The 144,179-nt window shown below is 42.9% G+C and overlaps 6 protein-coding genes and 1 non-coding gene across 7 annotated transcripts; 4 read left to right on the top strand and 3 right to left on the bottom strand.

Moving 5' to 3' along the window:
• Positions 1-82,587: 82,587 nt before the first annotated feature.
• tmem53 (transmembrane protein 53) lies at positions 82,588-85,316 on the bottom strand. Its single transcript, XM_030115985.1, has 3 exons — positions 85,112-85,316; positions 84,813-84,916; positions 82,588-84,012 (listed from the first exon to the last, which is right to left on the bottom strand). The coding sequence occupies exons 1-3, from the start codon at positions 85,164-85,166 to the stop codon at positions 83,311-83,313; spliced, it is 861 nt and encodes a 286-aa protein (XP_029971845.1). The 5' UTR covers positions 85,167-85,316; the 3' UTR covers positions 82,588-83,310.
• Positions 85,317-86,403: 1,087 nt separating this feature from the next.
• toe1 (target of EGR1, exonuclease) lies at positions 86,404-90,832 on the bottom strand. Its single transcript, XM_030115075.1, has 9 exons — positions 90,746-90,832; positions 90,510-90,657; positions 89,609-89,649; positions 89,241-89,337; positions 88,928-89,086; positions 88,655-88,768; positions 88,223-88,371; positions 87,760-87,922; positions 86,404-87,599 (listed from the first exon to the last, which is right to left on the bottom strand). The coding sequence occupies exons 2-9, from the start codon at positions 90,621-90,623 to the stop codon at positions 86,871-86,873; spliced, it is 1,566 nt and encodes a 521-aa protein (XP_029970935.1). The 5' UTR covers positions 90,624-90,657; positions 90,746-90,832; the 3' UTR covers positions 86,404-86,870.
• A 225-nt stretch (positions 90,833-91,057) lies between these two features.
• Positions 91,058-93,410, top strand: LOC115405400 (THAP domain-containing protein 1 B). The gene is made up of 4 exons (XM_030114966.1): positions 91,058-91,464; positions 91,852-92,011; positions 92,279-92,451; positions 92,601-93,410. Exons 1-4 carry the CDS (start codon positions 91,315-91,317, stop codon positions 92,982-92,984), a joined length of 867 nt encoding a protein of 288 aa, XP_029970826.1. The 5' UTR covers positions 91,058-91,314; the 3' UTR covers positions 92,985-93,410.
• A 3,049-nt stretch (positions 93,411-96,459) lies between these two features.
• Positions 96,460-96,532, bottom strand: trnaf-gaa (transfer RNA phenylalanine (anticodon GAA)). The gene has a single exon. It is a non-coding gene; the product is annotated as a tRNA-Phe (tRNA).
• A 16,702-nt stretch (positions 96,533-113,234) lies between these two features.
• On the top strand, positions 113,235-116,580 carry selenop2 (selenoprotein P2). Its single transcript, XM_030115078.1, has 4 exons — positions 113,235-113,489; positions 115,729-115,941; positions 116,107-116,215; positions 116,317-116,580. The coding sequence occupies exons 1-4, from the start codon at positions 113,263-113,265 to the stop codon at positions 116,578-116,580; spliced, it is 813 nt and encodes a 270-aa protein (XP_029970938.1). The 5' UTR covers positions 113,235-113,262.
• A 1,052-nt stretch (positions 116,581-117,632) lies between these two features.
• elovl8a (ELOVL fatty acid elongase 8a) lies at positions 117,633-127,322 on the top strand. The gene is made up of 9 exons (XM_030115077.1): positions 117,633-117,638; positions 120,394-120,460; positions 120,562-120,749; positions 121,262-121,342; positions 121,842-121,898; positions 122,037-122,151; positions 122,275-122,402; positions 123,150-123,293; positions 127,254-127,322. The coding sequence occupies exons 1-9, from the start codon at positions 117,633-117,635 to the stop codon at positions 127,320-127,322; spliced, it is 855 nt and encodes a 284-aa protein (XP_029970937.1).
• Positions 127,323-135,805: 8,483 nt separating this feature from the next.
• On the top strand, positions 135,806-137,106 carry LOC115405705 (gastrotropin-like). Its single transcript, XM_030115380.1, has 4 exons — positions 135,806-136,029; positions 136,157-136,332; positions 136,434-136,523; positions 136,975-137,106. Exons 1-4 carry the CDS (start codon positions 135,963-135,965, stop codon positions 137,023-137,025), a joined length of 384 nt encoding a protein of 127 aa, XP_029971240.1. The 5' UTR covers positions 135,806-135,962; the 3' UTR covers positions 137,026-137,106.
• The last annotated feature ends 7,073 nt before the right edge of the window (positions 137,107-144,179 follow it).

Below are 144,179 nucleotides of genomic sequence, written 5' to 3'. Positions count from 1 at the left end.
CCGTTACACAGGCCAATATTCCAGTGTTGGTTTTTTTAAAGACTTTGTGTAGAAATCCATGAGGAAATTTTAGAAAAATGCCGAAAAATATTGTCATAAATTACTTTCCATGAGTTATCACTATTATTTGTATTCATAACTGAAAAAAAAATTCTTATGAATGAATGGCCCAGGATTGACCTAAGGTCTTCTAGTTGAGACACAAACCATTATATTGGAAGGAGCATTGTCATAAAGTTCAGAGAAACAGTTCCAGTTCTTTGTGTTAAAGTGATGCTATGTGATGCTTATATTGAAGTTCCCTGATAGAAGCGGTGTTGATTTATATAAAACATGTTTGTTTCAGCATATTTACAATAGTATGGATTGAAATGGGAACGTCACATCAAAGAATGAGAATGTGTTTTTACTTTAATGGTTTTTAGGTGTACTTTTTTTATGAACTAAAACTAAATGTTAAGTATAAGAAAGAAAGGTGTTAAATTTTGTACGCTAATACATTACATCGCATCTGCTGTCAGTGTTGAAGATTAAAAATTGGGCTTACGTATAAAAGTTTCTCGCGTTCTTTCTCCCTACCTGTCTTTCCATTCTTCTAAGACTTTCCTCCTTTTGTTTTTCATTTTCATTCCTCTCCGGCACGTTAATGTGTGCCTCACACTCCTCTGTCATAGTCTGTTAATGCGTGCATCTCTCATTGGATCGCTCTCGCTCGGCTCTCGCCCTTTTTGATATATGCATGTTGTAGATCTTCTCGTCTCACCTCCCACTTTGTCTCAGGGAGGCTGACAGACCACAGATGGCTGTCTTTGATCTGCCATAACGAGCATCTCCATGTCAAATTACAAGTGAACAGACAGGAGAAGAAGGAGACGCCGGGACGCGACACGAAAAAAAGGGGAAAATAAATAAAGAACTAGATAGACTCGGCTCGAGATCGCGTGGCCCTGTGATCACAGCAAATGAGGCCAGTGCCGTTTGATCGTTTCATCAACAGAGACGTCACTCCTGCCGTTGCAGATGAAGGGGGGGGGGGACGAAGAAATTTTAAAAAGCAAAACATTGATGAAATGCCCGGCAATCCATTTCAATTGGTCTGTTGTAATTATACCTCAATACTTTAGAAAACAACGAGCTGAACTGAAGACAACAGAAGTGGCGTGAAGGAAATTACAAACATCACATGCAAACCGACGGCCACACACGTGAATGGTTCAAGTTTTGCAGTAATTACAGTTTTTTGTGATCACTATTTGCTTCTAAGGGTGGATCCGGGCTTTGTTGCCTCCAAAAAAAAAACATTAAGGACTTCCATTCAATGTAATTGAGAACAACCTGAATAAGTAACTTTATTAGGTTTGAAAATGTCTGTGAAAATAAACCAGTATGTAATGAGCTTTGGCTGACAGACTAGAAAGAGAAATGTTAAAAGAGAACTGACAACATACCAGCAGCTGGACAACAGGAACTTTACGATCCAGCATTACACAGCTTGACGGAAAACACTCCCAGGTTAAAATATGTGCTCATATTTTAAGGAATACTTGTGAAACGTGCCGCTTTAATCTTACTTTTTTGACGTCTCAATGTCATTTCTTTGTCTCTGTGCCTCGTGTTGTGTTTTACTCCTCATTGTGTGAAAATAGACTGATGGTCATGCCCACAGCTCGGCTCAGGCCACTGTCAAACTGTACGGGAGCAGCCATTTGAAAGTGCGGTCAATATCTCTCTCCCACTCCCTCTCTTCCTCCCTCCCTCCCTCCCTCCCTCTCTCTCTCTCTGTCAGGATCTTGGCAGCTCGTGGGAGGTGCTAATGGAAAAGCTCCTGCTCCTGTTCCCCTTGTTCACCACACTAATGTGAAAGGCACCATCCATGTTACAGCTGTGTGTTTCCATGACCAGGCCACCCTGTCATAGTCCGCTGGCCACCCAGCTAATGGGGCGGCCGCGGCCGAGGGAGGCTGCTCATAACAGATGGAGGAGAGGCAGAACACTGCCACAGAAAAGGAAAGGGCGTAAAATAAATAAAATGAAAATCTCTTTAGTAACTTGATGGCATTTTCAGATAAATAACTTTAAAAGAATTAGTTGACAATCATGCTGTTTCCCTGCACTGTTTATTATCTTCTTACTTGCTGAAGCAGCTCGGATCTTCCTTTTATTTAACATTTCAATGAGAGTGAGTGAGATTTTTGTGTGTCCTGTAACTTACTGCTATATGCATGCCTAACAAGACAAGTAGAGATTTTTTGCAACACTAATCAAAAAGAAGATCCACGACTGATCATTTCTCAGATTCTGTGGGATGAATTAAATGTTCACTTTGAAAATTTCAGGAAAAAAAAAAAAAAAACTCCATTCATGCGTTTTATCTAATTTATCCAAGTTTGCGCAGCAGGGGGCCGAAGGGCATCTCGGCAGACACTGAGCTGGTTGCACCTTGGAAAAGGCCGGCGAACACAGGAATGCACTTAACTAAAATAACCAAATAACCTGACAGGCACTTTTGTAGGACACTGACTTTTTCAAGGGTGTTACAATGGTTAAATTCTAAGTAGCACTTTTTAGAGTCATAAAAGTAACACAATAACACAATAACATCCTGAGTATGATCATTTTAGAAAAACCTTATACATTTACAGCTCAAAAATTCCTAAATGTTAAAGATTTTTCACCAGATCTTTGTAAGAGGTTAGAAATTGTCACCCAGTTTTAAAATGAGATGTATTATTTAAAACAAAGGCTTGTAAAATTTGTCGACTGCCATGGTCACAGTGTGACAGCTCTTCATATCTGAACACCTTTGCGAACAAAAAGCATGCTATTATCAGTGGGAGTGAGCGGTGACGCTTGTAAACTAAGGGACAAAAACAGCATTACTGTTAATATATAAGAAAAGTTTAAAGCAGAAGCATCATGTTAAATCATTATTCATGCCTATTCCACAAGTATTATGCAAACAACCGACATCAGTGTGTTGAAAAATGCATTTTCTTGACCTTTGTGATCACCTTGAGCAGGAGGAAAAGAGGATGTTCCCCAATACAGGCCCTTCCAAGGAATTCAACCGATACACACAGTAACTCAATCTTTACTGGCAAGGAGGTCAAGATCTACTAATAACTAAATAGTTGTTTATATGCTGTGCTTGTTGTAAGAGTGAAAATAGCATCTCTGAGTAGCAGTCAATGATGAATCACTACAAGTGAAAAACATTCGTATCATTCAGTTCCACCAGTAGCATTTACTACTGTATATTAACATTATTTTTTATGTATTTATTCTTCTGCTTAAATGCTGCCTGTGGTTTTCTTTCATTAATCACAATATGAAATGTGTGAGGACAGGTTGGGAGAAAAGATGTGCTTATTTAAACAGCAGGAAAAAAAATGGCAAGAGGAGACTTTATCATGTGTTTGTGTCTCTGTGTGTGTAAGACTGTGTCAAAGTGTGTGTACTGTACAAGCTGCTGCCACAGTGTGACAGCATTTCTTGTTTCCTTTTGCATATTTCTTAGTAACCATGAAGTTGGGAAGCTTCCATCTGCCATCACAAACACACACACACACACACACACACACACACACACACACACACACACACACACACACACACACACACACACACACACACACACACACACACATACATAAAATCACCTGCAGTCTAATTCTAACAGCAGACAAGTCTGTCCCTTCTTCCTCCTCTTCTTTCCAACTGGACTGCAGCTTCAGACAAGCCTCCTCAGAGTTTGTCATATTCTGTACGAGTACTACCAGCAGATCGTAGCAGCCATTGCTGCACTATGTGAGTGTGTGAGTGTGTGTATGTATATGATATTGCACACCGCCTCAGACCCATCATCACCAGGTCTGGAGACAGTGGTCTACTTTAACCACCCTGTGTTGCTCTCCCCTGATGGACTCAGTGCTGCTGAACAAAGTCTCGGTTTGTCAAACGTGAACCAGACTGCAGCGAACTGCTGGACGGCACAACCCCGAACCAGCCGCTGACACACTGCACATGTAGACACAAGGGAAGATGCACAAAACACGAACTCTGGCCTGTCGGGGAACCACATTCAAAGGGTGAGCTTGTTCAACTTTCAGATCGACTCGTCGAGCTGACAAATTCAAGTCCGACAGGCTTCCAAGGTAAAGCCGGATGTGGGATCATGTGCACAGAGTGCCCACAGTTACAGTCCGAGGCATCATGGGACTGATCCACTGGCTGAATTGGATGGTATTATTGGTACATATGAACCCAAACATCCATCTGATCACTTGACAAATAGATAGAATTGAAAGAGACTAACAAAAAAGTAACTGTGTAAATGCAGCGACAGTAAGAAAAAGCTGATTATCATTCAGGATATACATATACATGTAATAAAACATCCATCAACATTTCTATCTTCTATCCCACTGTATCCAACTCAGGGCTGGAGGGGGATGAAACCATAAAATAATCTGGAAGAAATAGCTTAAACTAGTTACTATCTAAGGCTGAAAAGTCAGGCTTATGACTGACATCAAAGACACTTGTGACCTTTACTGTTTGCTTCCTCCCTCTCTTTATCGACCTCGGCAAATCATATGATGCACTATCTGAAGCAGAAACGGCCCAATGGTAATCTCAGAGAGATGGCTAGGCCGTGGCGTCTGGCCGTTCGGGCCTCAGAAGCAGAAAACTTCAATAGCAGGCAATCAGATTTAAGCTGGCAGATTTATGTGTTGAGTGATTTTTAAAAGGTTTGCATTAGGCTGCCGTAACAGGAACCACAGACAGGCAGGCAGGCGGAATATCAGGTGTAAAAGAGCTTTCTGTCTATCATACACACCATTGTTGCCAGTTCGAGTCTCTCCTCCCTCCCCCTTCGCCGCCGCCACTCTCTTCTAACTGGCTCGACTCTCTCATTCTCTGTCACACTCTCTCTGTCTCTCTGACAATTGCGTTATTTGGCCTTATCGAGGAATATGAAACGGCGTGGCGCGACATCTCCTCTCCGAGCCCAACAGATATGCCAATTCATTTCGCAGCCGGCGATTTGACAAGCTAGACTGCTCCTCTTGAAAGACATCATTCAAGCGCGCCGCCGCCGCCGCCGAGCCCCGCTCCCCACCGAGCCTTCTCCGTTCCCCTCCCTCCTTTATCCAGCTTTCTTCATTCCATCTCCCTCTCTCCTTGTGGCAATCTGTAGAGCATCGCCTCATGAGATTGAATGGGGCTCTCTGCCCGCGCCAAAAAGCCTGAAAAGAACAGGGGAGAAAAAGAAGAAGAAGAAAAAAAACATAGCTCCTCCTCTACGTCCCTTCACACGACTTCATGAGAAAAAAAAAACTGAAGTATTGAAAATATAAAATGATGGGGTGGCGACGGGAGGCAAGCAGGTGATAACATTGTGGATATTAGGGGTGGAATTGTGGAAGGAGAGGAAGGAGAGTGTGAGCAGGGCGCAGGAGAAACAGAAAATAAATAAGAGAAAGAGAAGAGGAGAGAAGATTGGTGCTCTAAGCTGCGGGTGTTTGAGGGGATGACACAGCCACTAATACAAGTGTTTAAATATTTGATGCAGGGAGGGATAAAGCGGGATCGTCTCGCCACGGAATTGAGTGTCAAGACGAGAATCTATTACAGAGAATCTGTGTGTGTGCGTGTGTGTGTGTGTGTGTGTGTGTGTGTGTGAATACAAGGCAGATTTGACGGTGTGGCGGAGCAGAGCAAAGCCTTGTGTGTGTTGTCGCCGCAATCTCCTCACCGCCAATTCACCACCACGACCCAACATCACAGCACACACACACACACACACACACACACACACACACACACACACACACACACACACACGCACCCCACCAATCCCCATTTCCAGCAACGCCGCCGCCTCACCTTCTCTCCACTTAAATGTTTTTCTGCTGTGCTCCGCTAGACGCTGATTATCACGTCTTTTGGAATGGAGGTTTTTGGGCGCGGAGCGAGACGCCGAGCGGGTGAGGGAGACTCTCAGGGAGACAGGCCGGGCTGCAACGGACGGAGAATACGAAACAGTCTGGCGAGAGTGAGAAAATACAGTGGGGCCCCTTGAATAAGAGAGTGCGACAAAGCGAACGGGCCTGGATGTGTCTCTGTAACGACTCCCGATCTCTTATCAACTGCATATAAACTGTCAGTTTAACCTAATTTATGTTTAATGGAATGTATGCCTTCGTGCATAGTGCTGCACTCATTATACACTATTACAAATCCTTAGACTTTCAAGTAGAAGTTTAAAAATACTGTAATTTGTAACTAAATTTTTAATGAAAATCAATAAATAAATAATTTAAGTATAAATTTCTGTTTGTGCGGAACCATGTCAAGTTAGCTTGGCACTTAAATAAATGAATAACTAATAAATTAAAAAAAAAAAAAAAACATTATTTCAGGCCCTGAATATATTTTACTAAATTTGAGGCTACAGCTTAATCTTTTCTATACTAGACATAAAAAAACCCAGCACAGGTGTGATGTTACACACTTCATACAAAAAAAAAAAGAAAAAAAAAGTCAAATGCAACCCTTCAATCTGAAGACCTATAAATTATTTATACTTGATAATAAAATGTGTCTCACCTTGTTTCAGATTGGGCCTCATCACATTTAGGAGTGAATCCTCACATCTAATGGAGATCCAACTGGTTTGGATTTTCAAACCCGTCAACAAAACCTCAAAATGACGAAAGCTGGAGAACATGACGTTTCTGTAGTTCAGCAGTTCTCCAACGGCTCTGGAGATAATCTTGCATGAATTGACTATGAGACGTTTTCAGGGCCCATGAGCTACAGACAGTAAGATTCACTGAGAGAACATAAATACAATTGAAAATGTGGTTTGACAACAGGAGCTGTAAAATTATTATGACAGAGTTAATAAGAGCAGGGAGGATAAAAATAAAATAAAAATCCATCAACCAAACTCCACAAGCGAAAACTCTGAGACCTCCTGTAACAGTTACAACACTTGATGGGAATCATCAACAAAAAAATGCAAACAAAAAAAATCATACAAATACTTTAACAACTCTACTAAAATGTACAGCAGCAGCATGTTTAATTTTGTTTACTCGTAAGTTTTTTTTTGTTTCATTACATGTTTGCTGCAGTGCTAAACATCTCACCACAAAACACGTTTTTCCCGCGCATCATCTCGGCCACCCCTCATGGCCGTTCTGTGATCGTGGGCTTGTGGTCCAGCCAGCAGTGAATCGAGGCCGCGGTCCTCTCTCACCTCTGCGTGTGTGTGTGTGTGTGTGTGCGTGCTCATGTGTGTGTGTTCTTTAGCCGTCTAGACAGGGCCGAGTGCCACTTTAACCCGCGTGTAATGAGGGCAAGGTGGAACATTGTTAGGGAATAAAGCTTGTTACTTTTAGTCCAAACACACTTGAAAACACACAAAAACGCTCCGTCTCACACACACAGTGCAGGTGGCTCACACATCTCATCCCAACAAGCCTCGGCCAACACTGGGTCAGGGTTGACCAACACCATTGACTCCAATTTAATCTTGCCCTGTAGCTCAAACGTGGGCCGGCTTGTTTTCCTCTCGCCGCTCTCTTTCGTAACACTGGAAACTAATCGCTGCACAGCCAAGTTTAGCTCCGTGCTCTGAGAGCAAACAAGAAAAACTAAACGGCGCTTTAACTTCCCTCAAAACACATTTTGGAACAAGGTCTACAGAGTTTATTTCTTTGTGATGGTCAAAGGGCCTTAATCTCTTGATCATCATATAGTTTTTCGTGGATTGTTAAGCGTGGTTTCTGTTAGGCAAGAACCGGAAATCGAACAGCCTCAAAAAACCAAGGTCACATAGAAGACATCCAAATTTAAGCCAAAGCCACCAGGTGAGGACGATCACACAATCAGGAACAGGTGAAACACGGCAGACAACAGCGATCAAAAGAAAATTACATATATGAAAATTGCAGAGGAGAGGTATTTAGTTAAGATAAATGAAATCATACGTTCCCAAAATAGAGATTTAACTGAGATTTTAAGGGGAAACATGAATGATCATACATGGCTTACGTTTCATTGTTAAAACATTGAATTGATTTTGATGCTAAAACATGTTCAAGATGAAATTGTCTGCATTTCTAAAACGTTTTCACTGATATTAATGCTGTGATGGAAGCTTACCACCTGACCGCCTCGCCAGCCAATGCTTCTCAGCGATAAAAATTTAAACTAGGGAAGCCCATCAATGATTTGCTGAAATATAATTAGCAGTGTGAGAGAAATGCCATCCATTAAAATTTATATTAAGCGATAAGTTACATTTTGTCACTTACATGAAAAAAAAAATACAAAAAAAAGAAGTTGCTTTGCCGCCCAGTAGATAAAACCACATACATATTTACACACACACACTTAACCCGACTCAATAATGCAGCTTGTGAGTGTTGTGCGCAATGTGTGTGTAGCATCCAGATCAGACACCCTGTGACATTCCCCCAGCCCGTACACACACACACACACACACACACACACACACACACACACACACACACACACACACACACACACACACTTACATATGCACACATGGCACCCATCATCCTCCCCCCTTCTCCCATGCGCACACACACACATACACACCTCCCCCCTCATCCACCCACTAGACAGTGATTCTATGTTCCGTGTCGCCACCCTGTCTTGTCACATTTCCTTCTTGTCTGCCACACTGTCTCTCTCTCTTCCTCTTTTGTACTCCCTCTGTCTTCCCATCCTCAGTTTCTCGCTCTCTTCCCCCATCCCTCCATCCAATCAATAACTGCTGGCACTTCCTTCCACAGCTCAGGAAAAAACAATTAAAAGCCATCGATCCCAAGCACACACTTGTGCGTGGACGCGCTTGAATACGCACAGACACGCACACTCAAGTAAACACACGCACATACACACATGCAGACGCACATACAAACACGCGCTCGGCCATGAATATGCAAGTGGGTCTCCTTGACCTTCAAAGACAGGGGAAAGCCAGGTGACTTCATTCTTCATGGGACTGCCACTGGATACGTCTGTCGCGTGTTCACACACACACGCGCGCACGCACACACACACACACACACCGAGACACACACTCACTTATTGACATGCGTTTGAGGCATACATGCAGACCTAAGTGTCTGCGTGCACCCATGCATATCTTAACATATGCCGCCACACACACCGTTCCATTCAGTCCATTTTTATTCAGATGTGAAAAAAAAAGATAAGAAAAAATGGCCACGAGTTTCCCGTAATGTGAACTGACTGTTAGAGTCAGTCATTTGCTACAGCGCACAGGTCTGCCAACCAGTGGATCATGCAGGTTTATAAAAATGGCCGTACACAGAATTAGTTTCAAGATCCTGTCCATTCATTTAGGGATCACAGTCACAGATATTAATCCAACCCTGGCCAAAAAAAAAAACTGAGCTGCCACACATTTCCTTTTCCAACACACCTGATTGCACTGAGGAGCTCGTTAGTTGGGTTTCTGCAGACTTTAATGACGATAAACTCATTAAATTCAGGTGTGTGGCCCGTCTTCAGCCAGTATTAGACAAAACAACAGACTTGTTTCTAAATTTCTTTTACAAAGTAAAATGATAGAATTTGTATGTTGTTGCTGTTTGCTCACCAAATAAATAACATGTTTCCAAGTTTAACAAAATGAACTCGGAAAAACCTCTGCACACTTCCTCTGGAAGCCCTCTGAAACCGAGGCAGAGGGAGCGTGACGTCGGAATGCACAAGTTTTCACATCAGACTCACCTCCTACGGTGTAAAGTTTGCTCGCAGGCTGTCTGGGGTGTCACGATCTGCAGAACACATCGTCAAAAAGAGACAAAGAAAGAAAAAAAACTGTCAAAAACATTGCAGAGTTGAGGTGACCTGCAAGCGCAGTGATCACTTTTGCACTCAGCCGTTGTCTTAGCTTAAACAAGATATTAAAAATAACTTGGTTTCATGAGCATTATGCACATATAAAAAATAGCTTTTGCAAGTTAAATAAAGGGCCAACAATGTATTTTATTATCTTATGTCACTTTTTGTCTCTCGTGCAGAGATTTAGCTGCATCAGCTTCAAGTAAGTGCGACAAAAATTTACATTTTGAGAGTTAAAAAGACTTGAGAGTGTGAGAGAGAAACTAAGACCAAGTCTGATTTTTTTTCGTCCAGATTGATTGGAATGACATGTTGGTTCAATCCACCCTGTGACTGAGCCAGCGCTTAGAAAGAGAGGCAGAAACCGCAAGAAGGGAAGAAAAGAAAGCAAAAAAAAGAATCGCAGTGAGTTAAACAGAGGGAGAGAGTGATAGAGAGGGACAGCAGTCACACTCTGGCTGTTGCTCAATGAGGGAGTAGCCTCTAACGCCACCTCTAATCTGTGTCCAGTCAGGCCTGACACACGCGCACGGGACACGCGCGCACGCCTGCACACACCCCATCTGCAGAGCTGCCACAGTCCCAGCGCCATGAAAAATAGTCACATCTCTTTGCTGCTGATTGACACGAGGGTCAGAAATGAAATTCCTTTGTTGCTGTGATGTTGTTTTGCAAGATGTGCATGCGCACGTGTGTGTCTGTGTGTGTGTGCGTGTGTGCGCGTGTGTGTGTGAAGGCGGGCTTCGCTGCAGGCCAGGTGTTCCTCAGGGTCCGCTGGTTCTCTTTTGATTTGGAGAGTTTGATAAATGAACAGAGAAAGTGGGGGGGAGAGAAACACCGGGAGAGTGAGAGAGCGTGATGAATGATTGCAGAGTGATGGATTGACTGCAATCGTCCCACATCTGAAGTTTCTGCTGCTGTCGTTTTCACCGTTGGATTTGTAGACATTTTTCTGTCTTTTGTAAACACGCACCAGCCACTTTATTGGGTACACCTGTTTAACTTTCTTGTATCCAAATTATTTAATCAGATGGCAGCAACAGAAGCCGAAAACAGTCAAAAAAGTGATTTAAATGACTGAGTGCAGCATGGTTGATGGTTCCAGACAGGCTTGTCTGAGAATTTCAAAAATTCATAATCTTTTCAGGATTTTCAACCACAGCTATTCCCGGGGTTTGCAGAGAATGGTCCGAAAAATAGAAAATATCCAGCGAGCAGCTGTTACTAGGGTGAAAAGTACTTTTTGAGGCCAGAGCCCGTAGAAGAATGACTAGACTGGTTTGAAATCATCTCAGACTCATTTGTTCAACATGGTGATGAGTTGACAGGACTACAGTGACCTCCATAGGTTGATCTTGATCGTACTAAACACTGAACGCTTCAGAGCAGGAGGCTCCAACCCTGGTCCTGTAGATCCGCTGTGCCGTAGGTTGAGGTGTGTTGCAAGTCTCCAGGACCGGGGACGGAGACCACCGCTTCAGAAAAAGCATTGATGTGAGGATACTTGCCTTTTTCCCACTGCTGTATGGAATACATAGGACCAGGCTCGCGTTCAAAGTCTTATTTTTTTTATTTTTTTTTCCCTGTATTTCTTGTGTCGGCAGCGATGCAGCTGCCAGCTGGGGTGAGCAGACACAGCTGTTAGATCACTGTTTGATATATGAACTTCAAACCTGTGAACTCTAACCTCACCGAGCGCCAACACCCACAGGCAGCCTGGGTATCAGGTGTGCAGAAACATATGACTGCCACGCATTATGTGTAGAGACATCACACATAAAGAGGGTCCACAAAATTTTGATCATTTCAAGAGAACGGTTCTTGTTCTGCTTTGTATTTGCAGTGAGCTTGTTTAAAAGCTCCATAAAAAAATGTATGATTAAGGAGGATAACGAACACTTTATTACATGTCAATTAAGCTTTAATTAAACCCCTGCTGCTGATTGGTTCTGAACACACAAATCCAGGAGCAATGGGACGGGACCAGCTTCACGTCAACCGCTGGAGTTTTCACATGAAAAACAACCAAAAAGTTTGCGTGGCAGCAAATGAGAACAGTTCTCGACTGACGGTCAGCGGCGACTTCGAGGCGAGAGACGCAAATCCGGGACCTGAGGTCTGCAGGCTCAAATCCGAAAGCTGTGGCAGTCCACCGCTCCGAGAAGCACGCTGTGGTAAATGCGGTGGAATTATTTCACCAAGTGAGATCCGCAAAGTACACCGAATCAAAAACAAAAGAGAGACATTTCCACTTTTTAAAAGTAATTTCCAAGAAAACAAGCCATCCTGAACCCGGACCAGGGCAGTCTAATGAAGGTGGGTCTGGACTTTGAAGTAACTTTGAAGTGAGATGAAACATTACTGCTCTGCCAGTGGACAAAATCTGGCTTTGAATTTCCTGACCCTTTTGATTTGTTTGATAATTTATTCCTAAAAAAATATGGGAATCCAGCATTGCTGATTAAAAACCCATCATTTGGTCTAAATTTTGTGGCAACCCCAATCACATTTAATTTTGTTTATATTGTGCAGTATTTTGAAAATAAAAACGCACTTAACACTACTTTTAAAAATATTGAATCATTTGCTTTTAAAAGCAAATGATCAGACAAAATCACATGACTGAAAGAGCACAAGAAGATCAATGGAGATTCTGAGGACCCAGTGACATTATTTTGTGTTTAGCTTTTTTTTTTCCTCCATGTGACCACCATACAGTACAGTTGAACAAAGATAAAGGTATAAGTTGTGATCTCTCACGGCCCTGTGATTATGTTGTCAAATAAGCAGAGGAGCAGGAGACCAGGAATAAAAATGAAAAATGTGTGTCACCGACCAGGTATGTGACGTAATAGGATACTAAGATGTGAACTTTCTCTCAAGAAACAAGGAAAAAGATGGATATAAACTTTAAAAAATGTAAGTAATAAGCATAAATTAAGTTTTTTCAGTGCATAAACTTTGTTAAACAAGTAATTCTGATGAAGTATTTCTTTTGGTCACAGTTTGTATATTGTAAACGTGACAGTTAAGAAGTCAATAGTGAAAGTTTGACATGAGTGAAATCACAGAAGAAAAGTATGTATTTTACAAACAGAATTTTTTGGGAGTCATCATTTAATTTAATTATAAGTCTGTTAATAAAGAATGAAAAAGAAAAAGTTGAGAATTGTGAAAAAAAAATATAGATCTAACATGTTATCAATCATAAGCAGATCACAGCATCTACTCATCATTGATATAATGATTACAGTAACAAACTGTAATAAGTCGCCTCCAGGCCATGGAGATCAATTGACATCTGCTCCGATTGGTCAATCGCAGCTCCTGATTGTGTTTTGAGCTTCCATGCGATCATTTCTCAGCTCTGTCAATCATATGTGCTAATGTGTCCGGTCAATTGATTCCCAGTCATTTGGACATAATCCCTTTGCAATTAACCAATTAGGCAGTTAACCAATTTAGTAAACATCTGAGAGCTGCTCCGGCTCAGAGCGTGGCTGTTTACCGCCGTCTGATTGAAGGCCCGAATTGAGGAACGCGAGCGTATGAGCGCCGGCGGTATGCTCGGGTTGAGACATTAGTAACAGGTGGCTAACTGGATCCCTGGGACTCCATCCACTACACGAGGAGATCTGTGTTAATTCAGAGAGAACATGACTGGTTTAAGGGTCTGCGTGTAAAAATGTGCTTGTTTTTGAGAGCATGATCAGGACAAAAAGACAGCTCCATTATCCTGCAGAGTTCTGTTTCTTTTTTCCAACACGTGTCGTCATTTCTGCATATTTCCCGTTTGTTTCAGGCTCCGGTGTGTGTGTGTGAAGCGGCCGTATTAGTACATCACTGTCGGTCCCTGTCTCTGTGCTGACAGCCATAAACCAGCAGACGAGCATGTCTCTTTCAGCAGAGTCAATTTTACAGCTCTGAGTCGCAGCTCTGAACTGACAAATCAATAAAATCAGAGGGAGTTAAATAATTTAGAGCTGGCTCTAATTAGTCTTCTAGTCCTGCAGTATGGATTCTTCTACAATATTGATGACAAAGTGCCTGTTTATGGAAGAGATTGGAGAACTGAGCTCTCTTCTTCTCTGCCTTGTTATCAGAGAGGATGCAATACAAATCAACATCGCAGAGCAGTGGCAGGAATGTGAAATGGATTTTTAATTTTAAACGCTGAACGGAACATATAAGTGATAGGCATGACAGGTTGACACAAATCCTCATTTGTTTGCGTCCCTGACCTGAGGAAGCCATCAACCGAAAATGCTCCAATACTGAAATCAAAAATCAGCTTTTCTATCAATTCAAATGGAAGTAAATGGTTTCAGAGCTTTTGCATTGATGCCTCCGTACATCTTACTGGATACATTATGAAAAACGGACAAATGTAGATTACAATTTTATCCCATATCTACCCCATATAGGTCAGAGTCAATGTCAACCAGGATGTACTTGTTCTTATTATTATCTTATTATCTTGTTCTTATATTACAGGATCTAAAATTCCACAGCAGTTTCATACAGATCTGTTTTTTTTTCCTTTCATTAAATATTGTGTATTTAAGCAAAATGAAATTCTCCACTACAAGGCGGTAATGTACGAGGTTTATTCAAGAACTCTCATCATGTGTAACTCAGTATTAACACTTTCCAAACGCTACACATTCTCCATAATTCAGATAAAAACCTTTTCTTTTGTCTTGGTTTATATTCTGTCGTGTCCAGTGAATGATCGCATTTAAAGCTTTTAGACAAAATTACGACGTGACTGTAACATTGACTACAGTAATATAAATCACACGTGGCCACCTGGTCTATCAATGCACAATGAAATGTTCACAAAAAAATAGTATGTTTACCATCAGTGCTTCTCCAGCTTTGTTTTTTTTGTTTTTTTGGGTGTCACTGAAAGTGTTGATGCACTACATGCACGTGTTCTCGGTGCAGCAGTCTCTGTATTGTCAGCTGCGTGCTCAATCGCCTGCATGTTTACTTGCGTGTGAGTGTGTGAGTGTGTGTGTGTGTGTGTGTGTGTGTGGCGGTTGTTATCAGTCACGGGGTGGGGTATGGTGGGGGGGGTGGGGGACTATCGATCATCTCTTTTAATTACCCCGAGCATAGCGAGAGGCCTAAATTAACTCCTCTCCTTCTCCTCTGGCTGCTGGAAAAGCCATGCATATTTCAGGACCGGGAGACCAATCGTATGTCAGTCAGCCCGTCTCCTCTCCTCTGACAAGACAAGACTTATCACTGTTATTTATCTCTCTTCATCCCTCGCTCCCTCCCTCGCTCTGCAGCAAGCATGTTGTCTGTGTGCAAAACAAAAGAGTGAATAATAAATATCCACAGTGTGTGCGAGAGAGGTTGTAGTGAAGCATGTTGGTCTGGTGAGGGGGAGAAAAACAAACCAAAAACAAAAAAACAAAAAAAAAAATTCGAATTTCAAGCGTCTGTCTCGCGCCTGTTTGTGTTTGTGTTTATGCATGTGCAGCCATGTGAGGTGTGTGTCCTTCCTGCTATACGAGACGCAGTAAAAACCCATAGAGATGCATTAGAGGTATTTTACCATGCTGCTGTCATTGCGGCTTGTCTGGCGGCGACGGCGCTGAGTGCTGCCTTCCTTCAAGGGACCCCTCCGTCAGGGTCTGCTCCGCTTCCCGCTCTCTTTAACTATGCACTGTGCTGCACTTTGCCTTTCACAACCAGATTAAATCCTCTGTTTCACTTAACTTTCTCATAATGTCTGTCATTGAAGTTTATTCTTGGTTTATTCCTTTTTTTAACTCCTAGAAAAGACTTTCCATGATTGCAGCCTGGGTAAGAGTTACATACATCACTACGAATCGAGCATCCCAGTTGAACAGACACAATCCTTCAACGGCACATAGTGAGCTTCTCTCTAGGTAAAGCTCAACAATATGCATAAGGATACCAAAAACAAAGTGAGCATCACACGCCTAAACTCAGTAATAAAGTCATTATACAACAATGATGATTCAATGTACACATGATCTGATGAAGTTCCATCTTAAATATTACTTTATCCTGCAAGTGATTGTGTTCTTTGTCATGTTAGGTAACGTGACTAATCAAGTCTTTTACGCATTTCCGGTAAAACCGCAACACCAAGAAAGGAGTCAGAGTCTATTTAAAGGTGCAAAAGTAAATAAATTATTAAAATGTTTTTTTAGCTTCTCATATTTCTGCGGTCATGATGTTTTCCACCCCCTCTTATCTCACAATGGCCTCATATTATATCCTTTTCCCGGTAAGCTTGTAAGTATTGCGTGTCTGTGAATCCAAAAAAAAAAAAAAAGGGGGGGGATTTGTATTATAGTGCTGAGCTGACATGGTAAACAAGCCTTGCCTATCTGTCTGTCTGTTTTCCAACAATGAGTCAGTGAGTCAGTCAGTCAGCTACACAATCAGTCAACCTCCCAAGTCAGTGAATTATCCCACAGCTACTAATGGTCCTTCCTCAATCTCTCTCTCATTCTCCCTCTCTCTCTCTCTACACACTCACACACACACACACACACACAGAGCAGCCATCTTCTGTGTAATTTAAATGACTGTCAGGTCAGTGGCGAGAGCAGCACCTTGCCACGTTAAAAATGCCAGGCGGCTGCCATCGTCACCGCCAACAAGCTGCCCAAACTGTCACACACTCACAAACGCGTGGACACGCACACACACACGCGGCGCTGTCAGCCACCGGTCACAATGCATTTACGTAGTGACAGAATTCTAATTAGTGGTCTGGCTGGTGTCACCCGACTTTGAGAGCGAGCGAGCGAGAGAAAGAGGAAGATTTGTATTGTGGAAGAGGAGTGTTGTGGGGGATTGGAAAACGTGGACGAGGGAGATGGAAGGGTTGTGCAAGACAAACGGGAGCAGAGAAAAAGAAAGTGGGAAGCGGTGAGCGGCGATGAAATCTCGCTACAGCAGATGAAGTGACAGACATGAACAGCGAAGCCATGAAAATTAAGAAATTAATGGAGAAAAAAAAAAAACAACCCACATCAGCTCTGCTGCTCGGGTCACATTTTCATGAAATGCAAAGAAACTCCCAGAAATGAGCGAAGCCTCTAAAAGCCCACAGGACTAATTGCCACGTGGATGAGAGTGCTCCAGTTTAACCCCGCCGAGCCCCCGACGGGACTGCAGCCTCCACCGTGACGCGCCGTCACAGCCAACCGAGACCGGAGGAGGCAGAGCGGCAGGTGGGACGACAATGAGAGGAAACACCGAGATAAGTTAGACATACCCTGAACAGAGATTCTGTTGACAACATCTCAATTGCCTCCCTGCATCTGCACAGCTACCATAAATCTTACTACTACACTTACTGCACAATAATATTATTAAAAAAAAGCATTGTTTATCAGGTATGCACATTAATGATGACGAAGAGAAAGAGAAAAATCTGACATTGTCTTTACACTATCTAGTAAATAGATGAAACAATACAGTAAAGTAACCGATAAGCTCAGATGTGTAGTTTCTTGTTGTGGTCCGTCGTTAGGCCAGCACATTTTTATCTGCTGAGACTTCAGCACTGTTCTTGTCCCCCCTCCTCTCACTCCTCTCTCTCAGATCTGACCTCTGTTGATCTCTGCGCTCGTTCTCCTCCACTCCAGCTCCAGTTCAGCGCTCCGTTCCTCCACTCAGCTGCCACTCTGCCTCTTCACCTGCTCTCGTGCCGCAGCTCTCCTGCCCGCCTCACAATGGTTTTGTTTTCACTGGAATTTCAAAATTAACACATTGTGGAGCTCTGCTTCTTTTTTTTTTTTTTCCTTTTGTAATTTGAGTCGTCACTGTATCTGTACTGTGGATTTAACAGGAGTCACCTGCACCTGGCAATACAGGAAATTCATTGTATTCCGTGTTTCAAAAGTTGACAGTTAACACAGTTAATTCAGGCAGTGAAAAGAAAAAAAAAAAAACATTCCAGTTTAAAAAGCCAGAGCCCAGGGGACAGAAGAGGCTTTTAATCCCCTTGAAGAGTTCATCCAGGCCCCATTACCGAGGCTCCGGAGTTGGGCTGCAGGGGCTGCTGTGACCCCGGCGGGCTGTAGGGGCGCAGCTCTAACAGAGAGCGGGGGAACTGGGACGCAGTGAGCCCCGGATTGAGGGCTCTTCATGCGGTCAGGTAGCCAAGAGGTTCCCCTCCACCCTGCTCTCGTCTCCGCTACTATTAACTGGCAGCGTGAAGAGGTACTTTATATCTGGGCTCTGCATTTGTCTCTCTCTGTCTGCTGGCTCACCAGACCGCCTGCATGTTTGTCAAGTCGTTCCCCAGATGGCTGGAGAGAGGTCCTCCGGACTCATCTCAGCCAGAAGAGAGAGCTCTTCCAGAGCAGGCTGGTAGTGAAACGTTCTCCTCGGTCTTAATCAACTCCCAGACCGGCCATTCCTGCAGAGCTTGTTCATATTTGGCTCACAATTAAAAGATGTTGGCAAATGTGTATTTGTTATTTTTGCTCTGTCTCCTTGATCTGTGAGAACTCATTTGTTTTTTTTTTGGGGGGGTGTTTCTTTAAGTGTATAAATCTGAATTACAACCCTTTTCACATGTAAGAGCTGTTTTAATTGCACGGCCAGTCGGCTATTCATCATTTCAAAACTGTATTGACTGGTGGAACAGCACACTATAGATTACAAGTGTATTAAACCAAACAGAGAGATTTTAATTTCTCTCATACATCATCTGCATAAACAAAGGGCACGCGGAAAAGATTTATGCTAATCAATTAAGATTTCTATAAAGGCCCCGTCAATGACATGATTAGGAAAGAGTGGCCACCTGTCTGCATGAGCCTCAGTGAGAAAGGGCTGCAAAATCAGACAACTTTTAGAAACGTTTGAATAAAATGGACTTCAGTCTCCTTGCGATTGGTTCGTCCATTTACGCACACATGGGTGGATCATCCACACATCAGCAGCAACTGGGGGTTCAAGGTCAGGTGTCAAGGACATCTGGACACATTCACACTAAAAATTATTGTTGCAAGCAAAGTTACAGATTTTTGGAAGTATGGGACACTGCAACACAGCAGAGGGTGGACAAAGCAAAAAACAACGAACGGGGGTGAAGCGGACTTATCTCGCTTCTCACCCATAATCCGACCTTCCGCTCTGACATGAGCACAAGACAATCATCTTATCTCCTTTTAAGCTTCGCGATATCACAAAGCGCCCGGGCGTCTTCCCCGTCTTCTCCTCCACAATCTACTCACCGATCTGCTATTCACCTCGTTTGTCTTTCACGTCAATGGACATGCCCTCACATACGTTTATCCTGTGGTTCTGTGGTGTTTGCGTGCACGTGAGCACTTATAAGACTGATAGATGACCGTAACATCACCAGCAAATAACCAGAGCCAGACAAGTCAGTCTGATCTGTGCGCAGACACACGGGGCTGGAATGACCTCTGGTGACCTGTAATGTTGTCGTTATGTTTCCAAGACAGAGATGAAGCAAAAAGAAATGCATCATTTGCTCCATCAGCGTTTTTTATTTATTTATTTATTTTATAGGGTGATAATAATGTAAGTTGCACTAATTGTTCAATTGTTACGACTGGAAGTATTTGAATGTAAAAGTAATGACAGAAGGGACAGATTGTGGATAAGACTCAAACAAAATGTCGCTCTGCAGCAAGTTGTGTGACCTGGCTTCCATTTCCAGCCTACAGTGACACAGCAGTGTGGTGTAATTAGCAGTGTGTGCGAGAGTGTGTGTGTGTGTGTGTGTGTAATTAAAGTCGTGTCAGTGAGTGAATGTGCTGTGACCCAGACCTTTGTCACAACAAAACAACTGACGGTGTTACACACACAGTCCCCACGCAGCCGTGACAAAAACAACCTCTGTGCTGCGAGTGACCTGCTCAGGTCGCTCCACCACTCCTGCCAAGTGGATGGATGCTGTGTGTGTGTGTGTGTGTGTGTGTGTGTGTGTGTGTGTGTGTGTGTGTGTGTGTGTGTGTGTGGCTGTGCACATGTAGTGTGTAATAGATGCATTGGTTCAAAGGAGAAATGATTCTCATGGGTTTGACTTACTGAGAGTGTCACCTTTATATGTTCTCACTTTTCTTGTATTTCTGATCTATTTAATTTCAAAGGTTTGCATTTCACACACATCCAGCACTCCCTCACGCTTTCCCCCTCTCGTACTTCAATCTCTGGGCTTGCAGCAGTTGAGATGATTTAGTGAAAACACTCAGGGAGGAAAAGCAAATGTCAGAGCAAATAGTCGCTCCCTCAGGACGGCGAGAAGATGAATCCATTTTTTTTTTCTTCTTTTTACTTCATGCTGTTTCATTTTATTATTTATAACAGCATAGTTTCCTTACAAGCTTATATATTATCAATATCCCAGGCAGAAAAAGTACATCATGCTTTGAATTTATTACAAGAATTAACTTTTTCGTGTTGGGCTACCTCATGTTTACTGGTTATTTATTTTGCTCAAACCCAACGTTGCAAAATATAAATAAAATACAGGATACTCAACCTGCAAGTGACATTTTTAGGAGTGAACATATGATCTCTATTGTCTTTACACATTCAGCAATAAACAAATTGAAAACTGACATGACTACGAAGGTATAAGAAATATACCGTCTCACAGACGATTGATGCAACAGTGAACAAGATCTGCCTCTTGTGAATTTATTTTACCTGAAATTCGTAGTATAATTAAAAAAAAATAACTAAAGCATTCCCCAAACAGGAAACGTTTATGCCATTTGTGACCTGTCAGATTTGTTACCTTTACGTGACCTTTACCCTACCAACAGGCAGCCATTAGTGCTCACTGCCCTTTCCTGGAAATACCATTAAGGTGCCGTAAAGATCTGACATTACTGAATAATAGTGATCATTACCTTGTCTATGGCTCGCATAAGGCACCACAAATGACCACCTGACTGGCATCTTGATTCGAGGCATTTGTAGAAATTAGTAATACTCAGTCGTTCCTCTCTTTAACAAAGTTTTTCTGTGCCGTGGAGGATTACGTCTCGAAAGTTTGCCATGGAACTGTGCGCAGTGCTGTCTGCGTTATGCGGTGTTACGGCACAAAGCATTCAGCCAATTTAATTGAAGTGTTTGAATCAGATCCCTCACCACAGGTGCATAAAATCAACCACACAACGGGACATTTTGGACGACTGATTCTTTACCAACAGCGCCGTTCAGTAACATTTCTTTAACTTAACTCTAAAACCAAAAAAACAGGTAGAATAAAGACTTGATTTAAGATCTCCCCTCCTCTCTCTGCCTCTGATCACTCCCATATGAGTCTACACTTTCTGAAATAGTCTCTCTCGCCCATGAGGCAACATCATTAATGGTGCGTGGACAACCGACAGCTGTCACAATAATATGCACCATAACTACAGATGACTGAAATTAAAAGACGGCGGGTGAGGGAGACGCAGGACGAAGCGGCGGCAGACTTCAGTGAATAACACTTGCGTCTCTCCTCTCTCCCCGGCTGTGCTCTTCTGGGGGTGATTAGCGACGCCATGTATCCTATGAATTATAGAAACAAGGCCATAATAAAACGATAAATATATTTCTCAAGGAGAGCCTCCCAGACATTAACAGAGGCATTAGTATCGGCTATGTTTGGATATAATACAGTGACTACCAGTACGCAGGCATCTGGTTATTGTATGCTGAGTGTGCAGTGGCTAGAAAAGAATGAGTGTGTGTGTGTGTGTGTGTGTGTGTGTGTGTGTGTGTGTACTGGCATGACTTTACAAGAGTTTGCATGTGTGTATTAATGTGTGCTCAAATGGATGTAGTTGTATTGGCATTGATATATCAGAGTTATGAGTGTATTTGTCTGGAGTGTGTGTGTGTGTGTGTGTGTGTGTGTGTGTGTGTGTGTGTGTGTGTGTGTGTGTGCGTGCGTGCTCCTGCAGCATTAGCATGTTAAAGACATGTTTTGCTGAACCTAAACGTCTGTTTACAGTGTGTTTAATAGACGTCTGTGGAGGACCGGGTTTGTGGTTTGGTGCTAATGTGGAGTGTGCGTCAGCTGTTGTATTAATGTAAAATACATGGCGGTCGGGGGAGAGAATCTCCGCTGGATAAACAAACCCCCCACCTCACGGCAATGCAGTGCCATTTAAATGCATACTGATCTGGAATTAAGTCTGCCCGCCCCCTAAACAAGAAGGGGAAACATATTCATTCCTTATAACAATGTAAATAAGATATTTACGGCTGATTAACAATTCAAACCACTGGAATATTCCTTTGAGTGCTCTCTCCAAGTCCAGTAAACAAAATCACCACATTAGCATACAGCATGTAGTGTGTGTGTGTGTGAGTGTGAGTGTGTGTGGAATGAATAACACTTAAATTGTATGCAGTGTCATCATTTACGGCGAGTTCTGCAAGGGCTGCCAAATACCTTCATTACAGTTTGTTATTGTAGGAGCGTCTGGATAATATTTGAAGATGTATAACTGCAGGCTATAGTTGTAATGTGTGTGTGTGTGTGTGTGTGTGTGCACAGTAATGTACTGATTTACCTTTAAATAATTCCACTTTTTCCAGACGGGCAATAATGAACTGTGACGTTTCATCGGGCCTCTTTACACATTATTTGTATTTTAAGGAGTATTAATTTCTGTCTTGATCTAAAAATACTACCTGATTCGGCATCTACATATCTAAAATGCCAAGTCTCTGTATTGAAAATGCTTCAGCAGAAATTGTGGCCAATTGAACCAGCTTCACGTACTTATTCCACGTACCTTTTGATGTGGATAAATGACTGAGCATCTTTCCGTTCTCTGCTCACCAACACCTTTTCCTTGTTGCATTTTTCTTGTGCAATGAGATGGCCACATTTTAACTGGTCTTTTATGAAAGAAGCTGAAATGAATTGAAGGAAAAGAATTGCAGCCAACAGACAAATGGATGAACATTACAGTGGATTACAAAGGATTACAATTCATAAAAGGTAACAATAGCAACTTCATCAGTTTGCTAAGTAGAGCTGGACAGAAAACTTTATGGAAATAAAGTCAGAAAAGAATGAAATAATGAAAACTGTGACACTGAAGTATTTAACATTTACAGTATTCCTTCGTGCACGTTGTCATTTTCGTGGGGTGTAAATCATGAAGTCTTTCCTGTTCTGCCGTCGTTCTAAACTTCTTAAATGTGAGAAGGAATGGAAGTCTCTTCACAGTTCCCCCGCCACCCCCCTCTTTGTCTGCCTTGTCCATTTGCGAGGCTCTCTTGTTAGCTCTGCAGCTTCTGATTCCCACCAGATGAAGACCAGGTCATTTTTATGTCCGTGCGTGTGTGTGTGTGTGTGTGTGTGTGTGTGTGTGTGTGTGTGTGTGTGTGTGTGTGTTACCAGCTACTTTGCCTCCCCATCAGCTGAAAATCTCCCCCTAGTTTGTGTCTAATGAGCGATGAGCGAAGCAGAAACACTAATGACATCTTTGTGTGTGAGGGTTACAGTATGCACTGAGAGTGTGTGCTAGTGTGTGTGTGTGTCTTTTTTAGCGACCAGGACGCTAGTTAGCAGCGTGGGTGTGTCTCACAGTAGCAGTAGTTTATTCAATGCGTCCCTGATGCAAGGCATGAGAGGTTGCAAGGTCAGGCCAATTACTTCCTTGTTGAGAGATGTCCGCTCTTTGATTCGTGGATTCCAAAGGTTGCAGAGGCTCTGAGGGCTGCGCTCAGGGTGTGTGTGTGTTTGTGTGTGCGATGGCGGGGACAGCTCAGTGGCGATTAAGGAGGTGTTAATTGGAGCATGTTGTTTGGACCGGTCAGGGACGCTCCGGAGAGCGGCGGCGTCTGCGCTCATTTAGCATGCAATATTATGATGGCCAGTGTCTGTTATTGTCTGCTGTGGCGGTGTGTCACATTTAAAGCGTGAGCACAGCTCAGCCCTCTTTCTTCTCCCTCATCGTAAACAACAAGGGAAGAGTCGTCTGCTCGGCTCGGCGGTCAGCATGCAGGCACCATATTGGGCAACAAAGCAGTCAGTTCCCTTCTCATCCTACAGGAGTTTGTTTCGAGCCTAAGCATTCACTTTTAACGCGAGAGTCAGCTGTATTTAATATATTTCGAACTAATTAACTCCAAGACAACTTGATTGAAAAAATTTTAATCCTGACACGCGTCATGTCAAAAGCATTTTCCCTAAAACAACCGTTGCTACCAGAATCACAGATCATTTCTTAACCGTACCGCTCGTGCTCCGACTCTGTCATCAGGAATGGACAATTTGTGAAGAAATGAGGTTCGGTCCGCGCGTATCAGCTGTTGTGTCCGTGTGTCGCGTCGTCAACACAGCACAATTTGCTGTGTGTGATGAGGTATTGAACTGGACGGCTTCTCACCGGGCTCGTTTCACTCGTCATAAAACATACTCCCTTTATTGGCCATCCACACACACCGTGCACTTAGTACCATGCCCCCCACCCCCACCGCCCCCACCCGCCTTAATCCACTTCTAACAGAACAGTCTCCTGGGTTTTGACTCGCACGAGTCAGTGTGTGCGTGTCAGTGTGTTGGCCTGAATCAATGCTATGTTGTTGTCAAGGAAGTGTGTATTTAAACTGCAGGGCAGTCCGGGGAGTAAGAAGATCGAGAAAGGATTGGAGGAAGAGGAAGAGGAGGTTTGGATGAGATATTTAATGTGTTTGCTGCACTTGCTCTTAAGTAATGATTCCCATATCCTCCTAACCCCCGGAGGGGAAAGTTGTTCATGTTCACAAATCACAGCTGAACTGCTCGCAGAGAAAAATACATTCAGGATTCATTTTACTGTACGTACACATTTATCTTCTTCTACGATCAGAAGGGGGAAAAAAATCATCCATCTCCAGAAAATAAAAGTGCAGAGATGCTAGTCTTCAAGAAAAGACTAAATTCAAACAGTAGAATGTGATTGTCTGTCTTAGTTTTGATTTTGCAAAATAATGGAGATATTCTCTGAGCAAATGCGAGACAGCTCAATAAACCGAGACAAAAGGATGAGATGATTGTGGATGTCAGTGTCCAGGTTCTACAGTTCAGCATCACATCCAAGCACGTTAAATACAAAATCAGTCACTGATAAAAAGAAGCCGATGTAAACTGAGCCCCGTTCCCAATTAAAATGTTCCATCTACATTCATCTGAAAACAGTACTGAGCTACAGAGCAGTGGTCATGTTCAGGGAAGACACTCCTGGTATTGCCTCTGGTTCAGTGCTGGCTTGATCCTGAACGCAGGTTCATTTCCTGGAGACACTGGCACGTAGACCCTCAACTGTCTGAAGCACTTTCCTCTCAAGGATCCACCTTGTCTGTTTGGGATTGATCGACTGGGGATTCCCCTTCCTGAGACAAGTGTCTTCTGGACAACGCTCAAGCCTGCAGTCTTCCCAATGACTGCAATCTGGAATCAACTAAACTGAGAGATTTGTGACACTTATACTATGCAAGTACTTCAACATATTAAGATCAGCTTTGCAAGTTTTGTTTCTGAAGCAACTGGAACATTTTTGATAAGATACTAACATTTTCTGTCATGCAATAACAAGCACATAGACATGTTCAGACAAATATTTTCTCGCAAGCATGGATTCATATGAGATCGCAGCCTTTCGGCAGCAGGGTAGGTGTACCCCACTGCTACCTCCCCTCACGGCTGAGACGGGGCCATTCATCCATTCTCTCTCCCTCCCTCAGCACCCACCGCTTTATTTATTTATTCACTGGCTCACGGCCGGTTTGTTTTTTAAGCAAGACAAATTGAAAGGAATAAAAGTCCAGGCTTGTACAGGCTGCTGCTCCTATTGCCTTTGTGTCAAAAGGCTGCACGCTGGGTTATGAATCATGGTGTGTGTGTGTGTGTGTGAGAGAGAGAGTGTGTGTGTGTGTGTGTGTGTGTGTGTGTGTGTGTGTGTGTGTCTAGGTAGTTAGTCCCATATGTTACCCTAACCTCACAGCTGGCTGCATTTTAACAGGGGTTGGTAAGTCACTAACTTACACAGCAAACTAAACAAAAGATCAGTGTAACTACATTTATATAGTAATATGTTTACATGTGGCCGGTGAAAAGCTTCCGTTTGAAATCATACCACATATCAAGATGATGAATTCACATTCTGCAGCACACACATACATCAGAAGAAAGTCCATTTACAAAAATAAATCAGAATAATTTTATTTTGACATTTCAGAAAATTGTTTATTTAAACAGAATAGTTTTTAACTGAATCATGCTACACAATGAGCACAAACTTAACAGAACACACAAAGTCTTTTTCTATCGATCACCTGACAACTGGGAGAAAGCACAACCTGTTTCCTTGAAGAGGTCAGCTGAGAAAAACAAAAATAAACAGAAAAACTCTGTGTGTGTGTGTGTGTGTGTGTGTGTGTGTGTGTGTGTGTGTGTGTGTGTGTGTGTGTGTGTGTGTGTGTGTGTGTGTGTGTGTACAAGTGTGTGGCTGCTGAGAGTCCTGTTAGATGCACTGTCACACACTGCTCCCATGTCTCCGTGTGTTTCTGCGTGACTGACGAACTGTAGACAGAATCAGACTGTGTGTGTGTGTGTGTGTGTGTGTGTGTGTGTGTGTGTGTGTGTGAGAGTGTGTGTGTGTGTGTGTGTGTGTGTGTGTGTGTGTGTGTGTGTGTGTACATTTAGGTGAGTGAGTGACAGGGCAGAAACAGAATTAGAGGCCTGGCTGTGAAAGACCAGGTGAGTGATAGCATTTCCAACAAAGACAGGGATCCATCATTTACACACAAACACACACACACACATATGTGCATGCTCACGTTCACACGCGCATAGTCATTTTTATCAATGAGGCTGATGTGACTGTCGACAATTTCATTTAGATTCATTTAAAGTTGCACAAGAATCTAATGAGAATGAACAACTTTACAAAACCATAATTTCTTCCTAGATTTGTTTTCAGAACATTTTCAGCAAATACAGAGACAGAAACTGCTAAATATTGTTTGCCATCTGTCAGACTTTTACAACCCCACTCAGTAAAACTATTCAAAAGCACGGAGAGTTCATGAGGGTAAAACATGTAAACACTGATTTCGCAGATTTCCTGTTGTGTTCCAGGAATGTATGAACGTTGTTGCAAGTAAATGTTAATCACACACTTTAAAAAATTTCCAAAAACTTTGCTTGCTGATATTGCAATTCAAACAAAACATAACTAATTTGACTGTTGAAGAAGTCACCGCGGCAGAAGTGAATTTTAGCGGACGGGAGAATCAACTTGAACTGCCGGGTTAAAACATTGAAGCAGCGTCTCACTGTTGTGCAATCGGAGTCTTTTAGCAGACACCGAAGACAAAACTCTGCGAAAACACGTGCTATCTTGCCATCCATCATAGTTTGAGGGTTACAGTGTCGTCTACATCTTGACCAGACCAGTGCGTTTTTCTGGTAAGGTGCCCCCCCCCTCAGCTGTGTGTCCTGTGAGTCATGATTTGCGGAGGGAAACCAAGAAAGACTGCGGAGGTTAGAAAGAGTAGAGACGAGCAAAATGAGAGTGAGACACCGGGAGAGGAGAAGTAGCAAGCAGACAACAGAGGGGGGGGGGGGGGGGACCGAAAGAGAGAAAGCCCTGGAGTGTAACTCAATATAGGAGAAAGTGTCACATTGACAAATGTAACACACTGTGATCTATTAGTTATACCAGTGACTATGTTAAACAGCTGCCCTCTGCTTTGGTGTTGGTCCACACACACACACACACACACTCGCACACATACACACACGTGGGTGAACACAAGCACAGAATTGTGGCCACCTCTGTCAGCGGCTGCCCATGGAGAGGGAACAACAGTCTGACAGCTTCGCTGTGACAGAAAAAGTGGGGAAAATAATTTAGTGTGCTGGGGTTTGTCTCTCTTTCCCTCTCGCTTTCTTCCTCTCTAACTCTCCCTCTCTTTCTCTCTCTCTCTCTCTCGCTAACACCCCCTCACTCCCTTATGTAGGAACAAACAAATATTTGTTCTCATTACTAATTAAACAGCAGCAAGAGAAAGTGGGAAGAGGGAAATTGACGACACTGCACACTCTTGCTCACGGACACATACGAGCACACAAGGATCTGTAGGATCTGTTTTTTTTTGTAAGCAGTGTGTGTGTGTGTGTGTGTGTGTGTGTGTGTGTGTGTGTGTGTGGTGATTTATGGGCAGTGTTTCTCTGTTGCTGTTGTAGCATCCACCTGTAAGCCATTCATAAAGCAAGCAGCTGAATAATGAATGGCTGGTGTCTGGGGCCGGGCCGGGCTACGCTGTGCCCTGGTGACTGTTTTAAATGAATAGGAATTAGTGGGCTCGAATGGAGCGCAGAGCCCCTTCTCTGTTTGTGTGTGTATATGTGAGAAAGAGGTTGTTTTTTATAGGCACAGGGGATGGCCATTTATCAGGCCGCCGCCATGCTGGCAGCAGGAAGAGTGGAAGAGTTTGCAGCATTTAGACTACAGGGCATTTTCAGTGAAATTACAGCTTTAAGGCTACTGGTTTCATCATTTTGACCACTACTTAGTTGATGAATAAATTTTGGTAAGCTCATATTATCTGATACTCTGAGTGACCGAGGCAACAGACATCTTCCATCTTCCAGACATCTTTCATATCATCAAGGAATGAGACAGAACACGAGAGAAAAAGATATCCTACATCAGTTGAACATGTTATCTGTGACATGGAGACCTAAAGTACATGGTGAAATGTTCTTCACTCTCTCATACATGATTTTATTCCAGAGAAATGTCAAAACTGTTAGCTTGGAAAAGAGAAAAAAACAGTACAGATATCCTTAATAAGATAGCATTCACTTTCACAAGCAAAGTACATTTCTCTAAATGTTATTGTTTTAATACTTTCACATCCAAAATGTTTAGCCAATATATACTTTTTTTATTCTTTAAGCAGGGGGAAAAGGTTATAATTATCCAAACTGGAGAAATACAGGGAGAAATTGTGTTAAAATGTAAGCATCATGATATAACAGCATGTAAAAGAGTGAGAGAAGCGAGATAGTATTCAACAATGGCACTGTGCTGTTTTTGGTTTTTTTTCCCCCACCACTAACTCAGGTTATAAATTAGTATTTCAATTTAGCAGGAGTTAGAAATAAGTAGAAACAGTCTAAATGGTGAGAAGTTTAAGTACTGTAATCAATCAGCGCTGCCATTAATGACTCCACCTCTCCAGTGACTGACATCTAATGAGTACTTCATTACTTATTTATGCACATCTTCATGTGAAACAACATAGTTTGGGAGGACTTTGTAGTGTTATGGACATTTCCTTTTGTGCATTTATGGTCTAACTCACTCAGTGCGACAATGCACACACACATACAAATATGCCAATCGGCAGCAGAGTGGCCTACAGGGATACACTCCAAACCACTAATGTCACATCCACTCTCTGCCTGTGTGTATTGTTGTAAGGTTTAACTATAGGAAAGTGTTAAGCCGAGGCATTTGTGTCTCCAAATTGGCTCGTTTGTTGCCTCGGCTGCTCCGTTCTGCCATTCAGCTCCTGTGATGCGGCGGTTCAAATGGACACTGCACAGTGAGACAGGTGGAGCACAGCTAAGAGCCCCAAATAACAATAAGTCCATAAAAATGATAGAGTGCAATGTGCCCCAAGAATGAAATGTACCTATTTATTCATGTGATGGAAGATAAACGTGACAGATAGAAAGCAAAAAGTTAGTATCCTGCCAGAAGCTAACTTTTTCTGTGGAATCTGTGCTGACTTTACTGTGTTTGGGCTTAATTAAAATGAATAAATACTTTTTCTGACTTTGCATTTGCATTATATGTGCAACTTTGAGTGCTGATGCACTTTTACAGGCTGCTTTTATTTGCTGCGACCTGAGTATATGAGCAAACCAAACAACCCGTGATACGTTCAGAATGAGTCAACCCTGCTTTGAATGAATCCTGTCAAAATGAACTCTATTAGAGTAAATATACTGTACTTCAGAGTAAACTATTGTGTATGGACAACGTCTACTGAGAAACACTTTGCGGCATTTGAAAGTGGTAAATACAAACTTTTGTCAAAGCTTCTGCGCATCCAAACACACAAATGTAATAAGTAGAAATCCTATCATGAAATACAGACTGTGACGTGAATTATAAGTCAAAATTTACTTTATATTCATAACTTGGAAATAAATTACTACTTGACACAGATGGTAGAAGGCACATTGTTGCATATATTTGAATTCAAGCACACTAAATACTGTACATTCTTCATTTTTATTTCCTTTCAATTGCAACACTGCCCCCATGGTCAGTGGCGGAACTGCAACGTTAGTTTGTATCTCAAATTCCAGAAGACGGAAATAACGGCGGGCAAAATGAATGTATAGCTTGACGGCTTTATGTGTAACTAACTGAAAGCACCTGAAAGCTCAATATCAACATCTCAAAACATGCTATTTAAATCCATCACTTCATGTAAGAACTGATATTGTTTAGAATTTCACTTGCAAATGTGTTGCCATGAAACTCCTTACATTTTATTAGTGGACATGAGAAACTTAACAGTGCGCCATGTTTGGGAAACTCTAAGCCGGGGTGTGTGTGTGTGTGTGTGTGTGTGTGTGTGTGTGTGTGTGTGTGTGTGTGTCTGCAGCAGCAGGTGTGTGTGTGTGTGTGTGTGTGTGTGCATGGTCCCAGTTTAACAGGCACCATCTGCTCCAATCACCGCTCCTCTGGAAGTGTGCAACATTGGCCTGGTCCAACCCAAACAGTGAAATAGCTGCGAGACAATGACCTTTTCTTTTGTCTGACGGCCACACAGTCAATCCGTCATACAGTATATACATTGACACAGACAGAAACACAGGTCCTCGCGCTCTGTTGCTCCTCAGGCTTTGTGACAGCTGTCAGTCAGCGCTGGACACACATGCAGTTAAGGGCAGAGTGGAGGTTTAGTGGTCCGTGTGATCAGATTGGTGGACAGACAACGTACGGACCGTGTTAGGACAATAACAAGCCTCCGGGATACGAGCTCTCAATATGTGTGTGCGTGTGTGTGTGTGTGTGTGTGTGAGACAGAGAGAGAGAGAGAGAGAGAGAGAGAGAGAGAGAGAGAGAGAGAGAGAGAGAGAGAGAGAGAGAGAGAGAGAGACGGAGAGAGGCCCCTCTGGCTCAACTGCTGTGAATACCAGTGTGACGATTGCCATTGCAAAACTGACTGACAGATCTGGGTTTAGACTGGACAGGCCACACACACACACGCACACACACTTATTTATTCACTTAAGACAGGATGCCAACTTTCTGAAGTCATTTTAATACTGACTTTTTGGCATGATCTAGCTGTCAAATCTGTATTGGCAAGCCTAAAGTGATTGTGACAAAACCACCCTCTCTTTTTTACTTCTTGAATCACATAAAAAAAAAATTTAAAAAAAAAGCTAACAGTCACGGCAGTGACTAGAAGCACAGTGTCAATTGGTTTTTATGCTAACACAACAGGATGAACTTTTGCCCCACGCTTGCAGCCAGCTGCTGAATTAGCACCGTACTGAGACTGGCATGTGTTGATCACATCAGAATCAACTTCAGGCAATGTAAATCTGTGTGCCGCCTCACAAACCATTACAGAGATTAGCCTGCAGCAATGGCGGGTCCCAAGCATTCTGAGGAAAAGGTGGCATTTTCAAGGTGTCATTTTAGGCCCTACTTGAACCTCATCGAGGCAAGAAAGTAGACGTGAAGTGCACATTGTGTCCCAGAGCACAGTGGTCATCCACGTCTGTTTCACGCAACTCAATTCTAATGAAGCATCTCTCAAGCAGTACCACTTATGACCTGTTGGGGCAGTGTTCGACAGTATAGCTTGTGTGTGACCAACAAAAGGAGCAAAGAAGACAACTTGAAAGAAAATGGAAAAGAAAAGATCGAGAGAAGATCACATGAATGTGTTTGCATGTGAATACCAGCCAATCTACAATATTACCTCAAAAGGGTATTGTGAAATAAATATCTATAAAAAGCAACATTTTGAAGGATCACTGATCTCTATTACACTACTGAACTGCACTGCTTTTAACTGGATGTATTTCTTAACAACCAGAAAAACATAAGAGACGCACAGTATGAAGGCAGCGAGGCATGTCAACGTTAAAAACACCCGTACCTTTCAGATCCAGTAAGTAAGATTTCAGCGATGCCACTTTTGTCCTCTGGGTGGCAGTAAGAACTCAAGTTCTGTTCTAACTTTTCTTAAAGGGCAACTCTGGTTTTTTGACACCTGGACCTTATTTGTAGCTGTGAGCACACTCACTCAGACAAACATTGTGCAGCTCGGAGTCCTTCAGAAGTTATTTAGATCCAACCGGCACCCAGGCGCCGTGACAGCCGAGGCCGAGCCAAAGTGTCTCTCTGCTGGGGAGAGGAGCTCCGCAGCGTGCCCATCCAAGCTAATTGTGGCTAAATTAGTGAAAACTGTCAGCTCGTCTACCTGAGCTGACTTTATAACAATGGCGATGGATGGAAAAATATAGCCGAAATGAGCGATTTTGCAGAGATTATGTCCCGCGCTGAAGCTCCCTTGCCGTGGCCCCCGCTAAGTGCGGCTATATCGGTTGGATCTAAATAACTTCTGAAGGAGTCCGTGCTGCACGATGTTTGTCTGAGTGAGGATATGAGCATGCACACACCTACAAATAAGGTCCAGGTGTCAAAAAACCGGAGTTGCCCTTTAAAGGGGGTGTATCATGCTTTTTTAGCTCGTCTAAACCCGAGTATAGGCAATAACATGGTAATAGTTTATTTTTGGCGCTAAGGAAAAGTCATTTTGTGTGAAATAAGACTTTCTGGGGCTAATTCGGAAACCTGGAAGAGAAAACGCTCTGGTTCACTGAAAATCCCGCCTCTCCCCCTGTGGACTTTGACTGACAGCGTACTTCAACCAATCGGAGCTTCAAAACAAATACGTCATGCGTTAGCTTCTCTAAGTGTTAGCTTTAGCTCTTCAGCTCTGGCTTCTCTACACGCAAAGACACGTGAAAACATCTTTTCCTGTTAGAAACTCACCAAGCGCAGACCCTTCAGACTCTTGCTCTTGCTTGATTGTTGCTTTCAGACGATGGTCAAAGTTTATCTCCGTAATCGGAGATACACAAAAAGCGGCAATGCTGATTGCCGAGGGCCTGAGGGAGGGGGGACTCAGGGGAGCCATCTTCTCCGTGTGACGTCAATATGGGTTAACAGAGCGTTTTCACAGGTACGGGAGTGTCTGCCTCTCTGAACAGCAGAAAAACGAGGAAAGCTCAAACACACAGGCACGAAGGAAAAAAACGCTTTGGGGGTGTTTTTGGTGAGTACATAACTATATAATAAGGTTAAAACATACAAAAAGTGAATTTTGCATGATACAGTCCCTTTAATTATTTTTGTATCAAAATTACACTGCATCTCCTGTTTTTGAATCAAGGGCAAACTTCAAAGTTCACCGTTTAGCATCATTTCAATTTTCCTGAATTAATCATAGGCTGTGGCTCGTTCTTTTTTAATTTATTGTAATTATGATCTAATTTTTTTACTTTTATTTTTTGTATTATTGAATTGTTCCATTATCAGACTCAAAGAACACTTAGTTGATTTTTTTTGTTTTGTTTTGTTTTGTTTGAGCAGTCACAATTTTAAGCAGAAGACCAAACAGGTTAAGGTTTTTGCTTTGTTTTGTTTTTTTTTGAGGGGCATCATCATCGTCACAATTTTCTAAGCTATTGAGAATGCATGACAAAGAACAGAACTGACATCGATGGTGTCAGTTAGGTCTATTTTTGCTAATGTCACATGCTCAAAACACTTGTCGTCTAGAGATGAGAACTGGCAGAAATACACTTTTAACAAACCTTTTCACTCTGCTGAAAGGCTGGTATACGCAGGGATCAGACTTTTATGAGCACATCACTTATGTGTCAGGTACAGGATTCTCCACCTCCATCACCTCCATGTGCTTCGGCGCAAACATATTTATCACCTCTGTTTGGTAAGATTTAGGTGAAAAACTACATGATTACTAGCTGGATTCGATTCAATTCAAGCTTATTTCTATAGCGCCAAACACAACACAGCCACTTCTGATTTCACATGAGCAACAAAAGCAACACAGAAAAGGAAAGATTTCTTTGAGCAGAAAGAACCCTTTGCTGAACCATGTGGGAGATTTTCTGCTGTTCTGGTTGAGGTTAGGGGATGGAAAAGGATTGTACAGACTGATTATGAACATGGTCGTGAGTAGTCAGAGTAAATGATCCCTGTCCATTTGACAATTTGACTGACTTCATGTTCAAAATTTGCATGGCTACAAGCATCACTGTCATGTCAACAGAAACCCAAAACACTCCAAAGGTTTTGTGTTGTCACTTGAAAACGTCGTGTGAACGGTGTCCAAAAGGTCCTGTCAACAAGAGACGTAACATGGGTTAAAAAAAAACAAAAACAAAAACAAAAAAAACAAAAAAAACCCAACAACAATTTAATGAATCATTTACAAAGTGAAAACAACAGAAAAAAAATACTGAAAAATTTCAAATCGACAAAAGGAGAGTAGTGTGAAGAAAATTCTAAGAAACTGGTTGAAGAAGAGAAACTGACTTGTGACGAAGAGAATTGAAGAGCCACTTCACCCCCCCGCACACACACACACACACACACACACACACACACGCCTTTGGGCAGTACTTTCACCTCCACTGACATTTAACTAAAAACCAATCTCCATGTCTGCCATCTTCAGCCCCTAACCTCAGGGCGATGACTGTGTGTATGTGTGTGTGTGTGTGTGTGTGTGTGTGTGTACAGTGATTTGCAAACGTGTTTTTTGGGGGATGGCAGCGTATCTTTTTGTAGGTACACAAATGTGGACAAGGGTGTGTGTGTGTGTGTGTGTGTGTGTGTGTGTGTGCGTGCTGACAAAAAATTCCATTGTCCCATGGGTGAGGTCAAGGTCTCTGTCCAAACCATCGCCTTCTCCATCTACACACACTTACACTCAGACATTGCTCCAATAATCATCGCATTGAATCAAATATGTAATCAGAGGGGAAATGTCCCCTCGTCACCTCCACGCCATAATCCAGCAAGAATTGCAATTGGAAAACTTATACAAGGGTTAGCCGGCGCAGCCGGATGGTGCCCCAGGGCCTCGGCAGAGCAAGAGGGAGGGAGAGGAGGGGAGAGATAGCGATGGAGTGGAGATGACACGAGTGAACGAATGACACTGACGGAGGGAGGCTGGCAGGATACAAACTGGATAAGATGGAAATGAAAAGTAAAAAAAAAAAAAAAGCAAGATGTGGAGTACAATGAGAAAGAGAGGCATCGGGCAGAAAGAAAAGAATACATTCAGAAAGAAGTGGGGGGGGGGGGCAGGTGAGTGCCCTTCTTTGTGTTCGACTTGGGAGTTACAGTCCCTCTCCGCTCCTTCATTCTCTTCTTTTACATCCCTGCAATCTTCAGCGTTTCACAGGAGAGGGTCTCTGAGCTCAGGTTAACTGCTCGCCCCGGGGCCTGCGGTAACAACTAACCACCTCTTCATCCTGATGCGGGACCGATCAGTCAGAGACTCGGTGGAACCAGTCAGACGACATTGGCGAGAACAGTAAACAGAATTTCATCAGTCATCCCTCTTTGAGCCATATGAAGCCAAAAAATTGAGACACTAACTGTACAGATGTAATTACGTCTCATAATGCTGAAACCTTGTGTTTCCAAAGCTCTTTCATTCATCCCTATTTCATTTAATCCAGATGTTCTTCAATTTTGCATTCCAACTGGTGTTTGTTTTCACTACAACAGTTAATTTTCCATCAACTTACAGATACAAAAAAGTTCTGGCACCACATAAACACCAGGCCGACTCACTCAATACACCTTGGCAAGGTGATTGACGACAAATTAATCTTTTTATCCACATTAGGTATTCTTGTTACAGGAGTGACAGGGGGATTTTGTTTAATGAGGTAAAAATGAACTTTATAATAAAATTGAATCAAACATTTTCAGCAAAAAAATAGACTTTCCGCTTTAACCTGTTCCTACATACTTATGCACTAATGGCAATGGAGCTGCTTATAACGTGAAGAAGGGAGTCAAACAGCCTCTTTGTTGCCCCGGTCACAGTTGCCCCTGCAAGGTTGTGTCACTATAGTCAACACCTCCAATCCCCAAAATGTTCTTACAATTTTATCACCATTTTTTCCCCCCATCCCTTATCAAAGGACACTCCTGTGTCATTGATTTTTTTTTTCTCCGCTCCTTTAGCGGTGTCCCTTTTTTCATCCGGTCCTTCGCTTTCTCATTTCTTTTCATCTGTCTCTGTCATTACCCCAATTTGTATCCTCCATCTCACCACATTGTTTTTACCTCTCGCTCATTCTCTCCCCTCGTCGCGGGGAGGCCACTGCTGTCGGGTAAGTTTTTCCAACCTCCTCATCCTCTCATTTTTCATCAGCTCCCCTTCGACGTCCCCCCCCCCCCCCCCCCCCCCCAACGCACACACACATACACAAACACACCAACTCCCATCTCTCCATTCATCCGCTCTCTCTCTCTCTCTCTCTTCTCTCCCTGTCCATCCGTGGCACAAATGCATTTGTTCAATACCTCCAGCAAACAGATTAGCCGGCTGTTATCAGCGACAGGGAGACGGTGATAATGGTTTTCACCACATCTTCTCCCTGCCACAGATTAAAATGGGCCAGGTCATCTACCACACAAACACACCCACACACATTCACGTTCACCCGCAAACACCAGCCGCCGCGGCCAAAATCTTAAAACTCGCATTTTATTCCTCCGTGAATTAAACCATGTACATATCCCACAAACAAATCACCGAGGTACAGTATATGTTCACGGAGAACAGCAGCATCCTGGTAATCTCTGTCTTTTTTTTCTTTCTTTTTTTTTTTCCCCCACTGCTCCTCCATCCCCCGCTCCTACATTCCTTGTCTCTCAGCTTGCCATTGGATTTCCTGTCCAATCTATTGTCGCAAGCCGGGGCCAAAAGATACAAGGTGAAGTCAGTTTTAATCTGATGGGCCATTGTTTTGGCTATGGCTTTTCACACACACACACACACACACACACACACACACACACACACACACACACACACACACACACACACACACACACAAATATAACCACACAGGCATTTATACCAGACTCACTCCCTGTTTGGCCATCGATCCTGGCTTTTCTTCTGCAGCGTGTCACCTTTGTGCATTGTGTGCTTTGCATGCTCAGGTTGAATTTTCTTTGACATACATGTGGGAACATCTGTAAACTTGAGACAAATTTAACTGACACCGGCTGATTCTGAGCAAAGGTAAAGATCAAATTTAGATTCACAACAGTTTATCAGGAAATTGTGACAAAAATGAAAAAAAAAACCTACTCTCCCAAAGTTGAATTCCTATTCGTTCATGGACGTGTGTGTGAAAAAGTGACCCTTGTTCTGTCTTTACTTTCAGTGACTGCTGTACAATGTACAAGTTCAGGGAGCAGCAAAGATCAATAAGGCCTGAGGAGGTCACAAAATGAATTTCTACCAACCCAAACTGTCATAAAATAACATTCAATAAAGTATTTGATACTGTCTAAATAACAAAATAAATGAATAAACAACCAAATCAGGGCCAAATAACCATCTGAAGGAGGTTGAGCAAAAATGGTTAAAATGGTTAAATCTGACTATATGACTGTGATTATATTCCATTTATACATTTATAAACTCTGTATCCTTACTAATGTAACCTGAGGAAGTAAAATAGGATCTGGCACATCCGTGAAGAGATGACTATAAAAAGCGAGTAAAGTCAGTTTGACTTGGACGAAGCTACTGATAAAACCAAAGACCTTAAGTGTTTTTGGGCGCACGTTCCACTTTGTGTGAGTCTCATCCAGAGTCCGGGGGTGATTAACTATGCCGGTGGTCAGTGTAATGTTTTCTCTCCTTGTAAACCCCTCCAGCAGCGCCTCGGCCCCGTCAATAATTAATGCCAGGGATGCTGGGTGTTTTACAGGAGGCCACAGCTGTGTTTTATTACTGTGGCACATCATTCTCATTAGGTCAGATTCGATCAAGGCTCACTGTACACAAAGGCGCGGAGTAAGACACAGTGTGACAGAGTGCGGGGAAGGGTTTCTTTAGTTGAAAGGACAGGAGGAAAAAAAAAAAAAACAATACGCTGTCTACCGTCATCATCCTTTGGCTTCTGGTTCCTCCTTGTACATTAATGGGCCGCCTTTCCTTCGTCTCCTTTCGCCCCTCGCTATACAAGCCTGCCGCTTGCTAAAATTTACTGAATGCAAATCTGTGTGTGTGTGTATGTGTGTGAGTGTGTGTGTGTGTGAGAGAGAGAGAGAGAGAGAGAGAGAGAGAGAGAGAGAGAGAAACCCTTCATATGAAGGTTGTGTGATAAGATATATATATTTAATGAGATGGAATGAGATGTGGGTGCGAGTAAAGTCAGAGGTGGCACACACGCACGCGCGCGCACACACACACACACACACACGCACTTTGAATGTGCATGTGCAGCTGCTCGTGGACATGTTAATGCATACACACTAAGTGAATACGCACACACAGACCCTCAGCGGCGAGTGTGTGAAGTATGGTCTCATTAGACAGGCTGTATGGGATTAACAACAGCACTGACATTTGGTGGCTTGTAAGCGACCAGTCTATAAAAACACACCGAGGAAAGGTGCTCCTCTGAGCACGAGTGTGTGTGTGTGTGTGTGTGTGTGTGTGTGTGTGTGTGTGTGTGAGAGAGAGAGAGAGATGAAGAAAGAGTAAGGTATAAATGTTTCTACATTTGCAATTTCAGTGTAGCTAACACACTCGCGCTCACACACACGTAACGGGTGATCTCAACATGTTTGATAGGGCAACCTTATTATTTGTCCCCTGGGTATTTTAGCTAGTCTAGTTTTTTTTTTTTTCTTTTTTTGCCGCAGTCAAAGTGATTATGTGATCCCACTTTTATTACGCAGCTTTGTCCTAATACAAAGCTCCCTCAAAGGATTCTGGGTGAACATGTGCGTGTGTCTGCAGACAATACCTCTGTCATTTTCTTACTTTGTGCCTTGCTCTAAAGCAGCTTGCTTGCTGCCTACCTATCTGCAACAAACACATGCAAACCCATGCAAGTACACCTACACACCGTGACTGCATGTTCTCACACACACACACACCATCTACATTTGCTGTGCTGAGGATGGTGGATGGCAGAAGAGGCTCAGCATGCGGTGGCTGCCAAATAAGCCGATGTGGAAAAGGTATTCTGGTTAACGAGCTGCAGAAACACAGTTCTCACCTCGTGTCTGCAGACGGATGTGCATTTCAGAGAGCGGAGAATCAAAGTGCCCGTATCACTCTCTTACTTTTTCTGTAACATGTCATCACATTTGATTCCCTTGTTCTTACTTTTCTTTACACTGTACTATCTTCTAATCCCAAGAAAAGGTGAAGTTCATCACATAGCGGCCCAAAACAAAAAGCATTGGCAACGGTGTACGTCCCTAAAGTTAGTGATCATGAGTTAATCCATGTTTTCATTAGAAAAAAAGAACTTTTATGTCTTCATTTTTAACTGAATTCTTGGACACATTTTTGGCGCCTTAACACATTTCATTACTGCCATGTCTGAATTATTTCCCTGAAAAGCCATGTGGAAAAATAGTCTAGGATTTGGGCTTTCACTTGGAGTTTTGTCTGACATTTAAAAGTGGCAGTAAAGTGCTGATTGAACTTTAGTTTAGTAAGACTGATCCCTCCATTAAACAGCGTGGAACACGTTTATTTCCAAAGTAAGAATTTCATATTTTGAAGTAAAATGACATGTTTCCAAGCACAACTGTTGGCAGTTCCTGTGAACTTCAGTCTGTCGAACTTCCCGGCCGCCGCTGCCTTTATGGCAATGTGCGACAACGGTCAACTGGAAACACAATTGCTTTTGTGTGTCCATTTCTGGAAAAAATTCATGCTCATGACAACATTTTGATCGTTCTGGAAACTGAGCTCGAAAAGTGCACTTTTTGACGCTCAACACCTTTGTCATGTAGGTGAAATTGCTGATTGGCACCACCCTGTTATGAAGTCTGAAGTCATACAGAAAACACAAAAAAAAATAACACTTTAGCTCCACCTAAAGCAAGTTAAAATATATAAGAATAATCACTTTTTTCTCTTTGGAGGACGCAAGTACAAAAGACCTTTCGACTCACTCGACGGTTTTCAGCTTTTGTTTTAATCCTGTTGACGGGCAGCTCTGCCATGTCTAAAAGCTGATATTATCCAGTCAGAGGCAATGGCTATGAAGCTCACATCAGGATAAACTGGTATTTGCTGCAGAATATCGATGCACTGGTCACTTATATCAAGAGGATCAGCTTTGCAAAAGACATAGCATCTCATCCTCCGTGATTTTGACGCTTGAGTTCACAACATCCGATATTATTATTATTATCACGTCTTAATCAGAAGGAAAAACTCTGTTAGCCAGGCTTCCGGCTGCAGTGCAGCAGTATAGTGGTGTGCAGTACATTCATTACTGAGGTAACACTGAAACACACAGCGAGTGAAGGAAGACCAGCACCTGTTCTGTCCTGATTGAGTCTCATTCCCTCTACTTCTCCTCTCTGCCATCCCTGCTTTGCACTCCAGCCTACGATTTCATCATTTCTCTTGTTTACCAAACCATCACCTGTTCTCCCATCATATTCTCCTTTCGCCATTTCGCCCCCCCAACTCTCTCTCTACATCTTTCCCTCTGTCACAGCAGCAATGATTATGACTAGTGAGCATAATGCATAGCCATGAATAGGACTGTCCGGCTGATTGTGATGTATAGTTTTTCATTACCGCTCCCCAGCCCCCGTCATTAGGCACAGGGTGGACGGGTGGAGTTGGCAAAGGAGTGGGGGTGAATGGTGGAATTGGTGGTGGGGTATCTATTTATCCACTAATTTGTAAGAAAAAGCCCTTCCCCCTCCCCGCACGATGGCAATCAGGGGACAAGGTAATCGTCTGCATGTGCAAGAGGCCCTGACGGCCAGCACCTGATGAAGAGCTATGTGGTGTCAGGCCATTGTGTGTAAGAAGGGGGAACCGGAATTTCAAGCAAAAGAGAGAGTGTGCACATTGGCTGCGCACTTTAAAAAGTATCCATCTTATTTTAGAGGATCCGTGGCAATACAGCTTGTTTCCCATGCAAATCAACGTCAAAATCAAAAGGCATTTTCTAGGAAGAAGCTGTTGACCCTGCTCTGTTATTCCAACAGCAGCAAGTCGACTGCACAGCAGAAAAAGTGCGAGTGAGCGCCAGTGACTGAGAATGAGCAAAACGACTCCTTCATGGAGGTGGAGATCCCGTTGTGCTTGGTCTGTTTAACATTTCAGAAGGTAAGCAATCACGAGTCTCTTCATGCACGTTAATATGCATGCTCTAAGCAGTAAATATGAAGTTAGCAGGAGAACTGCGAATCAGACCGGACTGGCATAATAATCAAGTTAGGAAGGATAATGATTCTTCAGGAAGAAATATTTGCATTCTGCAGCAACAACTAAAAAAGAAAAAAAAAAATCAGGAAAAACTATCATTATATTGATACTTTTCAGGTTTCAAGCACATGAAATAAACAGGAAAAAGTTTAAACGCAAGATCCTAAATTGTTCAATATATTTATGAACTTTACTCTTCCGGCCTGAACATAGGAGGAGATGACATTTCTCTTAAAACAGGCACACAGTCAAAACGTTGTCTCATTGTGTCTGCTATCATGTCCCAGTACATTAATTTTCATTTTGTAAGACGGGATTAAAGTTGCCTCCAACAGCAGTTTGGAAAAAAAAAAATGTAATTTAAGGCCCTGCACCAGATGAAATGACTATTTAATAAGGACATATCTGCAGAGTGTACAGACCCAACAGCAGTCTGCCACTCGGATGCCAGCGCCAGCTCCACCCTGTCTCAGCATGTCTGCTAATTAATAACCATTTGGAGCAAATGGCAGGAAGAGAGTGGACTGTCAAGCTCGACCTCTGTTGACAAAACAGACACACACACACACACACACACACACACACACACACACACACACACACACACACACACACACACACACACACACACACACACACAATCTCAATCTCAGTCAATAATCATTTAACAAATTTTGTGTACACACAAATTAATACAGTCATATTTTTTATATATATATATATGATTCATGTATGGTGATTTCCACAACATAATAAAGAAAAACAAATTTATTATTAAAGTCTTAAATGACAAAAGCGCATACTGTATTGATAAAAGATGACTAAATAGCTCAAAAATAAAATAATTATTATTAAAATAAAGTTAGTTTTTACTGAAAACCTCTCATTGTCGGGGAGCACAGGAAGCATTTAGGCACTTTTCTATTGAAAATACAACAATTCTCATTACTCCATGTTAGATGGACTGAATAATGAGTTACTGAACAAAAAAGTCAACAAATATTCATTACTAGTGGCCCACATTATCAAGTTTGAATAACAAATATTAAACATTACACACTTTCAAAATTGAACATTATCCTGGGTTTCTCATAATTGTTCTGTCGGAAAAGTTTGCTCGATTTCTGTGCACAACTATATCCTGCGAGTCTGCGTTAGTGATCATCAGCCGAGCGTCTAAATCAAGCAGGATCATGTTGTTTTGCTTGTGAGGGAAGTTTGGTAGCGTGATACAGGGGCAAGCGGCCGCAGCTGTGTGTGATCGAGACAAAAACCTGCAGGAGGCTCGACAAAGGAAGCACAAGGCTTCACGCACAAACACAAAAAGCAGGATGTCAACATGCTGTCATTAGCTGGCACCTCACCAGACACCCAGCAAACAATATTAGACATACAGTGTTAGAAGGTCTCCCTTTCATCAGCTGCAAGAAATGAAGTTTCACACACTGCTCACAAATACATCTACAACTTTTTTATGTTTTTTTTTTTATGTTATGTGACAATCATTCCTTGCTAATTAAGGCCTCAGATCCCTTGCAGATGTAGGAAACAATACAACAATGCTTATTTTAGTTGGGTTTGATGCAGAGTGTGGAAGTGTTTTCAACAGAAGCCATTTCTGAAGAAAGGAAGCAAATGAGACAAATGTTATGGCTGGAGCAGATCAGAAGTGCTCCACAAGCAAACCAGTCATTGAATGGATGTGATGTTTGTGTGTTTAACAAGCCTCACGTGTAAGTGTTGGCGATCATAACTGAACAGGAATCGGAGCATTAGAGTGTGAGTGCTGACCTCTCATTAGGATACAATGTGTGATAAAACATGGGCCCTGCTCTGGAAACGTTGCCCTACACCGTTGGAATGGCCGAGCCGGTGCTCAGGAATCTATTAGCCTCCGTGTAAATGGCTTGTTGCTTTTACAAACCCTGGCTTTGGAGTCCTGCCATTCACTTTGTAATTAGTGCTGCAATTCTGCCAATGAACCAGTGGCTCGCCCTGCACATGCACTCCCAGACATAAACACGCACGCTCGACAATTAGTGTGTTTTATCTAATAATGAAATTATGCAAATGGCACAACAGTCCAGGAGATGCTTGCTTATTCAATTCAAACAAGTTCAGGACCCATTACTATATTTTCAAACATCTGACTTAATTAGCAGGACGAGGAGGGTCCAGGACCTGGGGAGAGGGATGAGAGAAATGAGAGAGACAAAGACTTTTAACGGCATCCATTCGCCTCATAAAGAGGTTATTAAGAGTCCAGGCTGAAGATGGCCACTAATGATGTGTTGGGGAAATTAGGCCGATCAAACATTAAAAGCCAGGGCCCCCTCCTGTGGGCAGAGAAGCAGCCAAATGGGTCAATTAGAGAGGTATTATTTCTCTCTTTCTCTGTTTCTCCCTGCCTTACTCAAGAAAGGGAAAACAAGTGGAGGCTCATCTGCATAAAGTGTTTATCAAGACGGACGTATCCACTTCAGGGCGATGGCGTCGAAATACCTCATCCAGCTGGATGCAAACAAGGGAGCGGGGGGCAAGGGTGGCTATGTGTGCATCTCCACAGGAGCGTGTGTTGTCTTAATTATAGGGATAATTGTGTCTTTTAGTGCGGTTTTGCACGTTTGTGTATTTTAGGCCCACAAGACGTCGCCACATTGGAACTGTTTTCCCAGACACTAGGCCCGTCTGCGTGGGCTTCGCATGAGGTCGGTTTTTTCAAAGTAAGTATTCAAAAGGAGGAGAGGGTGCCATTAGTGGCCCTCAATCAAGAACTAATTCAGTATCAACTGCATAATGTCCCGGTCATAAATTAGAATAATCAAATTAACGTGCAAAGCACTTGAAATTACCTAAAATAAAGCACAGACATACATCATGTGAGGATTGGGAGAGTAATGTTCCTGGCAGAGCAACTCCTGAGAATAAATTGTCATTTTTAATCTTCCTCAGCTTCTTTTTTTAATCTTATCTCACTGTGACTTATAATTCATTAATTGGTGCACCTTAAACAGTTCATTTTTTACTTCCATGACAGTAAAATCACACAATGTGCTGCTTTATGGTGGGTAATACACATTAAAGTTATATACTGATTTTCTGTCTCTCGGCTCATTGTGGTTGGGATTTTTTTTTTTTTCTCCATATTTCCTTGCATGCATTTGAAAATGAAGAGGATGAGGAAGGCCTGGGTAGGCGGAAGGAACGTATGGGAAGAGAACTGTAATTCTTGGGCAGCGTTTGAAATAAATTAGCTCTTAACCATTCAGGGTTAGGCTAACAGATTAGAATTTTCCATCTGCTTGCTCTAAATCATCTGCGAGTCCGTTCAGCGCAAAGGGCAGGCCGCTCATCTCTCAACTCGCCAGACAGATTGCATTACTGAAGAGATATACCTTTATTTCCCCTCCGTTTAATCCTCAGCAGAAAAGCAACCGGTGCACAGCTGGGGGTAATAAGACACAGAATCCTTTATGTGCACACTTTAGGAAAGCACGCAGATGTGCATTCTCACATTCGCGGCGACGATGAACACAACAACGTCCCCACCGGGTGTCATTTTTAATCAGCTGATAACGTCTTTGTGTTTACCCACTGCTTTGTATTACAGAAAGAGGTGTCAAAACAGGGTCGGCACATCTGAGACACTTAGCAGAAACCACCCAGACATCCAACACACACGTCACTCTCTCTTGAAGTAGCTGGTGTCTTGGCTGTCTCTCCCTGTGCATCAGTAATCAACCTTGATGCTCGCTGCTGTTGTGGCCATTGATTTTTCTGTTCCACATGTGGGTGAAAATTGCACTTTAAGTTACCCTGAGTGTTAAATTAATAATGAAACCGCAAGAGTGCCCTCTCCTGACTTTCAATTAACACCATCAGGATTAGAGGGAATGGATGGAGGGGTGGTAAAGACAGGGAGAGGGGAGATAGAGGGAGAGAGAAAGACTATTCATGACACCCACTCTCAAGGTCTGGGCTTCGATCGTTTTGGTGTCCTCTCCTTATGAGGGAGTTAAAAACTAGGGTAACTACTCTTGAACAAAGGGGTCAAGCTTGAAAAGAGACTCTCAATTCTTCGGGAAAACCGACTGGGACCGAAGTGCAGCAATGCTTCCTAACAGGAGGTTCTGCCAAGGCTAACAGTCCACAAAATCACCCGGAGAATATTATAACAATAGAACGAGACCCAGATAAAGGAACTGAGGAAAGAATGAGAGCAGGGAGACACAACATTGTTGAGCTCGGTCCTCCCACATTCAAGGAACTTCAAACTGAAGCAAAGCTACTGAATTTTTTCCGATCCCAAAGCAGGAAAGCCCTTTGAGTTCTCGAGTCGGGCTGTCTAGTCGAACAGACACGTGTCTACAGGAAGCCGGAGCCAGCTAACACGCCAAAGCCAGAGGACACAGGTGGTCGCTGGCAGCTGGCCCTCCAAACGACACGGACACACACACACACACACACACACACACACACACACACACACACACACACACTTCTGACCACTCTTTCCTATCTCCCCGTCAAAGGAAGCACCTGCCTGATAGAGCTCTATTTCAGGAAAGTGGGAATATCCAGAAGCCTATTGAGCCGGTGTGTCAGGGTATATAAGTGTGTGTTTGTGTGCGTCTGCATGTCAACTACTTCAGAGTGACTCGACCCAAGTAAAATAGCACAATTAATAGTCCGACAATGCTGTTGGAAGTACTCGGCAAGCAGCAGATAAATCAGACTTTCAGACAAACAACTCAGTCCATCGGCCAGTCCGCAAGCTCAACACGGGACCGGATAATCCAAACACGCCACACAATTAGCTCAAGCTCAACACTTCAGACTCCAGCATGACGTCGCGTCAGTGTGCTTTCTGTCCTGACATGGGGAGAATGAATTCAGGTGTGCATGAGGTCACTTTATGTCTTTTTCATAGCCAGCGCTTTGTTCAGGAAGACAGTGGAAGACAAGACATTGTTTCGGATCGAGCCACACAAATTGTGATGTGGTCAACTTGCCAAAACACACATATGGAAGACGTTCCTTGATGAAGCAGGGGTTTTGACTGAGTTGTCAACTCCAATAATCCCAATGAGTTTTGATGAATGAATAAAGAATGCCCCGCCCCCCCCCAAATAAATGAGTCATTAACAGGTGGATTATTAGTCACGTTACTATTTTGATTTTTAATTTGACAAAACATGTTCTATCTGCGTTCAGTCAGTATGAGGAAACAGGTTACTGCTGTGATCATTCACAGTTTCAAGAAATGAAAATAAGGCATTAAGTTTTGCGACTTGTGTTGTTATTCTAAACTCCACAGTAACTCCAAGAAGTGTCTCAGCTGTTTTTTGGTTTGTTCAGGGTTTTTTTTCTGTCTGGATATTTGTTGATTCTACCACACAAAGGGAGTTCAGTTTACACGTTATGTCATGAGATTAAGCCCCATGCTGTCAACACACAGCCCTGTCATTTGTTCAGGTGCTTCCTTCATTTCCTCTGTTTGGGAGCTTCACCTGAGCGTCACGCTGTTTTCAGGAAGTCTTGTGTTGTGCCGACTGTCTGGGATACTGCAGGTGTTAGGAGCGTCCATTTCAAGCAGGCAGCTCAGAATCGACGCGCTTGCACACACGAACCTTCCTATCAAAACATGCAGTGCTTTTTCTTCTGAAGACTTGTTTTCTATCCACAAGAGTGGATAAATGGATTATTTAATAAACCTTAAAGTCAGATCTACATCATACTTGTGGGATGCACCAAAGTGCTTCCAGAAACCATTAAACAGGTTTGCAGGTTTTGACCCTTCGATGAGCTCTCACATACGTAAGGACAGCACAGTCTGATCTCAGATCATGTATCTGTAATACTTCCCTCTTCCTCATTCTGTGTGCGTGTGTGTGTGTGTGTGTGTGTGCGCACTCAGTGTTGTTTTCTTGATGTACTCTGCCACTCAGTGAGTTCAGATCATCGTGGCTAATAACTTCCTCTTTCCTGTTTCTGACTCTGCTCCTTCCTGCCCACCGAGCCGCATGAATTCGGGCGCAGAAACACACGACCGTGATGTCAGCCACTTTCAGAGTGAGCGCCGATTCCCACAATGCACCTGCAAGCTTTCCCTGTGTGTATCCGCTCTTTTTACACACATCCGTGTGTTGTTGTGAATTAATTATAGACACAGTTCATGAAAGTCCATTAAGGACATTGTAAGTTGTGACAAATGGAAATGAGCGCTCTGTTCTCCATTTTCAGTTTGTTACAGTCTTGGTGGATGTCTTTCACCACACAAGTAAAATATTGCAGAAAAATATGAATCAGAAGAATTTGATCTTGAAATTTCACACTTAATCCAATATATTGACGCAATCACATAGTTCTTACTTACCAATTCATCAAAGCACATAAATATAGACCCTGTTTGTGATGACTGAGTCCAAAACAAGTGCAAGGAGTCCTGACCTACATAAAGAATAGGCTCAACAGTGTTCTGCAAACACTGATGTTCATCTTTTGACTGCTTACTCTGGGGTCACCACAGCAGCTTGTGATCTGCATATGTGAATTGGCACAAGTTTCTCTCAAAACCGGTTTAAATCTATTACACTAAAAGTGGAAAGGCACAGACACAAGAGAAAGAGACATCGCAAATAAGACAGTGAACAAGAGGGAAAGTACCCTGAACACAACAGAGCATTCTGAAAGGTAGAAAGATTGATTAACTAGTGACGTAGACTACAGTGTGATCTTCCAGAACAAATTTCTTTCATAACCAGGCTTTGAATGGGAACACTGAGGCACCTTAAGGTCAGAGGGGTCAAACAATGGGCCACATTGTTTTTCTACTTATTTTTAAATTGTATGAATTTTGTGAAGTACTCAATGGACTAAACAAAGAAACAGTCCAAAACCAGATCACCAGAGGATCCAGAACGATGATCTCTATCTGTGTGTTCCCGTGAACTAAAATGACTTTGATACCAGGCCCCAGGGTGATGACACTCAAAGCTGACACACTCCATAGAAACACAATCATCATGCACACACTTGTGCATTTATGTGAACAAACACACACATAGAAGTCAGCCATTCACCTAACAAGGTAACTTTAAGTTCATGAAAGAAGCCAGAATAGTGACAGAAAACCCCCACAGGCACAGAGAGAACAAACCACTCCACAGAGAAAGTCCAAGCTTAAAAAGTCACGAATCGGTAAGACACAGAGACCACCAAAGTGTCATCAGTTCGCAAAGTTGCAGATCAAACAGTTGACACTCACCTCTTTGAAAAAACGTTCCTTATTGGCGTCTGGATCAGGGGCCTTTCTCTGTGGATGTCCTTCCTGTGTGTCGAGTTTCTCTCTGTGCATCGGTGTCCTCCTACAGTCCAAAAACATGCATTAGACATTATTACGACATGGTTTTTTACTGGTGCTGAGCTGGTGACCGGTACAGAATGTAGCCTCGCCTGAGTGAACCGAGAATGACTCCAGAACCATGTGACCGAAATCACAAACGCTGGAACAGATGGATGGATGGATGGATGGATGGACGGATATATGGATGGATGGCATTCTTGCAAATCTGATGAATCAACAGTGTTGTTGAAGAAAGTGTGCAGCACCTGTGCCCCGTGTGTCATCTCACCCAGTACTCTCATCCTCCACTCCCACTTCTTCACTTTCCTCTCTTTCACATGTTTCTCTCCCATCCTTTTTCCTAATTTCCTCCCTTTCCCCACTCACCTGCTCACCCTGTCCTCCCGGCACGGTCGGGCCGCCTTATTCAGCTTGTTAACAGCTCATCACAGTCATGGGAAATAGCATGACGGTGAGCTAATGTCAGCTTCCTGTTTGACACCGCCGTGCAGTGTTTTGACGCTGGTCAAGGTGAAACCTGCCGCACACAAACAGGCCGAGCAGGACGCGAACATCAAAGGTTAACTGGAGGTTGCGTTGCAGCTCATTGAGGTTTAATAGCACATCCCAAGGGTTAAATCCAGACAATGACGTAGTTGACGGCCACAACTTCTTGTCATTTCCTGCCTCTGTCAGTCCTTTTCCTGTCTTTCTCTGCGGCATGTTTGAAAAAAAAAATTGACTGTCATGAAACATTTATCCTATGAAGGGTTTTCCCACATGTGTTCAGCAGCTTTTGCATGCAGCAAACAAAGAGAAAAGTGGTTTATTCACTTCACAGCAGCTTTATCAGTGAGTGAAAGGACACACTGTGAGTGTAAATAAAAAAAAAAGGTAAGCGTTACAGTCATACATGAAGCTGGAGGCATTGTTCCGAACATGCTCCCGCTCTTGTGTCAGGGCCCGCTGACTGCTGCTTGTCGCTGGCTGCTCTCGCACATTATTCACTAATGAGTGAGTGACATCTGCTGGGGGCCTGTGTGACAGAGCACTGTCACCCTGCCTGACACCGGAAAAACATGTCTATCCATCTACTCATCCATCCATATAACCTCCACCAGTGATGAAAACAAATGATCAGAAAAATCTTGTAAAACATAAAACAAATCCGCAACAATTCTTCAAAATGACCATTTTTGTGATAGTTTCATTCTGCGGAATTTGCCAGACAACAGGAGTTTCCTATCGGCTGCTCTGTCTCGTTCACCCGTCTCATAAAGTCACTGTTCTGCTTGCATCAGCACTCAACCTCATAACAATTTGTGAGCAGTGGATTATGAGGTTCGTTCGCACTGGAAGTCTCCCACTGGTCTCCTGACGCCTGGTGTCTTCACTTCCCACTCCTCGAAGAGCGACTGATGGGTGACACTGTCTCCCTCCGTCTCCCTTGTGTTGAAAATTTGGATAATTTACAGTAAAATTATTTTTTTTACATCTAATTTATCGCTGGTCATATTTCTGTAGCTTTTTTTGGAGATAAATGGTTTCTGATGGAAATATCTACTCTTGGGTTTCACACAGTATGCTGACATTCAGACTCTCGAAAAGCTTACTATATTTCACCACTATGATGGCATGTAGGAGCTTTTTTTATGCGCAAACTTCCAATTACTGTCTTGAGCGAAAGCTATTTTTTATTTTTCATATCACTGTCTCTGCAGGCATGTGAATAAAGATATTGAAAATCCCCTTTTGTTTTACACCTTTTGCACCTGACCTCTGATTTCTCCATGGGACCACAAGATCATTTCCCCACTGTCATCAGTAACATCTTGAATTATTCAGTTTTAAACCCATCTTTTACTTTTTCCGACTCTGCTCTATGATTAGATAATTTAATCAGCATCATTTAATGCAACTAATAGAACTCTGTTAAGGCTCAGGCAGCAAACTTCGCCCACATCAAGTCGTTATATTAACATTACACAGTCCTACAATTCAAACACGTAGCATAATGCCGCTCATCACGTCCCATACTTCACATTTCACACCACACTAAGCTCCGTTACACATTACTCTGTAAGTGAAGCCTTTACCATTTCGACTGCCTTATAAAAGTAGAATGTAAATCAGCTTTGGGGTGGAAAGGGGACGAGAGGAGATGCAGATGGGGAAGATGAGAGCGAAGGGAAGGAGAAGAAAGGAGGGGTGGACATGAACTATCTTCTCTTAGTATGCAAGAAAGTAATACAAGGAGAAGATATCTACACTATTACAGGAAATGTATTTTATTTCTGTACATTTTTTTTAGATTGTTCATGTCAACAATGATCCACCATTCTGTGCAGGAATTCTTCATGGAAATTAGAGATTTAAATTAAATTTGAGCAGTGCATCTTGTTTGCAGTGTTTCAGATGATATGCAACACGGTAAATGAACCAAAATCATTTAAATATAAGAGAAGTTTCTGCAATCAGTCCACACAAAGTAGTGCAACAGCACCATGATCTGTATTTCATTTACACACACTAACACAAATATTTTGTATTCTTAAAAAAAATGCTATTTTATGGCTGCAAGCCAGTAACTAAAGTTATTTCACAAAAGTAACAGGTTGTCGTGGTCATAAAAATCTACTGAGCACATGAAATTTCAGTTACTTTTACTGCAGTTGGTTAAAAACAGGAAGTCTAAGGTTGTGCAACTGCTCAAGTAAGTTGGGAGAGGATTCAGCTGAATAAATTCCGAAAATGCAAAACAAGCAAGAGACTGACAAAGAATATGAGGAGGCTGGAGGTGAGGTGATTGGGGAGGGCTTGTTTTGCTTCCCTGGTCCTCCCTCCTGACATACACGCTGAACACAAATATCATTCATTAACAGTAATGTGCCATCTTAACACTGATGGATGGGGAACAGGCCCACAGTCACACACTCACACATGCCGAGCTATAAAACACACAGGGACAATTTAAAGACGGACCTGCTGGGGAGCTGGGATGGCTGACTATCAGTCACACACACACACACACACACACGCAGGCGTGCATATGTGTATGCGAGCAGCCACCAGACAAAGTCATACACACATAAGCCTGGAGCTCAGGTGTCAAGCTAACACGCTGCAAATGAAGACATTTCCTACAGCTGGCAACCTTTGATGGCCCTATGATTTCTCTGCCCCTCACTAGCACTCCTCAGAGGAAAGGAGAGATGAGAGAGGAAACAGTGACCAGCATATAAAGAGAGACGCTGAGGCCAGAAGAGGTGGAAACATACCCAAGACTGAAACAGCGACAGAACGTCTGGGTGCACTGAACGGAGAAGTGCTTCCTGTACTTGAATTAATCAATACCCAACTACTTCATTCAGATATTTTATGACAGACCGGTATGCCAAACCCGGAGATCAATATAGTACAATATGTTTAAAAACGTTTGCATATTGAGAAATGCCAGAGCACAAGCGTAGAATACACTAATCTTCTACCTGTGGAATGCGTGACGCAAATTTCTCCTTTGCTTTTTGAATGACTCAAGACACCCCCTTGTGGTAGAAACAGGTATTTCAAAATTAACTGGATCAGGGAAAGTTGAATAACTTGATGAAGGCGAACTAGCAGCACATTACAAAACTGTCTTTGAAATCACAGCTTGCAGTTATTTTCTGTTTCAATCAGGATGAATTTCATTACCGATTCATTGTTGTTCATGATTTATGAGTGACTTGCACATTTTGCAGAACCTTACAAAAAGTGATATGAGCACAGAAGCACCTCATTATTGATGAAGATGAAGGAAGCTCATTTTCAGACTATGCCTCTCCAAACTGAGAGGAAACTGCTTCTCCTGTAGCTCACACTGTGCTGGTGTGTGTCCATGTGTGCTTATTTCAGTTCCCTTACCTTGAGCGGGGTTTAAATGTGCTTTATAAACAAACTAAACTTTCACACAATGATGGCAAATGAATGATCAAGCTTCGAAATGTGTCATATTTGCCACCAGTGAAGCAAAAAAAAACAACAAAAAAAGTGGGGGTTTAAAATCAATTTGAGATCTGATTTCAGTAAATTGTGATATACTGACAGTATCTTGATGATTCTAGAAAAAAAAAACAGAAAACAGTGACAAGCTTCACAATGGGTAAGTAGCATGTAGACTTCAAGTAGTTATCTTCATTGAAGCAATTCTCAATATGAAATGTGGGTTTTATATAACCATTGGCCCTATATTTACACAACTAAAAACATTTCAGACTGTATTCTTGAACAGTGCTGAAGCGGCTGTCACGACAGATTTACAAAACGAGGCTTTATCTGAGATTTCACTAACAAACCAGACATTTGTTGCCTCTTAACCACAATGTGTCTTGAAGCCTGCATTTGAATTAATTTCACCCTCATCTGCATAAAGTAAACACATTTCCTCAGTGTGGCGCAATTAAACTGCAACACCAGCCAGCCGAAGTGGGATGTTATTAAAAAAAAAATTCAGTGCTGTACAACTCAAAACTAAAGCAAAAAACCACCCAAATTCCCCACTGGTAAACCAGACAAAGACGTACTTCAAAACCTTATACCCGGGCACTGAATATTCAAATTGAAGAAGTAAAAATAAAAACGGAAAGAAATACTTAAACAGTGTTCAAGTATGTAAAATGGAGTATTGAGAAACTCACCTTCATGCTCTAGTAAAACATCTTGAGTTGTTCCCTCAAGAACATGATTTTAGTTCACGCACGTGCTTCACGTGCAAACTGGAGCCGAAAAGTCACTCCAGATCAGAAACTTTGGGTGATAAAACAATTCACAGTTTTTTCTCAAAGATTCAGGAGTTTCCTTTTTTTAAACACACCATTCCATTTAGTTGACGCAGGCACAGGTTTTGACGGCTGTATTTGCCATTTAGTCCTGCGCAGCTCACTGAGAAACTAAATGGAACTGGACCCTTAATTGAGACGAATTGAGACTGTGAAGCTTCTGTTTTCACTAAAAAATAGTTATTAGTTACCTAGTTAGTTATTAGAAAAATGTGTTTGGCTGAAAAGTTAACAAAAGAACACTATCAGTTTGTAACTAGACAAAAAATATATTTTAGAGATAAAATCCTATTTTCAACATAGTAATTTAAAGTTAATTCACTGATGTAAAACCTCCTTCTGCCTCTTGTACATGTGGATAAGCAGGCAGCTTTAATGACGATATGCAGTTTTACTAAAGTTTTGGAAAGTACAGGTTAAAAAAGTCCCTAATATGTTTCAAAATGTGATCTGGATCATATTTATTGTAATGAATCCTGGATGGTTGTCAGCATTTGACAGTGATATATTGTTACAAACACATATATCTGGACTGCGCTGTCATGACATAGTCTGTAAATTATAATATGACGTGCCTCTTATCAATCTTACATTATAGCAAAATAAATAAAATAATAAATAAATAAATTATTTGCCCGCCTTTCCTGCGGATATGCTAATAAGGTTAGAAGGCAGTATTTCCTCTTTTCCTAATACATTTTCTCAATTTGATCCCTGGTCCAACATCCCATCACCTGCTGGCTATTCAGATGATAATATTAAGAGATGAGAGACACAGAGAGGGAGAGAGATTCAAATGATGATATTAGAGGTGAGGAATGGTTAGAGAGATGGCGCCTGTCACCGTTATGCGTCTATGACACCTCAATGTGCAATAGTCATTTGTGTGTGTGCATATGTGTGTGTGTGTGTGTGTGTGTGTGTGTGTGTGTGTGTGTGTGTGTGTGTGTGTGTGTGTGGTAATATGAGAATTGATGCTGAGGGCTGACCTCCTTTGCCCCTCTCATTTCCATTCAGCCATTTTAGTTCTTTTCAGAGTCAGCAGAGCCATTGTGGCTCAACCGGGGAGCAGTTTGTCCTCATTAGAACTGTTCTGAATGAAACCGGAGAACAAAGCGCGGCGGGCATACATTTTGGTAAAACAGCTACGGAAGAGAGGAGGAGAAAAGGGATTTGCCCCGTCATTTGTCACGGCATAGTTAATTAGTGTGTGTGTACGGTTTTTTTTTTTCCATACACGTGCCACATGCACAAATTAAACATTAACAAGGTTGTGATTTATGATTAGAGGATAAAGATGCCAATAAAGAAATCATAGGAGTTTGTTCCATGTGGTTCTTACTTTGTAAAGTACTAAAGATGTGATGTGAACATCTGTTTATGAGCATGGGATCAGTAGGCGCTACGATCCGGGAGCTACAATGAGCATCATCATATGGGGCAAATGCTTGATATATAAGTCCATGCTGCCACGGCGGCGTTATGGTTATGGATTAGGCACATTGCATAAGTGCGGGCTTGTGCTGCGAGCGAGGCAGAGATGTATCGGCTGTATAAAAGCTGCGTCTCTGATGTAGTTAATCATTTATTCAGCTAGCTTCTTCATCCTCTTCACACATACTACTGATGTAGGACCATATTTTCTCAGGTGGAATATTTCAGAAGCCATTTCTATATCTGTGTGCACCATCTTCCCTTTCCCCTTTCTGCTTTTATCGTTTTGGTTTTCCCATCTCTGTCATTCAATTGGATTTCACACCATTGCCTCTCTCCTCCAGGTCCTCACAGCAGAGCTCTCCCGTCTGTTTTCAGCATCACACTCTTGTTTTGTGTCTTCATTTTTTTCCCCCCCAGACTGTTTCAAGAAAAGACAGGTAACAATAAGGCTTTTACTGCAAGCAGTCATGCAGAATGGGGACCACATCCTCCAAACACTTGTCAAAGGCTATTTTTACTGCACCAGAGACAAAAACGCCGCCGTACACTCGCAGGACGGACTGACACATGCAAGCGGTCAGCCGCAAATAGTGACAGATCGATGCAGCGCGAGTCCAGCCTGTGTCTCCATGTATGCAGTGGTTTAGAGGGTATATGTATGTATGCTGCCAGACAGAGGTCGTCTCCTGTACAGTTTGGCAGGTTTGTCTCTTCAAATAAAGTCAAATCGCCACAAATAAATATGCTTCTAAGAAAATTAAACAAGGTCAAAGTCAGAAGTACTTCAAAGCATCATGCCACCAAAGTTCACTGCAATTTCATTCAATGATTTAAAGGGATAGTTCAACATTTTGGCAAATTGGCCCATTTAGCGCAATTCCTTAGTCATTTCGAACAGTATACTTACCTTTTTTGTGAGGGCGAGCTGTTGTTTATTCAGAGGTGAGTCTTGGAAGGTTTTCGGGACGGACACAATGGAGGTGAATGGTATTTTTGCTTCCCCTCGTCAAACTCATCAAATACACAATCCAACAACCCCAAAACACTTTGGTGGACACATTATAATCCGCACATTCACTGCACTGTGAAATATTAATGCAAAATTACAAGATTGAGTTGTTTATGCGAAGATTGCTAAGACGGAACTACTTACTAAATATGGCGTCCGGGCATAGTGATTTCAAAAGAAAAAGTAGTTCCGAGTATTTGCTTCAGTGTCGTAACGCTACAATATTATTTGTTGGTGTTCCACAGCGTAGTGAATGTGCGGATTATAATGTGTCCACCAAAGTGTTTTGGGGTTGTTGGATTTTGTATTTGATGAATTTGATGAGGGGAAGCAAAAATACCATCCACTTCCATTGTGTCCGTCCCGAAAACCTTCCCCGACTCACCTCTGAATAAACAATAGCTCGCCCTCACACAAGATGTAAGTATGCTGTTCGAAATGACTAAGGAATTGCGCTAAATGGGCCAATTTGCCAAAATGTTGAAGTATCCCTTTAAAAGAAACATGTTCTTCAGTAATGTCTCTTTCAACTGTTCAGTTGGTTTCAAATGCAGGTAACTACACTCAGATTAATTCTCGCTGCTTTGGTGTAACTTTAGTAAGCAAGACCAACAAAAATGTTAAAATGAACATGTGAATGACTAATTGTAAAAGTTGAAAGTTTCAAGAAGTCATGAAGCACTGGAAGAAACTATTAACGAACATCCTCCACTGCTACCAGGCCTCAGTTTGTATTTGTGGGCTTTTACTGGTGATGAACACAATGTTGTGACTGATGAAATACAATCATTATGTGAAGTCAAAAAACACAGTGACTGCATGCAGAAACACACAGATTTAATAGGAAGTTATATGATTTGTTTAGTGATTTAGGAATGGTGGCTTTCAAGAGTTCTGGTTTTATATTTAACTATCTGCTTAAGTCTGGCCCCTTAGTGTGGGGGACTTGGGTTCGAATCCAGGCCAAGCTTTGACGAAAAACAAAAAGTGCAAGATACATCCATATAAACACTACTTGTAAATGATTTAATTTCTGTTTCAGGAATTTTGAGCTTTGTTGCAACAGTTGCCTTATTGGCCTTACAATAATTTTCTGTGTTTAATTTCAACACTAAAAGAGTTTCAGTGTAATTCCCCAACTGCTTGCTCACAACTTTTCTTCATCACACAAAAAAGGAAATGTCCATTTCAGCTTATTCCAGTCTACTGGTCTTTTGCTTTATTTAATCATGTTAAATACACCTATCTTTACCGGTTCCTATCATACTCACTGTAACTATAATATTCCCACAAGGCAGATGTTGTATGGAGAAGAAGAAAAATTGGATGCGGCGACTGTCACATCCCCGATCCACCACAATAAAGTCCTGCTGCTCTGTCCTGGTTTCACCTCCCTCCAGGCTAAACACTCCCACCCTGCATTGAAATTTATGAAAATCATCCCTGTAATATTCACCAGTGCCTGCCTGCTATATATATTTATATATAACAACCTTATTAAATCAGTTCAAAGTAGGACGATCCCATGATTACATTGAAATGGGGAGTCGAGGTGGGGAGAGAAAAAGAGGCGAAAGGGAGAGAGGAGGGGGGAAGAAAAATCAATGCCACCCGGTAATTGCATATTACAGCGTTATTTTGTGCATTGATATTGATAATACGTATGTTTACATTTGCCGTGATTAAAATCAATGCTCTAAAGTGAGTTATGACAGCGTGGCCTGATGGGACGGCTTTATGGCTGAGAGGGACTAATGAGGTGGTTGATGGGAAGGAAGGATTGCCTCCATCTATCTCTCCGCTGAATACTTCCTGTGAGAGACCGAGGAGCCCAACTGTCGTCTGCGTGCAACAGCATTCGGGGCTCGCGCCCATCATTTCCACTTTCCATACTCATTCCAATCTGTTTGAGCAACTTTGTGGTTCACAACATTGATGAAAAACATAAACATTCAATCTTGGAGCTTGAAGGAGTGTGTGTATAATTGGATTTTTAAATGATCAGTTCAAGAAAAAATATATTATAGAGTACCAGCATGCAGGGTATGCACTATTAACATCCAATGTTTCCTCATCATCATGGAAATAATGATAAATAAATAGAATAAAAAAGATGAATAATGCACAGTATCGATGAATCATAAGCATGGAAGAATCACATTAAGCCTAAACTGCTCCTATAGCCTATAACTTCCTCTAACATGTTAATGTCACTCCTGGCTGAGAGCTGCTGAGCTGAGCGCGGCTCGTTTGCTGTAACTTTGTTATGTGGCTTTTTTAAATGATATAATTTACTTTGGCAGCTAATGTGCGCTCCGTGTTTTTGGCATCAGGTGCCTGTGTTAAGTGTCTCAATTGAGAAAACGTGTTAGGCGATGTTTCTGAAACAAGACCCACTATCAGGGAAGCACAGAGGGGGGAGTGCGCACATGCCCACCACACACACACACACACACACACACACACACACACACACACACACACACACACACACACACACACACAGAAACATGCATTTTTGCAGTAACCACAGCTTCTTTGGAAAGTCATCCGCGTGGATAGCGTGTTCTCTAAGTGCCGTCAGATATGCAGACACTGCTGCAGGTGCATTTATGCCGTGATTATGTTTCAGCCGGACTCACAAACTGCTGCACACCACTTCATTCAGGCCTGACAGAAAGTTAATGGCTTCCTCCCTGAAACTGATTATCAGTTTAAAACACCCTCCATTATCGAAACATCTCACCACAGTTTAGAGAAAAGTCTCTATCATGTTTCTCTTGCTTCCACATGGGAAAAAAAATAACACTGAAAACACAGGAAGATATACGAGTCCACATGGCGGTAAAGTGGTGTGTTTTCAGAAGCGCTGTTTAATGACTCCAGGAAGTCACTCCTCACTCACCGTAATATGTGTTTTGCCACAAATATGGTTTGGTGTCCATAAAAATTTTTTAAAAAAAGCTGAAAACACTCAACAAATAGAAGTGCTTGAGTGGTGTGTGCATGTGTGCATGTGTGTGTAAATGATTATGGAACACACAGACTGGGGTTCAGACCGGGCGAAAGCACTTTTAGTCGGAGTGTCAATCCATTGTGGCGTATTAGGGACACAACCCTGTCCATTAAGTCAAATTCATGGAAATTGCTTCCACGATGAGGGGAGAGAGAAAGAGAGGCAACAAAATTATGAGATGAATGGTGAAGGGGGTAAAGGGAGAGATTGGCAAAGAGATGGACGGGAGGTGAGAACACAAACCCCCCCCCCCCCCCACCTTCAGCTGTCCAGTTGTCTCAGCTCTAAGTTTAATTAAAAGTTTCCGCTGCAGAGGTGACCCGCCTGTGTCGAGGTGGGGGGAAAGGAAAGATGGAGTGATTATAGAAAGGAAAGGGATTGCGCATGTAAAATATTACCTCCCGTTCTGTGTGTATTGAAGGATCCGCAAGAGAGGAATAAAGGATGATTCATTTGGATGATTGATACCTTATGTGGCGACATAAATTCTGAAAGAGTTCTTTATTTATCTCAAATCAAGGCGGAAGTGTTATTGTGTCAGCTTGTTATTCGACGTGTATGTCACTTGTATATTTGGTCCTATTTTAGTCCGACATTCATTTGCAGCTTGACTCCCGCTGCCGCTGCTGTTTCTCAATCTGCTTCACATTAAAAGCTCTCCAGGTGTTTATGGGATGTAATCACCCCTCTTCCCTGGAGAGCCTTTATTGTGAAACAGCTGCAGGATGTGTGAATACTACAGATTTGCTTTTTTTTTTATGTAAATGAGGCCATAATTCAGTGAGGTGCTCTCTTTTCTGGTCTCAACAAACACAAATTCTAGCAGTGACAACTTTGTCTACATGATGGTGGTGTATGGTGTGGAGTTTGCATGTTCTCCCTGTTACTCCAGGTTTTCTCCTATGGTCCAAAAACATACATTAACTGGTAACACTAATGGATGGATGGAGGGATGGAGGGATGGAGGGATGGAGGGATGTGCAATGCTGCTTCTTTACGGGTGCTCACTGGATGAAATTCACAATTTCCAGCAGCATTTTTTCAGCGTAAAGCCTTCTTGCTGCTGGGCTTCCATGTGAAAATATTTATTTTCAGAGTGAAGCCAATAAAAATGAATGAATGAATTAATGAGTGAATGAATAAATATGCAGTGGTTGAAACAATACTTTCAGAAAGCTTTTCAAGACAACTGACCAGTCTTTATTGTGATAGCTATTACACGGTTTATTTAAAGTTCAAAAACACTAAATGAAAAAAAAAAAAAATGCATCCAAAACAGAAAATTCTCCTTTTCTCCAGGTTTGAAAACACAATATATATATAAGACTTTCTTGTCAAACCCCTGACACTTTCATCCCCGGGTGCGTGTGTGTGTGTGTGTGTGTGTGTGTGTGTGTGTGTGTGTGTGTGTGTGTGTGTGCCTCTGCGGCAGGCCAGCGGATCGTTGCGGTGTGCAGGCCACGGGGACAGTGAAATATAGCCACAATTAGCCCTGGACACAGTTCAATGATGATAGAGAGGCCCGGCACCCCTTAGACCATGATTAAAAGGCCTGCCCTGCCCACCGCTGATAGAGACAACTGATCTCACATTATTAGTAGCACGATCACCACGAATCAGCGGCAGCGGCAGCAGCAGCAGCGGCAGAGGCTTCTTCCAGTGTGATCTGAGATGGCTTTTGTTCATTTTTCATTTCGCCACAGAAAATGTTGACCGTTGAAGTGACACATTTTCCATGAATCTTTCAAACACTCACTTTCTGATCCCTTATTTTGAATTTTGTGGTTTCGTTGATGTTTTTGTTTTAGTTCTTTCAATCTATTAATCTGCGTAGTTCTCCTATAGGGATTAAAATAACTGCTGAAAATGACTTAGTTTCACACCTCTGTCAAATATGCGACACTGCATGTGTATTCAGACATTAAAAATTGGATGTAATCTGCTTCGTATAATAAAGAAAAGTGCAAACTGGAGAAAAACATTTGCATTTAAACTTCCTGATGCAGACTGTGTGCTCAGACTGTTGTGCAGTCTTCCTCTGTTTGTCATGAGTTGCTTGTCTCTTTCTTAAATTTTGTAAATTAAGCAGTGTAATGTGTCGATATTTCCATTTTTTACCTTTCTAGAGTTTTTTTTTTTTTTTTTTTTTTTACACCTACAGTCAAAAATCCGCATATTTTGAATGTACCTACTGTTTTAAATCCTCTCGCCTCTCTATTCAGATATATTTTAATTCATGTCTGCTTCCACTGACTTTTTGGTGTTTTTTTTTTCTTCCTCTCCTCACTGCCTTCTCCTCAGTTGCCATCATGCTCATAGATCAATCCTGAGACCTTCTTTATCTTTTACACATCAGTAGTGCGGCACCGTTCAGCCCTCTGCCCCATTTATTCCCTCCATTTTTTTCTTTCTTTTTTTTTTTTTTTTTACATCTGCACCCCTGTTAATGCTGCTGCTTTGTCTCTATTCACTCTTCACATCATGTCTGCATGGGATGGAACTGCAGAAGTGACTGTGCAGAGGTCACAGGGGGTAACAGGCACAAATGCAGGGATTCAAGCAAACATAAACAGACCGGGCGTATGCATGCAGTATCTGTGTGTGAGGAGAGATAGACGCTTACTGTAAAGGAAGAGACACGGCAAAGCCAATATGAATATATAAACTGCTGTAGTGACCAAGAGGAGAGAATATGACCACGATCTGAGTGCCTCGGTCCAAAAGTGTGTGTGCAGAGAAAGTCACTCTTTACAGAGAAGAAAAACAGAAGAAAGGTTGATAGATGGAGGGTTGGTAATGAAATGGAGACATCAAGGAGCATGAAGAGGAGAGGAGGGAGGGATGGAGGGAGTGTGGAAACAACTTAAAAAGAAAGAGAAAAGCAAAAAGAAAGAGAGGGAGAGAGGGGAATAAGAAGAATAGCCTTTTGCCTGTGTTCCATCAAGGGAGAAATTACACATTTACTAAGGTTTTTTCTTAAGACGACGGCCCTCATAGATCAAACCGCTTGGATGTACCAGCCAATTTTCAACATGAAATATAGACACCAGAAATCTATTACACCTATGTTCTCTCTCCTCTCTCCCATCTGCAGCTCGCCGTCGCTCTTTCTCACAAAGGTTGATGCATCTACATCACTGTCGGCTCTCCTCCACGCATCCGCACTGGATGTCTCTCTCCCTCCCGTCCTCCGAGGCCATGGATCTCCCACCGTCCCCCCCTGACATGTACATTATGTTATCCGCTGCTACTTCTGCTTGACAAATGGGGAAGTCGATCATATTCAATAATTATCTGACCTTCTCCCTTTGTTGCATCTGTGCTGCTTCTTTTAGTGCGGCAATATATAGAGGACCTGAAGGCAGCCCCTTTTTTAAAGGCAGATGAAATTTGTGGCAGTGATCTTGTAAAAAGACTATTTTCTTGCAACATGAAAAAGTATTTTAAGCCGATTTTTTTCTCTGAAAGTTTTGCTTGAACTTTGATGTGCTGCTCAACAGTAACCACATATTAAAGAACGCACTATTTTGGTAATTCCTTTAGGTATTAAAGTCTATCGCTGCAAGCTAGTTCAGTGATTTAGGAACAATTTAATAAATATTCACACAGGAGAATACCCACCAACCTTCTCAGTATTCCTTGTTTTATCATAATTTTGTGGATCTTGTCAAATTCATTTCAAATATTAGCAAAGTAAACCTTTCACAATACAACAAACGCATTCATGAAATCTTCCCGCAGCTCGTTGATGTGAGTCTATACAAACAGAGCTTAAGCAAAGCTGAGAAAATGTACTTTAAATATGGCTGAAATCCAGGTTTAGGTTGTGGAATCTATGTCACAATCGTCAGAACTATTTTGCAGAACTGCAGAGAAGAGCGCGTTTGAATGTTTTGAATTTACTGAGTCCTCTGAACGCCACACCTGACAAAATAAGGAAACTGGAAATATTCAGGGGAAAAGGTGCTGATATCTCACATCCATTGTTGACAACCCGAAAGGTGCTGTTACACCATGACCTATTATTAAATAATCACTGGAGTCTAAAAGTCATGCAGCTGTCACCTGGACAGCAGGATGTGTTTTTCAAAGCACATCCTGACACGAACACACACACACACACACACACACACACACACACACACACACACGGTTTGGAGGTTTTGCCAATATTTTCCAGGACATGACATTGTTTACAATCCTGAGAGCCTATGAGTTTAAAGGTACATCAGAGATGTGTTGAGCCACTCCAGCAGAATATGTGTTGGGTTTTTTTCTTTTTCTTATATTTAGCTTACTGTTCTTCCTTCTAATTTTTTGGAGGTTGTTTAATAAAGTAACATTTATTAAGCAAGTAGTGTTGCAGTAGACCAAAGTTCATAAATAAAAGCAGTAGTTTTAACAGATTAGACCACTGTTTCAGTCATAGACAGATCCACAGTGGATTCATTTCAATAGCCTTCAATGAGTTCACAGAGAGTACTGGTTCCAGTTTTAGAAAAAAAAAAAAAAAAAAAATCAAGTGACAAGGGAAGAATGATTCAAGAGAGACAGTTAATTTCCAGCAATCGAAAACTTATCCGGTGCTGATGACAGTAACATGTTAGGAATCTCTGGAACTCATGGGTACAAATATCAAGTATTCGATACTGATACTACTTGTGACAACATGGCAAAAATAACTGAATAGGATTAAGTCAGATCTTTGTTTCAACAGCTGCGCTTACATGGAGCAAACCTAATCCCATTCAATGCCAATTCGATTAAATTTACACCATGTAAACACTTCAATCTGATCATATTTGCACCATCCAATTTAAATTTCTCTCAGATCGGAGCGGGTGGTGTAGTCCGAGATTTGATCCGATCGCAGTCCACGTAAAGAGCACATTGCATTATTTCCTACAGTGGGAGCTTTGTGTGCATGTCTGTGACGTCAGTTCATTTAACATTTACATATAATCTGGCTCAATATTCAGATTGCTTTTATTCAGTGTTCATGTTGTAAAAGAATCAATTTGATCCTCTAGGAATTCACTATGATGAACAAAAAAGTGTCCATAAACACAGCTATTGATGAGTGAAGACCAAAAGAGAGCCAAAACATCAAATCTTGCGTTTATTGCCTCAGTGTTTAACATTTGCCCCAATTTTTCTTACTAACCCAGATTATTATACATTACAAAGCAGTAAGCGTCTTGATGTGGCCATCTCGCACGTCTGACACGTTAATGCATATATGCAGCTGAAATTCCTGCTCCCGACGCTACACAAATCTCTCAACTGATAGATGCTGTGATACAGAAGAAAGGATGGTAAGTAGAAGGAGGGTCTTCATGTAAAATTCACTTAGCTGCCATATTTTTTCCTGGGGGACAAGATTAATTGCATTATAACTTGTTTCAGGTTGGGGCGGAGGGTGCGAGCGGGAAAATAGCGGTGCCTGCCGGTCCAGCCCCGAGCCCCTTCCTGCTTCACGACTCCCTCTCCTCTACCCTCCTCTCGCCACCGCCATCTCTTAATACATCCTGAGAAATTGAGGTTAAGAGGGGATATCCAGGGGGTTATCTGGCATCGCGGTGCTCGGCGTGGGGAGATTGATGGTCTTAAGAGGCCGGGGTGCTGTGGTCATATTCATATGGTAATTCTTCCCCATTGTCCCTGCGGAAACCGAGGCTTTCTTTAATCTGTGAAGGAGGCCTGCTCTCTGTCTCTCTGCTGAAACGAAGCCCAGCATCACTTTATCATCTCCACAGATGCTATGATGACTGTGGGTGCCTGCTGACGTCTGGATGGATACATCAGGGTAACCTGTTTTGTGCTTGTGTGTAAATTAAAAAGGAGAAGAGGAGGGAGAATAGCTGATAGGATAATGGTGGAGGATGTTTTAGGGGAGGGCATGGTAAAAGTAATGATAACTCTATACAGGATGCTATTTTAATCCCCCTTCCGCCCAGAAAAGGTAAAGATAACACAAATCCATGTGACTGAGAAGCATTCACTTCTGATAATTTCGAGTCCAATTCTGTGATAGCAATCCTCTGTGATAAAGGTATTTTAGTGTTACAGTTGTAAATCCATCTATTCAAACGTGCTGAATGGTTTGAATGCATTACACCATTTTATTTTGTTATCTTGAACATGTCTTAGTCATACCTTTTCAAAGTGACGTGTCAATGTAAACCTTAAAGCTCCTACAACAAATGAATAGAGAAATGTAGTTTTGTGCCTCATCTGCTTTCTATTCAGTCCTAAAAGAAGAACAAAATATTAATTGAATGGGTAATTTGTACATACAGCAGCAGGTCCGTGCAGACAGATAATGTGCAGTAAACTTGTCCATGGTGGATCCATACTTCACACAGTGAATCCATACATGTGAAGGGAGATCTGCCATAATAAATGGCTTATCTATATACTTGGTAGATCTATATATCCAGTACATGGCTGATCGATAGTAATGAATCTGAGCCCGGTGGACAGACAATGAGATGTCTCCTTTGAGAGTCCTCGAGGCCGTCAACATCAAGCAAACACCACAGCTAAAAACACACACTTATTTAAAGCCAGGGAGTGAAAGAGACAGCAAAATGCATTTGGGAGTGTGTGCCATTGTTAGGTTTTCTCTGTAATACTCATCCACTCATCATGTTTATCCACTCAACATGAAGAAGGATAAGTGGGAAGGAGACTGTTGTTAATTACCTCCGCCAGGAGGTTATGTAATCACGTCGGTTTGTTGGTTGGTTGTTTGGTTGGTTTGTTGGCTGGTCGGTTGGTTTGTTGGTTGGTTGGTTTGTTAGCAAGATCACGGAAAAAGTAATGGACGGATTGCAATGAAACTTTGTGGAAAGGTGGGTCTTGGGCTAACTTAGAATCCATTGAATTTTGGTGATGATCCGGATCATCACGAATTTTTTTAAGTATTCTTTATCATTGACCGATAGGGTGTACCACCCAGCGGAACTTTAGTTTTAAGTTCCTAGTTGGACCTGTTTCACGGACGGAACAGTTGCGCAGCAGCACGACAAAATCGCCACAAGTTGGCTTCTCTTCAAAACTTGATCAGCGCTTCATCTGTAAGTGATTTCACCCTATGTTGGACTGTTCGTTTCCTTTGTTATGCATCTCTGCATGTCCGTCATTGTGTTGTTTTTTTATTGCTGAGTTATGTCAGGGTGACGACTTTCATTTGACCAGTGTAGTACTGTATCTATCCAACAGAGGGCCTCAGTACTACGTCTTAAATTGATGACAGGGTTTGTTTACATCTGTTTACTGATATTTTTATATGGTGTTCTTATTGTTGTCGGTGATTTCACCTGTGGCGGAGGTCTGCGCTCTCTGAGTGCCAAATTCTAGTTAAAAATGTAGTGCAAACTCCATCTTAACTAAAAACAGTGTTTTAAGGGTCTTATTGGTTTGGTTTTAGCTGTAACTTCAAGCTTTCTATATTTTGACGACAATCAATAATGAAAAGAAGCTCTTTTTTTCCCAAGTATTCGATGAACAAATGGTAAGGTGAAGCTACCACAACAGAACAACTGAGATTTGTAGTGCTTTATTAAAGCGCTTAAACGTTAGATTAAGCTTAACTACACATCATCTGGCTTGTGGAATGACTGTATTAATATAAATGTTCCATTAGGATCATCTTTTTTGCAGATGACACTGTCGTTTTCCTTTCAAATTCTTTGCTGTTCAGTTTTCGAACTGCTTTAAATTGATTGCACAGGAATGAAGAAGGAAGTCTCAAAGACTTTTTCAGACATGCTGCACAAACTCACAGAGGATAGAGGGTGAAAAAAAAGTTGATGTCAAGATTGAAACCGCAGCTTTGATTAAGTTGGACTGCAGTGATTTTTAAGCTGCTGTCCTGATCATTCTCTTCACTGACCAACCATTGACTTCCTGTAGTCTGATCTTCGTGTGCACACTTTGCTTGTTGTCAGCCAAATCAACACGCGCGCGCGCACACACACACACACACACACACACACGCACACACACACACACACACGCACACACACACACCACCGTCCCCATCGCCACCACTTTCTCCTCTCAATCAATACTGATATTAATCATCCAAAATATCTTTGTGACAAACCAATTATTAATCTGCACCGTCAAGTCCAATAGAGTGATAATGAATTTAGTGGGAATGCTGTGGACTCTATCCATTCATTAACTGCTGATGGCTGCTGTAATGACTGCTCAATGTCACCGGGATATCCCACCGATACCAGCCAAGTGGAGGCAGGGGCTGCACATGCTCAAACTTACAAGTACATGCAAGACATATGTGTTTACTGGATACAGTTAAAAAAAAATATTTGGATCAACAAGTACTGGTGGATGCTTCAGCCTGCCACTCCCTTCTCCTGAACACCTTCTCTTCACTCTACCTCTCAGCCCGTACGCTCTCCTGTCCTCCGCCTTCTCTTTATATTGATGTCTTAGCTCTTCGCTCCAATAAGCGTCTAATCAACAGCAGAGGAGATCGGATCAGATCACAGCCGGATGATGGATCTGGGAATCATTTACTGGGGCTGGCCCACTCTTCTAAACCACCGGAATGTACTTTCAGGATGATAGGCTGATGAAATGATGAGCTCTGCGTTTCACACTGTGAGTCCACCGGTTGCATTATATGAAAACTGGAGAAACCCGAGGATCGGACTTCATTTTGAAAGAATGTGTTGAAAGTTGGCCACGGACTAAATATGAGTCTCACATATAGTTTTAAATATGTTGGTGATTGGTGGGCATATTACGCTGGCACTACATTACAAGTAATCTGACTCAGTATTGATGAATCACGTCACGCCAGCCTCAGCTGCTCCGGCGTGGGCCGCCATTCGTGTTTCTGCCCTCCATGTTGTCCAACGCCAGCTCCCCACTCTTCTCCCAGCAGTCAAATTTGCATACAAATGAACATCTAAACGGGCTCAATGACATAATTGACTCGCAATTAGAAATTTTCTTGAGCTGGTCACTTTGCACTGGATGGACCGAGTGCACAAAATGAGGAACGACACACACGCGCACGCACACAACAGGGGAGAAAAATGGCTGCTAGTTTGCATATTAATGAGAGTCATTAGCTGTCGCTTGGCAATAGCTGACAAGGGGACTTATTTATGCCTTGGCCCTCGATGCCTGACTGGGGGAAAGTGTCCACTTCAGCGACCAGCGTTAATTGTTTCTGAGCATGTTGTCCGGCCGATCATCATCATCATCATGGGAAATTAGGTCCGCTTCAAAAAGACGACTTGGCTGACGTTGAGCGTGGCCTATTATGATAACTCTGTGTAAGCTTTTAACTTCTGGTGCTCTACAAGCGCCAAGCTTTTAACTTGGACCCATTAGGGTTCTTGTATCTTGCCGTTTCATTTTGAGTAATTCCTACTAAATTTCAGAAAGCTGAGAGACGAGCCAAGAAAGCGAGGCGTTATGCTGTGAGTGTCGATGAGTGTCCGTAAGTTCTAACAGCTTGACTTTTTATTGAAAAGTGTTTCTGCATTAAAGGGAACCAGAATACAAACAAATAGACAGTATTTTTCAGTCAAGCCATATTACCACACAAAACCTCTGTAATAAACTGTGAAGCACCTCATGAGTGATATAGTGTTTCGTATCTGCTAGCTTGGGGCGTTCTTGACAGCCTGGCATCGCTCTGCTTTCCCCACATGCTTTATGGAAACATGAGAGTTATACGGTCGCTGGTGGGATCGAGATATAAAATTCAAACAAAGCTGACGAAAGCAGTCTTTCAAAATGATGATGTTTTAAAACATCTGAGTAGGAAATCCGACATATCAGGGCAACTACACTGGGCATAATGAGCACAAATGAAAGAACGCTGTGTGTCAAAGTACCTCGGATACGTGGTTTTCGATTTTAAAGGGAAACCCAGAGGAAACCCACGTATGTGACTAAAATACAAACTCCATTCAGAAAGGATCCAGCAGGACTCAAACCGAGGATAATCTAACGAAATACAGACACTTGTGTGTCTCAAATGTTGCTGTTAATTGCTGATACAGTTCAACTGCTGTAACTTCAAAAGAATAGGCTACAGATTTCAGTGAAGTCGTAACACTAACGCAGTGATTATATATTTTTTATGAACAACACTTCCGTTATCACAAATCTTCAACCAGGAGAAATGGAGAAATATGAGAATTGAGAAGTTTGAATGAAGAAAACTTTTTAAAAAGCCATAGCAGGCAATGATTTATGACTCAGAAGAGTATTTTATATGACTCAGAAGCACTTTGCAGTGCACTTTAATTTGTAGCCAAGTGGCGCTGCAATGATAAATTCATTAGCCGGTGATTCAGTGGACCACGTTTTGATAACAGATTCATCTTTTAAATACTCTACTCATGTGAAATCCATCACATTTTGTCTTTGTGAATCACTGGCATCTCTTCTTTTGCTGGTAGATACACAATTTATTTGGTTTGCAGTCACTGAAGTAATTGGATTTTTTTTAATGCATTTTGGATGGTTTCAGTATCTAAATGCTACAGATGCAACAACAGAAGTTAAAAAAAAAAAAAAAGGCTGAGACAAAGAGTGCCTCCCATTCTTCGGTTGTTATAATTGTGGCTGTCGGCTGGAGCTCATCTGTGTCTTGTTATTTGGCCACGTTTAGACGTATGGGCTCCTTTAGTGGAAAGGTCTCTCTCTTCTTCTCAGCCGCTCTCAGCTGGAGGGCCAGGCAAGCCGCTCTGCAGTGATCCACAGATGAGGAGTGTGACAACAAAGAGGTGGAGGACGAGAAAATTTTAGTGCAAAAGCACATACACACACACACACACACAGACTTACACACGGCAGTGTGTGGTAGTTATGGTGTCGACAGCTTTAGCACCCACATATTGTAAACAGAGGGGTGGTGACCGCCTCCCTGTGCTTGTTAACATCATCTCCGTCATTCAGCAGACGCGGCACTGTCAGCACCTCGCTGTGCCCCGACACAATCAACATTAACCATGACACACACACACACACACACACACACACACACACACACACACACAAAGTTGCAGACATGCCATGTGTGCTCACGCTCCGATACCTTCAACTTTCCACGCAGACGCAACACACATGTACTCACCAGCAAATTTGTTCACATATTCATGCGCATTCACACACACACACACACACACACACACACACACACACACACACACACACACACACACACACACACACACACACGGGTGGGAGTGTAGGAACACGCATATTACTGCACTGCACACAGCTGCACTGTACCCCAGTGCAATCAGCATTATCCTTGTGAGCTCCTTAATGGGCACCTCGTAAAGAGACAAAGCACGGACACACGCATGCACACGCAAACACACACACAGTGGATTTACATGAGCACATGCATTGTCTCAAAACTGCTTACACACAAATAAATATGAAAGTGACACAGCTTTGTTCAATAGCTCTGCTGGTTTTGTGTTCTCCTTAAGTGGAAAGAAAGATCGGTTGGGTTAAACTAGCGAATTTACTTTTCATTCATGGTAACTGAAGTATGTTATGTCTGGGATTTTATAAAAACAAAAATCCTCATTCAGATAAATAACTGGCTGGTCTGGAATCAGTCAGAAAATCTGTCCATTTGACAGCAAATAAAAGTTTTTTGTGCCACGTTCACACATCTCTGTTTTAGTTTGGGTTAAAAATCCCCAAAAATGGATTTAAAAAAAAGCTAAAAATAAGACACGAGTAGCGAAATCAAGCTTCAGTAAAAGTCATTTTGAATCTTAATTTAATTTTGAAATATGTATAAAAGACGAGACACAAAGCCATAAACATCTGCTTGAGGTGGAAGTAAGTAATAAATTTGTAAACTGAAATTTAAGGCACCTGGTCAGCGCGGTGTGACATTCACATTCCCCGTCGTCCAAACGGAGAAGAACAAAACAGACGGAGAATCACCACAAAGCAGCGGTGCTCTTCAAGGCTCGGCTCAGCTGAAGATGCTATCAGGTAAAGCCGGTGCAATGCCACCTGGCGTGTGTGTGTGTGTGTGTGTGTGTGTGTGTGTGTGTGTGTGTGTGTGTGTGTGTGTGTGTGTGTGTGGCCACTGGGACATAAAAAGGAGCACGCCATCCATGTCAGATATGTTGCCCTTTTTGCTAACAGCTCCAGAGGCCACAGAGGCTAACTGCCATTGCTGCCACACACACACACACACACACAGCCCCCATCTTTTTCTTTTTTTTCTTCCTCCCCATATACACACTCACACACACGCTGAGGCATGCACGGGGCAGCGTCCCACACACAGCGGTGGTCAATCTCTGTGTCTCCAGCCAGCTAGCGGCGACGTTTTCGCCACAACTGCCAGTGCATTTGACCTTTCCTGTCCGGCCCTAATCGGATTGCTTCCCTCTTTATGAAATCAGACGCTAAAGGTCAGCGGGCTGTTTAACATGGGACGGAGGCCCAAAGCTATGGAATTTGCCCTGGCAGTAAATTACCTTTATTATGTTTGGTCCGTGTGATTCTATACCCTCCCAGAGGCCGGAGGGCACCGTGCGCTGATACATGGAGAAGGGCTGCATGGCCGTCCTCTCAAGAGCTCGAACAAAGTCTGAGTGCTGCAAGTTTTTACACCAGCACGCACACGCACACACACATATTCAGTGAATTTAAGCCTCATATAATTGGGGATGCTCAAATCTTTGAAGAAATTCCGATTCCTTGCATTCAAACTCAACAAGCTCAACTTTTGATCCTGAACCATGGGGAAAAAAAATGCTGTTGACCGTCACCGACTAAACAAACAGAAAGGATTCAACACCGATGAATGATTCTGTTGGAATTATTGGTTAATTTTGACAGTCGAGAAAGGTAGTTTCTCTTTTTTGTCTTTGCTCTTCTGACCAGAGTACTTTTGCTAAAGTGTAGGTGTTTGTTTTCAAGTGTCATTTCAAAGGGTGATTGTAAAAAAAAAAAAAAAAAAAAAAAGGCCTCTGGTAGTTTTAGTAAATATAACAGGGGGATAAAGTCAAGCACCATTGAGAAAGCTGCTGGAATAATATTTCAGAAAGGTTTCATCAATGTGCCATTTCTTTTTAATGGCAGGTTCATTTTGGATCTAGAAAAAGGTGACATGCTTCCACAGTGCTGCACAGAAATGGTCCCAGATTGAAACTGCTGACAAACATGAACTTCATATTGTAGTTTAAATGGTCTTCCTGTGCCTGTTTGTGTTTTTTTTTTTTTTTTTTTTTTTTTTTGGTACTCAAGCTCTTCTTCCAGTTCAAAGAAATCGTCATTAAAATATTCTGCGATTCACAATTGCACAGGTGTGTGTGTGAGTGTGCATGTGTAACAGAAACGGTGCAGGTTTGCTCCAACAGTCACATGTATGTAAGTACTGCCAGATATTTGGAGAGAAGTGATGAAGACAGAGACACAGATGGACAGAATGACCTGAGATGATGAAAACACATCATCCTGGATACCGGACGCTGTCTGTTTGGAGCGCTGATCTCTTTCTCAGTCTCTCTCTCACACACACACACACTCACACACACATCATCTCTGATATGTTGCACTGTCTGTTTGAGGAACGCGTCTGTCAAGCAGGAAGTCCTCGCCTTGTTGTCATGTAACCCTCTGATCCATCACGCAAAGCCAGTTCCTGATCCTTCACCCTTTCATTCCCACTGATCATCACTCACAGGACACGCTCTCTGCCCCACACTGTGAGAGTGTGTGTGTGTGTGTGTTTGGTGCAGGACACATGTTTGTGTCACTAATGGACAGAAAAGACTGCTGAATTCAGGCTGACATCCGCGGAGCTCCCGGCGACTCACGGAGCGATGAAACTGATACATGCAGACAACAAAAGGCAAAACCTCTCCTCGGCCTTTTCGTGCATTGCGAGCATCATGGGAGAGGAGGGACGGCGATGACCGTACGGAAGACGGCACTTGTTATGTGGAACATAATCACCCTTGTTCAATCACTCATTTAATTACGGCTGTAAAGGTAACATCTTTTCCCAGCCGAGCGTCGATCTGCTGCTCCGTGTGCTGCGTCACCCCCGAAAATCTGCTTCGCCTTTTATGGGATTAACATGAGCAAATCACAAAAATCATGTTTCTCAGAATGGACAAAAAAAAAAAAGAAAAAGAAAAACGAAAAGAGAAAGTAGGCAGCCTGTGGAATTTAATAAAATCTTAAGTCATCTCTCTCTAAAAGCCTCCTGCAGAAACAATTACACATAAAAAATGAACATTGCCTATTTCAAACAGAACACGCACACATTCATAACCCCCTAAACCAATTGTAGGAATGGCTCCTTCTCAGGATGAGCTGCAAATGTTTTCAGACTAATACCATTTCCCTCATCAATCGGCTGCTAATGACTGCGAGATTCCAGAGTTGATGCGAGCGAAGGGTCGGTGGCGCATAACTTTCTCTGGAGCGCGCCGTCTGAAAGGTCGGCGGTGGGAAACTTTACTGTAAAAGGTGAAATGCGCACAGGTACTGTTTGAACAGGACTGACTTTCCACTAAAAAAAAAAAAAAAAGAAAGAAAAAAACATGAAATGTGTGATGTTATTTAGTGGATGACAGTAAACTCTCCAGTGAAGAGTTTATTTAGTAGAATTAATAAGGGTTTTAGTCTTGTTTTGTTATTCCTCAGAGGTCAGCTCGGTCAGAGACACAGATTTTTAATTAAGCTGAGTTTTTACAGTTTTGTGTCACGCTGTCGCTTTATATTCAAACATTACAAATAATGAACATTTTCTGTGATCATGTGGATTGGTGTTGACAGTTGAGGAGATATGTGTTCCAGTTCATCTCCATTCAGTTCAATTCTACATTTGTGAGAGATTTGATGGTATAAATCCCGAGCAATGGTGTGTCTTGATCAATCTCTCCATCCATTCATCTATTTTACAACTTTGTTCAAGTTAAGATTAACCACAAACGCATGTTTTTTTCACCCAGAGAAAAAATCCATGCATGTGCAATAATGCACTGACATTAAGCTCTGAAAATAAGAAAACATCCTTAAAAAAGCCACCTCAGGGTTCAAATATTCAGTTCACACATCTCATCATTTCCACATGGAAGGTAAAACTAATTAATCAAGTAGAAATGACTAGAAGAGTGTAAAAGATGTGATCTGTTAGGAAATAAGAAGAAAATGCCTCAGCCCTCTCATGGTGGAATGAAAAAACAACGAGACATTCCCTCAACTGGTTGAAGCAGAAATCCACCTCTGTGAGGGCAAAGAAGTTTGGCAAAAGCACAACAAAACACACATTACTTTATTCTACTCATAAAAGCACAGCACTCAAACTTGCATTATAAAAAGAGCGAGTTTCTACATTAAACACTCGACACTTGTTAAGCTCAGACTCTGTTATCGTCACAAAGTCCACCACTTAAGGCCACAACATAAATAGGGCTGTAACGAGCTTTACAGTAAAGACACTTGAGCGCGAGCGCGCCTTCCATCAAAAATTAACTCGAGTAGCTTTGATAATTATACGAGGGTGTAAAATATTTAACGGCGAGTGGTGGGAGAGCTGTTTAGAGGAGCCGGAATAAACATTAACTTCATCCAGAACAATTACAAACTGCTGACTGCTCGCTCGGCCACTGCGCTCCTCACTGTGTCTCACTTATTCTCTCTCTCTCTTTTTGGACACTTCTCTTTCTGCACCTTCCTATTTGCATCGCTCGCTCTCTCTCCCTCTCTCTGCATCGACGGGAGGGAGGGCGGGGGAGGGAGGGAGATGATTTAAGGTAATGAGAGGAGTAAAACATCATTAGTGCAAATTAACTTTTGTCAGCTGAGGTGATCTTGGTGGGGGCGCTTCTGCCACTGACGGCAGCTCAGATAATGGCAATTTATGCATTAATGTGTGTTACAGTGTGTGCATGTACGTGCGCACGTGCACGTGTGTGTGTGTGTGTGTGTGTGGCGATGGCCACCAAGGACGCTTTCAGTCTGAAAGGGCAAGTCCAGCCTTTCTCACACACTGAATGTTTCCGTGCCAGAAAAATCTTAATGCAAAAAAACCCCGATTTAAATTTGAAAATAGGTTTTACTTGTCGGCCTTGAGATTTCACCGGTGGCGCCAGACATTTACATGCTGTCTCACCAGAAAATGATGTGGATGACAGTTGGAGCAGCAGTTTTCAAAGGGCGGAGGTCCTTTTCACTGAACTTTAGGCCGGATGCATCAGCAGGAACCCAGGGGGAAAAAAACGGTGGATTTCCTCAGGATGAATACTTATTTTATTCCCTGAAAAAGAAATATCAAATATTTCAAAGGTTGTATGTATAAGGGACGATTACCAGAATGAAAAAAAACATTTAGTGCAAAGCTATCAGTGTAACACTTTATATTTACACAAAGTTCAGCATTCGATAATCAATAATCCCAACTTGGAGAATGTTGAGTGGTGAGCCAAACAGGGGACTCATCTTCACACCCTTAAGAAATCCTACTTAAATAGTAAACAACAGCGATGTGGTTCACCTAAATGCTATGTTTTTGGGTTTTTTTTTTTTTCAAATATTCCAAAAAAAACCTTGAATCATGCAAGTGTCAATGACTGTGTTCTATCTGAAATGTTACAGGTGGATGCTGGTCCCTGTTTCCTCCATCGCCTCCCTCTCTCCGTCTCCCGGCTCTGGCAGCACAGGGGAGGCATGGTCATGTTTAATGCATGTGGTTTGTGTTGCACTCAGCGCTGCAGAATGGGCTCCAGTCCATTAATTAGTAACAAACGGCCGTTGGAAACAAGACAGGCCCGGCACAGGTCAACCAGCTCCGAGGTCTGGAATGATGTGGACGCTGATGTCTGCCCTGGGCCATCTCCTGTCTGCAGCTGGCCTGCAGTGGCTGCACGCTGACCTGAATCACTTAGCTGGGGCGCCAGCGTTGGCCGGCTGTTGTGCAGTTTTACATGTGGTGGATGGCGCGAGACGGCCTGACAAGCCACATATGGTTCAGTGATTACAAGTTAAGGTTCTTCACTTTTAGTTTAAAAAATGAGTTTGTTTAAAAATAGAAGCATGTGAAAGGTCATTTATCTGACATGATAGGAATGTCTACATAACATCTCCTGCTGGATATACCTCCAGCATCACTCATAGTGTCATAACTCGTTTTTACAACTTTTGCATTGCTTTATTCAGTCCATGAAACTGATCTTTAAATGTTCTGATTTAGATTTAGCTTCTGAGACGAGATAGTTTCACAATTTTAGGGTTGATATCACTATGTTATCATCAAATACAATAATGAAGAAGTCTATATTGGCTTTACCTAAATGTACATGAACAGTCTGAACAACAATCCTTTTTTAACAGAAGAAAAATGGAAAAGACATGAATTATTGATGGCTGCTTGAATATTTTTGTGGTATTTGGGTTTGGGGATTGTCATCTGAACCGACAGTGAAGCTGATCACATCATGGCTTGAAGCTGCTCAGTATTAACAACTAAACACTGTTCAGCAGATTTTGAGCAACAACAACAAACTCGGCTTTTCTCCGAGCGACGGGAAGCGCATCCTGCATTTCCAGGACTGCACAAAGGGATATTGGTTAATTAACCAGTAAGAATAAATTATTTGTAATTATCACCACAGGACCGGTGCACAGAGTCGGAGGGAGAGGGGCGAGAGACGGAACAAGGGAGATAAAATCTTGTATGTTAATCAAGCCATGATGAATTGTCCATGTTCATACAAACACGGCCTCTTCATGAGTCCCCTGTGCATTCCTCACACACACAACCTGCACAACAGAGTGGGCGGAGAGGCTGGAATTAATTCTATGAAGTGAGGTGGCAACGAGAGACTGTATGTAGATAAGTGGTGGGGGTGTCGCCTGCGTGTGTGTGTCTCCACTTGTGTGTCTTGCTGCGAGTAAAGTAGGGGATTAACGGACCAACACTATATCCAGATGTGTGTGCATGTGCGGTGAATGCCAAGAGGAATTGTGGATTAAAAAATGCACTCAGCAAGTTGCATTGTGTGTGTGTGTGTGTGTGTGTGTGTATGTATGTACGTGCATGTGTGTGTATGAAAACATAAGTAGGCATACCATTGTCATCCCGTTGCGGTGGCGATGACATCTTAATCTACTTAGTTAGCGGCCAGGGGTCTTTAGCTAACGGATTATCAGCCAGATTTGAGTAATAGACTCCTCATTTGGCTTTAATGCGTTTTGCATAGAGAGCGACCTCCCCTCATCACTCTTTAAGATGAATCGGCCTCCCCACTACAAGATAAAGGGAGAAAAAAAAAAAGAACAAAAAAAAAAAACTTCTAAAGATATTAGTCGACTAGCAACTGCATAAATCATAACATTTTGCTAATGGTGGCAAAGCTAAAACATTAGCAGAGCCTCTGCAGTGCACAGTTACTGCAAAACACACACGCAGGTAACACTGGTGCACACGGGTGTTTCATTAGTCCAGGTGTACACGTCCCCAGAGTCCCGCTGCTCATCCAGAAACTGTCTTCAGGCTGGTGACCTTTGAAATGAATAGTTTGACATTTGTAGAATTATCCTCTTTTGCTTTCTTGCTGAGAGTTTTAGATAAAATCAGTGTTCGCTTCATATCAGCTCGCTAAATATGTAGCTAAAGTTTAGCTTTGGACTGTCACTGGGGACGCAGCTCAACTCTCAAACTTGAATAATTTAAATTTCATTTTAATGCAAGTTTTATTATATATTATACTTTCATAAAGTGATAGTTTTCTGAATTTCTTTGCTACACTGTCAATGAAAGTTGTCTTTCTGTTACACCAGGCTAAGTTTGACAATTGGTCTTTTTTTTTTTTTTTTTTTTACCTGCATGTTCCTTCAGTCTCTCACAAGTGTAAAGAAAATCACTGAAAAAATAAAGTGTTTCCTTAAGTTTAGACATTGCCGACTTCCTTTGAATTTAAATCCAATCTTAACAGCAAGGCTAATAGATCTTACATCATTTCATGCACGTTCACACCCCAGACACAAACACACACGCAGCTGGAAATCCCATAAATGTGGCGGAGTTCATACATAAAGGCCGACCTGATCTACTTGTGTGTCTGTCCACAACCTGCAGGAGTCCAGCTTTCCCTCCTTCCTCATTTGTCATTTTGAGTTTTATTGCAAAAAATCAATTTTCTTCCTTTCTTCTATTATTTTATTGAAGTGTAAATATTATCCCCAGTTGAGGTGAATTTGTCTCCAATTACTTATAATTCAAGATCCAGTGCAGGAATATTTAATTACATCTTAAAATGAGGAGTCCTCGCTACACTGGCATTGGATATCTGCATGCGTTTGTACCTGTGTGGGACAGTGCATCATCCTTTTTCCCCAAAACAATGCATGTGTGTAGTTGTTTATTGCAAACAAGATGCATGTTGGAAAAAAAAAAAAAAAAGAAGAAGAAAAACACACACATACACACAGAGATTCACCCAGCTCACAAACAAACACAGACAAAGCAGCCCAGGGCCTACCGCCGCCGCCACCGTACACGGGACTCGGCCTGTCTGTGTGACACGCACGGTTTGTTTGGTAGTTTTAATTTGACAGGGCTCTGAATAGAGCCTCTGAAACACACACACACATGCACACACACACACGAGCGCGCGCACACACTTTCTCAGACCTACACACACACACACCTTTAATTTGACAGCGCTCTAACAAGAGCCTGCTGCTTGTCAAATGTTCTCCAGTGGCAGCAGGGATCCGCAGAGCCGAGGGGGTTCTGTTCAAGGACATCTGTGAAAGAAACACACACACACACACACACACACACACACACACACACATGCTCCTTCACTACCACACACTCACTTTGAATAGGCTGAGAGAGGCAGCCCGCTGCAGCACACGATGGGAGAGAGGCAGCACACACGCTGAGGGGTTTCTACACTGCTGTTCCTCTCACTCCCCATCTTCCGCTCGCTGTCTTTTTATCTTACATTCCATCGCTGCTTTTTTCCTTTTTTTACCTCTTTTGCTCTTAAGTAGAGGGCTGAGGGGCTGAGATAGACCAGGGGAGATTTTGATGACGGCTCCCTGTCTGGTCCAACAAGCCGATTCCCCTCTCAGACTGCACACACACACACTCACAGACACACACATCAATTTTCTATTCATTCTTCAATCCAAACACCATGAGACCTTTTAAAGTTACTCAAAGGCAGACGGGACTTTGGTCCTGATCCTCTGGATTTCATCCCATTGAAGGTGTTTGTGTGCACTCGTGACGCACTTACTCTTGTGTGTGTGTGTGTGTGAGTGTGTGTGGAGCTCCCATGCTGTCTCAGACTTGGCTTCCTTGGGACACTTTGCTCATTAGAGGGAAGAGAGGGGTGACTTGAGTGACTCCTCGTCGGCTCCCCGCTCAACTTGATCACAAGACTCGTCCTGTGGAGGAAGAGGGGAAAAGCAAGGTTTCAGCGCCGCGTGCGCGGTACCGAGAAACCAGCGTGACTCACCTGAGCAGGGGTGATTGAGAGCGTGTGTGTGTGTCAGTAGTTAATGCGAAATCTTGATTTGGAACCAAAAAGAAGGAAACTAAAACACAAACATTGTGAGATGTAGACGAGTACATAAAGAGAAATTCCACCCAAAAAAAAAAGCTTCCTTTGTTATCATTTGCCAGAAAATCACAGTATGTCAAACGTTAAATCAAAATGTCAAACATTATACAAAATCGGTCCAAATCACCAGACAGGAAGGGACAGAGATTCGCCATGAGATCATATCGTACGCCGTGTGGATCTGCGTGTGTGTGTGTGTGTGTGTGTGTGTGTGTGTGTGTGTGTGTGTGTGTGTGTTCCTGTCAGATAAAATACCGCACATCCCCATCCAATGATCTAGAAAGAGGGTTCACTGGGTAACATCCAAAATGTCAACATGTACATAAATACAAACATTTCTTTTCGATTTGAAGTGACATTAAACTCGGGGGGGAATTTGTTGGCGGGTATAAAACCAATCCTCAGACAAAGTTCAGTTTTCGGCTTTGCATGATAACCAGCGATCCAAAGTGCAGGAGGGAAACATTCACCTGTTTTTTAAGGTGTTGGTTGTAATTTTTGATGAAACCGGCACTGATGTGACTTTCTGCCGGAGACACTCGCCGGTCTGGAGATGATGAAAAGCCAGAGGGATTATTTGAATCCTGTAAATCACAGCTAAAAGTCAATGCGTTAAAGCCAAGGTCTATGAAACTATCAGCCTGGAATAGAGAACATAGACAATATGTTACCGCATTGCCAAGTGCTACCACTTAATACCATTAATCTTGGTGCTCTCCCCCTCATCTCTCTCACTCCATCTCTGTGTTGGAGTGCTCAGCGTCCTCTAAAAGTATGGATCTTGACCGCAGCCATTTTCCGCGGAAGAAGGAAAGGCTAAAGAGAAAGCGCTGACCCCTCTTCGCTGCAATTTTCCCCTCATCAACTTGTGAGACTTCATTAACTTCCACGGGGTAATTTCTTCTTTCAGTGCGTCTTGCAGAGGAGGGGCGGTTATGACGTTTTCCCTCCAATCTACTCATCGCCGGCTCCGTGCCTTTATTTCTAACTCTCAACCGAGAGGGCACTCTATTTTAATTAGAAATGCCGCTTTGTGCCCTCTGCGGTGGAAAAAACTGCCGGAAAAGGTATGGCATGATCTCAAAACATTAATGTAGCCGCACAGGGGGCAAAGGTCAACTCATTTCCTGTTGCACATAGAAAACAAATGCAACTTTATTCTCATTTAAAGCAGCACAGTCATGAGTACAAAGGGCTTCTGTTGGTGCGTTTCGCGGCTTTTATTCCTCAGGAGCGGAGAATAAAAGCTCCTCTGCTGGTTATGGTCACAGTCGTCTTAAAACACTGTCGGGGCCTCAGGCAGACTTTGCACGACGTGAACTGTGAGTCAATGCTGCCCTCTTCAGGACCACTGTGGTGATGTCACCTGTCCCTTAATGAGGAGTATATACTTTTCTTTCACCAATATGGTGTTTCCTTTTAACTTCCAAGAAGAAAGCCTGATCAGAAGAAACACTGAATTTTAATAAACCAATTTTTTACAACCAAGTTTGACGGTGAGGAGTTGAATTTATTCTTTGAAAGTGCCACAACAGCGGCAGTATGTGTAAAAAGATTTGAAAGCTTCTGCCTGAAATTGCCAGAGAATCTTAACATCTGCTAGAGATTAAAGAAAAAAAAAGGGGGAATCAGGATTGTGACTATAAATTACTGAACGACACAAAACAATCAATTTGGCTCAAATCCTGTGAGGGGCTTCATCCCATAGTCATGAACTGTGGGACAAGTGCTGCAGTCAAAGAAACAAAATAACAGCATTTCCTCGGCTGTATGAGCGACCTTGTACTTGGCTGAAAGACCAGGAGAAGGAACAGGATCAGGATCAGGCCGCCTTATGCTCACTCCAGTGAGCGATGTTCATGTGCCTGTATGGATATGTAAACTTTCCTCTTTCTCCCTTTCTTCCGAGCCCTTCTTCATGATACACGAACTGCCAGGGCCAGGCCTGGCCCAGAGACAAATGCCGACCACGCGCTCCTCCAAATGTCAAACCTGACATCATGACAACATTCAATACCTGCTCCTGCTCGACTGTTTCAAGGACAAGCCGGTCAAACAATCCCCGATGTCGCTCTGGATGAGAGGCACGCGGGTAGAATTAGTTGGATTTTTAACTTTCTGCCTTCTGGCACAGCTCAGGTTCCCCACAGTAAACCTGAGCGAAGTTATCGAAGACAAGGATGTCTGCTTTTCTTTACTCTCCCTATTGCCACAGTGACCCCATGTGGACCGAGCTGGAAAGAAGAAGGGTGTTGAAATTCAGGTCTAGTCACCTTCAACCTTCTGTCTTTGGGGCACGAAGACAATTATTTCCATTTCTTATGGGTTAAGTTGTAAAAAGTTCTGACATGATCTGTTCTCGATATGGACGTGTAATTATGAATTACTGATGGATCCACTTAGGAGAGGTTAGATTACTGCTGTATTGAGAGCTTCTGGAAGAATCCCTGTCTGAAGGAAGCTGGGGACTATTTGGAGCTGCAGTGCAAAAATCACACCTACTGCTGTGTCACGTTGTGTATGTTATCAAAAGACTCATGCTTGTGTGGAATGTGTGTGTTGAAGCACTTACTGCCTATTGGTGCGACTTAAAAACGTCCTTGATGCTGGAACACTGTTTCGGAAGCATGTAAAAATGTTTTCAATCGAGTTTTCCTGATTTCCAGCTGAATACCGCAAAAAACAATCATGAAACGTGGGAGATAAATGCTAAATGAAATTAATTTCACAGAGTTCAGACAGAAAACACACAATATCAGAGTAGCGGTTTATTTAATCACCTTCATTGTTATTAGCTCCAGCACTTCCCTGTTGAATCCATATTCTAAATGTATATTACGTCTCAAGCAAACCACAAAACAATCCGGTTAGGAGAGCTTTCATGAGCATTCTGGTTTATTGAAGGCACATCAGTTAAAAAGAACACGTTAGTTGTGTTGGACATGTACATTCATGGTCAATCAGCTTTGTCCTTGAACTGAAAACACTTAGAATTCACTATTTGGGCTCAATATTTAACATCTGTTTTGGGAAAGGAATTTCATTCCCGCTAAATTGGTTTCAGGCAACAATTTTTAAACATTTTTCCAAAAAAAAAAAAGCCACACAATCATAATTTATATTTGCCTCTGCATACTTATTTTTTGTTCAGTTATAGGATTTAAACCATAAATATATATTCAATTTAATAAATAGAAGACAACCAGCCTCATTAGTTTTAGATTCACTACTACTAATCTACAATGCATCACATTTCACAGTAATATTGAATACCATTTAAACAATCCTAAAGGGTTTAATTCCCAATTTCCCAGTGTAAAGCATCAGTTTTTATTGTATTTGTTGTTAGAGATCATCACCAAAGTAAATGTGTGAGTTAACAGTGTTTGTATGTTAAGTGTAGCCCCTTTACACAACACCTGGAGAACTGTTTTATTAAGTGCACTAGAATGGGGAAACATTGGAGAGATACACAAGTAAATCAGATTTTGCTGAAATATTCGTCATTTTCAAAAACGTTCTCATTTTTTTTTTTTTTTCAACTCAGGATCAAGAAAATACTGCTGAGCAAAATCTTGTGAGGTTCCTGTCGAGTTTCATTGGCTTTCAACATGTCGTCTCCTTTTGATTTCGGTCGACTCCAAGTTCTTCATGCATGCGGCCAGGAAATCGCGGCACTTGAGAGTGTACTGCTCAGGAAATTTCAGGAAGTGGCTGACGTGGGGGCTGGAGTGGAAATCGAAACTGTCGACGGGGACGCCTTTCTGCTTTATCGTCTCCATGAAGAGCTCCACGTCCCTGTGCCGGATCACCTGGTCAGCTCTGGAGTACAGGTAGAAGTGAGGCCAGGAGGGCGGATTTTCCTGAACCGCGTCGTAGTGGTTCTTATGGATGTACTTGGTCAGTGGATACAGTACGATTCGCAGGAGGAACACAGTCACGACGAAAAGCGTGAGGAGGACGTATCTTAAAACTGGAGTTATTTTTGGCCCTAAGATGGCCGTCAGTGCACGGAGGGCGCCGCGGATGTTCGCGTTGCCCGGGGCGCTGTCCACCGCCGCCCCGATCACGCAAAGTGAACTGAACTGTTTGTCCGTGTGCAACAACTCGATGATGTAACGGTAGAGCATGAAGCCGCCGTTACTGAATATGTGAAAGAAAATGGGACTGTTTTCCACCTCGTAGTCGTAGAGGATCTCCAGCAGCTTGAGGGCCGTGCTGCTCAGCTCCTTGTAGCCAAACGACTCCGAGATGAAGACCGTCTTTAAGGGGGCTGTGTAGCGGATGGTGACACATCCCTAAAAGTGACAAATGCAAAAAGAGAGGAAGAAGAAATGAATGATAAAAACTGAACTTATGTGTTTGTTGGCGATGCTGCGCAGCCTGAACAACGCTATAATGCTCTGAAAAGGGAGGGACTATTTGAGAAAAGAAAAGTGAAACTGAAAGTGACTAATGGCACACCACATGCAGATGTTATCAAAGACTGACAAAGAAAACAACACAAACAAAAGTTAAATTCAACCGCACTAAAAGGTATATTAGCCATTTATAAAATAGAGGATTAAAAACCCGTTGAAGATGCTCATGAAGAAAAGAAAAAAAGACCAAGAAACTACAGATGGAACAAAAACTATTGTGAGCTTCAGCTAAATAGCTGTGAAATAGCATTCCTGTGAAAACTTGCCTTGTTGACATCAGTCGATTCAGAGTAGAGGCTCCATAACTAAGGTGGTTCTGATATGCTCGTTCACTGTGAAGCTAGGCCACCATGAGCCTGCTGGCTATGACCTGTTTTCATAGCCTGATTCAGTTTTCAGATTCTGCCAAGTACAGTTTGTCCTCACGGTGGTTATAAAATTATTAACATCACTCGGGGTTCCAACTTCGTGGTAATATATTAACAGAAATATCTTCTTTGTCATCGAGAAGATAATCTCAGCCCGAGAGTTTTACTACCTCACATCACGCACAATCAAAGTTCCGCATTCTCAAGACTGAATTCACCCATTTATAATCAGAAATTATGGTTATAAATTTGCCAGGGTGTGCGCAGCGGTGTTTTTGATGGCCCTGAGAAGCTGAAGCCAGCTCCCACCTGTTCGTTGTAGATGGAGCTGTACTTGGAGAGGTGCTTGTCTTTGCATCCAGCCCAGCCCAGCAGGATCACCACCGGCTCCTTTGTCCCCTGCCAGTGTCTCTCTGCAAACAAGACGACATAACAGCATGTCAGCAAGGCGAGCCGGACCGGGCCTGGCCGGGCCGGGCCGGGCCAGAGCGAGGTGAGCCGGCCGGGCTAGCTGCGGGCTGGGAGACACGAACAGGTCGCCTTTGTGGGGCATGAGTTAGCATGGTGGCTAAGCTAACGGGAAGGTACAATGGTGAGAGGATGCTCACCCGACGTCCCAGCATCTGGAAACACGATGTTGTAGTCTATCTCGTCGGTCGCCATTTCTGCTCGTGAAATATCAGCTCTGGTTTCTCCTCGCCGGTGCCAGACTCATCTGGCCGTTTAAAAACGAGGTGATATCTGCGGACAGGTCGGTGTGAGTCCTGCTTCCGACCGAACCGCTTCCTCTATGCTGCTTCTTCTTTTTCTTCTTCTTCTGCTGCTGCTTGAGCAGAGTCGGACACGTCTTGTCTTCAGCGCCCCCTTCAGTCCACACTGCACCATTGCGTCGGTCACTGATGCAAAATCCCCGTGAAGTTTGAGTCCAGTTTTTTTTTCACTCAAGTTGCTGCAGATCAGTCCTATAAGATCACAAGAGGCCTCCTCGTTAAGTATTGAGCAGGTACTTCAAATAAACTCTTGAGTTGTGATTATGACTATTATAATATTAGTGTTATTATCAAGAATGCAACACAAAATACTCAAATCCAGGATAAAAAATAAATAAACCCACTTGATATAAAATTAATATGGTGTCACAGCTGGCCTGCAGACTTTACATCTTGAGTTTGGGTTACTGTATCTCTTGGCTTTTACTCCAACTTCACATTTATCAACTTGGTAATCCAAAAAAAAAAAAAAAACAAGCTCCTGAATACACACTCATATGAATTTAAGTTTCTGTATGGATGTCAATGCTCCAGCTCACTGAGGTGGCATTACTAGGGAATGGCTGCTGGAGACTGTGGTACCTCAAATGGAGCGACCTGCATTTTCTCCAGGTCTGAATCTTTTAGCTCTGGACTCCAGAACCTCAATGACCCTCTGGCCTCTGGTCCGTCCTTCAGGAAGAGTGGGATGCCGTGCCTCAGCAGGCGAGAATTCGCCATGTGAACAGTGTGAGATGTCACTGTCGAGCTGTAATTAATGCTCAAGGGCATGGAACAAGGGCATGAAACAAGTTATTGAGGCATTCATATATATATATATATATATATATATATATATATATATATATATATATATATATATATTTATTATATTATATTCAGCTAAGTGAATAATGGATAAATAACACATTTTCCCATCACAGGTAAGAACAGACCTATTCAAGATCATGAAACCAAGCTGTGCAAAGAAATGTTCTCCTTTCCATGATTCCTTGCTCCACTCACACTTGTAATCTAGTGAGTAGTTACCACCAAATGCATGATTTGAAGACTGTGGGATGAAAAGGAAAAAAAGGACAAAAAGAAAAAGGTACCAGTAAAGATAAAACATGCAATCGGCACACAGGATGTCCCCCATAAGGAAATTCAATTTACTGTACGGTTATATTTTCACAAAACCTAAAATAATTATCACTGTGAAGGCCTCCTCATTTTTAATATGACAACAAAAAACAGCTCAATTATCACTTCATGAGCTCAATCTTCAAAGTGTTTGACACTTTAGCAGGTGTTGACTCAGATACAGAATCATTTCATTTTGTCTTTTCAAGTGCTTTGGTCAAAAATGAAAGAATTTAACAAAATTGCATTTTGGTGGTTCTTGACAATAAAATAAAATAAAATGTTTTGCAGTCATCAATAAAGAAACAACAAGGAAATTTCAATGCTTCCCAAATTTATACAGGTCCAAAATAGCGTTTGGGCAAACAGAGGAAATGTCAGAAAGAATTATTTGCTGAGGAACTAAAAACAAACAAACAAAACAAAAAAAAGATCAAAGTTCAGCATTGAGCCTGCTTGGTTGTTTGTCCACATGCTATTTCTGTGCCCCCCAGACCATCTCCATCTTCAGCATGTGGGCCTTGGATGACTTGGTGAAGGTGCTTTTCACCACATTGAGCGCCGTCGTTTTACCACTGAGGTACACCTTGTTCAGACACGTAGGGAGCCACGGCTCCTCCTCCCCATTCTCAGTTTGTCCTGCTGCTTGTTCCGCCTTCTCCGTCTTCCAGAGGGTGCAGGAGTATGCAAAGATGTATCCCGTCATGAAGGCGTCAAACCCAGCCCGGTGTGTTCCCGCCTCCTCTTTCTTCTTCTGATTATTGCTCTCAGCTGGGACGTCGCTCACCCTTTCTTTAGGTCCTCCTGCTCTGCTTTCCACGGCAATATTTGTGTTGGTGTTGTTATTGATGACGGCTGTTGCTGCAGAGAGTGTGTGCTCTGTCTCTGTCTTCTTGCCCTCTAGTTCTTCATTCGTCTGGCTGTTTTCACCACCCTCCAGTTGTGGCATGCAGGGTGAGCATGACTCAGCCGCCGGTCCTTGCTGGACGCCTGACATTTCCTCAGGATCCACATCCATGTGGGGCATTTTGTTTTCGGGTGCGCCATCAACCGCGTCCTCGTCCGCCACTCCAGCACTTTTCTTCTCTTTCTGCCTCTTCCTCTTTTTCTTCTTATTATGACTGTTTTTCTCATCCTCGAAGATGATCAGGTCTGTGTCATGAGACAGAGGACACTGTGTGCCTTTTGGGCACCAGCCGAATGCCTGTTCAAGCCAACGTACATGGAAAAAGAGGGCAGTTCAGTCAGTCTGATCAACAGCATGAAGAAAAACAACCACAGGACACCATGGTTTCTGACATTTTTGTGAAACTGAATGATCGCTGTATGAAAAATACAGAAAGATATGGCTTTTGAAAACTCACAGAGAAGCGCTGGCAGACTTCAGTCTGTGCATCAGAAGTGGCAGCAGCAGAACACGGGATGTAATCCACATAAGCAGACATGAGACCGAAGAACTGACAAAAGTCCAGGTAAACATGAGGTCCTGCTGCTCCGGCCGCGATGCTGCGACTGTTATCCAGTTTACTGGAAAGAGGAGAAGACAGAAAATGAGAATGGTGACATCAGGAAGACACTTCTCCTTTTTTCGGACAATCACATCTACGCAACACTGCCCTCTGGGGAATCCTGACAAATTACTTCAGACATTTTCAACGTGTGAATGTGAGCTTAAATAAAGAAAGCTAAGTTGCATTTAATCAGAAATATCTGATATTTAGAGACACATAATAAAACAGATCTGATCTTGTTTAAAATAAATCATATCAACCTCAACATTTAAATATCAAAACTGTGAACATATTTACGCTCTAATGTGTGACATACCATTTCTTGTAGGCGTATTCCAGATACGATGCAGCGAAGCGCAGCTCAAACTCGGTGATGTATTTGGTGTCGTAAATGCCTGCAGGAAACATCTCAGACAGGTCGGCCGTGAAGGTAGCCAAGCGCTCGGGCAGATGTGCATAGAAGCTCTGTGGGAGAGAGAGAGAAAAAAAACGACAATAACACACATCATTTATCAAAAAAAACATAATCATGAGAATGTTCATATCCATTCAGACATGTGATGGTTGATGTTAAACAATTCATTGAAGGTGAAATTGCTATATTGCAATATCTGTCATTAACTTGCTCGATAAATAGGATGCCAGCAAATTGTGTAATTTAGGTACTTTGCTTTTAGTCTGAAGTTATTTAATAAAAAGAAATCCAGAAAGACATTCAACGTGTAATGAAGGACGCCGCTGATCTCACCTGGTAAAGGAAGGCTATGTCAACCAGGCCATTGTGCAGCACCAGAGGTTTCCTGGCACGAAGCAGCTCAGTGAACAGCGCACGGATGTTAACAGCATTATAATCGGCTCCTCCCTTGCACATGCGTAAGAGAGAGAGAGAGGGTACTTAAAAATTAATTACCACCAGAGGAAGCCCACCAACATCTTGTTTAAAAGCAAAGGCAGGTCAGGAGTGCAGAGCACTGAAGACAGAGCTGTGAGGAAAGACTGTGCTGTATGCAGGGATCTTTACCTTATTGTTGCCTTTACAGTAGGGGATCCCATGGCTGCATTGCTTATTAAAGTCAAATCCATGCTCTACCAGGAAGCGTACAGACTGGGGCTCTATGGTGTACTCCTCTGAACAGAGCAGAGTCAGGTTGTAAAGTTGGACCTGGTACGTCTCTGGAACCTGGAGCAGCAATGGAAGGAGTCAGAATACAAACTCAATTAATAATTCAGAGAGAAAATGTGACAAAGACTCGTATTTAACATTCGGTTGCCATCCGTCGTCATGTTCGTATGATGGTTTGGTCTGAGCTACGTGAGCTAAAGAACAATTGTACCTTCTGGTCCATTTTCTTGTAGCAAGCAATTCCCAAGGAGATGATGGAGCGAGAACGAGCTGCATGACAGATGGCTCTGTATCGATCTTCTATGAATCTGAAAGCAGAGCAATAATTAATCGGGACCAAACATGGGAGAGGTAGAGATGTTCAGCACTTTTGAGTGATCTACTGATTTTCGAATAATGGATCCTTACTAGAGTTATGGTGAGAGGACATTCTATCCATGTCAAATTAACAAAATGCACAAAAAAATGATAGACTGTGCAATCGATAAGATAGCCAACAACTGAACCATTACTTGTGGAGCGCAATCAGTAGATCGCACAAAATGGCCATACAGTGCTTTACAGACACACATCACTTACTCGGCGAGCAGAGCCTTCCTGTTTCCCAGTCCGCTCAACTCCTGCAAGAACAAACAAGAATGTGACTATTTATTTTCCCGTTACTTCCATGGGTTGAGCGAGCGCGCACACGCGGACACACACACACACACACGCACGCAAGGGCATTTTGAATTTGTCTATTTATTCAAAAATAACAAAACAAAACAGTGTGCAAAATTACTGGACAAAACCAATGAGCAGGAAGAAGTGTATACTTATAAATTCCTACCCCCTTCTCAACACATATTTGTGAACAAAAACACATCAGTCTCTCACATAGTCCTCATCTGCACCCAGTGCACTGCGATCAGAAATCATGAGTTAACCAAAAGAATAAATATAAATTGGGACTCCTCAAACCTAACCCCTCTTAAAATGTTGCTTTTCAAATCGCTCTAATGGCCCTTTCAACTCATTGATTACAACACCACAAAACTGAAATACACATATTTTAACAGTTGTAACTTTAACACAATGCTTTTTAAAGTGTAAATAATCTCTTAAATTAAAGCCCCCTTCCCTATCATAAAATATTTTCGTGATAAAAACCGGTTGTAAATCATTTTTTTTCCTTAAACACAGTTATTGTCGTTTCAAATTTGATCAGGTCCCCAAATGCACCTAACTTTAAAGACAAGTGTGTTCCCGCAACTCAGCGTTATGTAATATGAATAGTGGCTATAAAGGATTTTTAAAAGTGTTCCCCAGACCTCCGCACAGTAGCGCATATTTGGTAAAACAAGTGAACAGTAAACAAAAATTAAAAAAGTGACTTCTGCTCCTGAACTTCAGTCCTGGCCATCTTCACCGAATGTGTGTCGTGTGGTTCAGAATCACACCGAGATACTGCATCAATTCAGCTGGCAGGAAAAGCACAGACCGTGTCAAGGGCCACGAAAGTTGATGTTTTGATGGCCACAACCATAGCAGGCCATAGCTCGTTGAAGTTGTCATTCCGGACGTCAATAACAGGAACCATCAGTGTAGAAGTCATGATGATGGTCTGCACCGTGCACAGGTCTGCAAAGCTAAAAGGAAAACACTTGTAATTAACTGTCGTTAAAGCACTCTCATTAGATTATCTTGTGATAATATTCGCGCTATTTAAATATTTACCCCCGAAGTTGTTGATTGATGTGCGTTTTCGTGAGATGAGCTCCAGCCTCAGAATAAAAGTAAACATTTGAAACGTGCTTTTCGGGGGTCCTGTGGGAAGAGAAAGTAGTCTTTGGGAGGACTGCGCGATTTAAAATACGAAAATTTGTTGAAGAATTGTTTATCTTACCCATACATTTATTCATATATTTTGTCTTGCTTCGAAGCGGATGATATTTTGTTTGATATGCATTTACTGGATGACTTTATTTTGTTTTCTAATAGCACTTTTGAACAGGCGTTTTTGGTGGACACACATAAACAGAACGTCAAGAGAAGCGAATGGAAGATGTGCGCCATTTTGGCTCAAACAAAGTCAGAAACATTTTCTCTCCTTATATAGTTTTCAAATATTTTCATTAATGACTGGATAAAACATTCGGAGGGATCACTATAGTTTACTTGGGGTGCTGTTTGTTATGGATGCAACTTTTTAATTGTTTCAACAACGCGTGAGTAGTAAAAACAATGATTAGGAGCGTTTAAGGGTGTGTTGAATTGAGAGTTGCTGTTTGATACACTTGTGTGCAATGGGCGGCTGTTCTGCACCAAACTGCTCCAATTCAACCAGCATAGGCAAACAGCTCTTTAGATTCCCCAAAGACGCAGCACGTAAGAAGAAATGGGTGGTGAACTGTCGCCGGGACTTTGAACCAACTCCTCACTCCAGACTGTGTGAAGTAAGTTCACAGAGATGCTCCGTTTACAGGTTGTGCGTCTGCTCATCCGGGTCATTTATGGGTCAGGGCAAGAGGGCAAGGTGTGGGCTGTCTGCACAGAATGAGTCCTGCAGACCTGCTGATGCCAGATACTCAGTCTTTCATTTGTAATATCTTCACTGTACTTATTTAGATGCATATTATTTACATATTTCGGACTCAACCCATGCAAAGTAACATGTTATATACATCTATTGCTTGCACTTTCAATGTCAGACTATTGTGATTTGTCATGTTATGTTTCATTATTGATGTTTGAATAGCATTCGATAAAATTGGTCATCTGTGTGAATTATTTCTCTATTTAAATGTAATTTTTCACTGAACCTTGTGTCTTGTCTCTTGAAGGATCACTTTGAGCAGAGCCAGTTTGAGGAAGTCGCCCGCTCTCCAGTTGGTGGAAAGAAGTTGAAGCCCAATGCCATCCCCACTCTGTTTCAGTTTGGAGAAGCTCCATACCCTGCAGTCACTGCCTCCTACATTCTGCTACCTCTGAAACCCGAACCAGGTGTTTGATTGAACACAGAACCAGACAGGGGTCTGGAGCCACATGTGGCTCTTAAGCCCTTCTGTAGTGGTTACCTGAACCTTTCAGAATATTCTGTGTAAATGAAGATTTTTCATTTTTATTTTCATGTGCATACTGCACTATTTTTCAAAACACAGACAAAAAGAGAAAAAAATGCTAAAATTGGTTCTAAATTGCTAAAATTGAATGAATGCAGATGTCAGTGAAGAGTCACGATGCTAATTTTAGTTTACTTATGTTCAACAGAAAAGGAGGTGAAATTTGGGGATCACGGCTATGCCAGACGCACCCCTCTTCCTGGCCTGGAGGAAGAAGATGCCGACAGGACGCCAGAGGACCAGCAGCCTTGCACACAGTGTCAGCTCCTGAGGAAGCAGTTGGAGCAGGAGATGCAACACACCGCGAGGCTACAGAAGGAGGTAGAATAATGTTCTTATTTTCTTTTTCTATTACTTCAAAGTAATGTTTGTTGGCTGACTCTCCTGACACTGTCATTTCAAAAATACAAGAAAATCAGCAGGTAGAGAATAACAAATGTCAATCCATTTGTGTTTCTATTTCCTTTCAGGCAGAAGAAATGAAGAAGCGCCTTTACCGGCTCGACCGGATCGAGAAGGGTCTCCAGAACTTCCTCTATGAGGACCAGATCCGGGCCCTGTCCCTCAGCAAGCGTTCCCGTCGTGCCGTGTGGTCTCCAGAGACAATCCTGAAAGCCCGAAAGATCCGCTGTGCAGTTGGCACCAAGGGATACGAGTACCTCAGAGAAATCGGATACCCTCTACCCTCCTACAGGACTCTGTGTAACCGCCTAGAGACAAAGATCATGGTGACAACTGACATCAGCTGCGAGGAGCTGGCGGAGCTGAGCCTCGGCCTCATGGCGACGTGTGACAGTCCCACAGAGGGCGTCGGAGACAACGACGAGGAAGAGCTGATCGGCGTGTTGTCCTGATCCCTGAACCAGCAGAACACTGAAGGAAGTGAACAGTTTTTACATGTCGTCGTCACGGCTTCAGTGTGTGTGTAGCATGTAGCCCGTGACAGTGCACACTGATAGGCTGTTTACACTGAACGGCATATATGAGTGTACTGAAAGCATGTTAAATGACTTGTTAAATTGGACCCCTGAAGCTCCCTGTGGGCAGATTTGCACAAGTAAAATGTTGGTTAAGTTGTTTTAAGAGTTTGTGCTTCTGATTTGTTTTTGTTTTGAAGTGTTTCAACTTTACTCCATATCCCGTCACTTGGGTGAAATATCAAAGTGGTAAAGACAATAGAGTGGGCGTCAAGTCTGTTTCCTTTTTTTAATGTGTAAAAAATGACTTATGCGTTGTGTGTATCTGACACATATCAGACAGCTTTAAAAAGCATTGTTGCCTTTATTACATTTAACTGGAGATGAAAACAAACCCAGGACTTGAAGACCTCCGGCACAGTGCCGGAAATCCGGCGTGGAGATATTTTGATTTTTTTTTTTTCTCTCTGTGACCAGTCACTAAGTGACAGTTCTAACTACCAGTGGTACTCAATGTTCAGGAGTTTTAGCCAATCAGAGCGAGTTGGGTGGACCTTAAGTGTTTCACACTATGGACAAAGCATCTGATTGGTTTCTGGCCGCGCTTGTCACTTCACTGGCTTCTCTCGTCTCGAGGCAGCGCTAAATTTCCAGCAGTAGTTTTTGTAAATGGAATAACTTTACAAAGTTATTTATCAAAATCAGTCCTTGCTTTTTGCTGTCATTAAGTGACTGTTGTTAAGACAGAGCAGTTGACCTCTCATTAAGCCCCGTCCCCTCACTCGGACCAACAGTGAAGGTCTCTGACAGGCGCTGACAGCTGTCACAGCAGGAGAGACGGTCGGTGTCGGACTGAGTGTGGAGTCCCAGGACAGGGCTGTCCCGGCCTGGAGCCCCACAGAGGAGCACATGCTCTGTGTGTTTCCACCAGACGCTAAGCGAATTTTTCTTGCGATGAGATTACATACAAAGTAAATGTAATGACCAGTGTTGTCACAGATTACTTGAAAAAGTAATCCAATCACTGATTACTGATTACTCTTCAAAAAGGTAATCTAGTTACTTTACTGATTACTTCAATATCAAAGAGACTTTTTACCGATTTCCTCCCTTTGCTGCCTCAACATAAGAGTGACAACTGGTTGTTTAAATAATACTTTATTGAAAGTGCACAAACTTGAAACATGAACATGCTTTTTTGTTTCTGTTTCATTGGCTTTACAATACAGAAATTGGTGTATAACACGCTACACCTGCAGGCTGGCCTGACATCATGAAACTGTAACTGTTTCGGAAAATAAGCTTTATGAGCGAGGCCGATCGCAGAAACTGTAAATAGAGCCGTGCACGCCCGGAGATAAGCCATAGGCGTTTCCTCTGGAGAAGCCGTCGAGATGGTCTGGCACACGCGCGTTTTTCAAAAGAGAAAATCCTGTATTACACCTTTAATAAATGTGACCCGGCGTTTTGTCCTCCCCTGGGAAAACGTGACATGCGACGTCACCCCAAAAGCAAGAGAAACATTTTCTCTTAGAAATCCACATATTGTAATGAATCTTGAGTCAACAATAATCAGTTAAATGTGCTGTTGGACCATTCTTCCTGAAGGTGCCACTCTAAGATTAGATAGGTGGCTGAAGCCAGCCTGTTGGTGTTATGTTCATGGACTGTTGGAGAGAGTTTGAGTGGAGAGTTTTGGCATGGGTTACCGCCGCAACAGTAGCCCTGTGTTGATTGTCTGCTTGGCCTAAGTAAAATAAAAAAGGCATTTGGAACGACCTCAGGACGTCTGGTGCTTCGTGGATTGCAGAACATTACAATATACAGTGTTTCCTGCAGGATCAAAGTTTGGCCAGGGGGGAGCGAGTGGCCTGGGGGGGGGGGTTACCTAAGCAAGATGGCGATTTGACCCATCTAAGATGGCCATTTGAAACCCAGCGCAGCCCATCCTGTCCTGTTTTCTCTGACATCACGCCCTTACGCAAGTTAAACCCCTCCCACAAGAACGTGCGACGAATGCCCCTCGACCAATCACGCTTAGAGCCTCAGGGGCTCTTCTGATTGGTCAAAGATACCTGGAGCTGTCGAGATTCCTTTTCAGCTCAGAACAGAGACAGATGGAAACGCTGCGCCCTCGCGGTAGTGCAGTTATGCTGATGTTTGTCCAACAGTCCTGTCCTGTGTGCACCTGGCTTTCTGTCTGTCCGTCTCTGTCCGTCTCTCTCTCTCTCTCTCTCTCTTTCTCTCTCTCTCTCTCTCTCTCTCTCTCTCTCTTTCGTGTGCTGTGCATTGATGGTGCGGTTTTTCCTCTTTGTTGTTTTTATGACTTTTTACTGTTCAACACTTTGCGTTTTTTTTTAATGAATATGAGAAGTGCATTTATAAATAAAGATTGACACTGAGATGGCTCCGCCTGCCACCATCGCTGCTCTGTATTTGGCATGGAGGAGTCAGCGTCGGCTAAGGGTGAGGCGCTCAAGGTTGAACGACAATCGCGTCATTGCACTGACTTTGTATATAATCTCATCGCACGAAAAATTTGCATCGCGTCCGTTGGAAACACAGCAAGCGTGTTTGAGCTCCGTGGAGAACGGAGGCAGACCGCCAGATCAGAGCGCAGCCCGGGGGAGGCGCTCATAAACAGATCAGAAATTAAGTGTCTGAGCTCTGTGGCGAAGCGTTTGGAGTTCACATCCTGACAGTCCTGGACGGAGGTTGTTATATGGCTAGGGAAAAGAAAAAAAAATCCCCCTATCGTCTCTCATTGTTTCCTCTTATCGACAGGTCGGTTGACTTCCCAAAAATGTTGGACAGTGGTGGAAGAAGTACTCATTTTGTTTACTTAAGTAAAAGTACAGATACTGGGGCAAAAAAATACTCAAGTAAAAGTCAAAGTACCCAAGGAATAATTTAGTTCAGTAAAAGTACAAAAGTACTTGCTTTAAAATTTACTTTGCAAGTAAAAAGTAAAAATATTTGTTTCTGATGAAAAAATGCAAAATATTGAACATGAATTGTGAATGTAGTAAATACTCAAAATAAGAACCAGGCAAAACACTGTCTGCTCAAATTTATTTAGAACAGAGCATTGTAAACAAAAGCTTTACAAGCTAAAAAATTGTGAACTATTTACAATTCTGGCATAATATTTAACAAGACAGACAATTCTCTTGGCAAGTATTTTACAGGTTTTGTGGTTCAACTTCAAAAGAAGTTGATTTTCAAAGTTTTTAGAATGGAGACTTGCTCTTTTAGGAAAGATGATCAATGCTTTTGTGTTTTCATTCCAGAAACATTTACACAGCAATGGCAGAAACACTAAAAACAGGGAACTGTTCCATTGTCCTTTCACAGTAGGAAAGAGACAGTTTAGAGACCTGATGTACCCTGTGACTGCAAAGTTCTTATAGCCTGCAAAAACCTGGGATTTAACCAGGGACCTTTAGAACTTCAGTCTAACACTCTCCCAAATGAGCTATTTCGGCACAAATTGCTCCTAAAATTCAATTTGATTGTGGCTCAGTAGATTTGCAAGAACACTAATAAGTCATATTATGTCATATAACGTACCCCCTCATACTACATATAACTCCTCCCCCTCCTCCTCTCTGGAGGGCGTCGTGCAGGTTGACAGTTTGAGTTTAAGCGAGTTTAGAGAGTTCAGGTGCTTTGCCATTGTAGCGCGTACGCAGTCAGAAAATATGGATTGCTGCACTGCTTATTTGGCAACCTCAGGAACTCACATACCGATATGATTGGCTCTGGAACCCAGAAGTGTGACAGTCCAGCCCCGCCCATCGGAGTTATTCTGTCCTGAAATTGAAACTTTTGAAAGAAACAAAACTTGGTGAAGACATTTGTTGATGGAGACAACAGATTATTGAAAGGGAATGTTTCTTCGATGACATGTGAAAAATGGAAAGAGTAAATTTCTTAGTTATGGTGCCTTTAAGCTATCAGTTTGACAATGGCAGCGTTCACACATTCACTGATTGGCCTCATCATTGGGTTTATTGGAGGAAAGCAGTGGAATGCCTTTCAGGCTTTGCACATTTGCGTTTCTGCATACAAATTTTAATTGACAGCCATCTTACACTTTAAAAAATGCTCCCTATCCAAAATAATGTAATTCAAAATTAATTATGCGCATTTATGTTTTTCCAAAATTATTTGGAGCCCCTAAGAAATCACTTCTGGTCTCCAAGTGGGGTCGGGACCCCAAGGTTGCGAATGGCTGCCGTAATTAATGGCACTATTGCACATGCGCGAGGAGACGGACTATATCAACAGTGGTGGCTAAACATCTGTGTACTTGTCATTGTTCATGTGTATTGTTTCCTGCATCCATATGTGTGTGAAGTGTCATTACTAAAACAAACAGCCCCGACTTGTGGCCTGATGTGAAAACTACAGAATTTCAGAATTTCAGTTGTCAGAATTTCATGTCAGCATCAGTTTGAAGGGCTGCAGTCAGGTTGAATGGTATCTGCCAATGACTCCTTTTCACACAGCAGAGGTTTTTCAAGAGCTTTACCTGGACAAATGCATACAGATATTGATAAGAATCTTCATACTGCCCTATGCTGATTATTGGATCTTGGTTATTTCTTTCTGCCATTCAAAGTTGCAATTTACACTGACATATATGTTTGATGAAATACATAAGTGTTAACTTTCTCAAGAAACTACATATTGTTATTAGAAGTGGATGTTAAAGGGGAAGAGAAACACACAGAGTACTCCTGATCTATGGAAAAATGGGATAAAGACCTGTAATACATACAATTTCTCATGAGAAAGAAATTTCAAGACAAAACAAAAAAAAAAACAAAACAAAAAAAAACACTGGTAGTGATTCAGAGGAGGAGAGGTTATCAATAGACTGACAGTAACACAAATTGGTGCAGGTGTGGACACTGAGTGGTGATGGACAGCAATGTGGAGTGTGTGTGTGTGTGTGTGTGTGTGTGTGTGTGTGTGTGTGTGTGTGTGTGTGTGTGTGTGTGTGTGTGTGTGTGTGTGGAGATACATGAAACACAATGACTCATCCGTGCCGTCGGTTCAACCTGCATCACCCAATATGTACACAGAAATGTATTCAGAAATAATCATTGCTCCTGTTGCTCTAAATGGTTGCATTTGAAAAAAAGAATAAAAAAAAATAGAGAGAGGAGCCACAGGATAGGAAGTAAACACATCCTGGCGCTGGAGCTTTCTTTCTTTCTTTCTCCGTTAACTTTGATGCTACAGCTGTATAATATGTCTGCATAGATATGCTTCAATCCATCCACTCTTTTCATGATATATTTCTACTGAGGCTCTCCTTAAATAAATGTCTGGAGGGAACAAGCCTGTGCAGAATGAGCAGAATAAAGTCATGTCTTATTTACATATGAGACATATTAAAGCCGCTCATTAATTAGAATAAACTGGCAGGTTAATTCCAAATAAAGATTTCAGGTGCTTTCATGGTCATTTTAAAGCATAATTAACTTATTTTTTTCTTAGAATTAAAATTCCCATAGTCATAGCCACCCCACCCTCCACACCGCGCAAAGCAGCTCGGGCTGCTCCAGCCCAGGGCGCTAAACCAGCTCGGACCGCCACTGCTCTCAGCTCCTCCGCTTGAACAACGAGGATCAGAGTCCACAGCGCTCCATCTCCGGCTACAGCCTCCGTTTCCTCACCTCGTCTGCTGGAAACTCTCTCACGGCCGTCAGCGGGGCAGCAGGCGGGGAGGGGGTGCGGCGCGAGGTTCCTCGGCTCGGTCTGACCCCGGAACATGAGCTCGGAACCGGACCTGTCCGCGCTGCGTCCCGCCCTGCCGTCACGCCGCGTGCCCGCCGGGTTCACAACCCGGCCGTAGCCCGGGTCGGGCGGTGGGGTTTAATGTTCGCTCAATGCAGACTTTCAGTACATTCGTATCGTGCATGCATGCGCACATCGCATACACACACGTTCACATACTTTTCTTTTTCAATCTGTGTGAAAGCAGTCTCGACTGAAGTCCAAGTCAAAGCTGTAAGTCAACTCGAGAATCATCAAATTCATGAACCGAGTCAGACTCGATTCAGGAATCATGAACCGAGTCTGACTCGATTCCAAGTCATGTGACCAGAGTCCGACTCCGTTTCTATAGCAACTCTTTGATCCATTTAAATCTGCAGGCCAGTTTGAACTGGATTCCATTTTAAATTTTTGCGACCTCCAGTGCAGACATATTGCTTCTTGCTGTCCACCTTTATGATCCAGCCATTAGAAAACTGCTCTTGTAATTGCTGACCGAGCTTTTACCTTCCAATTCTTACTGAATTCAAGTGTTCCAGGGCGTTTTACGGAGGACAAACCCTCAGGAGAACCAACCACTCACTGAGAAATGTAAGAACCTTTGTTTTCAAGTCAATATTTCGCATTATTACTGGAAATAAACAACAAAAGTGTTTTACATCAACATTTTCTGAATTGGCAACACTCCACAACAACTTTACTGGCTTTTACTGTTTCATTTTGCTCATATTGTTAGATTTAGCAGATGTGTGTGTGTGAGACAGGTGTATATTGGACATTTGTGAAAGCAACATGTTCTGAACCGATGTATTTACAGCAGTCATCCAAGATGAACCAGCTTGGACCGAGTGGGCTTCATCGAGAGCCTCACATGTGCCCCCAACTGGGGTCCCACGCATGTGACCGCCGAAAGTCCGACGTGCGCCCGGGTTATGAGCCCTACTCTCACCCCCGACTGGAACGCCACCCACGTCCCCTGCAGGAGCTTACATGCCTCCAGCAGGAGCCCCACCCGCTGGGGCCCCAGGTATGGAGATAATTTTGTTTCTTTATTATTCAATCAATCATGGAAACATGGAATCAGACTTCCATGTAGTGGCTGCGCACTTCCTGGCAACAAATAAGGCCAAAGCCAGAAACTTCTTTTGAGTTCTTCTCAAATGAGCTTCAGTATTTGTTAAATCCCCAAACAAGCACATTTGAGGACATGATGAGAGATGTACTCCCAGGAGTCTTGTTATAATGTCAGAGAAATCATGCCAGAATGTATTAAGTTTAGTGCAAGACCATGTGCAGTGCAGGAAGGAGCCCTCTTCAATACCACATCTAAAGCATAAGCTGGATATCTCTGGACATTTGTTTATATTCATGCAGCTTCTCTGGCGTGATGTAGGTTTGATGGAGAAAGTTATAATTTGGTCAGCCTGTATCTGGAATTAATTGTGGTAGTTAAACTTTTTTGACATAAGTCAGACCAGAACTCTGGACGAATTGACATATTCAAGTCCAACTCTCATCTCTCCCTTGACTTATGGAGAGCTGGTTTTGGCGTATCCTCCATCAGGAGAGAGTACACTTTTGAAATAAGACGAGGTGCGTTGCCATCATGAAGTCGTCTCTCCAGCTCACTGAGTGTAGGCAGAGTCATTTGATGTCCAAGAGTAGTTTTACGAAAGGATCTTAACTGTAAGTAACAGAAGAAGTTTCTGCTGGACAGATCAGACTTCCTCCTCAGGTCCTCAAAAGACATAAGAGATCCATTCTCATAACAGTCCTCCAGATACCTCAGACTCCTTTCTGGTGCCAGATTCCAAGGTCTTATTGTCCAGTGACATGGGTATGAGTCCATTCTGTTTCAGAGGTGTTTTGGGGAACAAATTATTTTCCAGTCCAACATTTTTACGACCTTCGTACCATGTTTTGATGACATGTATTAATACAGGGTTGTCAGTTCTAATAGAAATAGTTTTGGGCATCCACTTATAAACAAAATCCGCAGGAACAGTTTCTTTGAGTGCATGCATTCCAATTAAAACCCACGGTGGGATATTTTCCCTACCAAAAAGAAAAGAAACAAGTTGCATTTGGGCTGCCAAATAATGCTTTTTCAGATTTGGTAATTTAAGACCCCCCAATTTAAAGTCCCAGGTAAGTTTTTCAGTTGAAAGCCTTGGAGGTTTACAATTGCATGTGAATTGTCTAATATGTTTATTAAGGTTCTTAAAAAAACTGAGTGGTAATGGAATCGGTAAGGACTTGAAAGAGGTATTGCAGTCTAGGCAATATGTTCATTTTAATGCAATTTATCTGGCCAATCAAGTTAATAGGTAGATTTATCCATTTTTTCAGATCCTCTGTTATTTGACTAATTAGTGTCACATAATTAAGATTGTAAAGATTCTTAAAATTTTTATCCACCATTATTCCAAGGTATCTTATCCCCTCTGGGGACCATTTAAATGGGCTCCTCTGTTGATATTCCACATAATCAAAGTCTGAGAGGGGAAGAATTTTTCATAATTCACTTTATATCCTGAAACAAACCCAAAATTATGTAAAATTGATTGTAATTTAGCCAGAGAATTGAACGGGTTTGTTAAATACAGAATAATATCATCTGCCATAAGATTAACTTTATGTGTCGTCCTACCCACTTTTACCCCCTTTATCTCTGAATCTTGCCTGATTAACTCAGCCAAAGGCTCGATGGCTATAACAAAAAGGCCAGGGGATAAGGGGCAACCTTGTCGGCTCGACCTGTTCAGGGGGAAAACAGTGGAAATTTGTCCGTTAGTAATAATTTTAGCTTGTGGTTTTCTATAAAGTGTATTAATCCAATTAATAGAATAAGAACCAAATCCAAATTTAGATAACACCTTGAATAAATAAGGCCATTCAAGCCTGTCAAAAGCTTTTTCAGCATCTAAAGTGATAGCTATACTGGGTTCAGCACTGGATGTTGCCTCATGAATAATATTAAACAACCTGCATAAATTATTGGCAGAGGATCTCTTCTGAATAAAACCCACCTGATCTGGGTGTATCAGTTTTGGTAAATATTTACTCAGCCTATTTGCTAGAGCTTTAGAAATCACTTTATAATCAGTATTCAAAAGGGAGATCGGTCTATAAGATGAGCACTTTAGGGGATCTTTGTTTTTTTTAGGGATCACTGTAATTATAGCCAAAAAAGGAGTCAGGAAGTCTTTGTGTTCTGGATGCTAGATTTATTACATCCATAAGAAGAGGCACAAGCAAATCCTTAAACTCTTTATAAAATTCAGGAGGAAACCCATGTTCCCCTGGTGATTTATTGGATTGTAAAGAAGATAAAGCCTCCTGAATTTCTTTTGAAGTAAATGGGAGATCTAGATCCCTCTTGTCCTAGATTAGATAAAAATGTATCTACTGCAGACAGATCTTCCGGCGATTCTAATTTATATAGATTAACATAAAAGTTTTTGAAGGTTTCATTTATTTCTTTTGGATTTTGGGTAATACATCCACATTCATTTTCAATTTGATTAATTGTTTTTAAACTTTCCTTCCTTTCTAACTGCCAAGACAGGACCTTTTGAGCTTTTTCCCCCCAATTCATAGTGCCTTTGTTTTGTTCTCAAAATATTCTTCTCAGCTCTATAAGTACTTAATGTATTATACTTAAGTTTTTTTATTGACTAATAAATTGTAAGTGTTTTTATCTTAATGATGTTGAAAATTTTTCTCCAGGCTCAGAATTTCACTCTCTAAAATTTCCAATTCTGCTGTCTAAGATTTTTTTTTAAGTCTATTTGTATAGGAAATGATCTGTCCTCTTAAATAAGCTTTTAATGTATCCCATAATATGAAACTATTTGGTGAGGAGGCGCAATTTGTTTCACAAAATAGTTTGATTTTTTTTCCCTGATAAAAGTACAGAAGTCAGTTTTCTTTTGGAGGGTTGGATTCAAAGGCCACCTGTATAAAGTTGGTCCTTTTTCTGGCATTTCTATAGATAGAGTAAGGGGGGAATGATCAGAGAGAATCCTTGGTAAATATTCAGACTCTAATGCTCTGTAACTCAACTGTGTTGACAGTAAGAAAAAATCGATTAATGTATGTGAATTATTACGGCCCGAATAATATGAGTAGTCTATGTTTTGGGGCTGCATCTGCCTCTAGACGTCTGCTTGATTTAAATCATTCATAAATGACAAAGTAGTTAAGGCTGAGTTTGTTTTGGAAATGGAGGTTGAAGATTTATCCAGTACTGGATCCAAACAGAAGTTGAAGTCTCCTCCCATAAGAATATGTTTATGACCTCCTGAAAAATGTCCTGGATAAAAGAAACATCATCATAGTTTGGAGCATAAAGATTTAGCAAAGTCCATTGTTCTGAGTAAAGTTGACTATTTATCAAAACGTAGCAGCCTAATGGGTCAGTAATTGTATCATGGATAGTGATGAGAATATTTTTATTTATCAAAATAGCGACTCCTCTTGCCTTGAAGTTAAAAGACAAGGAGAAAACCTGGCCTATCGACCCTCTCTTTAATTTTTTGTGCTCTTCTATAGTGATATGAGTCTCCTGAATAAAGGCTATATCAGTTTTAATATTTTTTTTAAGTATGTTAGCACTCTTTTTCGTTTGACAGGCCCATTTAAACCATTAACATTAAAACTGACAAATTTTACAAACTTGTTCATGAGAAAAAAAAGTGGTTTGACAGTAATATACCTCATAGCCTCTCAGCAAAAAACCTGAAGAAAATGCCTCTCTTACAATAAAACCAAGCATAAAAAAACAGAAGAAACTAAACCCTTCCCCTCCCTTTAAGTACCGACTCCCCGAACACTCGGCACAATCCAAACTTACCAACCGGGATCTCCACTTAACGCTTCCGAAACACAACATACTTAACTAATACTTCGCTCGACCAGGAGCCCCAGGTACATAAACTTATAATTATTCATCATAAAATAACACAATATAAACATTTTCACACCCGCTCTAACTATGAATGTAATGGTTGAAACTGCCTTTCAAGTGCAGTACCCAAACAATTGCTTTTTTGATAATATATCCAGAACCAGACGAGAAGAAATAACACAACAATAGGAGAAATTATGAATCATGAATAAAAGATCACTTTGTGGTGGGTGGGTGTGCTCTGAAAGAACGAAGCCGATGCCGATATGAATGAATGACCTGAGCGAATGAGCTCATTGCTTATGATTAATAGTGGAGATTAATGTGAACACAGGACTGAAGGGAAACTGCTCAAAGTCAAGTTTGACTCCGCGAGATTTGGAAGAGTGAGGAGCCGATTCTCTGATGAAGAATCTTCTAGTCTGTTCTACAGCGACTCCACACACTAGAAGATCAGGAGAGGAAGATCTGGTGCGATCTGTCCTCTGTTGTTGTCTAGTGTGTGGTCTCTGAATCGGGGAAGACTGAAAAAAAGGCTGTAATGTGTACTGGCCTTTACCGAATGCGGAAGCAGCCAGCAACAGCGTGGAGACAGGCGGTGGAGTGAGGTCAAAACGACCAATAGGAGCTCTTCTCTCTTCCACCAGTGTTGGCCCCGCCCACTGGGTTCAGTCAGATTCGCAAGCAAAACTTTTGGATTTGCAAGCAAAACTTTAGAATTCAAAACCAAAGCTTTTTTCTGTTTTGATCTAAAAAAAAAAAAAAAAAAAAAAAAAAATTGGTGGGGTTGCCACTTAAATTATTTAGTTCTCAGATCTATTCAATTTGATTGAACTTTTATTTTTAAATTGCAACTTTATGTTTTTTGGTCTTGCAAAACCGTTTTTGATTGATTGAATAATAAAGAAACAAAATTATCTCCATACCCAGGCACTTTCCCTGTGAGAGCCCCGTGTGCACCCAGGGTACGAGCCCTACGCTCACCCCCAGAAGAAGCTCCACCCAGGGCCCCAGTAGAAGCCACACCCAGGCACCCAGCAGAAGCCACACCCAGGCACCCAGCAGAAACCCCACCCGCTGGGGCCCCAGGCACATTCCCGACAAGAGCCCCGCGTGCGCCCAGGTTACGAGCTCTACATTCACCCCTGGCAGAAGCTCCACCCAGGACCCCGGCAGCAACACCAGCCAGAGCCCCAGCAGAAGCCCCACCCAGACTGAAAAACAATATGTGGCCCCAGCTGGAGCCCAACGCACATTCCCGGCGAGAGCCCCATGTGCGCCAAGGGTTTCAGCCCTACATCTGCCCCCACCAAGAGCTCCATCCAGGCACCCAGCAGGAGCCCAAACCAGATCCCCAGCAGAAAAAACATATTCGGTCTGAGCTGGGGCCCTGCGCACATTCCCGGCACCAGCCCCACATGCGCCCAGGGTTTAAGTCCTACATGTGCCCCGACCAGAAGCCCCACCCAGACTCACAGCAGTAACCTAACCCAGGCCCCCAGCAGCAGCCCCACCCAGGCCCCTCAGGTCCCCAGCAGTAACCTCACCCAGGCCCCCAGCAGCAGCCCCCCTAAGGCCCCCCTCAGACCACCAGCAGCAGCCCTCCTCAGGCGCCCCTCAGGCCCTGATCAGGCCCCTCAGGCCTCCAGCAGCTACCCTCCTCAGGCCTCTCAGGCCCCCAGCAGCAGTCCTCCTCAGGCCCCCCTCAGGCCCCCAGTAGCAGCACTCTTCCGGCCCCACTCAGGCCCCTCAGGCCTCCAGCAGCAGCCCTCCTCAGGCCCCCCTCAGGCCCCCAGCAGCAGATCTCCTCAGGCCCCTCAGGCCCCCAGCAGCAGCCCTCCTCAGGCCCTCCTCAGGCCCCCAGCAGCAGTCCTCCTCAGGCCCCCCTCAGGCCCCCAGCAGCAGCCCTCCTCAGGCCCACCTCAGGACCCCAGCAGTAGCCCTCCTCAGGCCCACCTCAGGCCCGCAATAGCAGCCCTCCTCAGGCCCCCCTCAGGCCCCCAGTAGCAGCACTCTTCCGGCCCCACTCAGGCCCCTCAGGCCTCCAGCAGCAGCCCTCCTCAGGCCCCCCTCAGACCCCAGCAGCAGATCTCCTCAGGCCCCTCAGGCCCCCAGCAGCAGCCCTCCTCAGGCCCTCCTCAGGCCCCCAGCAGCAGTCCTCCTCAGGCCCCCCTCAGGCCCCCAGCAGCAGCCCTCCTCAGGCCCACCTCAGGACCCCAGCAGTAGCCCTCCTCAGGCCCACCTCAGGCCCGCAATAGCAGCCCTCCTCAGGCCCCCCTCAGGCCCCCAGTAGCAGCATTCCTCCGGCCCCCCTCAGGCCATCAGCAGCAGATCTCCTCAGGCCCCTCAGGCCCCCAGCAGCAGCCCTCCTCAGGCCCACCTCAGGCCCCCAGCAGCAGCCCTCCTCAGGCCCCCCTCAGGCCATCAGCAGCAGATCTCCTCAGGCCCCTCAGGCCCCCAGCAGCAGCCCTCCTCAGGCCCCTCAGGCCCCCAGCAGCAGCCCTCCTCAGGCCCACCTCAGGCCCCCAGCAGCAGTCCTCCTCAGGCCCCCCTCAGGCCCCAGCAGTAGTCCTCCTCAGGCCCACCTCAGGCCTCCAGCAGCTGTCCTCCTCAGGCCCACCTCAGGCCCCCAGTAGCAGCACTCCTCCGGCCCTCCTCAGGTCCACCTCAGGCCTCCAGCAGTAGCCCTCCTCAGGCCCACCTCAGGCCCACAGTAGCAGCACTCCTCCGGCCCCCCTCAGGCCCCTCAGGCCTCCAGCAGCAGCACTCCTCCGGCCCCCCTCAGGCCCCTCAGGCCTCCAGCAGCAGTCCTCCCCAGGCCCCCCTCAGGCCCCCAGCAGCAGATCTCCTCAGGCCCCCCTCAGGCCCCCAGTAGCAGCACTCCTCCGGCCCCCCTCAGGCCCCTCAGGCCCCCAGCAGCAGCCCTCCTCAGGCCCACCTCAGGCCCCCAGTAGCAGTCCTCCTCAGGCCCCCCTCAGGCTCCCAGCAGCAGATCTCCTCAGGCCCCCGGTAGCAGTCCTCCTCAGGCCCCCCTCAGGCCCCCAGCAGCAGTCCTCCTCAGGCCCCCCTCAGGCCCCCAGCAGCAGGTCTCCTCAGGCCCCCGGTAGCAGTCCTCCTCAGGCCCCCCTCAGGCCCCCAGCAGCAGATCTCCTCAGGCCTCCAGCAGCAGCCCTCCTCAGGCCACCTCAGGCCTCCAGCAGCAGTCCTCCTCAGGCCTCCAGCAGCAGTCCTCCTCAGGCCCCCCTCAGGCCCCCAGCAGCAGCCCTCCTGAGGCCCACCTCAGGCCCCCAGTAGCAGCACTCCTCCGGCCCCCCTCAGGCCCCTCTGGCCTCCAGCAGCAGTCCTCCTCAGGCCCCCCTCAGGCCCCCAGCAGCAGATCTCCTCAGGCCCCCCTCAGACCCACAGTAGCAGCACTCCTCTGGCCCCCCTCAGGCCCCTCAGGCCTCCAGCAGCAGTCCTCCTCAGGCCCCCCTCAGGCCCCCAGCAGCAGTCGTCCTCAGGCCCCCCTCAGGCCCCCAGCAGCAGCCCTTCTCAGGCCCCTCAGGCCCCCAGCAGCAGCCCTCCTCAGGCCCACCTCAGGCCCCCAGTAGCAGCACTCCTCCGGCCCCCCTCAGGCCCCTCAGGCCTCCAGCAGCAGTCCTCCTCAGGCCCCCCTCAGGCCCCCAGCAGCAGATCTCCTCAGGCCCCCCTCAGGCCCCCAGTAGCAGCACTCCTCCGGCCCCCCTCAGGCCCCTCAGACCTCCAGCAGCAGCCCTCCTCAGGCCCACCTCAGGCCCCCAGCAGTAGCACTCCTCCGGCCCCCCTCAGGCCCCTCAGGCCTCCAGCAGCAGTCCTCCTCACGCCCCTCAGGCCCCCCGTAGCAGCACTCCTCCGGCCCCCCTCAGGCCCCTCAGGCCTCCAGCAGCAGTCCTCCTCAGGCCCCCCTCAGGCCCCCAGCAGCAGCCCTCCTCAGGCCCCCCTTCGGCCCCTCAGGCCCCCAGCAGCAGCCCTCCTCAGGCCCACCTCAGGCCCCCAGTAGCAGCCCTCCTCAGGCCCCACTCAGACCCCCAGCAGCAGCCCTCCTCAGACCCACCTTAGGCCCCCAGCAGCAGTCCTCCTCAGGCCCCCCTGAGGCCCCCAGCAGCAGCCCTTCTCAGGCCCCCCTCAGGCCTCCAGCAGCAGCCCTCCTCAGGCCCCTCAGGCCCCCAGCAGCAGTCCTGCTGAGGCCCCCCTCAGGCCTCCAGCAGCAGCCCTCCTCAGGCCCCCCTTTGGCCCCTCAGCCCCCAGCAGCAGCCCCCCTCTGTATATATTGATTAATGTACTGTCATCTTCATTATGAAAATGTTAAAAAAAAATAAAAGAAAAAAGACAAATGTTGAGGAATGTGTCTTTGAAAAGTGCAGTTTGCATGTTCACATGATCGAAAAGGAGTCTGAAGAACCTTTTAAGCCCACACCTTAATATGAAGGCTTTCAGTTTGTTTTGAAAATTCTACAACTCTGTGTGTGTGTGTGTGTGTGTGTGTGTGTGTGTGTGTGTGTGTGTGTGTGTGTGTGTGTGTGTGTGTGTGTGTGTGTGTGTGTGTGTGCGCGTGTAGATACATGAAATACAAAGACTCATCCGTGCCGTCAGTTCAACCTGCATCACCAACAACCCAGCTTCACAACCTTGAATCTCAACATAAAATTTGCAACACAAAGTGCTTCACGGATTAAAAGCAAACCTGCTCCACCCACTCCACCCACCAATCCGTCTTCCCCAAAACCAAAGAAGATATAGCACAAGAACACAGACCCCCCCCCCCCAACCCTCCACCATAAACTTATGAAGTGAGTATTAAAAAACAATATAAGGCTGGGCACAGATGAGTTAGAAGAGGAAACACACCCAGGAGCCATCTACATCGAGAGCAGCAGGTCGCCCACGGCAACCAGGGCTCCTGCACAGGACACCCGGAGAAGACGGGGAAGTGATCCCCAAATCTCCACCAAGAACCCACAGCACAGCAATCTGGCAGCCACAAGCGAGCCCCACTGCCAATGCAGAGGGCTCCCTCAGAGGAAACACTTGAAAATAACAATAGGTAAAAACATAAAAACTTAAGACTAAAAAAGGCTAAATGAGGCTAAAATATAGAGTAGAGCACAAGCATTATAAAATATTAATAGGATAATGAATAAATACAACATAAATAAGATAAATAAAACAGGTGAATAAGTAACAAATGATACCAAATCAAGACTAAACTAAAAATAAATATCAGTTAAAAGCTAAACCAAAAAGGTGGGTCTTGAGCCTGCTCTTAAAAATGTGAACATTCTCTGTGTCCCTGAGCTTTCGCGGCAAGTTCTTCCAGAGTTTAGGACCATAGAACTTGAGAGATACCTCACCCTGAGTCTTTAAGTTAACATGAGGTATTTGGAGGAGACGCTTGCCACAGGAGCGCAGGGTCCGCGGAGGCTGATAGGGTAAAAGCAGATCTGAAAGCTAAGAAGGCCCAAGACCATTAAGACACTTAAAAACCATTAAGAGAACCTTAAAATCGATCCTGAGAGACACGGGGAGCCAATGCAGCGATTTTAAAACTGGTGTAATGTGGGCCCGCTTTCTCGTCCTCGTCAGGACACGAGCTGCTGAATTTTGTAAAAGTTGTAAACCTTTAATGCTCTGCTTCGGAAGACCAGAAAGAAGCCATTGCAATAGTCAATATGACTGGTGATAAAAGCATGCATTAGCGTCTCTGTGTTGGCCCGAGAGAGAATAGGGCGGACTCTGGCTATGTTTTTTAAGTGATAAAAACCAACTCTGCTGATGTTCTTAATGTGTTAGATAAAATTCAGCTCAGAATCGAAGATCACACCCAGATTTTTCACTTGCGGTGATGGATTAATAGAAAATTCTTGTAGTTTAGGTAAAATGTGGCACTGGCAACAGGAAAAGGGTAGCACACACTCTGTCAGCATAGATAAGATGCTCTCAATCAGCATTCTGGAGAATGCACTCATCCTGCTGAGTCAACTTAAGCTTTCTGTGCAGTTCAAGACAACATTTAACAATGAATGCATTTAGAAATGATAATCAAACAGAATATTTCCAACAGGAGGTGTTACTGTCCATCAGGCTTGAAAAGCTTAGATTTTCTCTTCATGGTTCCCCAAATTTGAGAAGACTTGGAGACCTCTCTTAAATGACATTGAATCATTGACATCCATGCCTGATCGTGATGACTGAGCCCTCCCTTCATTTTATGTTTTATTTATTTATTTCGATTAATTACTTTGATTTTTTTTTAATGTCATTTAGCTATTTTTTGTTGTTTTTCTTTTGTTTTTGTGTTTGTTGTATATTCTGTGTTGTTTACATTGGGACAACACACATTTGTTGAGAACCTCTCTCCTTTGGGGTGGGGTAGGGGGTGGGTATATGTTTAAAAATATTGGAAAAAATGATATTCTGGTAGTTCTGTCCATCACACTGTATCATATGTTGTATTGAAATTGCTTCCAATAAAGATAGTTAATGAAAAAAAAGGTACTCTGTAATGATCATCCTGCCCCCAGCCAGGGATGGGATTATGTTTTTTTGTTGCAAGAATTCCGTAAGACATTCCGTAAGTCACGCCGAATTGTGCCTTATTTTTCCTGCTATTAAGCCAAATTGTGTGTTGAAGGAATTCGGCCTGGTTCAATATTGTAAATAATGAGGAATGGACCGTGTTTCACCGCTAAAAGCGCCGTGGCCCGTGTGCTTTTTTGACGCTCGGCTGGAGCGCGGTGTGTTTGCCGGCGTTTATGGAAGCAGTGTGTTAACATGCCCAGCCCTAAAATAAATAATATATATTCAACGAAGTAACAAGCTTTTTGGGAAAATGTAAGGAGTAGAAAGTACCAATATTTAGATTCAAAATGTAGGGAGTAAAAGTAAAAAGTTGTCAGAAAAATAAATACTTCTAAAAGTAAAAAGTACCTGAAATTTTTACTTAAGTACAGTAACGAAGTATTTGTACTTCGTTACTTGCCATCACTGATGTTGGAGAACACAAAACATTAACAATAAGTTGTTGGGGAAGGCTTTGTATTAGTACTGGAGCAGGTCTAGTGGTAGGATGGGAAGATGAAGACCTGGCAGCGCTGTCAATGGGATTTAAAGGATAAGTTCGGTTTAAACAGTTTTCACGTTGTTTATAGAACGAAGTAGAACAATATACTGACCCCGAATGCTTTTCTGATCCGATCAGCGCTTCGAGAGAAATTTAAATCCAAGGTCGAGCTGCAGACATCCGTATACTGTTAGCCAATAGGGCATGTGTGGCGCCGGCTCCCAAAACGGCTTTAATCGTCCAAAAATTCATTAGTTTCACCAATATTTCCTCATGGTCCACTCACACATCTCCTCCACCACAGCCTGGTGTCGCAAAATACATGCTGTTGTTGCGGGTTTACAGATCTCTGAAGTGAATACGGTGATGTGGATGTAAACTGAAGTACATTCACCAAGAGACACAATAGGTGGCGCTGTGCACCAAAGTTGTTGCCACCCACTCCAAAGAAGAAGAAGATCTCTGCACTTCAAACATCTTCTATAAACGTCTATATGAGTATATTGTTCTACTTCGTTCTATAAACAACATGAAAACTGTTTAAACCGAACTTATCCTTTAATACAGGGGTGTCCAAAGTCGGTCCTGGAGGGCCGCAACCCTGCATGTTTTCCATGTCTCCCTGCTTCAACACAGGTGATTGAAATGAGGCTCGTTATCTGGCTTTCTGCTGGACTTGGCCATGAATCATCATGACATTCAGGTGTGTTGAAGCAGGGAGACATGGAAAACATGCAGGGCTGCTGCCCTTCAGAACCGACTTTGGACACCCCTGCTTTAATACTTTAATAGTTCCGGATGGATGCGTTGCACTGTCTGTGACTCATGACCCCCACTCCCCCCAAAAAAATTTCAGGCATGCGATCTTTTCCTGCTTCAAGCCCTGCAAACCTCAACTCTTCATTAAACTGTAGCGACTCCTGCCTAGTTGTGTGTGTTGCTTGGCTCCCTGCTGGATTAAACAGAAATGTTTTACTTTGCCTCAGGTTGGACTTTGAATAAGTTGCTCACAGTACAGATTCAATATTTGTCATTTTTTATCTTGTCATGTGACCTGAGTTGAACTGAAGTGTAAATTATCATTGACCTTTGGCCTCTGCTGTCCTACATAAATGTAACCATTGGCCTGTTTGTTGCGCTGGTGTTCATCTCTACACTGTTCAAAGCCTGACTCACACAGTGAGGTAAACATTACTCATGCTGGCGTGGTGATGTGTGGCCTGTACGCTGTTTTACTCCGTTCAGCGACCTTCTGAGATGTGCCAGTATGAAAATTTAAGCTTGAGTTTATCTGTTAAACAGCTGTTTGCAAAAAAAAGAAAGTCACAAATATGAAGTTTATGGTGTGATTAGAGAAGAAAGATGATCAAATATGATACAGTCATTAGGTATGTATAGAGATATACTAGTGAAACGAGATACAAATAAAGAGGGGATCCCACAGCCATCAAAACGAAGCCTTGAAAAGCTTCAGTTGACTGTAATATATGTCACATTTGTAGCTCTATTTGCACATGTTTGCTTTAAAGTCCCTCCACATGAAGTGTGTCCCGGCCTCTCATTCTCTCTCTCCCTGTTTGATTTGGGGGATGTGCTTCATCAGCTCCGACTGTTTAAAAGCAGCGGGGCTTCACTGTCAGTCTGTGTGGGTCACCGGGCAAAGTGCGAACAGAGGTAAGAGCTTCTTTTACAGAAGAACACTACAGTTTTTTTACTTTTAGAATTATCAAAAAAATTGTATTTATTTAATTAGTCTTCAATCAAAATGCTCTTTTTAAAATGTGACCTTTGAATTTTTGTTTTTTGCTTCCAGTTCAGTAAAAAGTCGTGTGTGTGCTGCTTGCAACTCAACTGCTTGGATTTGAATTATTAACAAAAACATTGCGTTGAGACACATTGGAAGTACAGTTAACATGACTGTGATCCAGCTTGTAAACATCTCTTTGTCTTTCTGGCAGTGTGTGTGTGTGTGTGTGTGTGTGTGTGTGTGCATGCCAGCTTTGTGTGTCCTCGTGCCCTCCGCATTCTTCTATCTGTTGTCAGTTCACCTCATAATAAACTCCTTTTGTAGATAATCTCTGCATGTGAGGACGGAGACAATGAGGGTGTACTGTTTTAATTATTTTGGGATCAGACTGACTTGGCGGTTTGGTTCAGGCTGTGAGGGAACGCTGCCAAAGCTCTGGATCCCGGGCTGCACGGCCCGCACTTCAACACCATCCAGGAACTGCATTTTTCGTATGAGCGCCGCACATGCAAACGTTGAGCTTTGGGCTCATTTTTATTCATGAAATGAGAGAAATGTAACATTGCTTTGCCTTGAACCTATCTAGTGAATTGTTAGCTTAGTTGTTTTGGAATTTGAACCCTGCTGACTGGAACGTGGTTTGCTGCTCACTGTTCTCCCAGGTCTGCTCACTCCAGGCAGCCAGAGAGGGACGATGCGTTCTCTCTCCACGCTGAGCCTGCTGGCAGTCCTGCCAGGTCTGCTGTGGGCCTCACACACCACTCTGCTGGTGGAGGGGGACAACGACGCCTCCAGGATCTGCAAACCCGCCCCCCACTGGGAAATCAATGGAAAGGCACCCATGAAGGGGGTGCTGGGAGGCGTGGCTGTGGTGGCCCTGCTGAAGGCCAGCTGACATTTCTGCCTCACTCAGGCCTCCAAGTAAGAACACACAGTTCTCCAATGTCCACTGTACTTTAATGATACACAAATCTGCATCACAACAGGAGGAATGTTGAATGAAAACACAGAATAAAGCATTTTCCCATCTGTGCATGAAGGAGAAAGAATCCAGCGCAACATTACATTACTGACGATATGTTCTTATATAGCCCTCTTAAAGGTGCTGTAGGCAGGATTTTGCTAGTCAATGCTAATTTTTCTGTGTTTTCTTTGGATTAAATGTTAGAGTATCCATTGATAATCCTTTAGGAGTGTAGCATAATTGCAATATCGGAAGGGCACAGCATTTCCATCTGTCTCTGTTCTTAGCTGAAAAGGAATCTCGACAGCTCCAGGTATCTTTGACCAATCAGAAGAGCCCCTGAGGCTCTAACAGTGATTGGTCGAGGGGCGTTCGTCGCACGTTTTTGTGGGAGGGGCTTAACTTGCATGAGGGCGTGATGTCAGAGAAAACAGGACAGGATTGGCTGTGCTGGGTTTCAAATCGCCATCTTAGATGGGTCAAATCGCCATCTTGCTTAGGTAACCCTAAGCAAGATGGCGGAGATGCGAAATCCTGCCTACAGCACCTTTAACCTGTTTGAAACATGGCTACTTCAATGATACAGAGTGATATAAAGAGCTATGCATAAACATCCTAGTGACGTGTTTAGATCATGCTCCAGGGGAACGAAAAACATTTTGCATATAATTCTACAAAATCATTGAGTTTGCAGTCTGATAAAGCTGGTGAGTGGATGTGGATATTTAAAGAATCTAACAGTAGAAGGCAGGAAGCTCGTAAATGTTCACAATGTCTCATCGACATTGTCACCAGTCACCAGTTGACATTGTCATCATGTATTTTTTTATGCGCACAATATTGAATGTGGATATATTTTTGTGTAATAATACCAAACACAACTGCAAATTGTAATGAGTGAAATCTCTTATGTACTCATGTGGCCAAAATTGTTGGTACCCTTTGTTTAATTAAAGAAAAATTCACAGTGGCCAGAGAAACCACTTGAATCTGACAAAAGTAGTAATAAATAAAAATTGGATGAATTTTAACTAATGAAAGGCATTGCTTTTCAACCATGCTTCAGTAGAATTATAAAAAAAAATAAACCTATGAAACAGGCCTGGACAAAATGATGGTACCCCCAGAAAAGACTGAAAATCATGTGACCAAAGGGACATGTCAATCCAAGGTGTGTCCACGAGTTAACATCACAGGTGTCTACAATCTTGTTATCAGTCAGTAGGCTCATATATAGGGCGACAGGTAGTCACTGCACTTTTTGGTGACATGAAGTGTACCACACTCAACATGGACCAGAGGACGCAACGGAAAGTGTTAGAAAATTATAGACAAGCATATTAAAGGTAAGGCTATAAGACCATCTCCAACCAGTTTGATGTTCCTGTGGCTACAGTTGCACATATTATTCAGAAATTCAAGATTCATGGGACTGTAGGAAACCTTCCTGGATGTGGCCACAGGAGGAAAACTGATGACAAATCAAAGAGATGGATAATACGACTGGTGACAAAACAACCCAGAAAAACTTCTAGAGAGATTAAAGATGAACTTCAAGCTCAAGGAACATCAGTGTCAGATCAGACCATCCGTCATTGTTTGAACCAAAGTGGACTTCATGGGAGACGACCAAGGAGGACACCATTGTTAAAAGCTAAAAACACCCAAGAATGGTTAAGAGGAAAACACTGGACTATTCTCAAGTGGCCTTCTATGAGCCCTGACCTAAATCCTATTGAACATCTTTGGAAGGAGCTGAAACATAAAAGGCACCCTTCAAACCTGAGGCAACTGGAACAGTTTGCTCATGAGGAGTGGGCCAAAATACCTGCTGAAAGGTGCAGAACTCTCACTGACAGTTACAGGAATCGTTTGATTGTAGTGATTGCCCCAAAAGGTTGTGCAACTAAATATTAAGTTAAGGGTACCGTCATTTTTGTCCAGGCCTGTTTCATTAGTTTATTTTTTTAAAATAATTCTGTTGAAGCGTGGTTAAAAAGCAATGCCTGACTTTCAATGGTTAAATTTCTTAGAATTTTTATTTATTACTACTTTTCTTAGATTCTAGTGTTTTCTCTGACCACTGTGAATTTTTTTCATTAAATGAAGGGTACCAACAATTTTGTCCACGTGTGTAATCATTGTAAATGACAGTTAAATGACGATGATTCTCCCTCTCCCCATATCTGAACGAAGAATCGGAGGCCTGCGTGCTAAGCTGACCCGCAGCAACATGACAGGCGTGCATTTCATGATCGTGAATGAGCGTGATGCTCACTCCAGAGCGATGTACTGGGAGCTGAAGAGAAGAGCGCCGCCGGGAGTCCCCGTTTACCAGCAGGCGCCTCTACAAAGTGATGTGTGGGAGGCCCTGGACGGAGACAAGGACGACTTCCTGGTTTATGACAGGTAAAAACCAACTTTCCGAACCTTCTGTTGCCATGTGTTGTCAGTTATTACAGTATAGGCAACACTGACTTAAGGACTGGATCATTTTCCAGTTGACTGGGGCAAATTGTACCGTATACCCCCGTCTGCACTCTGCTTCTCTGTCTCTGCTCCCTGTTCCCTCAGGTGTGGTCTCCTCACCTTCCACATCGTGCTGCCTTATAGTTTCCTGACTCAGCCTTACGTAGAGGCTGCGATCAGAGCCACTTACTACAAAGACATCTGCAACTGCTCAGTAAGGATGAACAGGCAGTGTGATAAATGCTTGTGTTCACAAATAACTGGCTGTAAATGGCAATATTGCTTACAACACTGCTCGGTTTCATTTTTTCACAGTCATCCTCCATTCTATCAAGTGATGGATTCAGCGACTCAAACAACGGCACACTTCAAGTTAACGGCACCCAAACAGGGCCGACGCTCGTCCCAGACAGTGTCGACCAAGGAGACTCATCGTTGGGGACGGCTCGTCCACACCATCACCATCATCACCACCATTATCATCATCATCATCATCAGCATCAACCACACAATCACCAACATAGCAGAGACCAGGATCCAGTCCCACACCGCAACCACAGCGACCACAGCAGGGTGTAAGTGGGAGAAAACCAGTTAATCCGCCAGTGTTTTTAATTAGTTTTACTCAGTCTTTTAGTCAGAATATTGATTTCTGAGCTTCTTATTTTGAACATGCACATTAAGAGTGATTCACAGAGCAGCTGAGTCTGCTTCGAGCAGTCATCACATTGCGGTTTCTTTGCCAGAATTTTCATTTTTAATTTCTTTGTGTGGAAACAGCAGCCAGGTCTCACTGTCTTCTCCCATTAATGAAGTCTCCAGCTGAGCCCTGCCTGCAGGAAGCTGCAGACGGATGTGTGGAAGAGGCAGAAGGGACTGATGCTCGCTCGCGCCCAGACAAAGGCTAAGGATGCTGTGCATGATGGCCGAGAAAACCTCAGTGAGATGACGGTTCGAAACAGATTCAGAGTGGATTTTCACAGTTCAGCTACTTTTGTTTTCTTTTTGGAAAGTGCTTTTTCTTTTTTTTCTTTTGAGTATGGTTTAATGACTAATACACTGACTTTTTTGACAAACTTAATGTTATTGGATTTAATTTTGCTTTGTGTACGAACACCAGGGGTGAATATGAGTGACTTTGCATGCTACATGTTGCTTCCTCCATTTTTATGCATATATTTCCTCAACATAGAATAAACTTCCATTTTCATTTATCCCTGACAACATAAAGACTGACTGTGTGACTTGTGTCAGTGTCGTATCAGTGTGGGAAGACATGTGTGAGCGAATATATTCTTCAAGATACTGGCCTCCTAACAGTTAATAACCACTTAATAAAGATGTTAAAGTGAAATTTTACTCAAATGTTTATTTTTAATTTTTGCATTGTATTATCACTCATTTTCCCCTACTTATCATTATGTTCTATATAAATGGAGCAACTGGTTGCACCTTCTGGTAAATAAGATTGACCATAAGTCACGCAAAGTACACACACACACACACACACACACACACACACACACACACACAGAGCTCGATTACCTCAGTCATGCTTAAGACATGGCTGAGAAGCGGAGTGCTCTGACTGTGGGAAGAGCTGAGCAGGAGCGACAAAACCATCTGCCATCATGACGGTAAGATATCACTTCTTTATCAACAATAAAATCACAGAAAAGAGGATTTAACACTATTTAGCAGCACTTACTGTCTCCTTTAATATGACTGACTGCTGGCAGTGCAGCTAAACAAACACACATGCTGCTCTCACAGGTGTGACTGATTCAGAATCACAATTTTCTTTATATTGCAAAAGATTTGCATTTATTAATTGGTAAGATTCTGGTTTTTGAAACATTTCTTACAAATTGATATCGAGTTTACTCTGCAAACTGTGGGTAGGATGCATGTTGAGTGTGGCCTTGTCAGGGATTTCCTCTGTAAATCCTTGTGGGTTTACAGGTGAGGCTTAACTGCTTAGCTGTGTCCACACATATGTCACTTATGTACTGTAAATAGTGCTTTCACTACATTGTTTTTTTTTTTTTTTTCATTTCTGGGGACACAAAAGACAGGAGAATTTTTTTTTGTTGGCTGACAACTTTTGTCAGCAACCTTTGGAAGAGATGAGGTGAGACATGAGAGCAACTCAAATAACTATTGTATGTCTATAATAACCATCTTATTGTATAGACATGCATATAAAGAGCTGTTGCACAGCAGATAGATACTTGTGCAGCCAGAATAAATGCCTTTACTGAAGTGCACGTCTCCTACTACATCTATGCACATGCAATAATCATCAACAACTTAATAAAACAGCAATATTATTTTGGAAAAAAGTAACATTTTACTCAACAAAATCCACCCTCCTTTCCTTCCTCAAAAATGGTTCAATTGCTCTGTCATGTAGATTATCTTACGTTTCAGTTGCATCATCCTGCATCCCCATTTATTCCAGAAGGCATGACCACTGTGCCATCAGAACACTGCTGTTTACTTTAGATCCTGCTGTTTCATCATGTCCTCCACAGATCCTTTTCCTGGTGAAAGGGTCTGGATCATACCGTTTGGAATTATTTGATAAGTATTTTTGGGCAAAATATAATTTACATCAGTCTGTAATTAAGATACTTTCTAGGCCGGCAGAGAAGGCCTTGCAGGCCCTGACGGCCCAGTGCTGAGAACTGCTGTGCAGTGTTGAGCCTCAGACACTAGATGGCAGCACTGCTGCGTCTCAGTCATATTTGAACTTGCTTGTCGTCCACATCAGACAGCTCTTCATCAAGGGGATTATTAGTTATTATCCATTATCAGGAGATACGTTTGGATTAGTTGACATAATCCTTGAATTGTAATCCAGATCATCTCTGGGAGGCTTAATCAAATTTGTAATGGGGGGTTCTTGTTTCAGGAGAGGGACAATTTATGAACACCTAAAATACCATCTGCTACAAAGAGACGGCGCCTTTAATGTAGTATTTTTTTTTTCTTTTCCAGGACGTTAACCTGCAGAACTTGTTTTGTTTTGACATTAGTGCAGCCAACACAAGGCAAACTATGGGATGCAACCCTGAACTTTCTTCCATGGAGACAAAAGCACAAACTATAATGCAAATTGCTGCCCATCTGTATTACACATTCCAAACAATACAACTCATCTGCACCGATTATTTAATTGTTTGACCATTAAAAGTAGAACTACGGGAACATTAAACAAATAATGTGTAAATACCTCGGGTCAAATGATAAAGGTTGGACATAAAATCAAATCCTAATAAAAGAAACAAGCAATAAAATCACTAAATGTCTGCTGTGTTCATCCACCTTTAATGTACAGTTTTGTGTTCGAACCATATTGGCGAATTGCACCATATAAGGTAATGGAGCCCCTGGTCTCTATTACATTTCCCTTCTACTTCTCCCAAGACTGCAGTTCTTCATTTTTCATCCATATAGGAGACGCAGTCAGCTGCCAGGCTGGACTTCCCTCCTGGACTGTAAAGTTATGGGGCTGCAAGAAGCAATACCATCTTGTGATCTCGATTTGTTAGCCTATAGTGTCGACCTAAAACGCACCACAATGACTCCACAGCACACTTGATTGCATTATTTCAGTGGAGAAAACAACATTGTGTATATTTCTTTATCCAGTAGCTGCTCCAGAGCTCACCTTATGTGGTTCAAAACAGAATTATGGATCATAATCATCCTTTCTCTACTTGATCCTTTTTGGTGTAGTGTTCGGTCAACAGTGGTGATAGCCAGGCATCTCCCAGCTATCTCTAGTATAAGTCAAATAGTTAATGTTTTCCTTTTGACTTTTCCAATAACTGAATAGGAAGTATGAGGATCAGCTCTTATCTCTGATGGCTCTTGCAGGGAAGTTTACCAGAATTGAAACAGTATCGCTCGCAGTCAGGCCAATTCTTCAGAAAGCAGGAGCTGATCTTCACCAGGCGTTACTGGAAAAGGACCCAGCTGTTTGCTGAATGCATTCTACCCCTCCCTCTAAAACTAAGGATGTTTTAGACCATATTCACACCAATAGGATGTAAAATAACTCAAACACACTAAACTAGACAGAGCAGTAAAGGCAAAGAAGGAAATGAATTAATCTGTATTTCACACAGGAGAGGGAAAAAAGTAACGGTAGAATAAATGAAATGAAAGCTTGAAAAGGAGTTCACTTATAAAAATTCAACCTCACAAAAAGGAAAGCTAATAACATATGAATAACAAGTGTCCTGGCAAGATGGTCTGAAAGGCTCATCAGTGTAAAACCTGATAATAACCGATTCCTTTCAATCCCGTGGGTTCCTGTGTATCAGCTTTGGAAAATAATGTACCATCTCAAGAAGGTTTTTTCCTGCTTTTGTGTTCCTATTTTAGGATTTCCAGGTGCTCACAATGTGGCAGAAAGTCCAAATATTCTACCATGGGATTCTGGAGCGTGGAGGCAAGGCTGAGAAACATCAGAACTGCAGATTTTATACTGGATGTTTGTGAAATGCAGATCTTGAAAAGGATTCCCTCTAATCGTCCCTCTCCTTCGTTTAGACAAAAGGACGGACGACTGGCTGCTGGTCCACTCTCCTGTGCCTATTAGCTGTATATTTTTCTGTTACCTGATCATTATATGGGTGGGGCCAAAGTTGATGGCGAAGAGGGAGCCAGTTAACCTCAAGCCTGTCCTGATTGTTTACAACTTTGCCATGGTCTGCCTGTCCGCCTACATGTTCTATGAGGTGAGTACTGAGGAGATGTTCCACTTCCAGTTCCTTCCAGGATATTGACCACTGTCAAAGTAACACGAACTGAGGATGGAAAAACCTGACGGTTTGCTTCTTAAACCACTACCGTATTGTTGAGGTCCTTATTGACACGTTGAGTGTTTTTTGCATGATTCTGCCAGAGCATCTCTAAACACTCCTTGTGGCTGCCTGTCACATGCCTGGTTGATGTGCATAAAACGAGGTTAGGACACACACACTGATACAGCCCGAGTCAGAAATGATCCATTTAGATCTGTCCACCAGATGTCCTTCCTAAAATGTTTACACAGAACTATTTATCACTTCTTTCTGTTGCCCTCAAGTGGAAAGAAAAATCTCGGGAAGTGGTACAACACAAGGTGTCCTTGTGGAATTGGTTTTTTTTTTTTCATATATTTTTTTCTGTATGATAAAATTCAATGAACGCTCCTTCTGCTTCACGAGTAAAATCAAAGCTGAGATGAAAGCAGCTTTTGTCTTTCCAGTTCACGGCCTCTTCCTGGTTGGCTGGATACAGTCTGCTGTGCCAGCCAGTCGACTACAGCCACAGCTCCCTGGCAATGAGGGTAAGTCTCTATACGGTCCCACTTTCTCAGCAAAGCTGAGAAATTATCTTCAAATGTCACAGATTGTTGGCTTGGACAAAATCCTTCCAAAAATATTCTAGAAATCAATCATAGTTACGGCCAGGTCAGATAACTTATCCATACAAAGGTCACAGGAGTGTAAAATCTGCTCCAGTCAACAGAGCAGCAAGCAGGTTCACCTGAAATCACCTGTACATCTCAGGGTCAACGCAGGACAGAGAGACGACTTTCATCCTGGTTAGGGCCACAGAAATCCTTGTCTTGTCTGCTAGAAAGCCACATTCTGCCAAACTGTAGAACAGTTCTAAGAATTCTGAGAACTGGAACGACTAACTGTCAATTGAGCTTAATGAATCGCAATATCTGAGTTTGGTCAACTTTAAAAATGCATTCAGTTGAACAGTTTTTATACATAATTGTAAATATTCTTCATACAACTCTGCAGGAATACGTCTGTTTTGTTCCTCATGTTTGATAGATGGCGAGAGTTTGCTGGTGGTTCTACTTCTCCAAGGTCATAGAGCTCAGTGACACCGTGAGTACTGAAGCACTGTTTGTTTTTACAACTTTACAACGGTATTTATTGTGCACTGACTCAGAAATGTGTAGCGCCGCCTCACAATAATGCAACACTCTGTTGCGTGCCGTCCTTTATCTGTTCATTTCGTTTCAGATATTTTTCATTCTGAGGAAAAAGAACAGTCAGCTGACCTTCCTTCACGTCTACCATCACGCCACCATGATCTTCAACTGGTGGGCCGGGGTGAAATATGTGGCCGGGGGCCAGTGTGAGTGACCACCCACCGGCCCAGCCTCATGAAATGTCATGAACAAATTGCATAAATGAAGTTATTTTGTGGAAGGCCGTCGCATTCAGCATATACATCTTGTGTTTTTTTTTTTGTCTGCAGCTTTCCTGATCGGTCTGATCAACTCCCTGGTCCATGTAGTCATGTATCTGTACTACGGCCTCGCAGCGCTGGGGCCAAACATGGCCAAGTATCTGTGGTGGAAACGCTACCTCACCTCCCTGCAGCTGGTCAGTATGAACTGACATGTTTTTAACACTACTTTTCACTTTTAGGTTCTTCATTTAAATGTTTGAGTGAGACTATTTAGTTTTTAATGTTTAATCTTGCTAGTGGTCAAATATCCTTTTTTTTTTTTTGATGAATGTGATGCTCTCTTTGCGAAGTTTGCCGCTCCAGGCCTAACGCGTCATGAACCACTGACAAGTCTCTTCCTCTTCTAGTGTAATGCCTAACGAAACTTAAATACGTTGATGAGCTTATTAGCGAGCCCTCCTGGTAGATTTGTCATTGTTCTGACTGGCTGCTCTCATAACTAGATGGATTAGCTGCTCCGATGCCCCTCAGCTAACTAGTGGACCATCTGTTCTCTGCTTATATCGTTGATGGAGAAACAATGCGTCCTGTAGTGTTTTCTTTCTCCATTATTCTATATGGCTCCTGCATATATAGGTCAGCAGGGTGCCTCTCTGCCTTTCTTATGATTGTTCTGACCTTCGGATTTGACCCTCAAGCATTCATTAACAGTTGGCTTCACCAATTAGTGGACCGAGGAGCGAAAACTGAGATATTTCAGACGACTTGGGAGGCTGCTAATTGTACTTTGTGTTTACGAATGAACGTGTGGCAACCTTTAATCCGTTTTCTGTTATTTTTTTTATCATGTATTCTGAAAAAGTGAACATTATACGGTCAATATTTATCCTTTACTGTTTTTGTACTGTTGTTTGTTTATTCATCCCAATTCATGTCATCAGCTGCAGTTTTTCATCGTGACCATCCACACCGCCTACAACCTGTTCGCCGACTGCGACTTCCCGGACTCCATGAACGTGGTGGTGTTGGCCTACTCCCTCAGCCTCATCGCGCTTTTCAGTAACTTCTACTACCGCAGCTACCTCGTCAAGCAAGGCCGGGAAAACTCAGCGAGGCCTCAGCGAAAGTACACGAAAAAAGTGGCGTGAGGAAAGACGTGTAAGATTAAAACATTTAGGAAACATTCCCAGTCACATCATATTGAGTTTTGGTCGAATACAGGTAATACAGGTGATGTGTTGTGCCTCCTTATTTGTGTCCTCCATCTGCACACGGGGATGTTTACATTGATGTGCTCTCTCTGTTCTTTCATCCAGTCCCCTCCCCCAGCCGTTATCAGACAATACTTTATAATCATCGTCGCTTTATTCTTCACGTGCCGCCATTGGCTGGCGCTCACGGCGAACCGGCCGCCGTCTGCCATTAGCTCTGCGCTCCACACTCCACATGTATTCCTCCCACATTTGTAAACGAGTGGGAGCCTCCCCGGTTTTCAAGCTCTTAATCCCTTTAGCCAATGGGGATACTGCGGCTCGCGCCCTCGCCTCCCACCGCCCCCACCTGCCCATCTGTCAGAGTGTGTGAGTGTAATTGGACGGACAAATCAGTCGGTCGCCTCCGTTCGCCCCCTCTTGTGGACAGAAATGAATTAACAATTCAAGAAGTGATTCAGTTAAGCAGATCTGATTTCTTTAAACGTTTTAACTTTTCTCTTAAGCCACATTGAGGAAACTGAAACAGTGGGACAGGTAGTGGAAGTGTGTGCATGTGTGCGTGTGTGTGTGTGTTTGTGTGTGTGTGTGTGTTATGAAGATATCCCATTAAAGCAACACAGAAGATGTTTCTTAACCGTAAAACTGAGAGTTTCCGAACTGTTCAAAGCATCAGCAGTGAATTAAAGTGTTCAATCTCAGGAAGGTTTGCTGAAGTACTGCAGATAACCTCCCTGATCCTGGAAAGAGGCTTTAGCTACTGGAAGCACAGATATATGCAAACAAAGAGCTGATCAGGCAACCTGTGTTTTAACTTTTTTACATCCCGGTACAGTTTTTATGAGAGCTGCTGGATTAGGGGACAGCGGCAAGAGGGAGTCAGGTTAGACAGTGAACACCCACATAGAAAGACGGGCAGGGAGTGGCTTCATGGAGGAATGCTGTCAATTCTCTGTATCTGTGAAACAACACAAATAAACGTTCATGTAGCCTTGCATGTTATATCCAACATTATGTAACTTACTTCTTTTTTTTTTTTTTTACTTTGAATTAGGGCTATCATCATGTCCTCATATTGATGATATTAAAAAAGTACATTTTCATTGTCATTGTCATATTTTTTGTTATTTGATATTTTAGCAGCACTATTCCAGATAATATATTCTTGTACATGATCCACTAACCAAACACACCGCTCTGGGGCATCATGGGAATGTTTCTCAAAGTGGCATCAGATCTGAATAAAGAACATTATCTGGCACTATGGGAATCAGATAGTTTTCACTGTCTATGAAAGAAAAATAACTTCAACCTGATCAGACTTCAGAACTCACAGATCTTACCAGGGTCACATTCCTTCATCTCGCCGAGGCTTGAAACAGCAAACTGCTCTCCCCTCAAACACCTCTTGAAGGTTTGTTCCCGCGTTCTAATCCTTTTCGGTATTATCTTTTTCTCATATGAGTGCTGCTGCCTTCAGACTGATAGAAAATAGTTTAAGGTTTTAGAAGTTTTGTTGGAGTGGCTCAGAAGTTTTCCATGACACAAAATCACAGAATTTCCCTCTGGGATAAATAAAGCATTTCTGGTCTATTCTTTTTCATTCTAGTAAAACTGAACAAAATGATTAAATGTTCTCGCCGATCTGATCAAAATCTATTTATTTCATTTTATTGATTTATTTTTAACCCACAGAATAAAGTTCTTTTCTTTCTTTGTTTTTTTTTTTCTTTTGTGTTTGTTTTTTGCATGAATTCATTTGAAGGAAACCAGTCCTTACAAAGGGACTTCCAGTGAGAATAACTTTTGAGCTCATCAGGTGAGGAACTCCTGTTCAAAAGCAGGCACTGACTCTGAAGCAGCCGACAGGGAGTGGCTGAGCTCATTCTTGTGAATGTATCAACCTCTCTCATATCTCTCTGCAGCTATTTGCAGACTTGCACGCCAGCCTGCAGGTCCATAAACGTTCTCTATTTAGCACGGTATCCAACTTGGAGTCACAGCGACTAGAGCACATTTGACTCACGTGCAAAAGAGACAATAGTGATAACAACTGTGCAGGCTCCCTATGAGAACATATTTTGGTAAAGTTATGTGTTCTCAAAGCACCTGATGTTTGATTTGCTGCTACCTAATGAGAGAAAAAAATTCAATCAGCACATCTGTAATCCTCGTGCATGCACATGTTTTCATAGAGAAAACAACTGGAAAGTGTCACATGGACGAACATTGAAAAAAAAAAAAACACATGTTACATAGATTTTTCAGGTCTCTGATTTCAAGTTTCAAGCCTTCTCTGTAGGATGCATGCATGTGAGAGTGCTGGTGAGAGTTCGCGGAGCCGTATGGCCAGCAATAAAAAAACAACACAGGGCACACTTGTGCAGCATTATAAGCCATATTTTGCTGCTGGCAAGCGCTTAATCTGCTCTCCATCTCAACACAAGTGTGTTACAAGCGCGCCATGCGCACACAGCTGATTGCCAGAAACCCATTTAAAGACCGATGTCCCTCAGCCTCGCCGCAGGCAGCGCTCCAGGTTGATTACTGCTGAGTGCCGTGCAGCTCAGGCATGACTGACTTTCTGCCGCACGGTCGCTTTGATCAACTCACAATTTTGCAACCAGATGATGGGTTTCATCTTGAGTGTTTAGAGAGTTACGGGCCCTTTGAGATGACGCCGGCGCGGTGAGAGGTGTCATCTGAGCATTAATGCTTTTCGGCGGTATGTGACACCGGCTGGATAACATCACGCGTGAACACTTTGAGCCGCGTCGTTGACGCAGACATGAATGGAGCACAAAACTGAGCGGCGAACCTGCCGAGGTCTGGTTTTTTCTGCTGAATCTGTTTTTTTTTTTTGTGAATGACTTTGTGTCCGTCTCCTTGGTAACTGTGCCAGACGGTGTTTTGGGCTGCGGTCAGCTCCAGGCAGACTGTAATTAATAATCAGGTTAGAGTGAGAGGATATTGAAGCCCTCTCGGAGCGGCTGTTGCTATCTTCCGAGCTGGTGAGAGGGACACAGATACACACTCACGCACAAAGAGACGCGCATGCACGCACGCATGCACGGAGGCATAATTGTTGATGGAGAGAGAGGTTTGGGCAGAAGAGGGTGATAAGTGTGCTTGAAGGTGAGCCACTGGGTTGTTTCATACAATGAGGGTTAACAAGAGGCTGCAGCAATCTCAGCCTGAGGAGAACACACTCAGCCACTGGAAAGCTAGTGCTAATCAGCCAACCAACCAGCTACTAGCTCCCTGTCAAGTGTGCGTGTGTATGTGTGTGTGTGTGTGTAGGTGTGTATGTGTGTATGTGTGTAATTAAAGACTCTCAAGAAGTTGCCACTCAAAGAGCTTTTTTACCCCCCAACTCTCTCGATTTCCAACCCACAGGAACAAATTCAGACCTCTGAAATATCCCCTATCTGTCACTTTGTCACTTCTTCAGCCTCTACATGTGTGTGTGCGTGTGTGTGTGTGTGTGTGTCCTCGTGCCCCTTTGTTCTCAACTGGAGAAACCCCATCTGCCGGTGACATCGTCTCCATTTATGGACAATGGGATGAACTCGCTGCCACCTGTATCTTGGTTATCAGTGTTATGTGGGGGATGCGCCATTTATCTCGACAGGCACAAAGCTTGATTTATGGCTTATATTGTTTGTTGTAGGTCAGACAATCTCGAACATAAAGAGATTTGTTTCTGAGGGACACGGGGGCCCACGGGGTGTTATGCAGTTTGATTGGTATTTGCATGCACCCGATTCTGTAAATTCGCCCCGTTAGCGCCAATTGATTTTTCCGTCGTGCTGTCACTTTGCCTTGAAAATCCAGTCGAAGAAAAAGAAGAAGAAGAAAAGGCTGGCGCATGAAATAATATTTCTATTTATGAACACAGAGTAGCATCCTTTACCTGAGCAGGTTGTGATGAAATCCATTCTTTGTATAGAAATAAAACATTAACAAATAAAAATTGAAAGAAAAAGAAAACGCAACTGAAAAAAAGTCCCCATTCTCTTAAAAAACATCTGTTTAAAGATGTTCCTTACCAACTATTTGATGTCAAAGTTATTACATTAAAATCAGATTCTGGATGAAACATTCTGCAAAGACATTGAGAGACAGAATTGAAGAGCTTTCTCAGATTGTATTTTCTTCATTACAAGTACTTTCTTTGTGTATTTTCAGCAAAGATAGCAGGTCGAATAACAGCCTTCAGCGAGGAAATCACCATCCATGACACCACAAACCCTACATTACTGATTCTTGAAAGCCTCCAGCCAATCACCAAAGCGATTACTGTGCCTAAACTGCGATTCGCATTCTCTAATCGCGTCTGTTCACACTCCCAAGTAAAAAAAAGTGCTCGATTTAGTCTCCTCTGTCATTCGCTGAAGTCTCAGCAGTGATTTAAGGCTGCAGGAGGCGGGTGTCACACACCATCTGAAACACACACTATAAGCAGTAATATCTTTTTACCAACTCTGTGTTTTGCTGCAGTGTTTTTGCTCCAGTAAAATTTGAAGAATGAGTCCAAAGTCTTCTTTGTCATCGTTCATCTACCTCATCCTTTACACCGACCATCTCCCTGTCCTCCTCCACTCCGTCCCTGAAGCTTCTCTCAGGTCTTCCTTCCTCCATTTGGATGCAGTGCTGGTCTTCGACCGAAGCCTTTCAGCTCCGCTCCTCTACGTTTGTCCCTGAACCGCTTGACACGAACCGTCTCTCTGATCTTTATTATTTCTCACCTGTCCATCCTGGTCCCTTCCAATAAAACCTTAAGCTTCTTCACCTCGGCCACCTCCAGCTCAGCTTCCTGTCTTTTATGTGGCTCCGTCGCCTTCAAGCCAAACATCATAGCGGGTCTCACCGCTGTCATGTAATCTTTCTCTTTCACTCTTGCCGCTATTGTTCTGTCACACATCAGCCTTGAGACTCGTCTCCACTCAATCCGTCCGGTTTCTAGCTCACCATCCCTGTGAAAGCAGAGTTGAAAACAAGTAAAATCCTCATTTAAAATGCCCCGGTTGGCTCATGATATCACTCACGGGGTTATTCTTAGTAAATCACCTTCAAGACGAATGCAAACTGAAAGCCCAATCTATTTGTGTGAGTGTGCGATTCTGCACGCTTCATGCAGGATTTCAGTGAATCAGACCCTGTGTGCGAGGAAACTGACAAGGACGGGAAAACAGAAGACAAAATAGTGAGGTTTGCATGAACCATGACCCACACAGACAGACACAGGAGCAATATTGTATCGTGAAGGGCGTCGCTATCCGGTGCAGGACGAATTTATTAGATGGAGCCATCATGATCCAGAGTAGAAGTCCAGACTGCCAAAGCAGCCACCCTGGAGGTTTCTACTACACATTCATTAAAGGCCAGGAAACCAGAATTCAAGCATCCAGACTGGCTGTTAACTAAACTCTTTGTCCTGACTTGCATCTTCACCTCTTTACATTATTAAAGCAGTGCGTCATCTGCCCCATTCTCCTCCACCCTTCCCTTCTTTCCTCCATACTTTTTTCCTCCTTCTGGCCTTTCATCTCCTCACCTAATCTCTTATCCTCGTACTCTTCACCCCTTTCATGTCTGTTCACCTCTTCATGCCTCATATTTTTCTCTCATCTGGATACATGCTCCCTTTATCATCCTCTTCTGGTCTCTCCTCGTCACCCCTCCCCGGCTCTCCTCGCCACTTGTTTGACTTCTCTCTTTCTTCTTTCCCCCTCATTTCCTCCAAGCCTTTTCCTCTCCCCTTCCCTTTCCTCTGCCCTCCCTTTCTCCTCCCCCTCCTCTCCTCGCCCCTCCTTTCACCACCTCGGCTCGCCCTCTGATGATTGCAGAGCACATTTCATTTGACATAAAGACAAAGGGCTGAGTACACGTGGTTTCTCCTGTGTAATATGAAATATTAATGCAGGCATAATTTGGCTCCCTGGATGGGGGTGCGGGGGTTGGGAGGGGGTGGTGGGCTCTTTATAATCACCAGTGACTGCCGTTTCCTTCCCCAAAGGATGGCAAGGCTGTCAGGAAGGATTGAGAAAGAGTAAAGATAACAACAACAGAATGCTTACTGTTGGCGGCTACTGTGGCCTATTTCTGTCTGGGTGTTTAATGGTTATATTGGCTCGTTGCCCGAGTTACTGAGGCAGCTCTGCCTGTCAGGCCCTCCGAAGTTAAAGGTGCCATGTGAAGCGTTTTCAGCCATCAGTGGTCATGCTCAAATTAGCTGTGATGGACGGTGGAATTACCATAAACAATTGGCCGTCTCTGCTCCGCACCAGCCTGGCCCTCGCCTCATGTTTGCCTCTGATTGTTCCCCGTTCGCCCCCTTTGCGCTTACTGTTTTCATCTGTCTTTACTTTCCTGAGGTTGAAAAACCTTTTGCAAATCATTTATCCATGCCTCATGCCTCTGTGAGACACGGCTCACTTTAAGAAAGTTGGAAAACAAAACTGCGATCTTGTTCAGCCTCTACTTATGTATTAATAAAGTTTTTCTTTGCTCTGCTGCATCTGATAAACACCGATGCATTACAAAGATCCATGTGAACAGCAAAATCTTATACAAAACAAAACATAATGTGCCAAAAAATTCAGATTTTAAAGTCTTAAATTTTAATTATCCAAAAACACGCATCCACACAGGGAGTGATTTTCCAGACGGACGTGGCGGATGTACCTCCCACCCTCGTGTTTACGTCTAACTGTTTCAGCTTTATTATTTAGACCACACTGGGGACAACAAGATTAAAGCTGCTGAACGCAAACTGAGAGTGAAAAGATGTCACTTTTCTCACACGGTTAACTCTTAACTCACCCAAGTAGCAAATTTTGGAGCGACTGCATTATCAAAGCAAAAGATAATGTTCAACAACGTCTTGTAAACAGGAGATTAATTACATTTGTTGTTAATCGTTAGATGCTGTACATTTTGGAAAGTGAAGTGGAAGCTACAGCTCTGTGTTTTTATACTATATCGTCAATCGTCAAAGAGTTGATAGTGTCTCTAACAGAACCGTGTGTGTTTGGGTTGCCTCACTGCAGACTCTGTCTGTACCTGCCGCTATCTGTGTCTCTATTTCAGCGAGATTCGCCTCCAGAGCTGAAAAGCTGTTGCACCTGATACAGACACCGTGATCACCGAGGGAGGCCGAGCTGGAAGGAAGAAGTGAGCGGTGAAAAGAGGTTTCGGTGTGAACGGGTGAAGCTGGCGCTCACGCTGAATAAGCTGAGATGAATTAAAGTGCCTTTTTAGAGGTGAGTATTCCTACAGGAAACACATCTGTAACTGAAATGAGCAGGAGAAACAGGATATGATCTCAGGAATAGATTGTCGGCGTCTTTTAACTGCTATCAAGTATCAGGATCTGCTCTCATCAGATATCGTGCGTTGTATTGACACATACCAAACATCTCTTGATTAGTTTATTGTAGAATCTTCTGCATCTACTTATGCATCCTACAGCACCCATGGGGCAATGTTCAGATGTATTTGGAGTCATCTTCTGTCAAGCTCATAAAAATTATCTTTCTTTTTTAGGACTCTTTTAAAACTCCACCACAAGCAGAGATAAATGTCTAATGTATAAACCACCTAGTTTGATTTACAGCTAAGTAATAATCTGCCATGTTGTGTGCAGTTTCAGGCAGCTGTTAGCCGATTTGTTGAGGTCTCTCAGAAGAAATACATTTTCAAACAGAATGAGAGTGTTTTCTAATCGACTATGTCCGCCAGTTTCGACCTTTGAATGGGGGGTTTTGGAGCGACATACCCTGAAGACGACAGGATCGGATCAGGATCACACACTGCAGACACACTCATGAGCTGAACTACACACAACAGTAAATAAAATAATCCCCACAGTGGATTCAGCCACACTTTTCACTCGAATCCTTCACGACCGGTTATTTAAAGAGCTCATAATTGTTAATGAGAGGGAGAAAAAAAAAAAATCGAAGGATCCAGCCATGAGTATGAACACTGTTCAGAACAGAACTGGGTCCTTCTGGGTGCTTAATAATTTCCCTAATCAGACCAAGTGGGGCAGTGTTGCCTCAGAAGATGAGCGTTTGCCCAAAGCTGCAGTTTCCTGCACAAAACTTTGGCATCAAAGCGAAGCATGTACACACACAAACACACACACACACACACACACACACACACACACACACAAGCATGCACACGCATTTTCCTCCTGGGAACCAGCCTCTTGCGCCCTCTTTCTCGCCGTCACTCGCGCTCTCTCACGCTCACGCTAGTTGACACACACAGACAAGGTCACAATTTGTCTTTCACATGTATAATTTCTTCTATATACATTTTTTTTGTCTTCCCTTTACACACACACACACACACACACACACACACACACTTTTCTCTCATAGCACAAACACACGCACGCACATGTACCCTCACATACGCTGCGGTTGCATCACTAGTGAATTACCATGCCGTTCCGCGTTATTAAACATGACACTCGGCCCAGATAATGGAGCCTTTCTTCATCTCAATTTGGAAGGCTAATCTTATTGCTTTGATTAGCAGCAGCTTCATTTGCATATCAAGGCCTCCCCTCCTTTAATTCCTCCATCGCAAATCCCCTCTTTATAGCAGCAGATAAAAGGAATCTATCTATATGTATCTTTCTTTAGAATCTTTTCTTCCTTCCCCCCTCTTCCTCCCTCTTGTTCTCCATTAACTACTTGTTCATTTGTTCATATTCCCATTTTTTTTTCCTTTGCTTGTATTCGTATTCACCGTGGGCTCCGGGTCCTGCTCGTTGTTTGTTTTCCTCCGTGCATTATTGGGAGATGCCTATCGTAAAAGCGAGAGGAGAGGCGAAGGGAAAGCATGACTTCATCGACATGTGATTGGGTGTGAGGCAATGGCCCGCAATCCGCGTTACTCATTAAGCCGGCGACGTTCAAACTTTGGGGGATTTGAAGTGGAGATAAGGAGAAACTTAAACAGCAAAGTTTAAACTATTAAATTGTAACCACAAGAGCTTACAACACTGACAATAAACCGAACTAACAGCTGCACTTTACTCACTATTCACGATAAAGTCTGACCTTGAATCAAAAACTAAAATTGAACCTAGAGACCTTTTTTTCTAATCACCTTTTTTTTCTGTGTGAATGAAATTATATTGTTGAAGCAGGAGAAACAATAAAAGTGACTGACAATTGTATTTTCTAACTCAATAGTCATTTATACTTTTTATACGCATCTGTATAGCTCTATAAAGATAGATTCAGTATATAAAGCTAAAGCGAGTCTGCAGTCACGATCTAGTCACCTGTCCACCGACCAGGCAGTTGGTGAACTCGGTGCTTTGAGTGTAACACTACTCTTAATGAAATACTGCGTTGCAGTCATCACTTATTTTGCTTTTAAAATGGTGTGCACTGCCTACTGCCTTAATCTATAATTAATGCTAATATTTTATTCATCAGTTAATTATATTTCATATTAATAATCTAAATCCTTAAATACATGCTGATTAGAGTTGTCTAATGAAGTTGAGCACGAATTGCAACATTTGCCTCAGTAATGCGGAGGAAATGATGCAGCATTCAAACTGTACCGGAGCAAAAAGCACCCGGTTGATTAAAGTCAGACAGCTGATCGTGTGAATTTCGTAAACTCAACGCGATAAAGAGCAACAACACGAGGCAGATGCATCAGGCATCTTCATCATCATCATCATCTGTACCCCGAAAGGTCAAAATGTAGAGGTACACTGATCTTAACGTCAAGTGTTGTTCTCCACGGTTTACTTGACTAATGTAATAAAAAAAAAAAAAAATCACAAAGACTCCACAGTTGAGAAAATAAGGTGTTAAATCTGCAGATTTCTTTCCTCCCCAAATTGCATTTGTGCACTTCAGCACATTGATCTGCCGTGAAAGAGTGTGTGCAAGAGTGAGGAAGGACAGAGGGAAACAGTAAAACAAGGCAAAGAGATAGTGGGTGTCTTTTATAGGATGTTGGGCAATGTGATGTTTTATGTATCCATAAAGAGCTCCAAGGCCATGATGACTTTTCATGGTTTGGAAACGCTATCAGCGGTCTGTGAAAATGGCTGCATTGTGCGAGATCGAAGTTAAGTGCAGTATCAAAAGCTTTTACCTATTCACTGTTTGTCTGAACTGAAAGCCCGAGGTGCTTCAGGCCTACAGTCACCTTAATGGGCAATTCTCAGTCACCAATGTGTACAAGCAGCATTTTATTGTGTGTGTGTGTGTGTGTGTGTGTGTGTATGTGTGTTAACTATGTCTTCTTTTCCAAAGGAAAAGATTGAAGAAGTGTCTGTTTTTGTCCCGTCATGAATTTGTTTTTTTCGACTGACTTTAGGTGAGAAACTTTTCTGTCATCTGGAGGAAATCATTTTACTCCAACAGCGAATTTAGAGGCCAGCTCTGGTCTCTGGTCTCCCTGAAGGTCAAAACAGATGGGAGATTTATTTCTGTGTGTGATATTATGTTAGTTTAATAAAAATGAATCCATGTCTAATTGAGATAGATACACAGGATTGTATGTTTTCATGTACAGATCTTGGTCGTAGTAACCAGCGTTGACGCATTTAGGAGGTGAATCTCTGCAGCGTTCACCGCCTCAAGATCCTCTGATTCTTTTGGTGCAGCTGCTAATTCTGGACTTGATAACAATGAAGTTGAAGTCCCCAGAATAATCCAAGAATGGAAAGTAGATGAATGAGTGGATGACACCACGTGATTTGTGGTAAAAAAAAAAAAAAAAAGAAAGAAAGAGAAAACCTAAGATAATGGAGGATTGGGGATACAATTATCATTCAACCATTTTTAATATAACTTCTGTACTTAATGTTTATTATACTTTCTTGCATTTCACCATCTGTAAAACACTGAATGGCCTCAGGCGTCAGTACGTCTCAGACGTCAGACTCAGCAACAAGCCTGGAGTTCATCCACTCTTCACCTGTTGAACCATCTCTCCTGCTGACTCAGTCACTTCTCTTAAACCAGGCTGTTAAACATTATTTGCTCAGTTGTTTCAATAAACAATGGAGTTCACCTATTTTATTGTCTTTTTTTTTAATGAAATATTTTTAATTTATTTATTCCCATTTTATGCCTGCCTCATGTTAATGTATGTCATTGTTTACCTTGTAATGCACTGTGAATTGTCTCATGTTCAGTGGTGAGATATGAGTGAAACTGCCTTGTGAATTCAAAATAAAATTAACCAAAAGTTCAGTGATCATTGTCAATTAAAATTCGGTTTTTATCAATATCTTCAGTGTCACAAACTGAGCATTTAGTCAGGATTGTAGGTCCGTCTGTCGCCGAGTGAGACGATTCAACCACGACACATCAGCACGGCCTGTCTGTTCCCTCTGAATGTCAACATGACGTCTTCTCATGTAAAACACATTCTGAGCAGTGTGACGTTAAAGGTAACTGACCCATTCTCACTTCCACCAGGAAGCTCCAGTTTACGATATATTTACTTGGCGTTTTGTCCAGATCTGCTCTTAGAGTACGCCATTTTATAATGACTCTCGTTAAAATCTCATTCATAAACTTTGTTGCTGGAGTGCGTCTGGACCGCAGTGCCGGTACGATTCCTCAGTAAATACTGTGAGGCTGAAACGACGGATCGACACACTGGTGGTTTTTGTACTTCACTGCAAATTCAGAGACAATCTTTCTGAACGCACAGCGAGGGCCGAGCTGCACCGAGACGAGATGGCCTGTAAAGCGTCTAGATTCCAATAATTGATAAAGAAAACAGGTTATTTCTTGGTCTATTTACGGTTCAAATATGTTAAATGTTTATCTTTTAGCAAAAAAAGCACTGTAACCCATCACATAAGAAAATAGAAAAGTCATTAGAGTTATGTTTAAGAGTTGCTTAATGAGAGCAGCTGCTCCTTGCAGGCCGCAGCAGATCATGTGACCTACGTGTTGTGTTTGACTTGGCACAAATTTTTACAGCAAATTACCTTCCTGATGGAGCCTGAGCGGCTGGGGGTCAAGGGCCCCTCTCAGGGACACGGCGATGGCGGTCATCAGTGGGATTCCCGCTAGCTCACTGCCACCATTGTGGGTTTTTTCCACTTCATACTACAGCCTTTTCCTCAGATAAGGAACTCTGATAAATAAATGCATTGTACTTGAAAACAAAGCTCTTTATTAGATTTTTCAATCAACGGCAGTAAAAGATGAGGGTATGACCATAAAGCCGCGGCAGGAGGGTTCAATGACCTGGAGGTGAGCTCGCAGTTCACCCCGGTGAGCAGTCAGCATTTTACTCACTGCCGGTGAACTCCGTAAACGCCCGTTTATGTGTTTTATTGCCATCTCCCTCGCAGCCAGTTGGACTCATCCTCGGTTGTAATTGCTCTCTTGTGTCATCACATGCAAATGAGGGAGGTGGCGAGAGGTGTACAGTATATAAACAGGGAGCTGTCTCGGTCTCGGTACCTTGCTCTCTCCCACAGCTTGCCTCAGCATCTCTGCTCTCACTCCTCCACCCACCGACTCCAGCACTATGGCCTTCGCAGGAAAGTGGCTCACCGAGACCCAGGAGGGATACGACGAGTTCTGCAAGCTCGTTGGTGAGTTGACACACCGAATATAACAAAGGACTCTCAACACTTCTTTCCCTCTATGTTGCAGTTTTGGGGTTTTCTGTTTTGTTTTGTTTTTTTTCAAAGCTTCACTTTGCTCTCCTTCCAAACCCAGGAATCCCCGACGACATCATCGAGACCGGCCGTGGCTACAAGATCATCACCGAGGTCACCCAGGATGGCAACGACTTCTCCTGGACCCAGGTTTACCCCACCAACGCAAGGGTCACCAACAAGTTCACCATCGGCAAGGAGAGCGACATGGAGACCATCGGCGGAAAGAAATTCAAGGTAAATATGAATCCGCATCAATCAAGCAAAAAACGTCCCGGGCGCAGTGACAGACGAGGAGATTAAAGTGATTATACATTATTATTTTGTGTGTTTTACAGGCCACCGTGTCCCTGGACGGAGGCAAGCTGTCCGTGACCTTCCCCAACTACCACCACACCTGCGAGATCGTCGGAGGCAAGCTCATTGAGGTAAAACTCACTCCGTTAGGCCTTTGCTGCTGAGCACAAAGAGCAACAGCAGCAGTTATTACTCTTGACTCCCCACAGGGATTATTAGAGTCATCAGAGCAGCTGGGGACGAGAAATGCCGAACAAAAAAAAAAAAAAACAGCCAAAAGACAGTGCTTTCGAATGAGCAAGCTTTTTATTCTTGCATATAAGCTTTTAAATATGAGCCAAAATGAGTCTGCTCACTTTTCTGTAGGCTGGAAATGCGTCTGGATGAAATTTAGGACTGAGGGACTTGATTTTGTGTTGGAGATGTAAAAATAAGCTGTGAACATGTAGTCAAAACTGTTACCATTCCTCATGTATAAGCCTCACTTTAAACAATCTTGCTGGATGCAATACGTTGCTGAAATAAGATATTTCGCGCTGTTAACAGTTGAACTGATCTCGTTCTCTTCTCTTCTTTTTGCAGACTTCCAAAGCCGGATCTGTCACTCTGATCAGAACCAGCAACAAGGTCTAGCTGCTGACTGCACTGGATTTCCTCTGCAGTCGCAACAGGAATGTCTTAACTATAAAAATGGCAATAAAATAAATTATCATGCCTACTAAACCTGTGACTTTGCCTGTGCTTTGTTATTACGTGTGTCTCACATTGGAATACTCCATGCCTCGTAAGCAAAATAACAGATTTGTTGCTTTAGTAAGTTAAAAAAAAAAAAAAAAATTCTGTTTGTTGAAAATGATGTGAGTTCAGGTAATAGAATATGAATCAGAATATTTTAATAATCAGAGCGGGAAAGTATTTGTGATACAGGTACTCAGGAAATAACAAATACAATTAAATAAAATGAAAAGATCTTCCTCTTATGAACAATTACCGAGCTTAACCGAGTGCATCATGACAATAATAAGCTGATGAAGAGATGGTGAAATGATCCTGATGGTAAACTGTTTATCAGTGGTTTCAAATACAAGTCAGAGAAGAGTAAAGATGCTGTAGTGTGTTCTTGCATTGAACGCTACACAAAGAATCCAACTCCTCTGGTAAGAAAGCAAACATTTATCTTAAAAAGTATAGAAATGAAATAAGGACCAAGTCTGTGGAGAGACAAGAAGAGCTTCAAAAACAATCTAAATACATTTAAAACTACAAATTCCGCCATTACTGTACACCAGGGTGGGAATCAGCCAGTTTTTTTTTGCGGATGTTATTCATTGATCGTCTGAATGGGGATGTTTGAATATCTCTTACAATGACTGTGCGAGGAGTTAACTGCCTCTGAGTGCTTTGAGAAAGGAAGAGGTTAAAGTCGGCACCTGCTCATCACTGAGAACGAGACGCGCTTTCACATCGGCGTCTCCAAACATCTCCAATAAAGTCACAGGAGTTCACTCGTCAAGACGCCGAGGAGTGCAAAGAATGTTCAAAATGGTTGGTGGAAATTCTTTTTTTGTTGTTGCGGCTGCAGGAAGGGGAGAATGTGTGTTGTGGGTGTAAAGAAGCAAAGCTATTAATTAACCTGGACCGAGAAAAAACCTTGAGAGTCGCCACCTGGAGTGCTGCTCAGCTGCAGTGCATTCACCGCTGCCAGTGGTGGCTCCGCACTATATTGCAGTAATCACTCATATCTGAATATCCTCCAGACGTGAGACCTGGGGTGGCTTTATGAATGGCAGCGACGATCAATCATCCTGTCCAGACAGAAATATCACGACGACTGTTGGCGTGCCACGAAGCCCAGCACAGACATTCACGGTTGGCAGGATGAACCCATATAGCTCCGGTAATCCCCTGACTTTCCTTTCGGCACCGTCAGCGGGTCAGAGCTTTCAGCTGCAAACAAGCAAGAGTTTTGTTAGTGTGTCTCGACGGGCAAACATCCTGACGAAAAATAAATCTGCTGTTGTCAAACAGATAAAAAAAACATTCAATCATCGAATGTATCATGTTAAAATTGTTACAAAGAGCTCCACGTGATTTTAAATAAATAAAAATAATTTCTTCATGAATAAAATCATTTATGAGTGTCTCGGAAATGAATGTGTCTGAACCCAAGTTAGTAAGGTCACAAGACCTGTGGCTGATTTAAAAAAAGAAGAATGCACTAAAACATAAATGGATAGCTTGTCACAGAAAAATATGGACAAAGACCACACCTCTTATAGAAAATGTGCTGTGATGAGTCAAAGATGCAATTGTTGGATCACAGTGGGACTAATAGCAGTAATCCCACTAATGGCGACTTGTCAGAGGAACCTTAAACCCTCTGTGAATCACAGTGGTGGAAATGTTCGGGTTTAGTGTTGCTCCATTGCCTCTGGAACAGCGTGCAGTTTCTGATTCATCATATGAAAGAGCTGAAATGAAGCATTTTAAAGTGGACATTTTGAAAACATGGCGGTTTTGAGCAGAATGCACCGAGAAAATCTGAGCAAAGCCTGAAAGCTTCTGCAGCTCAGGAGATTTTTGCATGGAGCTGTTACAGTTAAAACTGTTGGACAATATTGCAAAAATATATAAAAGTCTTGTGTTTACTGTTTTGCCTTTCATCCCTGTGCTTTCATGTGTTTTTATTTTCCTTCCCAGTTTTACACCTTCCTCGTCCTTATGCTCCTGCTTCGTTGTGAATTCCGTCATCTTTCCTTCACGCGCCTCTTTCCCTTCTGCTCCCCATCTGCTTTTTACACGTGTAAATCCAGCAGGTTGTCTTCCAATCTGTCTGCTGTCTGTTCATGTGACGCCGTTTGATTTTCCCCCGCTTTGTTTTCGGTGCCTCTCTTTTGAGGGTTTTTACTTCTCATCTTTATGAAAAAAAAACACTTTCTCTACCCACCTGTGTTTGGATCCTTGTGAACGACCACCAGTTCGCCTCTTTGGCCTCATTTGCTGGACAAAAGTTTTGTAGCGCTGTCGGTGTCCATTCACACAGCAACAGTGTTCAGAGCCACTGGAAACACAACTTTTTGAAAACAGCTCCCAAGGAGGAACTTCTCAAAAGCGCTCTGCCTCCTTGTGGACACTTTTTTAAAGCACTGCTGCTGCACATGCGCTCTATGGCCCTTGTTTCCGCCCATTAAATGGATTTTCAAAGCAATGTGGTCCTGAAACAGCATGAATGGAAGATGTGTTCATCTAAAATATTTCAAGAACATTTTCCATGAAGTTATTTCACTTAAATGCACTTTTTTTTTTTTTTTTATCTACATGGACTGATTTCCTCCTGTGTCGCCATGAAATTGACATTTTGTAGCTTTTCACCAAAATGTCTCGACAACAATTGGACTCACGACCATGAAATTTGGTGAAGCCTCTCAGATTGCTCTCACGTCGAGTTAATAACTTTGATTATCATTAGACTAAACAAAAATTCAATTGAAACAGGTCTCTGGTTAATAGATTCCTGCAAATTTAATGACACTTCGGCCTCGGCTGCACCTCCAACTCGATAACGCGGGCCCAGAGGAATTAAAAATGGTAAACAATACCTTTTCACCCTCCACATGCCAGTTGAGATATTAGACAGTGCCCTTGAAGTCCCTGTCACTTAATTTCCTCCGCTCTGATCCCATCTCTTATCCTCCACACTTTCTTCCTGCTCTGCTCTTTCCCTCCTTTCTTCTCTCGTTCACGCCTGTTCTCTCGCTTTCTTCTGCCCTCTCCCTTCAAGTCCTCTCTGTTCTTCTGCTTCTTGTCTCCCTCTCCATCTATCCTATTTCTCTGTGGCTCCCAGCCAAGCAAACAATCAGTTAATTAACCAGCTCAGTCCCAGGATCATTGTAGCAGCTCTCAGAGGAGCACCATAAAGGCCCTCATGTCTCTAAATTTACAGCTTCATTAAGTGGACTGGAGTAAGGTACAAATCTTTTGAATAAAATTGCCAGACTGGAGCTTGAGTGCATATGCATGTGCATGTGCATGTGCGTGTGTGCGTGTGAGCGCTGGCCTTGACTGGAGAGCCGGTGACTCAATAGCTCCCTAATGAAAACAAAATCTCTGTTTTTTGCCTCTGAGGTGGCGATTGTTTTGGTGTAATAATGAGACGTCCTCTCTTGCCGGCACAGATGCAATCAAGATCTCACACTCCTGCGAAATTAGGGTTGGAAGGCAACAAGCAAGGTGTCATTTGAGCATGTTTGTGTAGCTCGGCGCTGGCGCAATCACTCTGCAATATCACTTCCTTTGTCCTCACAGACAAACAGGCCTAATTGGCTATTTCCAAGGCTACTGTTTCTGATTGGCCATTCTGTCTTTTTTTGATTGGCCTCCATCCCTTCCACCAGAAGTGGGAAGAAAATAACTTGTTAACACCTCCACATTGTGTTTCTGGTTTTTGTGATGCGCTCCTTCAAGTCCAACACCAAACCACACTATGAACTTATGCGCCCAAAGAACAAATCTGCCGGGATACGTTGCTGCTCTTCCTACTCCGACAACTTTTTTAAGGGTATACTTCTATTTTCATTGTCACTAGAATATTTACACACATTTTTTTTAAAATTTAATTTCAAGAGTGGCTCTGTGGTGGAGCACAGGCGTAACTCTGCTGGAACAAATCCATATGACAGCCTGATAATGTGACGGCAGCGATCCCTCTCTCGACGCTCCACCTTCTGAAAACCTGCATCGGGTGAGAAGCAGGAGATAATGCTTGAATGCAACTGATGTTCTACTTGGCTAACTTTAAAAATATATAATCTATATTCTTTTTGTTTTTCCTGCCGCCTCAGTTTCAGATTGTCTTGAAAACAGATCTCCCACACCGTCAGTCACTGTGTTCAAAGGAAAGTGAAAAAAGCAGCATGAATCATGCAAGTTTAGGAATGAAGGATGGCGGATGGGTCAGAGGCAGACTTGGGTTTGGATGATGGCTGTGTGTATTGAGGGGGCCCCATACATCCAGCCTGAGGGCCCCACCGACGCTCCGTTCTGTCCTCCAGTGGGTTAGACGATCTACGCTCAGGTCCTGGGGACTCAGCCTTGAATGTTTCCGTCACTGTCTGTTTGTCAAATTCACCTTGAGCAAGACAATGAACCCAGTGGAGTATGGACAATTTGCATGGTCAGCCATTGGTGTGTGAGCGTGAGGGACCCATCATGTAAAGTATATTAAGACTGCTGAAGCAGTAAAATGCACCATATAGCATAAGAAAAGCCCATTTTCCATTTACCGTCATGCTTCCTCTAGTAAAGTTGAGCATTTTATCAACTTGTCTGTCATTCTATTAACATTAAAGGTAGAGGTTTGAAGGCAAGTTGTCTGTTCACAATATCAGAAACTCTGAATTTCACCTTTAAAAAAAAACTGCTTTGCAGAACACATTGTTAGGATTTGTGGTGGCAAAAGATTTCCTTGTGTCTATTATCCAGTCGAGAAGCTTTAAACAGACACAGAAATACAACAACAACACCCAAACCCATCACCCTTCACTCCCACCACCATTTTTCTTTCAATTCCTGTTTGCTATCATTGAAGTTCTTCCAACTTCCCACGGCTCGAAATTCAATCGCAGTCGCTTAAATCACAGGGCTCCGGAAAACACACTGAATAAAGACATGCCGAAATAAGAAAAATAATTTAGTGGGGATGAGGGAGAGATTGAGACAATACAAACAACAAAAACAAGAGGAAAAAAAACTCTCCAGGGAGGATAATGAAAGGGTGACATACCACAATGTGATTGGCACCTTAGGCATTAATAACCTCAAATTACCTGGAATAACCATGGAAACAGTCATCATTTACTGAAATCCCTCCCATGTGGTGAAGGCTGACTGGATCTGGATAAAGACGAAAGCCAGACTTTTCAGTACGCATATCAACTTATAATTAATTGGATGTTTTATAGCATTTATACTATCTATAGTTCTAAGAATTCCTTGGTTTTCTTTACATTAGCTGATTGTTTTTACTGAGTGCTTTTCAATCACCACAGATTGCAGGATGGATGTTCTTTTCTCAGAGAGTTTCCCAGCGAGCTCATTTATCCATCTTTCCATCCTGTTCAGGGTCTACGGGTCCGTTTAGACAATTTCATTTTAGATTAAAACCATCAGTTTTGAGTATGTGACAGAAGTTGTTCTTTTTTTTTTTTGTTTTTTTGTTTTTTTGCCTTCTACTAGCATTGAAAAAGGTTGACAGTTTTAGGAAGAATCTAGTTACATCCACAAGAATTCAATTCAACTCTGTCCAATTTTATGTATTTCTTTTATTTTTATAACAGCAAATACAACACAGTCATCTCTATTCATTTTTTACACAGAAAAGTCCAACATGAGTAAACATTGATAAGGAGCCAACAGGAAGTTCCTGAACATCTTTTGAATCAATACTAAAGAAAGCAGTCGATCAGAAGAGATGATCAATTGAACTACAGGTCTCTGTACTTCTGAGTGAAGATTGTCGGCTCTCTAAATGGATTAGTGTCAAACTCAGCACCTGTTGCACTGTAATGAAGCTTATTTGTGGGTTTTGAACAGGTGACAAAGAGAGATTAAAACTGGGTTCAGAGTTCAGACAAAAAGTGTTTAAGAACAAAGCAATCTATTGTCAATTAGATTGATAAACGTGGCAAGTTAACTGGCCCTTTTTTATATGACTATGCTCACGAAGCTGCAAATAAAAAACTCACAACCCAAGATTTGTTTGATCAGAATGAACCATTGTTAAGATCCCTGCTTGAATAAGAAATACAGCTTTTATAACTTTATGATTTGAGAAGAGAAGAGAAGAGAAGTGATATTATACAGTACTGAGAGTTGAATTTGAACACTGAGACACATCTCTGATCTGTAAGAATCTGTTTTCTAAGGCAATCAACACTAAAATTGGGTAAAAATGTGGGATCAAGCTGAGATTTAAAAAAAGGGGGAGTTCATTTCTCAGAAATTTGAGAAGTACTAAAAAAAAATCCTCCAAAACCAGTTGAAATGAACTCATCTAGTTTTAGAGAAAAATCTTCTCGTCTTCATCGTCTTCTCGTTGTCATTTGATACATTTATCATTTATCATCGATCTTCTGTTCCACCTTTTTTATCAGTATCAGGTTCAGGGTCACCTGGAGCCAACCGTAGTGGAACAGGTGAACAGGATCAGTCAGTAATCATCACTTTAAAGAAATCAAATAAAGTTTAAATTATAGTTGGAAAAATGGAAAATTCGAGGGACAACAACTGAAATAATGCTTGAAAACACTCAAAATGTTCCTCAAAGGAAAAAAGAAAAAAGAAAGAAAGAAGGTACAGGTACCAGGGTCATGTGACCCTTCCTCTTCTCTCCTGCTGCCACCGGCCCTGACACTCGTCTCCACCCTCTTGCCCTCTATTCTCCACCTGTTTTTATTTCATTCTGGATGATTGACCTCTCCGCTGAACACTTTCAAACAATAATCCTTCTCTTATTTTATGTCTGTTTTTTAAAAAGGTCCTTTTATTCTCCAAAACACAAAACCGATTCAAAAGATACCTCCTCGGGCCTTGGAGTAAATAAAAAGCCGAAATAAAAAAGTCAAAATGTTCCTTCATGTTAACCTGCAATATTGTGAGCAAAAGTCATCATGTTCGCCAGCCTCCAACGTCAGCCTCTCGGCCCTGAGGCGTCCTTCACGTCTCTGTGGCGGTCTGACCCTGCGCCGCCGGCTGGAAAGAGCATTGAACCTCGGCTGTTCTGGTCGCCG

This window comes from Salarias fasciatus, chromosome 18 (genome assembly GCF_902148845.1).
Source record: "Salarias fasciatus chromosome 18, fSalaFa1.1, whole genome shotgun sequence".
Lineage (NCBI taxonomy): Eukaryota > Metazoa > Chordata > Actinopteri > Blenniiformes > Blenniidae > Salarias > Salarias fasciatus.
The sequence above is the reverse complement of the archived record's forward strand: the minus strand, read 5'-3'. Positions and strand labels throughout refer to the sequence as shown.

Bases quoted from the DNA above. Each gene is read 5' to 3' on its own strand.
- tmem53 (XM_030115985.1), bottom strand. From the start codon at position 85,166: ATGGCGACCGACGAGATAGACTACAACATCGTGTTTCCAGATGCTGGG. The intron at 84,917-85,111 runs GTGAGCATCCTC...TCTTGTTTGCAG, and splicing joins TCCAGATGCTGGGACGTCGG to AGAGACACTGGCAGGGGACA. The intron at 84,013-84,812 runs GTGGGAGCTGGC...TGTCACTTTTAG, and splicing joins GCTCCATCTACAACGAACAG to GGATGTGTCACCATCCGCTA.
- toe1 (XM_030115075.1), bottom strand. From the start codon at position 90,623: ATGACTTCTACACTGATGGTTCCTGTTATTGACGTCCGGAATGACAAC. The intron at 89,650-90,509 runs GTCTGTGCTTTT...TTGTTCTTGCAG, and splicing joins CTTTCGTGGCCCTTGACACG to GAGTTGAGCGGACTGGGAAA. The intron at 88,372-88,654 runs GTGAGATCAGCG...TCTCTCCCACAG, and splicing joins ACATAGCCTTCCTTTACCAG to AGCTTCTATGCACATCTGCC.
- LOC115405400 (XM_030114966.1), top strand. From the start codon at position 91,315: ATGGGCGGCTGTTCTGCACCAAACTGCTCCAATTCAACCAGCATAGGC. The intron at 91,465-91,851 runs GTAAGTTCACAG...TGTCTCTTGAAG, and splicing joins CTCACTCCAGACTGTGTGAA to GATCACTTTGAGCAGAGCCA. The intron at 92,452-92,600 runs GTAGAATAATGT...ATTTCCTTTCAG, and splicing joins CCGCGAGGCTACAGAAGGAG to GCAGAAGAAATGAAGAAGCG.
- elovl8a (XM_030115077.1), top strand. The intron at 120,750-121,261 runs GTGAGTACTGAG...TTGTCTTTCCAG, and splicing joins CCGCCTACATGTTCTATGAG to TTCACGGCCTCTTCCTGGTT. The intron at 121,899-122,036 runs GTGAGTACTGAA...ATTTCGTTTCAG, and splicing joins TCATAGAGCTCAGTGACACC to ATATTTTTCATTCTGAGGAA.
- LOC115405705 (XM_030115380.1), top strand. From the start codon at position 135,963: ATGGCCTTCGCAGGAAAGTGGCTCACCGAGACCCAGGAGGGATACGAC. The intron at 136,333-136,433 runs GTAAATATGAAT...TGTGTTTTACAG, and splicing joins TCGGCGGAAAGAAATTCAAG to GCCACCGTGTCCCTGGACGG. The intron at 136,524-136,974 runs GTAAAACTCACT...TTCTTTTTGCAG, and splicing joins TCGGAGGCAAGCTCATTGAG to ACTTCCAAAGCCGGATCTGT.